Source organism: Mus musculus, chromosome 9, assembly GCF_000001635.26.
Source record: "Mus musculus strain C57BL/6J chromosome 9, GRCm38.p6 C57BL/6J".
In the NCBI taxonomy this organism is placed as follows: Eukaryota; Metazoa; Chordata; class Mammalia; order Rodentia; family Muridae; genus Mus; species Mus musculus.
In genome coordinates, this window is record NC_000075.6 from 108272641 (window position 1) to 108411338 (window position 138698).

The window sequence follows — 138698 nt, forward strand, 5'->3', positions numbered from 1 at the left end:
CTGGCTGTGCTGGATCCTTTTCTAATTAGATGGGTCCAGGGCGTTCACTGGGCAATCTCAGGAGTCGGGGAAAGAATGAGGAACTGTGTGGAGGCTGCTTTGAGATGGCCTCCAGAACATTCTTCACCCAACTGCCCCAGGGCTGCTGACAAACACAGACAGAGAAGCCCCTCCGGATGAGTGTAGGGCCACCTGGCTGCAGGAAGCCTTCCACATCTCCCTCTGCCGCCAGCGGCTCTCTGCTTACTTAAGGCTGATGGCATGCAAAGGTCTCCGCAGCAGCTGCTACTACCCCTACCCAAACTGGACCAAAGTCCTGGCTAGGTTCCTGTGAATAAATGTGATTCCCAGAGAATCAGGGAATGTGCTACATCAATTAGATAGGGTCCTTTGGGCTGGACAGGCCAAGGAACCCCAGGGAATAGGAAGGCTTTGAGAGGGAAGGATCAGGCCCAAGACAGGCCCATAAAGTAAGAAAAAGAGAGATCCCACTTGAAACCAGGACTCCAGGTTGTGGGAGATGGGGCATGGTGGTAACTCTCCACAGAAGTGGTGCCAAGTCCCCATGGGCATACAAAGATCCATTCATGGTAGACGAAGGGGTTTTCCAGAAAAGGTGAAAAGAATGGTTTCGTCATCTCCGAGCCCTAGGCATTTGAGGGTTCATGGCAGCTGGTCCAAAACATGAAGACATGGGACAATAGAGAAGCCTGCTTCCAAAGGAATATCCTGGGCCCCAGCACCAGGACCTCACAGCTGCATCTCTCACATTGGAAGGGTACCAGAGAGAAAGGCTGGCCTCAGCTGCCCCCTGAGCCACTTGGTAAGGCACTGAAGCCATAGGAACCAATCCCACTTCCAATAAAAGTCCTTACGTTCACATGAGGCAAAAATCTCAGGAAGCCTGAGGCCCACTTTTACAGCCAGTGGGTATGCACGGGGGGCCCAGGGGCCAGACACCAAAAACTAAGTGTGTGAAGACAGACTTGGCAACTTTGGGTAAGCAAACTCCTTCTCTGGCACCCCTACGGTCCAGAGCTTCTTAAGGGCTCTTAGAATCTCAAGGTCTGTTTGCTTCCCATTTGAGGAGGACCAAGGCGTCAATAAACCAGGAGAAGAGGATGGGAGAGGGGGAAATGGACCCCAGGAGGTGGTCAAGAGAGACTCTGAGGGGGGTTCTGGGAAGGCAGTGCCTCCAAAAATGTTTGTCTTTGGGAAAGCTCTTGGAATAGAGAAAAAAAATAACCTGGTTTTCTTCCTAGGCGCCCCCCCCCCCTCAGCTTTTCCTCCCTGAGGGATTCCAGCTGCATTTGAATAGGGACCCCTGTAGGTCTTTTTTCCTTTCCTTTTCTTCTTTAAGTTTTAAGACAGGGTTTCTCTGTATAGCCCTTGTCTGTCCTGGAACTCACTTTGTAGACCAGGCTGGCCTCGAACACAGAAATCAGCTTGCCTCTGCCTCCCGAGTGCTGGGAATAAAGGCGTGCGGCACCACACCTGGCTCCTTCTTTAAGTTTTTATTACCATATATTAATTGTACATAATAATGGGTTTCATCCTGACATTTTCATACATGTACATAATATATTTCGGTATTCACTTCAGATTACCTTCTTATTTCTCCCAAGTAGTTCCCATACTTCCAGTGTTTGTGTGCCAATGACTTTAGTGAGAGTTAATTTTTTTTTAGTTGCTGCTTCCTCCTCCTCCTCCTCCTCCTCCTCCTCCTCCTCTTTTTCTTCCATACTTATTGCCATCCATTGAGACAGGATCTACATTATACAGGTAGGGGCTAGCTGTCCTGAAACTCATCGTGTAGACCAGGGTGGCCTGGAATTTACAGCAATTTTCCGGCTTCTGCCTTCCCTTCAATTACATGCATGCCCACCAAACAAGGCTCCAGACCTGTGGTATGTAGAACTTTCCACACATTTTTTTCCCAAGGTCTCTCCAGTCCCCCCCCCCCATCCCCTCCTTCCCACTAGTTCTTTCCCATACTCTGCAGCAGAAGGGCAGTCACCTGTTACTGCCCACCCCCTCCCCCTTCGGTGCAGCTGTTCCTGAACAGCTGGATCTTTGTGGGGCATTGCCCCCAGCTGGACTGGGAAGGCTTCCTCTTCCACTTGGTTTCTGCTGGCCTACCAATGGCTCCTCCTTTCATATGTCCTTGGCCCCGAAATCTGGTGACCCTGGCATCTATGAGCTACTGTGGGGCAGCTGTGGGATGCCTGCACCCTTGCCAGGAGCAACAGCTGCGACTGCTCCCAGTCTCCACAAGACCCAAGGTTACCTGACTCTTATCAGCATGGGAGTAAGGTGCCAGCCTTACCCGGCACTCCCCTCTTGTCTTCCTGTGGCCAAGTCTTCCTTCTGATGATTTCTCACATAGAAGTACAATGGTCCCCCAGAGGGGAAAGGCTTCAGGTTTCTGTCCTGCACTGGTCTCTGCTTTCAGTAACCTGCTAATCCAATCCCAATGTGGTAATAAGAGTGACCTTCCAAACTCAAATCTACCCATGATCCTTCTCTGCTCAGGGTTCTCCCTGACCTCCAGGTGACAGAGGACAACACCCAAAGCACACATCAGAGGACAAGCCCTGCCCCCTCCCTTAGCCCCATCCTGCCTGCCTGGTCACTTTCCCTTTCCTCTTAACTTTCCCCTAGTGCCCCTACCTCCTCCTTTTCTATCTTCCTGAATGCCCAATCTATACTTCTCTCAACACCTAGACCAGGCTCCTTGTGCTTTCCTTTGCATACCACACAAGCCACATGGCTCCTCAGACACCCCAGTCACGAGGGACCTCTAAGTTTCTGCAAACATGCCAAGCATTTGCCAGCTTCCCTCAAGCCTTCCCACATGCTGACCCTTCTGCCCACGACATTCTTTGCCACTTGACCTATCTCACTCTCAGCTCGTTCCTTGTCTCTGCTTTTGGCCCGTCCCTGCTCCGGACACCTACTTAGCACGTTGTATGGCTCTCTGTGGTTTAAAAGGTTTATTTCTAAAACAGACTGGAGAGCTCAAGTCTGTTTGTTCTCTGCCTATCTTGTGAACTTCTAGTGCCTAGAGGTGGGTCTATCCCTTAGGAGTTCTCTTTGTGTTTGTTTGTTTGTTTGTTTAAGATGTACCTTTTGTTTTTAATTTATTTATCTTTATTTCATGGGACTTGCATGTGTGTCTGTGTGAGGGTGTCGGATTAGGGACAGTTGTGAGCTGCCATGTGGTTGCTGGGAATTGAACCCAGGTCTTCTCCAAGAGCAGCCAGTGCTCTTAATATGTGTCTCCGTCTGGGCAGGGAGTTGGATCTCCCTGAAGCTGGCTGAGGGTTGCCCAACAAGGGTGCTAGGAAGTGAATCAGGTCATTTTCAAGTATAGTAAGTACTCTTAAGGGCTGAGCCATCTTTCCATCCTGGTTTGTTTGTTTGTTTGTTTGTTTGTTTGTTTGTTTTTAAACAGCCTGTCACTGTATTGCTCTGCCTGGGCCTGGAACTCACTAGACCTAGGCTAGCTTCAAACCTGCATTTGCTCCCAAGTGTCAAGACCACAGGCATTTCTTCTTCTTCTTCCTCTTCTTCCTCTTCTTCTTCTTCTTCTTCTTCTTCTTCTTCTTCTTCTTCTTCTTCTTCTTCTTCTTCTTCTTCCTCCTCCTCCTCTCCTCCTCCTCCTCCTCCTCCTCCTCTTCTTCTTCTTCTTCTCCTCCTCCTTCTCCTCCTCCTCTTCCTCTTCTACCTCCTCCTCTTCCTCTTCTACCTCCTCCTCTTCTTCCTCCTCCTCCTGTTCTTCCTCCTCTTCTTCTTCCTCCTCCTTCCCCTTCTCCTTCTTCTATTTTGTTTGTTTATTAGTTGAGACAGAGGTTCTCTGCATATCCCTAGCTGTCCTGGAACTCCCTCTGTAGACCTAACTCACAGAAATCTACCTGGCTCTTCTACCAGAGTGCTGGGATTAAAGGTGTTGGCCACCACCACAAGGTATTCTATCACTTCTAATATACCCAATAAAGTTGGACTCAGTGGAAGAGAAAGTTCTTAGAATGCATGAAGTGCTGGGTTCAATCTTCAACACAAGTAAATCACGAACGTTTGGTTGAGTGGGGTCTCCCAAAGCCTGAAGGAAATGGTTGTAAATGTCTGGCTGACATTTTACAGCCCAAATTCTAAAAGCACATACCTGCTCTGTGACATCTACATGCCACAGAGTAAATTGAAGTCCTCACCCTGTCCTGTACTGGCCTATAAGGATTTGCCTTAAAGTGATCAATACCTATAATTTGAGAACTAAGAATAGTGGTTAGGAGCCGGGCATGGTGGCACATGCCTTTAATCCCAGCATTTGGGAGGCAGAGGCAGGCAAATTTCTGAGTTCCAGGACAGCTAGGGCTATACAGAGAAACCCTGTCTCAAAAAAAAAAAAAAAAAAAAAAAAAAAAAACAAAAAAAACAAAAAATAAAAAAAAGAAATAGTGGTGGTCGAATTGTTAAAGAGCCAGTGCTCTTAACCACTGAGCCATCTGTCCAGTCCCACCAATTGCTCTTGAGGTAGGATTTCATGCAGTCCAGGCAAGCCTTGAACTTTTTTTTTAATTATTTTGCAGTCCAGGCAAGCCTTGAACTTTTTTTTTAATTATTTATGATTATAGTTAAGTACACTGTAGCTGTCTTCAGACACACTAGAAGAGGGCGTCAGATCCCATTACGAGTGGTTGCGAGCCCACGTGGTTGCTGGGATTTGAACTCAGGACCTTCCGAAGAGCAGTCAGAGCTCTTACCCGCTGAACCATCTTGCTAGCTCAGGCCTTGAATTTTTTTTTTTTTTAAGTTTTATTTACCTAATTTTTATGAGTACACGGTCGATGTCTTTAGACACCAAAGAGGGCATTGAATCCCATTACAGATGGTTGTGATCCACCATGTGGTTGCTGGGAATTGAACTCTGGACCTCTGGAAGAGCAGCTAGTGCTCTTAACCACTGAGCCATCTCTCCAGCTCCGGCCTTGAACTTTTAAAACAATGTTATTTAATTATTTTTGTGTGTATATTTTCAATTGTGTATCTGAGCACCATATGCCTTCCTGGTGCCCAGGGAGACCAGAAGAGAGCACTGGAGCCTGTAGAACGAACTGGAGGCACAAATGGTTGTTAGCTGGGAATCAAACCCAGGTCCTCTGGAAAAGCAGAGATTGCTGAGCCATCTCTCCAGCCCCAGACCTTGAACTTTCTATGTATGGGATGATGACCTTGAACTTCTGATCTTCCTGTCTCCCCTAAGTGCTAAGATACAGACAAATGGCACCACATCTGGTTTCCAATGTTGGGGATCAAAGCCAGGGAGAGCCCCAGTGCCTCTAGGCAAGCACCTGACCTGAAATAGCAGCCACAGTCGCTCTCCCCCTGCCTCCTCTTTTTTTCAGATATGTTTTCACTATGTGACTCTGGCCAGCCTGGAACTTGCTGTATAAAACAATGAGATGGAGGGGGCTGTCTAGATGGCTCAGTGGTTAAGAGCACCGATGGCTCTGCTTCTGGAGGTTGTGAGTTCAAATTCCCCACATGGTGGCTCACAACCATCCGTAATGGGGTCTGATGCCCTCTTTCGGAGTGTCTGAAGACAGCTACAGTGTACTTACATAAAACAAATAAGTAAATCTTTTTTGTTTGTTTGTTTGTTTTTCCAGACAGGGTTTCTCTGTGTAGCCCTGGCTGTCTTGGAACTCACTTTGTAGACCAGGCTGGCCTCGAACTAAGAAATCTGCCTGCCTCTGCCTCCTGAGTGCTGGGATTAAAGGTGTGTGCCACCATGCCCTGCAAATAAGTAAATCTTTAAAAAAAAAAAAAAAAAAGAAACAAAACAAAGCTGGGCATTGTAGCACATGGGAGGCAGAGGCATGTGGATCTCTGAGTTGGAGGCCAGCCTGGTCTACAAAGTGAGTTCCAGGACAGCCAGGGCTATGCAGAGAAACCCTGTCTCAAACAAAACAAAACAAAACAAAAAAGAGTGTATCCATGGAAGCAGGACAGTAGATGAATGATAAAGGCATTTTCTAAGCCCTTTACTCCATCGTCAGTCATGCAAGAATGCCCAAAGCAGAGACGTGAAAGTCGCAGTCCTCGAAGCTAAGAAGTTTACATTTCCGCTCCTGGATGGGGAAATAGACCCCCAGGAAACCAGGAGCTGGATGAGTCCCTCTGGAGGAGAGGTCACTTCACGGTAGCTGAGCCTTTGGGTCAATCCAAATTTTCCTTCTAGCTTTGTGAATTCCCAGGAGGGGTTCAGTGGAACAGGACACGGCCAGGCCAAATGGACACAAATGGAGCAGAGGTGACTGACTGATCCTTCAAGCAGTCCTCAAACGAAGCAACCAAAACTGATGAAATTTGTGGATAACAGATCTGAAAAAATAAAATAAAATAGCTCCCTGGGTCTTACACTGTCTGGAACCACAGTCATCTTCATTCTGGATTTCTCTTGAGAGGGGATAAAACATGTGGTTAGTAAAAGCCAAAATGGAGAGATGGTTCAGTGGTTAAGAGCACTTAGTCCTCATGCAAAGGACCCAGGTTCAATTCCAGCATCCACGTGGAGGCTTACCACCCCTTGTAACTCCAGATTCAGGGGAATCTAGCACCCTCTTCTGGCCTCACAAGGCACTGCATGCAAGTGAGGCAAATATATATTATGCAGACAAAACACCCATCCACATGAAGTAAAAATAAATAATTTTTTTTTTGTTTTTTTTCGAGACAGGGTTCCTCTGTATAGCCCAGGCTGTCCTGGAATTCACTCTGTAGACCAGGCTGGCCTCGAACTCAGAAATCCACCTGCATCTGCCTCCCAAGTGCTAGGATTAAAGACGTGCACCACCACGCCCAGCTGAAATAAATCTTTAAAAACAACAACAAAAACTAATTTTGACGGAAAGCCCAGAGATCCAGGCATGGTAGCACATAACTTTAATTCCAGAACTCTGCAGACTGTAACAAGGGATCTCTGTGACTTTGAGGCCAGTCTGGACTACATAACAAGTTGCAGGACGCCAGGCAGTGCTGGCCCACGCCTTTAATCCCAGCACTTGGGAGGCAGAGGCAGGTGGATTTCTGAGTTGGAGGCCAGCCTGGTCTACAAAGTGAGTTCCAGGACAGCCAGGGCTATACAGAGAACCCCCGTCTAGAAAAACAAAAACAACAACAAAAACAAACAAACAAACAAACAAAAAGTTCCAGGACAGCCAAGGCTAAATTGGAAGTCCCTGTCCTGTAGAGGTAAAAAAGAAGAAGAAGAAGAAGAAGGAGAAGGAGAAGGAGAAGGAGAAGGAGAAGGAGAAGGAGAAGGAGAAGGAGAAGGAGAAGGAGAAGGAGAAGGAGAAGAAGAAGAAGAAGAAGAAGAAGAAGAAGAAGAAGAAGAAGAAGAAGAAGAAGCCCAGAGACTTTGATGGCAAGACATGAGTCCCAGGAAAACCAGGACATACAAGCATTCTTTGGCTTCCTGTTCCCAGCAGCTGCAGGAAGCTCGAAGCCCCTAGCTCTCCCAGCACCCCCGCCCCAAAGAACTGGAGAAAAATCTTGTTTCCTGTCCTTCTTGATTAGGCACACAGAGACCAGGGTGGGAACAGCTGAGTATTCCACAGCAAGCCCCAGGGAGATGCTAGGGCTGTCAGCCAATGTTTGGAAGGCACCGTGGTGTTTAGAAACAGGGCCTGGGAAGGGATTTCATGACCAGAGCAGGCTCCTCCTCCAGCCTTCTTTACTTTCATAATCTGAAAAGGCTATTGACAATTTTCACAGAAAAACAAAACAAAACAAAACAAAACACGTTTCTCTACATTATCTTGCCCATAAGCCTGTAATTTAAAAGTCTTTTTATGTCTCACTTATTTAACTTGTAGGGATTCCAGCCTTAAGAGCCCCTAAGGTTAGGGAAATTCCATGTTGGTTCAGCCCCAACTGGCTATGAGTCAAGGGCCTCCTCCTGGCCACGTTGACTCGCACTGCCCTCCAGAGCCTAGGAGACTAGGCTAGGAGAGCTTCAAGGAAGCGGCTTGCTCCACTTCTCCACTGTGCTACCTCCCCCCAGCCTATTGGAGACAGCTGAACAGACTGTCCGTGGGTTTGATCCCTAGCACTGTAAAATACATAAATAAACAAATAAATGAGAGGGTCTAGGTGCAGTGGCCTATGCCTGTAATCCCAGATCTTGCAGGCTGAGACAAGAGGACAGCATCAAGTTATCAAGTCTAGGCTATATGGCAAGACCTTGTCTCAGAAAAGCAAGAGTTATTTGGCTACGTAGCAAGTTTGAGGCTAGCCTAGATTACAGAAGTCTCTCTCTCTCTGTCTCTCTGTCTCTCTCTCTTTCACACACACACATGTACACACATGCATACACATATACACATTACACACACACATATATATACATACACACATGCCACACAGATATATACATATACCACACACACACACACATATATACACATACATACACACACCATACACACATACCACAGTACACACACATACATTACACACACACATACACATACCCACACCATGTATATACATCTACCACACACCACACACACACACATCACACACATACACACACACATCAACACCATATACCACACACACACATATAAACCCAAGGCTAGGGATACAGCCCAATGGTAGAGTGCCTAGTAGGCACAAAGCAGTCCTGGGTTCAATCCTTACCATTATAAAGAAAGAAAGACAGAGACACAGAAACACAGAGAGACAGAGACAGAGAGAGACACAGAGACACACAGAAACATAGAGAGAGACAGAGAGAGCAAGCGAGGCAGGTGTGGTGGCACAGGCCTAGAAATTCCAGCACTTGAGAGGCAGAAGCAGAAGACTCAGGAGTTTGAGGCCAGCATGAGCTACATAAGACCCTGCTTTTAAAAACCCAAATTCTGTGGGGCTGGAGAGAAGCCTCAGCAGTTGAGAGCTGTTTCAATTCCTGGCACCACATGGTGGTTAACAACTTTCTCTAACTTTAGTTCCAAGGGATTCAATGTCGTCTTCCGGTCCACTTGGACCCATCTTGCATATGGTACACAGACAGACATTCAGGCAAAACACCATAAACATAAAACAATAAATCAGGGGACCCTAAAACTATGAACGGTGATATGGCTACACAGGTTTGGTGACTTGTGTTTGACTCTAAACCCTTGTAAATGTGGAAGGAGAACACCCACACTACAGAGTTGTCCTGTGTGATGGCTAACCTTGGCTGTCAATTTGGCACACTTGGGAAGAATGAATCTCACTTGAAGAATGGCCTCCATCAGTGTGGCGGGTGGGCATGTCTGCAAACTAGGAAATACTCTGACCTCCGTTCACACTCTGTAGCATGCATCCCCAAACATGTATCACACACACACACACACACACACACGCACACACACACTTAATAAAATAAGATCTGGAGAGTAGGCTGGAGAGACGACTCAGAGGTTAAGAGCACTGACTGCTCTTCCAGAGGTCCTGAGCTCAATTCCCAGCAACCACATGGTGGCTCATGATCATCAATGAAGGGATCTGATGCACTCTTCTGGCATGCAGGTGTAAAGTAAATTAATTAAACTGAAAAGGTTTTTTAAAAGATAAGTGGGGGCTGGGGAGATGGCTCAGAGGTTAAGAGCACTGAGTGCTCTCCCAGAGGTCCTGAGTTCAATTCCCAGCAACCACATGGTGGCTCACAACCATCTGTAATGAGATCTGACGCTCTCTTCTGGTGCTGTCTGAAGACAGCTACAGTGTACTTACATATAATAAATAAATAAATCTATTAAGGGTGGTTGTGAGCCACCATGTGGTTGCTGGGATTTTGAACTTCGGACCACCTTCGGAAGAGCAGTCGGGTGCTCTTACCCACTGAGCCATTTCACCAGCCCCAAATAAATAAATCTTAAAAAAAAAAAAAGGATAGGTGGTAGCGGTAGTATACAACTTTAATCCCTGCACTCCAGAGGCAGAGGCAGAGGCAGAGGCCAGCAAATCTCTGAATTCAAGGCCAGCCTGTTCTCCAGAGCAAGTTCCAAGACCAACAGAGCTATATAGAGAAATCCTGTCTTGAAACAAACAAACAAACGACTGGAGAGTTGGCTCTGCAATCAGGAACATTGGCTGTTCTTCCAGAAGATCTGAGTCGTCGTCGTCGTCTTCTTCTTCTTCTTCTTCTTCTTCTTCTTCTTCTTCTTCTTCTTCTTCTTCTTCTTTTCGAGACAGGGTTTCTCTGTATAGCCCTGGCTGTCCTGGAACTCACTCTGTAGACCAGGCTGGCCTCGAACTCAGAAATCCACCTGCCTCTGCCTCCCAAGTGCTGGGACTAAAGGCGTGTGCCACCACCGCCTGGCAGGATCTAAGTTCAAGTCTCAGCACCAACATGGTGGCTCACAACTATCTGTGCTTCCCATTACAAGAGTCTTTTTTTAAATAAAAAAAGATTTATTTATTATTACATGTAAGTACACTGTAGATGTCTTCAGAAGAGAGTGTCAGATCTCATTATGGGTGGCCATGAGCCACCATGTGGTTGTTGGGATTTGAACTCAAGACCTTCGGAAGAGCAGTCAGTGCCCCAACCTCTGAGCCATCTCTCCAGCCCTCGTTACAGGAGTCTTAGTCCCTCTTCTGGCCTTCAAGGGCACTGAATTCATGTCATGAAGAGACACACATTCAGGAACAATGGCCAAAACCATAAAATTTTAAAATGAATAAAAACATATGCTATAGGGGGTGGAGAGGTGGGTCAGAAGTTATGAACACTGAGTGCTCTTTCTGGGACCCAGGTTTGGTCCCCAGCATCCACACAGCATCTACATGGCAGCTCACAACCATCTGTAATTCCAATTCCAATACTCTAAACCAATGAGCGATCTCTCCAGACTTCAAAAATAAATCTTTAGGACAGATATGGTGGCCTTTAACATTAACACTTGGGAAGCAAAGGCAGGTTAGTTTGAGGCCAGCCTAGACTACATAGTGAATTCCAGGGCAGCCAGGCCTATGTAGAGAAGATTGTCTCAATAAATAAATCTTTAAAAAGATTATATTGTATATGTATATGTATATTGCCTCTCGTTTGGGGATATGCATGTGTGAGTGTAGGTGCCCACAGACACGGGGTGGGGGGCTTTTGATCCCCTAGAGCTAGAGTTATAGATGACTGTTTGATGTTTAATGTGGATCCTGGAAGCAGAACTGGAGTCCTCTGCAAGAGCAGTATACACTTTTAACTGCTGAGCCATCTTATCTGTCTTTTTTTTTTTTAAAGATTTATTTATTTATTATATGTAAGTACACTGTAGCTATCTTCAGACACTCCAGAAGAGGGAGTCAGATCTCATTACAGGTGGTTGTGAGCCACCATGTGGCTGCTGGGATTTGAACTCAGGACCTCTAGAAGAGCAGTCAGTGCTCTTAACCTCTGAGCCATCTCTCCAGCCCCCATAAATAAATTTTAAGGAGGCTGAAGAGACAGCTTAGTGGCTAAGAGCTCCTGCTGTTCTTGTAGAGAACATGGTTCAGCTCCTAGAACCCACATGATGGGTTACAACCATTCACACTTAAGCACATACATGGTGCACATACATTCATGTAAGCAAAACAATTATACATGTAAAATAAAACAATTAAGAAAATAACACCCTCACACCCCTTTCAAGACAGTGTTTCTCTGTGGAGCTTTGACTGCCCTGCAACTTGCTCTGTAGACCAGGCTGGCCTTGAATTTACAGAGATTTGCCTGCCTCTGCCTCCCAAGCGCTGGAATTAAAGATGTGTGTTACCACTGCCTGGCAAGAAAATAAGAAATTTAAATAAACAATTTTTAAAGCCTAAACTCTGGGCTAAAGAGATAGTTCAGCAGTTTAGCACTAACTGCTCTTCCAGAAGACCACATGGTGGCTCACAACAGCCTGTATAATACCTGTTCCAAGGGACCTGGTGCCCTCTTCTGTCCTCTGAGAGTACTGCATACGTGGTACCGAGCTATAATCCTACAAATAGATAATGAATTTTGAACTCAGCGAACCAATAGACCTACACTTGTCAGTGCTGTGCTGTGTTGTGCTACTCACACCCACATTCCCGACAAGATCTTCTACTCACCTGTTTTCTGCCTGACCACACACGGCAAGCAGAGCTGGGGCTATAGCCCAGGGGAACCATGCTTACCCAGCATGCAAAAGGTCTTGACTTTGAGTTTCCATCACTTAAAAAAAAAAATCATCTTTCTCCCAAAACTGATTGGTATTGTAGTGTTTCCTAGGAGCTGCTAACCAGACTGTGAGGATGTCTTCCCATCCCATAGCACATTTTGTGGGCATTTTGTCTGGCTAGCATACACAGGCCGTTCTCTTAATTCCTTAGCATTTTTCAGGGTGGGGAGATTGACTGAACAGGACAGGACAGACAGACATGTCTATAATCTATAATTCCTAGTTCTTAGAATACCCAAGATACAAGATACAATCTGCAAAATACATGAAACTCAAGAAGAAGGAAGACCAAAGGGTTGACACTTTGCTCCTTCTTAGAATTGGGAACAAAACACCCATGAAAGGAGTTACAGAGACAAAGTTTGGAGCTGAGATGAAAGGATGGACCATCTAGAGACTGCCACACCCGGGGATCCATCCCATAATCAGCCTCCAAATGCTGACACCATTGCATACACCAGCAAAATTTGGCTGAAAGAACCCTGATATAGCTGTCTCTTGTGAGGCTATGCCGGTGCCTGGCAAACACAGAAGTGGATGCTCACAGTCAGCTATTGGATGGAACACGGGGCCCCCAATGAAGAAGCTAGAGAAAGCACCCAATGAGCTAAAGGGATCTGCAACCCTATAGGTGGAACAACAATATGAACTAACCAGTACCCCCAGAGCTCGTGTCTCTAGCTGCATCTGCATCATTGGGAAGAGAGGCCCCTTGGTCTTGCAAACTTTATATGCCTCAGTACAGGGGAACGCCAGGGCCAAAAAGTGGGAGTGGGTGGGTAGGGGAGTGGGGGGAGGGTATGGGGGACTTTTGGGATAGCATTTGAAATGTAAATGAAGAAAATACCTAATTAAAAAAAAACAATAAAAAAAGGGAAAAAAGAGAGAAGTTAACATTATTTAAAAAAAAAAGAAATGATAGTAAAAAATGTAAGCCACCCACCCACCCACCCATCCATCCACCTACCCACCCCTCCACCCACCCACCCATCCATCTACCCACCCACCCATCCACTTAACAAATGCTGATTGAGCCCTTATGATCTAGGATTTATGTATTTATGTATTTTTATCTTTTATTGCCTGGGTTTTTTGAAACAGAGGTTCTCTGTGTAACAGCCCTGTCTGTCTAGAATGGGCTCTGTAGACCAGGCTGGCTTGGAACTCACAGCCTCTTGCCTCTGCCTCCCAAGTACTGGGATTAAAGGCATGGGCCACCACCACCTAAGTCTAAGCTTCATTTTAATTGTTGGAAATATCCCCATAAACATGAGAGGCCAAGTTCAGCTATGTAGTTGATTGTTTGTTTGTTTGTGTATTAGTAGTACTGGAGACTAAACCCGCTTGGGGTCTACCTAATGCCAGCAAGTGTTCTACCTTTGAGCACTGCCCACCCCCCCCCCCTTTTTTTTTTTTTTTTTTTTTTGAGACAGGGTTTCTCTGTGTAGCCTTGGCTGTCCTGGAACTCACTTTGTAGACCAGGCTGGCCTCAAACTCAGAAATCTGCCTGCCTCTGTCTCCCAAGTGCTGGGATTAAAGGCGTTCGCCACCACCACCCGGCTCCCACCCCCTGTCTTACTTATTTTTAAGGGCCTGAATGTATGTCTGTGCACCATGCCTATCATCAGATCTTCCAAGATTGGAGTTACAGAAGGGTCATGAGCCACCATATAGATGCTGGAAATTGAACCCAGGTTCTCTGTAAGAACAGCCAATTCTCTTAACCACTGAGCCATCTCTCCACCCCTTATTTTTGTGTTTTTTTTTTAAATTGACTCACACATAGCCCAGCTGCCTTTTTTTTTTTTAAGATTTATTTATTTATTATATGTAAGTACACTGTAGCTGTCTTCAGACACTCCAGAAGAGGGCGCCAGATCTCATTACGGATGGTTGTGAGCCACCATGTGGTTGCTGGGATTTGAACTCAGGACCTTTGGAAGAACAGCCAGTGCTCTTAACTGCTGAGCCATCTCTCCAGCTCTGTCTTTTTTTTTTTTATTAATTTATTTATTATATGTAAGTACACTGTAGCTGACTTCAGAACTCCAGAAGAGGGAGTCTCTTATTATGGGTGGTTGTGAGCCACCATGTGGTTGCTGGGATCTGAACTCATGACCTTTGGAAGAGCAGTCAGTGCTCTTAACTGCTGAGCCATCTTTGTCTTAGGAATTGACCTTGCTATGCATCTGAGGCTGGTCTTGAACTCAGGACCCTCCTGTATCACGTCCCACGTGCTGGGATTACAGACCCACAACACTACTCCTGGCAATATATATATATATATATATATATAATTTATTTGTTTATTTATTTTGAGAAAGGTTTCACTTCTTTATACAGCCATGGCTTGGAATGCTTGCTCTATAAACTAGGCTGACCTCAAACTCAGATCTGACTCTGTCTGACTCCTCCTCCTGAGTCACCTGAGCCAGGTGGTGGTGGACTACACCTCCAGTCCCAACACTCCAGAGGCAGAGGCTTGATCTCTTGAGTTCAAGGCCAGCCTGATCTTCAGAGTGAGTTCCAGGACTACCCAGAGAAACCCTGTCTTGAAAACAAACAAACAAACAAACAAACAAAAACAAAAACAAAAGAAAAAAAAAAGAAACCCGAAACAGCTACATTATTGCATGATATTTGTGTGTGATGGCACAGATCTTTCCCAGGATCATGAACTTAAAGAGCGATATAAGAAGATTCAAAAAGAAAACAAAATAAAACATAACAAAACCCAAAACCTAGCATAAGAGGTTGGCTTCTGTCTTAGTTAGGGTTGTGCTGCTGTGAACAGACACCATGACCAAAGCAACTGTAATAAGAACAACATTTAATTGAGGCTAGCCGACAGGTTCAGAGGTTCAGTCCATTATCATCAAAGTGGGAACATGGCAGGCATGGTGCAGGCAGAGCTGAGAGTTTTTTTTTTTTTTTTTTTTGATTTATTTATTTATTATATGTAAGTACACTGCAGCTGTCCTCAGACACTCCAGAAGAGGGAGTCAGATCTCGTTACGGATGGTTGTGAGCCACCATGTGGTTGCTGGGATTTGAACTCCTGACCTTCGGAAGAGCAGTCGGGTGCTCTTACCCACTGAGCCATCTCACCAGCCCAGAGCTGAGAGTTCTACATCTTCACCTGAAGGCTGCTAGCAGAATACTGTCTTCCAGACAGGATGAGGGTATTAAAGCCCACACCCATAGGACACACCTACTCTAACAGGGCCACACCTTCTTATTGTGCCACTCCTTGGGCTGAGCATATACAACCCATTACAGCTTCATAGAAAAGGACTAAAGAGAGTAGAAACAGAAACAAAAGCAGTATAAAGTGGATACAGAGAAACAAAACAGTTCACATTATGTTACCATTTTTGTGTTTGGGTTGAGGCAGATGGAATACTATTGTGCCAATGCAAACTGGTCTGTTTGGGAAAGCTGGCTGCTATTTTTCTAATCCTAACTTCTTGGAAATTCAGGTAAACAGTTTAATTTCATCATGGTGACGTGGATCTTTAGTATGAGTGATTCCATTTTTATTTTTAGCCTAGACTATCAGGAAATAGTGTAGGAGCTTAGCCCAGTAACTATGGCTCTTTATAATTTCTTCTTCAACAAGAGTACAATTTGGCTTATATCTATCATGATGCTACTTCTCAGTAACTCGTTTAATTAAAAAATATTGCTTAAATCTTAGCTAAACATTTCTTTGTGCATTATGGATATATGTTGTGTTTGGTACAATGTGTGTGTATGTGTGGGTACGCATGCCTGTGCTCCAACATTTGGAGGTCAGGGAAGGATCTGGGTGTCCTCCTCTATGCCTGTCTGCCTTATTCCTTTCACAGTCTCTCATTGAACCAGAATCTCCCTATTTGGCTAGGCTGGCTGGCCATTGAGCTCCCAGAATCCTCTTCTCCATCCTGCCAAATGCTAGGGTTACAGACATGCACAGTAGTGCCCAGCTTTCTTTTATTTTTAACAGAGGTTTGGGGGACTCGAACTCAGGTCCTCAAGCTTGCATAGCAAGTGCTCTTACTCACTGGATCATTTCCCAGGAATCCCTCTTCCCACCACACATACACAAAGAGAGGGTGCCTCTGTGTAGTCTTGGCTGTCCTGAAACTTGCTCTGTAGACCAGGCTGACCTCAAAACTCAGAGAGATCTACCTACCTCGGCCTCCTGAGTGCTGGGATTAAAGTGTGTACCACCACTGCTAGGTTTAATTTTAAGCTATGTGTACGCAATGCACAAGGGGCTGTGTAGGGGTATGTACACATAAGTTCAAATTTCCCTAGAGGCCAGAAGAGAGCATTTAAGTTACAGGCATTCATTGGAGCCTGATGGGAGTTTTGGGAACTAAACTTCATTCTCTGGAAAAGTAGCAGGGGCTTTTAACTGCTAAGCCATCTCTCCTGCTGCATGGACTGAAATTCCTGACCATACACCTCAGATTCTTTAATGTTCCCAAATGCCTCAATATAAAATGTAAAAGGAAAACTTGGTAGGTTGGCATGATAACACATACCTTTAATCCCAGAATTATGGAGGCAGATGGATCTCTCTGAATTTGAGGTTTGCTTCATCTACATCTGTAGTGAGATCTTGTCTCAAAAAATAAACAAATCCCAAACCAAGTATTTGCCTCTTCTCCGGTCAATCAATTTATTGACTGTTTTGCTTTTTTTTTTTTTTTTTTTTTTTTTTTTTTTTAGCTAGGGCCTCACATAGCCCAAGCTAACCTGAAACCTACTACATTCATGAGATTAGCCTTGAACCTCTGATCTTACCGATTCTGCTTCTACCTTCCAAGTGCTGGGTTAACTAAAGTGTCACCAATGCCTGGCATTTTATTTCTTAACTAAATTTTACAATTTTGGTGGGATTACAGGAGTGAATCAATACCTTGTGACCCCACTTTGTTTGTTTGTTTGTTTGTTTTTGAGACAGGACTGGCTTGGAACTCTCTTTGTAAATCAGATTGGTTTTAAACTCTCAGTGATTCACCTGCTTCTGACTCTGCCTCCTCAATGTTGGGATTAAAGGCTTGCACCAATATACCTGATCTGGTTTGTAGTTTTAAAAATACCATAGTTCCGAGGTCAGGAAAAGGTGCCATATCCCTTAAGTTGCCATATACCTCGGGTTGTACCCAGATGGATCTTGTGGATGCTATGGAGAAATAATTCCTTTGTGTAACATCCTTGGCTGTCCTGGAACTCTCTGTAGACCAGACTGGCTTCGAACTCGGAGACCTGCCTGCCTTTGCCTCCCAAGTGCCGGGATTGAAAGCGAGTGACACTAAACGCCTGATTGTTTTATACATCTTAACCTAATAAAGTAGCAGAATTTAAGTGAGGGATAAGACAGCCCAAAGCATTCTGGATCCTTTGGATAAAGAACGGCTCGACGGTTGCCCGGAGCAGCCCGGGAGGGACTTACAGACGCGAGGATGATTGGTTGAAGAAGAACTTCCGTTGACATTTCCGACTCTTGACCCGCCCTGATCATCGGTGATTGGCTGAACTGTTACAAACGTTATGTGGCCTGGGAGTTGTAGTTCTTTTGGTTGATAAGGGACGCCAATAAGAGCTAGTGGTTGGATGGAGACTGTGAGCGGTGATTTTGCTTGGTTGTAATCTCCCAAATCATGTCCCGTGTGTTGGTGCCCTGTCATGTGAAAAGCACTGTAGCCCTGCAAGTGGGCGACATGAGGACCTCTCAAGGTCGGCCTGGCGTGCTGGTCGTCGATGTCACTTTTCCCAACATCGCGCCTTTCGAGGTGAGCAACCCCCCATATAAGCGATCAAGGCTTCTGGGCGGGGAATACCTAGTAACTTGGGCGTTTCCTAGGCATTTACACAGCTTCTACAGTGTCTCTTGCTTTTGCGAATTGGGCCTATTCAGAAGCATTTACAGTCTTTATTAATAAGCTTTATTAAATAGACTAGAGTTTCCCGTCCTATCCTCTTCAGCATCTCTTCCCAGTGCCCAGGATATCACTGGAACTACAATTTGAATCTCAGTACAAGTGAGAGGATATTTGATTTCGGCCGTAGCTGCAATCGTCAAACAATGATGCAAACGTACCATTCCAGTGGCCCCTGCCACAGGTCAGGTGCAACCTAGCCTTCATCTAGGTCCTCCTGGTGACTTGTTTCCAATCCCTAGTTGTTCTTCCATTTCAACTGACAGTGACAGGGCGTTGCATGACCTCAACACAGGACAAAGGCTACCTCTAATGGCATAGCATCCTTCCCTTACCCACCCTCTTGGCTCTATGTGCTTTGTATTACAATATGTCATTCTCTCGCAAGATGTTGCTTCCCAACAATCTGGGGAAACCTAGTTAATTGATCCGACCCTGGAAAATCTGAGTCAGTGTGTTTGAGGTGGATCTTTGACATCTATATTTTTATTTACTTATTTAATATTTTTATTTTAAAAAAGCTTTATTTTAAATCTATGAGTGTTGTTTTTGCATGTCTGCATATATACCTTGTGCATGGCTGGTACTAGTAGAGGCCAGAAAAAGGTTCTGAATCCTCTGGAACTGGAGTTATGAACAGCTGTGAGGTGCCGTGTAGGTGCTGGGAACCAAACCTGGTCCTCTGCAAGAGCACCAAGTACTCTTCATTGCTGAGCCATCTCTCTAGTCCTGATATCTGTGCTTTTGTGTGTTTTGTTTTGTTTTGTTTAAGTTCCATAGGTGATGCTGGTGTGCATCGAGATGGAAACTACTGCTATGGCAGTTGGTACTCTAGGCTCCCCAAACCCCTCCAGTGCAGGATCCTACTATTCTTCTTTTTTGCTGTTGCTTTTTGTTTTTCGAGACAGGGTTTCTCTGTGTAGCCCTGGCTGTCCTGGAACTCACTCTGTAGACCAGGCTGGCCTCAAACTCAGAAATCTGCCTGCCTTTGCCTCCCAAGTGCTGGGATTAAAGGCGTGGGCCACCACTGCCCGGCCCTACTATTATTCTTTTTTTTTTTTTTAAAGATTTATTTATTGTTATATGTAAGTACATGGTAGCTGTCTTCAGACACACCAGAAGAGGGCGTCAGATCTCATTACAGATGGTTGTGAGCCACCATGTGGTTGCTGGGATTTGAACTCAGGACCTTCAGAAGAGCAGTTAGTGCTCTTAACAGCTGAGCCATCTCTCCAGCCCTCTTTTGTTGTTGTTGTTGTTGTTTGTTTGTTTGTTTTACGAGACAGGGTTTCTCTGTGTAGCCCTGGCTGTCCTGGAACTCACTCTGTAGACCAGACTGACCTCGAACTCAGAGATCTGCCTGCCTCTGCCTCCTGAGTACTGGGATTAAAGGTGTGCGCCACCACGCCCAGTTCCTACAATTATTCTTATTCTGGTCTAAATCTGCTAATTCTGAGAGAGAGATGGAGAGAACTTCTGCTAGTACCAGGCTAAAGGACATACTCAGGTTCTCTCACTCTGGTACTTTTTAAAATTTGCTACTTTTGGGAGGGGTGGGGATCTCAAAAATCCCAGAGTGGCCAAGAATAGGGGAAGCTTATCATGAACTTCTGATCCTCCTGCCTCTACCCCTCAAGCACTGGATTACAGGTATACATCACAGGTGTACATCACAGGTGTACATCACAGGTGTACATCACAGGTGTACATCACAGGTGTACATCACAGGTGTACATCACAGGTGTACATCACAGGTGTACATCACAGGTGTACATCACAGGTGTACATCACAGGTGTACATCACAGGTGTACATCACAGGTGTACATCACAGGTGTACATCACAGGTGTACATCACAGGTGTACATCACAGGTGTACATCACAGGTGTACATCACAGGTGTACATCACAGGTGTACATCACAGGTGTACATCACAGGTATACATCACAGGTATACATCACAGGTATACATCACAGGCCTGGTTTATGTATTACTGGGCATCTAGCGTAGAACTGCAAACATGCTAACCAAGGCAAGCACTGCACCAGCTGAGCCACATCCTCAGCCCAATACATTACCTTACCTATCTTCGTTGGTCCACTTAGCAAGCTCATCCAGGTTTCACATGTCCATTTTCTGCTTTCTTCGGGGTTAAGGTTCTGACCTCCGATGCCATCTCAGATATGTTGGGATGGTTTGTTTGAATGACTTACAGATCTGTGAGCACTTTTAGGAAAGCAAAATTGCATTTGGGCCACAGTAATTGTTGAATTGTCTAGCAAAAGTGTGCATTCTAGCCGGGCGGTGGTGGCGCACGCCTTTAATCCCAGCACAGGGATCCCACTTCCACGGAGGCAGAGGCAGGCGGATTTCTGAGTTCGAAGCCAGCCTGGTCTACAAAGTGAGTTCCAGGACAGCCAGGGCTATACAGAGAAACCCGGTCTCAAAAAACCAAAAAAAAAAAAAAAAAAAAAAAGTGTGCATTCTAAAAAGAAGAGACAATGTCACTGTGTCGTTTGTATTCTAGTTGCAGGAGATCATGTTTAAGAATTACTACACAGCTTTCTTGAGCATCCGTGTTCGTCAACAAAGCTCCATGCACACAGCAGCCAAGTGGGTAACTTGTCTTCGGGATTACTGTTTGATGCCTGACCCACACAGTGAAGAGGGAGCCCAGGACTATGTATCACTGTTCAAGCACCAGGTCAGCTGGGCCTCAGCATGGCCAGGGAATACTGGATGGGGACTTCCTGCCTATGGATTGAGCAGAAAAGCAGGAGGAAAGAGTCGGGCAAAACTGGGCTGGACTATGGCTTTCAGGCTGGTACTTTGGAGGGGCCACTGTTCTGTCCTTCATTTAGACTTGGAGAAGCATTTGGTTTTACTGTAGATTGGGAGGTTTTTGGTAAACGAGCTAGGTCTTCAGTGGGTCTTTTATGTATTTGTTTTGTGAGAAAGGGTTTCTCTGTGTAGCCCTGGCTATCCTGGAACTTGCTTTGTAGACCAGGCTGGCCTTGAACTCAGAGAAAGGAGCTTCCTGCCTCTGCCTCTGCCTCCCCAGTGCTAGGATTAAGTGTGCACCACTACGCCCTGCTCAGTGGGTCCTTTGGTATGTGTGTCAGATGCTGTGTGACATGAACAGAGTGCTGGAGCTGCGTCTGATTCTGCGGCAGCCATCACCACTGTGGCTGTCTTTCACAGTGGAGGAACTGCAGATCTACCAACAGGGACCAAAGGCAAGTGACTTTGCAAAACCTACTGACTAACCCTTTACTGTAAAAGCTTCTGGCTCTGACGAGGAGAGATGGGGCACTGGGGTGGGTCACAAGCAAGGATAGTGAGACTCTGAAGGAAGCCCTCATGGAAGCTGGAGTATGAATGCAGGAGTCCATGATCAGATGTGACTGACGTTCTGTGTCAGAATCCCCTGGCCTTTGAGACCGCTCACTACTTTTGTTGCTTATGTTCCTGGGTTCCCCTTCTGCATAAAAGGAGAGTTTTATGAGGGTCCCTTTGATGTTATGGTTCTGAACATGGATTTCCCAGTGTCTTAGGCTCAAGGGTCCTTTTCTTTGCTCCCAGGTGCCAGAGCTCTTAGATTCTGCCTCATTGAGGTCATTATGCCTTTGCTTTGCAGAGCCCCTCCTTGGCGTTCCCCAAGTGGCTTTCCCACCCAGTGTCCAATGAGCAGCCTGCTCCCCGCCTTGAGGTAAGCTCTCTAACACTGGGTATTAACCACATATACATGGTTCTAATGTCTAGAGCACAAAAAAAGTGGGCCTCTGGCTATCCTGGGGCTACCTGGAAATGTAGCTCAGTGGTAGAATACTTACTACCCAACACCACAGACATTTGGGTCTGGACCTAGGGCCTATGGTTCAATGTCTTCTTGGGAGCTCTGTGGGCTTTGAGTCATCCCTGGTTTAAGCATGGGTCTTGCTTAATGACCATCAGGCTATAACTGTTCTTCAAGTTATCTGGGAATGTTACTGGTTTCATCTGCAGTGCTCCATAGCTTATATATATCTAAGGGCATTTCTGGGGAAAGATTCATGACCATGTTCCTTCCTTCTGGAGCAGGGTCTCCCAGATCCCAGCAGAGTGTCCTCTGAGGTGCAGCAGATGTGGGCACTGACAGAGATGATTCGGGCTAGTCACACTTCCACGAGGATCGGCCGCTTCGACGTGAGTAACAGTGTCCCTCCCCCTTGCTTCCATCACTTTGAGCGGCTCAACACTGATCGTTTCTTGTGTTGCAGGTGGATGGCTGTTATGATCTGAATTTACTCTCCTACACATGAACAGCAGCTTCTACGTGAGATGTTGGCTTTCTGTGCCCATCTAGATGGGGTTTGGCCACCAGAGGCCGTTCCCTGTGCATCCAAGTTCTATCTGGGCAAAAATCTGCAGATTGGGAATTCTTGATACCCATCCAGTTGTTTTAGCATGAATTCCTAGTGGGGGCACTTCTGTCTCTGACTGTCTGACATGTAAATTCAGTCTCTTCCTCTCAGAATTCACCGGTTCTAATTAGAATCCTTGAGCTCCTCTTGCTTGTCCTGCCAACACGAACACCCCAGTCTGCTACCATTTCCCCCCATTGCTGAGATAAACCTGTCACTTGTAGCAAGGAAGCCACTGTTGTTTTGACACTCATGACCTGGGAAGCTTGAGGAAGACATACCCTCTATTCATTCCTCTGCTTCTGCTAGTAGCCCTTGTCCTTTTGTATTGTATCCATGAAAAGAAAATGTCCTAGAGCCAGGCATGGCACACACCTTTCATCTTAGCATTCTGTGAGTTCAAGATCAGCCAGGTCTACACACTGAATCCCAAGGCCAATCAGGGCTACATAGTGAAACTCCATACTAAGAAAGGAAGGAAGAAAGAAAAGAAAGAAAAAAGGAAGAAAGAGGAGGAAGGAAGGAGAGAAAGAAAATAGCTCTCTTTGAAATTGTCTGCTTCCAGCCTGGGAGGCGAAGATGAGACTTCTGGGAGCTTGAGTGCTTAAGTCCCTACAATTGCTCCTGAAAAGTGTTCTGTGTCAGTTCTGGGTAGGTGCTGTTGGCACAGCTGGGGCCAGAGCACGAGTCCTCCCTTCGGACTATTTGTCATCAGATTCAGCATGAAGTACATCCAACGATCCCTGTCCCTTCTCTCAGTTGCTTCTGCCCGTCATGCTCAGGGTGCTGAGAGAGCCCTGGGGGAGTGCGTCCAAGCCAACGTCTCACTGACACTCATTGAGGCTGAGGCCCTCCATTACCCCAGAGCAACCACTAAATGAGGAAGACTACTGCTCTTTCCTGTGATCAGATTGTTTCCCTCTAGTCCTTCCTGGCTTCGTCCCCGGGCAGTATTATTAAGCCGTGCTGCAAGGTGTCTCAGATCTGGAAAATTGGACACGAGTATATGCAACAGTTTTCTGGGAAAGTCTGGCCACCTTTGGTAGCTACCTTGCATCTCTGCAGTCAGCCCTCTTGAAGGTCCTGTCTTCACCTACAGGATCATAGTTAAGCCCCACTGACAGGGTAATTACCATAGTCCAGTGTTCAGGGAACAATGGTCCTCAGTACACTTGGGCAAAGAGGATCCTGAAGTGGCAGGGGCTATGCATAATTCACAGCTGTGTTCCTAAGTTCCTAGAGCTGGAGCTAGTGTACGGCAAGATCAATAAATACTTGTGGAATATGTGACTGTGTCAGCTGCTTGTGCCTAGAGGGAGAGCTAAGATAAAAGGCTGGGCCAGCCAGGGTACAGTGCTGGCCTGGAGGGCTTCACTCTCCAGTGATTGCTCCGCCTCCCACTGCTATTTGACCTGAATCTGTAATTCAGGCTTTTCAAACATTTGGAGAACTTTGACCTTCTGGAGGCTGGGAGTTCTAACCCCCAATTCTGGTTCTAGGCAGCCTATTCTGCTCTGAACTTGTTTTGATTAGCTTGAGGAAGAGCCTGAGGCCTTCGGGAGTCAGCCTCAATTTAAATCCCAGCCTGCCCTATGGGCTTCCCGCCCCCTGTGGACTAGAAAGACCTGTCCAGGCTGGGTTTGGACTACATCTCCCAGCGTGCCTGGCAGAGTAGTGGCTTCAGTGTGACTTCAGTGTGCCGGCCGCACCAGTTGCGGGTGACAATGCATCGGATAGTCAGTGTGGTAGCCCCTCTGGGTTTTCGCCTGCAGGCACAACCCTTGGTCCAGAGTCGCCCACTCAGTTCTGTACAGGTGGGATAAAGGATGCTGGAATTTGTTATTGGTCTTGGAGGGTGGGGGAAGGAAACTGATGGTGACTGGGGCCCTGGTGGCACTAAGTCTGGCTGTCTACAGGATGTGCTCCGCAGGACTCCACTCTATGACTTCCACCTAGCTCATGGAGGAAAAATGGTGGCGTTTGCAGGGTGGAGTCTGCCTGTACAATACCGTGACAGTCATGTTGATTCACACCTGCACACACGCCGGCATTGCTCTCTCTTTGATGTGTCCCACATGCTACAGGTGAGTCAGGGAGGATCGGGCCTTCTTCCACGTCTACAGAACTGAGCTCTGCAGCTTTGAGGCTATCTTAGAAGACTAAAGTGTTAGGGACTCTAGAGGGCTAACTCAGGAGATCTGATGATGATGTATCTTTGATCTCTCCTGCCTGCTCCTGTGGTGTGTTTTAATGCCCCGGGGCTTGCTAGATAGAAATTGGTTTGGTATCTCAGTAAGGTGTTAGATCGCCTTGAATTTTTAGATGTTGCTTGGTTGCACGGAGGCTGGGAGGGATCCTGGAATTGAGAAGGTAGGACCTCTGCCCTCTCCAGAACCAAAAGACCAGTAGTCACTTCTGGGCTGGACTGGAGGATGCTTGCCTTGCAGCCTTTTAGATTACAGATATTGCAGTGGCCTGGGGCTTTCCCTATTTTCCCTAGACCAAGATATTTGGCTGTGACCGAGTGAAGCTGCTGGAGAGTGTAGTGGTTGGAGACATTGCGGAACTAAGGCCTAACCAGGTGAGCCTACTTTACTTCTTCTCAAAGTGTGTTTTCAGTCACGAGCCAGTAAACAGCTTACACCCTTGCCTCAAGTGTAATCAGCAGCCAACGGCGCACGCCTTTAATCCCAGCACTTGGGAGGCAGAGGCAGGCGGATTTCTGAGTTTGAGGCCAGCCTGGTCTACAGAGTGAGCCAGGGCTACACAAAGAAACCCTGTCTTGAAAAACAAAAACAAAAACAAACAAACAGTGTAAGAAGCACAAAGACAGGTCAGATACAGCTTTTCAGGGCTTGCTATCTTGATGGAGTCTTTTGAGTCATTTCCAGATATTCAGCTTTGGAGCAATATCCCAGCCTTACTCCATTGGGTTGGGAGGCCAGAGACCACCATTTATATACCCTGACCTCTCATGCTTCCCATATCTTTGCTAATTAAAGTGTGGTCCTTAAACCAGGAGCCTCTCCATCTTCTAGGAATATGCTAAGGCACTGCTCTGGACCTGCTAAGCCATAACCTTGGTTTTACTAAGATCCCTAAGTGTGATCTATCAGTCTCAGGTTTTGTCCCTCCAGTGGCAAAGGCTAACAATGTTTGTTTGTTTGTTTGTTTTAACACATTGCTGAAGAACATAGTGGGAGCCTGCGAGATCATGAAGATGGTTTTTGAAGCTTTTAAGCCTGGAGGTTTGCATATGGGTGGAGTTACCTGGGTGGAGTGAAGCAGTAGTTCCTAGGTCTCAGAGTATGAAATGAGTTTCTAAGAACTGAGTAGTGAGGGAGCTGAGTCTGGGGAGACCCCCTGAGATGGGAGGAGTGAGGATGTACTTGACAGATGGAGAGCAAAGGCCTGGAGCCTTGAGCCTTACCTTGTACGTTTTACCCAGTACTGTGTTCATGAGTTTGCGGTAGCTGAATGGACTTAAGTATGTTTCTGGCTCATACTGCTTGGCTTCCTGGATCTGGAGACAAACGATGCTCTTCTTTATTCATAGGGAACACTCTCTTTGTTTACCAACGAAGCTGGAGGCATCTTAGACGACTTGATTGTAAGCAATACTTCTGAGGGGCACCTGTATGTAGTATCCAATGCTGGCTGCCGGGACAAGGACTTGGCTCTCATGCAGGTACTGCTGCTGCACTTTATTCTAGGTACTTTGTGTTTATAAAGAAGTTCTCAATGCAGATAGGGGCTCAGAGAATGACTCTGGATAACAGAACAGTCAATAGACTCAAGAGCAGGCCTTCCCTGGTACAAACCAGTGTTTGAGGATAGGCACTAGAGGAGTTGGATAAAGCTCACCCTGAAATGAGCATCCTCAGGTGAGGGGAAGGATCTGCAATGTCCAGTCTATTGTAGGAGCTCAATAATGATCATAGACACTGATGTGTTTTTTTTTTAAAGATTTATTTATTATTTATTTTATATGTAAGTACACTGTAGCTGTCTTCAGACACACCAGGAGAGGGAGTCAGATGTCATTAAGGATGGTTGTAAGCCATCATGTGGTTGCTGGGATTTGAACTCAGAACCTTCGGAAGAGCAGTCAGTGCTCTTAACCACTGAGCCATCTCTCCAGCCCTGATGTGTTTGTCTTATATTTCAGGACAAGGTCAAGGAGTTCCAGAACAGGGGCCTGGATGTAGGCCTGGAGGTGGTAGAGAATGCCCTGTTAGCTCTGCAAGGTGAGATGCCAGATTGGAGTTAGAGCCAGCCCTTGCCTTCCTGGCTTTATTTGCATGGAGGCTATATGGGGAAGATGTGGATATGATATCTGCACACCACAGTTCCAAAGTTAACCATTGTTTCTCTCCTCTCACCTACTGCAAGGCTATCCATAGGCTAGGGACAAGGGCATTCTCTCTCCACTTGCAGAGTTGGGCTTGCTTGGGACTTCTTCTGCTTTCTAAATAAGGGCTGTAGTCCAGGGGGTGTTGGGTTCAACTCCCTTGGTTATTCTCTTTGATCTAGGACCCACGGCAACACAGGTGTTACAGGCTGGGGTGACAGATGATATGAAGAAACTACCCTTCATGACAAGTGCTGTGATGGAGGTGTTCGGTGTGTCTGGCTGTCGTGTGACCCGCTGTGGCTACACAGGAGAAGATGGTGTTGAGGTAAGTCAAGAAGTAATTACTCTACATGTTATCACATTTCTAGCAGGAAGATCTTAATTCAAGGTGGCTAGGTTTCCATAGTGAATTCCAGGCTAACCAAGACTATATAGTGAGAGCCTATCTCAATGAAAACAAAGCCAAAACCAAATCAAAATCCTAAAAGAAGCCAGGCGTGGTGGCACACACCTTTAATCCCAGCACTTGGGAGGCAGAGGCAGGTGAATTTCTGAGTTCGAGGCCAGCCTGGTCTACAAAGTGAGCTCCAGGACAGCCAGGGCTATACAGAGAAACCCTGTCTTGAAAAACCAAACCCACCCCCCCCCCCAAAAAAAAAAAACCTGTCTCAAAAAAACAAAAAATAAAATAAAATAAATAAAAAATAAATCCTAAGACAAAAAAGATCTACTTGTAAAGCTTAGATCGGATAGCGCATGCCTATAATCCCAAAACCTGGGAAATAGAAACAGTCCAATCATAAATTACAGACCAACCTTGGCTAACTGTCTCAGACAGAGGAATAGGATTGGGAAAAGTGGGCAATACACTGTAGTGGTAGAGAGTTTTACTCCTGCATGACCAAAAGTAGTAAAAGTAGCTACAGCATTCAAGACACTGCCTATCTGCTCTCTGTTCCTTTGTGCAGATATCAGTCCCAGCAACAGGGGCAGTCCACTTGGCAACTACTCTGTTGAAAAATCCAGAGGTAAAGCTGGCAGGACTAGCAGCCCGAGATAGCCTGCGCCTGGAGGCAGGCCTCTGTCTGTATGGGAATGACATCGATGAACATACTACACCTGTGGAGGGCAGCCTCAGCTGGACACTGGGTGAGCCGGGCTAGCAGTCAAGGGGGTCCTGAGAGCTAGAATACTCTTTAATGAAGCCAGCTAGCCCAGGACTACTCCTAAGGTTGTGTAGTCTGGAACAAGTGACTCAGCCTTGCTGTGCCTTCATTCCCTGAAGGTGCTACTGTGGCTTTGTCTATTATAAACTGAGGGTCCTACATATGGCTTCCAGAGGGTAGGTGATGGTTGGTTGACTGACTGTAATTCAGGGGAAGAATAGTAGAGCTCAAGAGGCCAAGTGATGTTTAATTGGTTGTCACTTGGAGTCTTAGTAGTAAAGACTTCCTGTGCTTAGGGCTTTTGTGAACTATGGCTTACAGTCTGGTGTGTTATGTTCCAGGGAAGCGCCGCCGCATTGCTATGGACTTCCCAGGAGCCAAAATCATTGTTCCCCAACTGAAGGGTGAGGTACAGCGGAGACGTGTGGGGCTGATATGTGAAGGGGCTCCAGTGAGAGCACACAGTCCTATTTTGAACACAGAAGGCACTGTGATAGGTAAGTGGATGGGGATACTGGCTGGCAGGTGTTCAGGATAGGGATACTGAGCTGGCAGGGTGGTGCTAACTTATGGCCTATGCCTGGACAGGTACTGTGACCAGTGGCTGCCCTTCACCCAGCCTGAAGAAAAATGTGGCGATGGGTTATGTGCCATTTAAGTACAGTCGACCAGGGACACAGCTGCTGGTGGAAGTCCGGCGGAAGCAGCAAATGACAGTGGTTAGCAAAATGCCCTTTGTGCCCACCAACTATTATACTCTCAAGTGAAGATGGCCCATGGGGAAGCCCTTCCCTCCAGGAGTGTTTCTCTAGAGGGCATGGCATAGTGCTTAGTCAGAACAGTGGAGTACAACTCCCACGGGTGGAAGCTGAATGAGGTTTGCTGGGTCTGCTTAGGGTTGGGGAGAGAATCCTATCTAGAATCTTTCCCTTACAAGCCATTCCAATTTTAGGGCCCAATTTTTTTTTTTTTTTTTTTTTTTTTTTTTTGGTTTTTCGAGACAGGGTTTCTCTGTATATCCCTGGCTGTCCTGAAACTCACTTTGTAGACCAGGCTGGCCTCCAACTCAGAAATCTGCCTGCCTCTGCCTCTGAGTGCTGGGATTAAAGGCGTAGGGCCCAATTTTTAAATGACAAATCACCTTACTTAATGTCCTGTTTTAGCCCACAGTCCCACTAACCTTAATCTGCCTGGTGCTGACTTTGGAACAAAGGTCATCCTGCCTTTGTGTGGAGGGTAACACCTCCGCCCACCTCACTATGGCTTCTCTAATTTCAAAGAACTATTACTGTGGGCAGTATGGACTTAGGTACCTTCTCCACTTTGCATACTGCTGCCTTTCCTTAGATAGAAATGACTCCTGACGTGGTGTTGGCTGAGTTGTTCCTGTGTGCAAACATAGAGATGGCTAAGCAAACATGGGACTCACCCTTCCACATTCTCTAGTCAACCCAGCCTGCTGTGCAGCAAGACATGGCTGGTTTAATACTTGGGCTGACCTCGGTCAGTTGTTGTGAATAATTATACTTTACTAACTCTTGAAAAATAAAATTAATTTCTTTCTTACTTGCTATGGTCTCTAGCTTCCTTGTTCTTTCGTCACTGGATTTCTGGGGTGTCTTTTTTTTTTTTAAAGATTTATTTATTTTATGTCTATGAGTACACCATTGCTCTCTTATGACACACCAGAAGAGGCCATCAGACCCCTTTACAGATGGTTGTGAGCCACCATGTGGTTGCTGGGTATTGAACTCAAGTCCTCTGGAAGAGCAGTCAGTGCTCTTAACTGCTGAGCCATCTCTCCAGCCCCTCTGGGGTGTCTTCTTAGCCTCTAAGACAGGCTCTAAGTAGGATTTCCTTGGAAAGGGCCAGCTATATGAGAACTAAGGAATATAGAAGTGGTGTGCTGGTCTATCCCTGTAATCCTAGTACTTCTGAGTTAGAGACAAGAGTATTGGGAGTTCAGGGTCATCTCCAGCTATATATTGAATTGAAAGTCAACTTAGAAAACATGAGACACTAGCTCAGCTCCCCCAATCTCCTCCCAAGTCCCCAAAAAAGCTAACGGGGATATTGTCCACCACCATTGCAGTGAGTTGGCACCACGTCGTCACCTCTGCAAAGTGCTGTATGTTGGATCCTAAGGGCAATATACCCAACCAAGATCCCTTACCAGTTGCCCATGTGTACACAACACTTGTCTTGATTGAATAACCACACCACTGATACACTTCTGTGTTTAATATGCCACATCTTCAGTTGCTCCTGGGGTGGAATGTGAGACCTTGACTCTTGTAGTGATGTCAGTGGGTGGGCATGAGGCTGTGAAGAACATCTTGCCACACAGATGACATCTCTGGAGTAGGTGCACGTGCACGAGGCGCTCAGTACAGTTCACCTATAGTACACCTGCTAAAAGTCTCAGTAGGCAATGGCTGCCAGATGGCTATATGACATCTAACAAAGAGACAGTGGACACCTGAGGTAGCTAGTAGCCCAGCAGAGACAGGAGTACAACTGTTAGAGGAGATAGATCCAGGACCACAATGCTTTTAGGAACCACAGTGCTCTGAGGAAGTGGTGTTTTCATGGGGACACTGGCTACCCACCACCTTGGAACCTCTTCTGACCCATGGTGAAGGGCCCAGAGCTATCTGGCTTGTGGCTTGCTCTTACTGCTATTCCTAGAGGCTGAAATGAGGCTGGTGGACTCTCAGGACTAGGCCCTTGTCAAGATGGGAAGTGACAAGGTAACAGGGCACAGTGAAGTCATTGCACTAACTACTTAGTACCTCCCTAGGAGGGAGCAAGTACAGACTAGAAAAGCCTGTGGGTACTTCAGCAGTGGAGAGCTAGCCAATACCAAGGCTCTTAGTGAGATGTCTCTTAGGAATTCAACTTGTCCTCAAAAAGAACAGAGAAACAAGTCAGTGGGAAATGATAACTTCCTCTGCCTGCCTCAGACCTAAAAGATTGTAGCTTGGCCAGGGAGGGACAGGTTTGGTGCCCTAATCCAGGCCAGGATTAGCTGGCTTTTTGCCTACGAAGCAAAGCCAAGAAAGTCAGAGTCTATGGGAGAACTGGCTTTCTTTCTAAATCTCAGAACTGGCCAACCTCGAGATTCCTCTTAGAAGGACCAATTTCTCTAAGATTACATCCCCAAGGGGATGACTAAGTCAGGAAAAAGCCAAGGTGAGAAAGGGACCACTGACCTCCTCAACCAAAATGTTTCTAAGCAATGACCCTTGACAAGAAGTCTTTCCTTTTGTTAAGAGACAAACTTCACCTGCCCAGTACCTGAAGCTGTTGGAGGCAAGGCTGAGGGCAGTGGAGGCTCACCCTGGAAGCATCATGGTACTCCAGTCCCCCAACCCCAAGCCCTCTGCAGTTGTCCAAGGGGTCTGGACAGCAGCAACAAATAGCATAGGAGCCAGCGGACCCAGCGATATCTCTGGAGACCCTTCTGCTGCTGCCTTCCCTTATTCTCTGTGCGTTTTGAGAGCTTCATTTGCTGCTATCTCCCTGAAAGTAATGGAGAGAAGCAAGGTTATTTCATCGATCGCGGAACAGTCCCTGACATTGGTTCTTCCTTTGCTCCTTCTTGGCTAAGCTGGGCTCAGTACAGCTTATAGTAGAATCTAGACTTCTTTACTAATCTCTTGTAGTCCCTGCTGGGTCTACTATTCTCCTACCTTATGGTGCTTAGCTAAGACAGTGGTCACCTTCCTAATCCATGTATTGCTTTCACTCTTGAAGCCCTTTGTCGACTTGCCATAAGAAGAAGCTTATAAAGGCAAATTAGATCAGGCAACTGTCCTGCTGAATCAGCCCCTCAACTGTTCCTTCTGCCCTTGTGCTCCAAGTTCACCATCACAGCCTGATCTAGTCTCCTAAAGTTACATTTCCCCTTGCTACTGGGTCTTGTTTTATCTATTTCTTTTTCTTTTCTTTTCTTTTTTTTTTTTTTTTTTGGTGTTTTGAGACAGGGTTTCTCTGTGAAGCCCTGGCTGTCCTGGAACACACTCTGTAGACCAGGCTAGCCTCGAACTCAGAAATCCACCTGCCTCTGCCTCCCAAGTGCTCAGATTAAAGGTGTGCGCCACCACTGCCTGGCAGAGTCTGAGTTGTCCTTGTTTTCTGGTGTACTGTGACCTCTGCCGTGTGGTAGAAGCTCAGAGATTAGCTGAATGAAATGTCCTGATAAGTAAGCTGTTGTTTTTAGAGATTAGGAGGTTGACTTGATGAGGTCGTATGCTAAGAATAGAGACTGTTAGGCTGGGGGTTATAGCTCCAGTGGTACAGTACTTGCCTAGAATAGATGTTCTTGCCTTCCTAAAGAAAGACTTCCCAACCAAGGGATTTGTTTTCAATAGACCTGGCACATCACCTTTCTGAAATTAAGGTAACACCACCATCCATCCCCACTGAACATGCTGATGAGAGGCTCTAAAGCCACTGGGAACCCCCAACTGGAATCCTGAGCTCTACCATTAGCCTTGAAGGATTCTTGCACAGCCACTAAGCTGGTGCACTCACATGCTGAGAGTTCTCTGCCTGTCAAGCATGGGGTTGGGATAGACAGAGATTTACTCACCATGAAGAGAAATGTGTGGAGCCATCAGGTGTGGATCCATTCTGGCCACCCAGACCTGGAGGCAGGAACACACCCATAGCTGCAGGAGGCTGAGGGTGGGGATCTGAGCAGGCAATAGCCCAGGTCAGGTCAGGGGCCACTGGTATAGTTTAATAGAGATTGAGGCTGGGATACTAGGGACTAGTGGTATTGTCCAGGAAGGGTTTTGAGAAACAGTTAACAACGTGATGATGGGCATGAGGGGCTTGTGGTGTAAAATGGTACGGGGTTGTAAGTCTGGGTACAGTGAGGCTCCTGGAGGACCAGTGGTAGTCTATGTGGACACAGGAGAACCCAATGGTACAGTATGGTGGTGGTAGGGACAGCCGGGCCAAGGAGGTTCGTAGGGAGCCTCACCTGGACGGTGATACAACCCGGTCACTGTGTTCCCGTAGAACCCCCAGGCCAGCTGGATGCCCAGGAGACTTAACACCAACCACAGCAGGAGCAGCTTGAAGAGAGTCACTCGCATGTCTTGTGTCTCCCACTCCCGCAGAAAGTCGCTGCCCAGGGTGCCCAGCGCTCCGAGCACCGTGGCGGGCAAAGCTTGCAGAAACTGCCCGGCCCAAGGCTCCGCCATGACTGGCCAGCGCCCCACCGGGAGTACTGTCACCGTAGTTCTTACTGCGCAAGCGTATGGTCTTCCGGGGTTAGGCCTGTCAGTGCGCACGCGTAATACAAGGCAAGGAAGATCTACTTCGCTTGCGCGAAGTGTTGGCAGTTTGGGGAGGGGTTTTTAAAACCGCGCAGGCGCACCCAGCCCCACCCTGCTTGCTTAAAGGATGAGTGATTCGGTGAGGATAAAATAGCAACTCGCTCTTTTATAGCCCCGGTGTTCCCGTCATGCTCCACGCGTCTGCCATGATTGGTTAAGCGTCTAGCTCTCAGGGCGTGGATGCGTTCTTGAGCAATCGTGGCTGAACTGAGAGTGTGCGCGCGTGCGCGGGGCCGCGACTGGCGCCAGCTCGAGCCCGCAGGGCGCTCGGGGCCGCGCACGTCGCTCCCCGCCCTCCCGCCACCGCCCGCCCTCGTTCGCTCGCGCTCCCCGCCCGCCGCCCGCGGTCCTCCGTCGGTTCTCTCCATAGCCCGCCGTCTCCCACGGAGCTGCCCGTCCTTGGCTCGGAGCTCGCGGACTCGCGGACAAGCGTCCTCAGCGCGAAGAGGCCGGACTCGGAGTCCTCGCCTTGAGGTGAGCAGGAGCATTTCCCTCCAGCCGCCTCGGCTCCGGGCCCGGCTGGTCGGCTGATCGGCAAGCACTTTTCCGGCCTCCGGCCCGTCGCCTGCCCGCGGTCGCGCCCCACCTGCTGCTCTCGGCCCGCAGCCCCTCGCCCCGGCCCCTGACCTGGGGCCCCGCGCCCGAGGCGGCGGCCCCGCCCGCGCAGTCCCCGGAAGCGCGCCCCGCCGCCTCCAGTCCCCCTTCCCCCGCCCGGCCGGGCCTGGTGGAGCCCTAGCCGCCCGCCCTCCTCGTCGCTTCCTCTCAGGGTTGCGCCGGGCTGGGCGGGGGCTCCCGGCCGGTCCGCGACCGCGCTGGGGTAGCCTGCCACTGCGAAGCGCGTGTGGCTGTCGGGAGTTGGACTAGGCAAGAAACTCTTTTACAACTCCATTTTGCCTTTTGCATTGAACGTGGATTATTAATCCCGTTCTATACCGGGTGAAGACAGTGAGGGTTTGGGTGGATTTTCTGTTTTGAGTGCCGTATTATTGGAGATTGTGTAAGTAAAAGATTGTTTTGAAATCTTAGCGGTTATGACTCTATGGGGGAAGGTATTTTCCAGTCGAAAAAACACATAATAATTTGGCGAGGTTGCATCAAAATAGATGCATTTCTGCTTAAAGTTATTACTTCAATTAAGAATCACTGATGGGTTCCCCTTTTCAGGTCGGTTTCGTAAAATTGCATTTTTTGCAGGCAAGTTGATTTAAAAAAAAAAAAGTTCATGTTTAGTAGCTGATAGTGGAAAATTTGACACCATTTTTTTTCTTTTTTGCCCCAGAATTGGTTCTACTTGTATTTTCTAATAGTCATCACTAAATTTTGACCTATTAGTTATTTATTTGGTTTTGTCTTCTGGTATATTTTGAAATAAGTGCTTTTTGCATGTTATATATAACATTATATATGTATAATATGTAGTACACGTATAATGTACATCCCCCATGCCAGTCTGAAAGGGGAAAACTTATATTTTAGGATGCGGTATGTGGTGAGAATTTTTAGCCACTTAGTGTCACGTGCCCAAATGTGTATGTACCATGTGGAATGTTTTTTTCACCTTTCATTGGCTAGTTTGAGCATTTGACTCACGTATTATTAAACTAAGAAAACAAGATCAGGTCTTAATATTGAAGACTCTGAGATGTTGTTTGGAGTATTTCTCCGGAGCAGTGACGTTTCTTAGGGACATAAAATATATGGAGCTTGTTTTTTTCCTATTTTATTTTCCTCTTTGGTGTTGGCTTGGGACACAGTGAACAGGTGCTGTATCTCTGAGCTGCATTTCAGCCTTACAACTTGGGATCAAACTCTAGTGCTCAACTTACATAGCTTCTACTCAAAAATCTACTGAACAGGAGAATAGGAACATCCACTCTACTGATTGTACCCCCAATAGATGTAGTATTTTAGACTGGGGAGGAAAAAAAAAACTTTAGGATTTACAAACCAATTCCGTTTGTAGGTGTGGGAACTGAGCTTAGGGAATTTTTTTCTCTTTCCTTCTGTGTGTGTGTGTGTGTGTGTGTGTGTGTCTGTCTGTCTGTCTCTCTCTCTCTTTCTTGAGAAAGGCTTATTACTCCGCAGAGAGAACAGTGGGTGTGATAATACCAGAAGAACCACTGACCTAAGACTTAATTTAAAAAAAAAAAAAAAGACACTGGGTCTGACCTGAGACCTGGAACTTAATTTGTAGATAAAGCTGGTCTCTAATTTCCACATGCTCCTAGTGCTGCCTCCGGAACAGTGCTGGGATCACTGGGTGTGTGCCACCATTCCTGCTGAGACTTAAAATGTTTGAAGGTCATACATCTAGTTAGACTACAACTATTTTTTTTTCTGTTATTCTCCATGTGCTGTCAGTTAAAATCAGAATTTCCAGGTTACTTCAGGTTCTTTACCATGCAGATTATGCATATTTGGGAAACAAATTTCATGTTTTTGTAAGTAGTTCCTTTCTGGCTAGGCCTTGCCTTTGAGTGTGTTGGTTTTCTTAAGGACCGGGTTTTGAGAGTTTACTGTTAGCAAAGATAAGGTAATGAGGTCCAGCTAGAATGTTTTCAAGACTCCTTTGAGTCAGTTTTAAATGGAATTGGTGAGAATTTGCATGTATCAAGTAGACCATGGTCTGTACATGTGTGAGAGTGGTTTTGTTGGAGTGATTTCATAGTCCTTTAAAAAGTCCATCTTGCTCTATTAGGGGTGTAAGTAAGTTACTAGAAGAGTGAAAACAGATCTTCAGAGCTGGGTGTGGTGGCACACGCCTTTAATCCCAGCAGGCGGATTTCTGAGTTCGAGGCCAGCCTGGTCTACAAAGTGAGTTCCAGGACAACGAGGGCTGCACAGAGAAACCCTGTCTCGGGAATAAAAAACAAAAACAGATCTTCAGGCGCTTCTTAGTCCATGGGTGGGGTTGAAGTAGTAAGAAGAGGTCAAGTAAGAAAAGCCAAACTAGTCTTTTGACTTGTCCTTAAAGAGCCAAAAGATCAGTTAACTTCATTGAAAGACTAATTTAAGATCAGAGGGTTTTTATAGACAGCATACTTAGTTCTATTGTATCATAGCTACTAGCAATGATGACAAATTGTGCATAAATGTTGAATATAAAAATAGGAAGTAGGTGAGGTGACAAACCTGTAATGAAACACTCCAGGCATTAGGAGGATTTCAGATTTGAGACCAGCTTAGGCTATATAACAAAATCCTGCTTCAAAAAAAAAAAATGTTCCTCTTAATTCTATCCAGTGGAACTCAATTGTTGCACCAAAGCATTAAGAATGTACGTTACCTATCTGTCTTTTGTTACTGGGAATGAAACCTAACTTTGATTGGTAGCTATACGATTAGCCTCTCTCTATCTTAACTGATTGGTTACTTTTCAGCCTGAAGCTTTAACCCGGGGCATTACATATCCTAGGCAAGGGCTCTGCTGCTGAAGTACGTCCTGAACCCTGATTTTACTTTTGAGGTAGTCTTATTACATTGTCAGGGCGTAATTATGAACTCACCTGCAGCTTTCAACCTTCCTCAGTCTCCCCAGTAACTGGGTTTACAGCTATGAGGCCTGACTGTAACCAAGTTCGTTTTATTTATTTATTTATTTTGGAGGCAGTTACACTCTAGGTGAGGTTAGCTTGGAAACTTACACTGTGGCCCAGATTGGTCTTGAGTTTGTAGCCGTTCTCCCTTAGTTTAGTTTAGCCCTCCTGAGTGCTGGGATTGCAGGGGTTGCAGGTATGAGCCACCATACCAAACTTACAATATTTAAGTATGCATCTTACTTACTGTTAGTGTTTTGGTGACATTAGATATTGGTGACAATAAGTTTTGAAAGTAATTTGAAATTAATTATTGTAAAATCCCTAATTCTGGTGACTTTTTGTTTGATTGGAGACAAGCTCTGTCTGGCTTGGAGCTTTGTAGTCCAGGCTGACCTCACAAGTGAGGCAATCCTGTCTGCTTCAGTCTCTCTCTCTCTCTTTCAAGATTTATTTATTTTATTTATGTGAGTACACTGTAGCTGTCTTCAGACACACCAGAAGAGGGTGGTGGATCCCATTACAGATGGTTGTGAGCCACCATGTGGTTGCTGGGAATTGAACTCAGGTCCTCTGGAAGAGCAGTGTGCTCTTAACCGCTGAGCCATCTTTCCAGCTCCCTGCTTCAGTCTCTAGTGCAGGAAATATAGGTGTGAGCCACCATCCCAGACTTATTTTTAACCTATGGTGCTCTAGTATTCTAAGTGAAGGGTTGTATATTCATAATTATGTAGACTGTGTTATTGAAAACAAGCTAGGCAATAAAGCTGCTTATTATTATTGGTGTTTGCGCTGTCAAATGAATCTGAATGTACTTAAAATTTTTCTTCTGACTGTGCCTTTTTAATTCTAAGTGATAGACGTGTGAAATAAAGGACCATTAAGTTGTAACTAAGCTTTGGTTAATACCAAACTGAACTTGATTTGGGAATAGGGGTTGGGATGTCTTGAGAAAGGTTTTTGCTAATAGAGCTAGGTTGAGCTTAAACTCATCCCAGTTGTTTGCTCCCACTTCCCAAGCGGGATACTACTAGCATCTGACATCACCCACCCCTAACCCCCACCCCTGGCTGGGGGGGGGGTAGATAGAGGAAATATATTCAGATTTGTTTATAATAGAATCTTAAATTTCAAATGCAGATAAGAGGAGAACAAGCAGCTAATGAAAGAGTGGGAGGTAAAATGGGTTTAGAGAGATGGGCAGAGGCCAGATCATGTAGTATGAGAAATTCCTTGGGCTTGTTCTTTTTGTGTGTTTTTTGTTTTGTTTGTTTGTTTTATTCTTTTGGGGTTTTCATTTTATTTTTGAGACAGCATTTCTCTTGTCTGTCTGGAAACTTGTCCTGTAGACCAGACTGGCTTCTAACTCACAGAGATCCATTTGCCTCTGCCTCCCAAGTCCCGGAAATCCTTGTTTTAGCTTCTTAGGGTTATAGACATGAGCCACCAAGCCTTGCCTGGCTTTGGTTGTTCTGAGGTGGAATACCTATCAGGTGTTAGATTTGTTGTCTTGTTTTGAAGTTGGGTAATAATATGATCTGCAAAAAATTTTTTGAGAGACAGGGTCTCATGGACCTTGGGCTGACCTAAAACTAGCTATAGAGCCAAGAATGACCTTGTTCCTCTCACCTCTACTTCCCTGGTTCAGGCATTACAGGTGTGAGTGTAACAATTCCTGGCTTTTTGTGGTGCCTCCCCATCATCTGTAGCTGCAGTTCTAGGATATCTGACACCTTTTGGCTTCCTTGGGCACCAAGCATGCAAGTGGTCCACAGTTCTATATGTAGGCAAAATATCTGTACATATGAAAACATCAAAACTCTTACTAACTTGACTGGTTTTACTGCATGCCTGTTATTCCAGATTTCAGAATGGCAGAGGCAGGAGGATTGTTCCAAGGTTGAGGCCATCTTCAGCTAGATATAGAAAAAAAAAACAAAACCAGCAGAAAAAACCCAACAAGTGATCCAGACTTGTTGCACACCTATAATCCTAGCTCTTGGGAAGTGATGGCAGAGAAGGGTCAGGATTTTAAGTTGGAGGCCACTGAGCCATTTCTCTTGTCTCCAAGTCTTTGTGTGTATGTGTATAAGTTTATGTCGTACATATTTGTGGGCATTCTTGTGGAGTCTAGATTGACGTTGGGTGTCTTTCTTCATTGCTTTCCACCTTTTTTTTTTAAAACACTAAACATGCAGCTCATGACTGAGCTAGACATACTGGCCAGGAAGTTTCAGGGATCTTCCTGTGGTGCTGAGGTTACAGATGTACTGGTGCCACCATGCCCAAGTTTACAAGTGTGGTACAGATCCGAACTCAGGTTCTTTCTCAAGCTCACGAGGCTGTACTGTGAGCTCTCACCAGTCTGAGTTTACTTTGTTTCCTTTTATTTCTAAGCCATCAATTTACAAACAGCTGCCTTTCTGATTTTAATTTCTTTGTTAAGCCTGTATTAAAAAGGGAATAAATAATAGGGCCTGTCTGGCCTGTCTTAGGGTTTCTATTGCTGTGATGAAACAAGGGAACCAAAAGCAACTTGGAGAGAAGGGTCTGTGTGGCTTTAACATCATAGTCCATTGTGGGAAACCAAGGCAGGAACTCAAACGAGATAGGAACCTAGAGGCAGGAGCTGATGCAGAGGCCATGGAGGAGTGCTGATTACTGGCTTGCTGGGCCTCCTTTCTTAGAGAACCCAGGATCACCAGCCCAGAGCTGTACTGTACCTTTCCTCATCGATAAATGTCTAAGCTTGCCTGTAGCTGACTCTTTTGGGAGCATCTTCCTGCTCTTTGATGACTCTAGATTGTGTCAAGTTGACATAAAACTAACCAGCACACTTGCTTATTATGTATGAGGCCCTGAATTGGACTTCAGCACCTCAATATTAACAAATAAAACTTTAAAAAAGGGAAATGCTATTTGATAATATGTTAAATAGTCTAGGAAGTAAGATACAACGATCACTGTAAGTCTTCTAGCTTAGGTGATTGGAGATTTATATAATGGGACTGGAGAGCTGATCGGTGGGTAAGGCACATACTGCTCAGTGCCCGGCACCCACATGGCGGCTCACAAACATCCATAGCTACAACTCACGGAGATAACCTCCAAGGGCACCAGACATATATGCAGTGCCCATATGTAATCTCAGGAAAACACTAATTTAGTACATAAAAAAAGAAATAAAGATTTGTATAACAGAGCCAACAAGATGGCTCAGTAAGGTAAAGATGTCTATACCACCAAGCCTGACCCCTGAAGTTCCATCCCTAGGAGCCACATGTTGGAATTTCATAGAATCAATTCTTATTTCCATACTCTGACCTCTACATGCACTGTAGCATTTGCTTCTGCACATTTGCATGTGTATATGTGTGCACATACACAAATGAATGAATGGGGAGATATATATATATATACACACACATATATATATATATATATATACATACACACTGCACATACACAAATGAATGAATGGGGATATATATATATGTATATATATATACACACACACACTGTGCACATACACAAATGAATGAATGGGGATATACACACACGTGTGTGTGTGTGTGTGTGTGTGTGTGTATATATAAATAAAATTTTGGAGTCAAATGTGGAGGTTCACTCCTTTAATTCCAAAACTTGGAAGGCAAAGAAATTGGAGTTCAAGACTTTCCTTGTATATGTAGTGAGTTTCTAGGCCAACCAGGGCTATGAGAGACTCTGTTTCCAAAAAGAAAGGAAAAGCATAGCTTTCAGGCTGGTTGAGATATCTCAGCAAGTAAAGGTACTTGTTACATGAGCCTGACAATCTGTGTTTGATTCCTGAGACCCATATGATGCAAATTCCCCAAGTTGTCCTCTGACTCCTCTCACCACACAAAATAAATAAATGTAAAGTTTTTCTTTTTTTCTTTCTTTTTTTTTTTTTTTTTTTTTTTTTTCTTTTTTTTGGTTTTTCGAAACAGGGTTTCTCTGTATAGCCCTGGCTGTCCTGGAACTCACTTTGTAGACTAGGCTGGCCTCGAACTCAGAAGTGTGCCTGCCTCTGCCTCCCAAGTGCTGGGATTAAAGGCGTCACCACCACTGCCCAGCATCTGTCTTACTTTTAGAAGACAGCATTTATTGTATTTGAAAAGTAAGATTGATTATGTACATTTTTATTATGTGAAGAAGTCCATGACAACATCAGTGGACATGCTAATGTGGAAGGGGGAAGTTTGTATGGAGGGTCACAAAACTACAGGCAAATCAATAATGGCTGCTCAGAAAAATAGTCTTTCTATTATTGGTTTTTCCATTGCAGAGTGGTTGTATCTAAGTATTTGTGCAGTGGAGGGGAGGAGTGATGTGTATCTGTTTTGTTGCTGCTGTTGTTGTTTTGAGACAGGTTCTCTGTAGATCTGGCTGACCTGGAATCCACAATGTGGACCAAGCTAGCCTGGAACTCAAGAGATCTACCTCCCTTTGCATCGTCCTGAGTCTGAGATTTTAGATGTATGCCACTGTGCCAGGCATGTGTGTGTATTTATATACATGTATATTACTATAGTCATACATATGCAGACACATATAAATACATATTTTTTTTGTGTGTGGGAAGGTTTCAAGACAAGGTTTCTCTTGGTAATCCTGGCGGTCCAGGAATTCACTCTGTAGACCAGGCTGGCCTCAAATTCAGAGATCCTCCCACCTCTTCTGGGATTAAAGATGTGTGCCACCATGCCTAGCTAAAAGTTACTTTCTTTTTACAGAAGAAGGTCATGGTGGTATAAATGATAAATTTTTCTAATGTTAATAGTTTTTACCTTGATAACACTAAGTTGAGCAGAAGCTCCAGTGTATTCAATATTTGACTTCATCTCACCACCACAGCCAAGGAAAGTGTTGCTTCTAAAGGTGTAACGACCTTTATACTGTTTTGCAAGAGGCACTAAATATCCTCATTGGGAATTCATGAAGCTACCAAGGCAATCTGTACTTGCAACTACTTGTGATGAGTCTCTGTGATGAGTGTGTGTGGTGGAAGTGGTTTGGTGTTGAGCACCAAATCAACTTTAAGTTGATAACAACAGTGACAAAAATCCAGATCTGGGAATAGGTAGATTCTGCAAAATTGTGTGTGTGTTGGGGGGGTAGTGAACACAACCCATAAAACAGCAGTTCTCAACCTGTGGGTCATGGCCTCTTTGGCAAACCTGTCTCAAAATATTTACATTATGCCTGGGCGTGGTGGCGCACGCCTTTAATCCCAGCACTCGGGAGGCAGAGGCAGGCGGATTTCTGAGTTCAAGGCCAGCCTGGTCTACAGAGTGAGTTCCAGGACAGCCAGGGCTATACAGAGAAACCCTGTCTCGAAAAAACAAAAACAACAACAAAAATTACATTATGATTCATGACCATAGTAAGAGTACAGTTATGAAGTAGCAAGGAAGGTAATTTGGTGCGCGGGGTCATCGCGGCGCGAGGCACTGGGCTGCATTACAGCTGAAGCTTTAGGGCCACAAGGTGCTGAAAGGTTGTAGCTGTGTCGTGGTTAAGGATTGTGCCAAAGAATCTCAGGTTGAGGATGTAATTGAATAGTATTTCAAATGCAGTTAAATAGTGCTGTACATTTTCCTGTCTGGATGGACATTTACATTCTGTCTTTATCCTAATAAAATGAACTTATATCTCTTATTTTTCATAGCCTTGCATCTGAGAAGTTCCAGGTACTTTGTACAACTGCATCCCAGAACCTGTGTGTTTTCAGCACCTTTATAAGGTATGTAAACAAATATTTCTTCTTGCATTTCCTTTTCCTCATATTGAGAGATTAATACGAAATCTGTGGAAATAATTAAGTGATTCTCTTGTTCTCTGATTTTGAAAGCCTTTGAATTTTTCCTGTTGTTTTGTGTATGCATGCATGTGCACATGCTTGTGGAGATGGGGTGGGGGGCAGCTGTGCAAGTCAGCGCTCTGTCTGTCACATGGTACCAGGGATTGAATTAAGGCCATCAGCTGTGGCAGCAAGGATCTTTATCTGATGAGCCATCTTGCCGGCCTCGTTTTCTTTTACATTTGTTTGTTGTTGTTTTTAAGATTTATTTATTTATTTTATGCATATGAGTACACCACCATTGCTCTCTTCAGATACATCAGAAGAGGGCATCAAACTCCATTACAGATGTGAGCCACCATGTGGTTGCTGGGAATTGAACTCAGGATCTCTGGAAGAGCAGTCAGTGCTCTTTAACCACTGAGCCATCGCTCCACCCTTTTTTACATTTATTGATATGTGTTTTGGGGAGCAATGTGGTAGTCAGAGGACACATGGAAGAGTTAATCCTTTCCTTCCATCGTGTGTTTCTAGGATTTAAATAGGGTAGTCAGCTTTGATAGCAGACATCTTAACCCAGACTCCTCACTAGGCCTGGCACTTTCTTGACTTCCTTCCCTCCCTCCCTTCCTTCCTTCCTTCCCTCCCTCCCTCCCTCCCTCCCTCCCTCCCTCCCTCCCTCCTTCCTTCCTTCCTTCCTTCCTTCCTTTTTCTTTTAAAATTTATTTATTATGTATGTGAGTACACTGTAGTTGTGCATATGGTTGTAAGCCTTTATGTGATTGTTGGGAATTGAATTGTTTTAGGACCTCTGCTCGCTCTGGTTTACTCTGGTCAACTCTGGTCAACCCCGCTTGCTTAGTCCTGCTCGCTCCCGCCCAAAGATTTATTTATTATTATACATAAAGTATACTGTAGCTGTTTTCAGACACATCAGAAGCGGGCATCAGATCCCATTACAGGTGGTTGTGAGCCACCATGTGGTTGCTGGGATTTGAACTCAGGACCTTCGGAAGAGCAGTCAGTGCTCGCTCTTGTCATCTTGCCAGCCTTTTTTTTTTTTTTTTTTTTTTTTTTTTTGCTTCGAGACAAGGTTTCTCTGTGTAGCCCTGGCTGTCCTGGAACTCACTCTGTAGACCAGGCTGGCCTCGAACTCAGAAATTTACCTGCCTCTGTCTCCCGAGTGCTGGGATTAAAGGCCTTTGCCACCACGCGCAGCTTGTTTCTGTTTTTCAAGACAAAGTTTCTTTGTGTAGCCTTGGCTGTGTAGAACTAGCTCTGTAAGACCACACTGGCCAGGAACTCACAAAGATCTGCCTCTGCCTCTGCCTCTGCCTCTCTGCCTCTGCCTCCTGTTGCTGCAATTAAAGCACATGCCACCACCAACTGGCAACAGATAATGCTAGTTATGTTAGTGGATTCTGGAAAGAGGTGCATCATGAGTGTGCGTCTGAGAGAAGTGCCAGGTGCTGCAGGAAAGCACTAAATGGCCTGATCGCTGGGGAATGGTGGCGCACGCCTTTAATCCCAGCACTCGGGAGGCAGAGGCAGGCAGATTTATGAGTTCCCGAACAGCCTGGTCTACAGAGTGAGTTCCAGGACAGCCAGGGCTACACAGAGAAACCCTGTTTCGAAAAACCAAAATAAATAAATTAATAGATAAATAAATGGCCTGATCTCAGTTGGGAGCTGAGGGATGCCCTTGAAATACAGGTGTAACCCTAAGCCACATCTTTGCACATCTTTGCTTTAAAAAAAAAAAGTGGATGCTTTATTGTTTTGGCAAAAAGTAGTTACCAGTTTTGGGTTTTAGAATTCCAGAAATTAATGTCTCCAGAACTTTCGGTTATTTTCTTATCTGTTAGTACAGTACTCTACCCAGAATTCAACCAAGGTGGTTTTTGCACTGCTTACATTGAGACACACAGGCAGATCACTGCTACACAGAAACCAAAGATTCTTTAGGATTTAACATTGGAGGTTAGAGAGACGGCTTGGCTGCTAAGAGCATTTGGTGGTTTTCTAGAGCACTGGTTCTCAACCGTCCTGATGACCCTTTAATACAGTTCCTATGTTGTTGTAACCTCCAAACATAATTGCTACTTCATAACTATAATTTTGCTATTGTTAATGATTGTAATATAAATATCTGATATGCAAGATATTTGATATGTGATCCCAGTGTGTATATAATGTTATGTCCTCTATATCCAGCGAAACTCCTCCCACCCCCGCAGCTGGTCATGACCTACAGGTTGAGAACTGCTATCCTAGAGGAACCAAATCCAGTTTTTAGGGCCCAACCTTCTTCTATTAACTCCAGTTTCAGGGTTCCAGTGCCCTCTTCTGGCCTGTGTGGGCACCAGACATGCAAAGTGTTATACAGACATGTGTAGGCAAAACACCCAAACACTTAAAATTAATAAATCTTTAAGAGAAATTAACACGTAATAAGACACAGGTTTGAAAATTTGAAAGAAGTATTTATATATACCAGGCTACCAGGCTCTTTTTTCCTTCTGAGACCCAGGTCTTTCTGTATAGCCCTGGCTGTCCTGGGACTCTGTAGACCAGGTTGACCTCAAACTCACAGAGATCTGTCTGCCTATGCCTCCTGAGTGCCAAGATTAAAGGTATACACCACCATACCTGGCAAAGTCACATGATTTTTATTTGTTAAATTTTCTATTAAAATTTTTAGGTTTAATCCTAGAAGGCTTAGGTAGCTTTTGCTTTTCTGATACTCATCAGCATCATACATATTTTCAATTTAGAGAGAAACCCAAGATGTGTAAATTTCAGCATAATTGTTTGAGATAAAGTCTTAGAATTATGTACTTAAAGTAATGTCATGGGATAAATGTTATACCCTCAGTGTTTAAATGTTATATCCTCTATAGTAAAGGATTCATTTCATTTTTTCCCCCGCTCCTCATTTCATATTTTTGAAATTCTAAGGTTTAAACCCAAGGCTTTGCACATATGCCAGAGGAGAGCTCTGCTGCTGAACTGTACCCCAACCCACCCATCACCAAGCCCTTGACAAACGGGATTGTTTTGCAGTTAGTGTCCCAGTGTCTAGAAGCGGTAGAAAGCTTGCTGTAACCATCCCTGTTTCTTCTGCATAATTAGCCTTTTGAAGATGCATGAGGTAAAATGATAATTATCTTAAGTATGCTGAATTAGTCATTTTTAAAGCTGTGGTTATTTTATCTGCATGGAAATTTATTCATTATCTTTCTAAAATATTACAAACATCTTGATCCTGCAGAGGCATAGTAACTCAGATTGTTTCCACTTCTGCTTCTTGGTGGAGGACTGTTTTGAGCCTCCTGATAATTAATGTTTGGCTAATAAGTGTCTTTAGTGCACTTACTGCTAACTAGCAGCATCACCTCAGATGTCTTTGTTAGCTTCTGGTATGTCAAAAGGAAGCTAAGAATTATTGAAGAAATAGATACATACACACTGTAATGCTGGAGGCAGAGGCAGAGCCTGGCCTGCATAAGCAAGTTCCAGGACAGCTGGGGCTATTACTCAAAGAAACCTTGAAAAACCAAAAAGAGAGGAGAGAGGGAGAAAGAATATGATCTATGTAGTCTCTAAAAAGTCATCAAAACTATCCAGTTTAGTAATGTAGGTTGTAGAAGAGTCAGGTGCGATATATGCCAGTATGGGGTGGGGGGAGAGTTAGTAGGTCAAGGCCAGCCTTTACTCCCGTGAACCATCTCACTGATGTCTATGATCTGACAAAGGAAACTGGTACTGAAAGCACTGAAGAAAGTGAGAAAGTAGGGATTTACCTCCTCCTCTAGTGGAGCTGACGAGCCAGTGCTGCAAATGACTGACATTCTGGTCTCCTGCCACCTTTGTTTTTATAACTGAAATCAGTTTCTAGTAATTGTGCCTGATCTATGTACACCTTACCTGTTTATGCCATTGATGTTTAACTTTATTGAACAGTCATGTGGTAGGTGTATGTGTTCTTGTGGGAATCATCTCAGAATTTGAAATCTGAATGAAATGTTTGGTCAGTAGAGTAATGTATTGCTTTGGATAGTGACAATGGATCAGAGTCCACCTGGACCTCTTTCTAGAACTAAAATGTGTTAGCTGATCTAGTCCAGATGTGACTAGGATTTGTATTAGAGTGAATATGAAGTTTCATCTTCACCCAGATAGAGTAAATTATTATGATTATGACAAGATCAGCTGTAGGAACAGTAACATGATTTCCAGCCCTTTTCTCTTTTGCGTAGAAATGCTTCCTACAATGCAAGAAAGAAACGTTATAGGGAAAACGATTTGTGTGTCTAAATTTCCTTTTAAGAAAAATGCCCTATTTGAGTAACTATGATTCTCTTCTAATTTATGAAAAAGTATTTGCAACCTTTAGTGCTTAGCTGTTAATAACAAGTGTGTTTAGTCTTTTATAGTGAACTTCATTATGGTAAAAACCTGTTTTTTAGAATTTTCTAAGGGTATAGTATCTCCCCCACCCCCATTTTTTAATTTAATTTTATTTATTTTTTATTTTTTGACATAGGGTTTCTCTGTGTAGCCCTGTCTGTCCTGAAACTGATTCTGTAGACCAGGCTGGCCTCGATCTCAGAAATCCGAGTGCCTCTGCCTCCCAAGTGCTGGGATTAAAGGCATTTAAAGGCATGCACCACCACATGCCCGGCGCATGTGTGAGCTACATCGCTCTCGAGCGCTCTCTCTCTCTCCTCCCCCTCCCTTCCTCCCCCCCTCTCTTCCCCTTTTAATCCCAGCACTTGGGAGGCAGAGGCAGGTGGGTTTCTGAGTTCAAGGACAGCCTGATGTACAGAGTGAGTTCCAGGACAGCCAGGGCTACACAGAGAAACCCTGTCTGGAAAAAAAAAAATCAATCAATCAATACAAACAAAACAAAACAAAAACTAATCAGCATACCTAGGGAGGCTACATAGAGTTAAAACAGCAGTATACTCCTAAAGTCTGTGGTATAGCTACAGGTCTTTACTTCATAAGCTCCCACCTGCATCCATCCATTGGACATTCTTCTGCTGGCAAGAAATTCCCCAATAGATTCCAGTCTGAAATCCTGAGTTTGTCTGCCTCTTTCCAGGGTCTCATGTCACTTGAGGTCTGTGCGTACACCTTGGGGCTGGGTTTCCTGGCACTTCAGAATGCTGTGATAATGAACAGTGCACACTCTACTCTTTATAAAGACATTGTGTGCTTTTCCCACATGAAGACTGTGCACCAGTAATTTCATGCTAATGGCCACAGCAGGGGGATCAGAAATTAGACCTATTTAAGGCTATTAGTTTTGGGACAGAGCAGTTGATCAAAGAATTGAGGAAATTGGTAATGACATCAATAGCTGTTTTTTTGTTCTTTAAAGATTTATTTCATTTATATGAGTACACTTGTAGCTGTCTTCAGACACACCAGAAGAGGGCATCGGATCCCAATATAGATGGTTGTGAGCCACCATGTAGTTGCTGGGAATTGAACTCAGGACCTCTGGAAGAGCAAGCAGCCAGTGCTCTTAACTGCTGAGCCATCTCTCCAGCCCCCAGTAGTTGGTTTTTAAAAACAATGCAAAGTAAGCTATTCCCCATCCCCACCCCACCCCCTTCTCTCTCTCTCTCTCTCTCTCTCTCTCTCTCTCTCTCTCTCTCTCACTTTGAGACAGTATCTCATGTGTGCTACCACACTAGGTTTCTTTGGTGAGGATTGAACCAGGGGCATTGTGTGTTAGGTAGAGTCTCTGCTTGGTGAGCTACATCTCTCAGCCTGCTCTTCTCTTATCTAGCTTTTCCATCTATCTCTCTCTATATATACTTTTTCATTTGTATTTATCAGCTATGGTTAAAGACAATGCTTCACTTATTCTGTACCTGCAGCTTCATGACATAAAAAGAATATTAACTGGTCTCATTTTGGCCTAATAACCCTTGACTTCAAGGGTGACCCTTTTTCCTGCTTAGCAGTTCTAAGATTGCTTAGTGTTTTTAGAACAGTGAAGCATCTCTTTCTAGTGCAAACCTGTTTCCTTTCCCAGCATCACTGCCAACTGTTACTTGCTTTTTTGAGAAAATGAGGACCAGGGCTGTACTCAGTTGATGGTGGTCTTTATTACCAGCAGCTATGTAGTCTAGGCAGACCTTGAATTTTGCTTCTATTTCCTCAGTGTGGAGATTATAGATGGGAACCACTACGCTGCTATTTATTTATTTACCTGTCTACTTATTTAGTGTTTGTGGGTATGTTGCCTGGTACTCACAGAAGTCAAAGGAGGGCTTTATTTCACCTGGAACTGGAGTTATAGACAACTCTGAGTAGCCATGTGGGTGCTTCCAACCAAATCTTGGTCCTGTGCAAGAGCAGTATGTGCCCTTAATGGCTAAGTCATTATTCTGACATACACACACTCTGGCCCCCCACACCTTCTTTTTAAGAAATAGTGCTTCATAGAGCGATTGATTGCTGTGTTGCCAGGGATGAACTTCTGCTGCTCCTAGCTTCACCTCCCAAGCCACTGTCATGGCTAAGGTTACTGTTGCTGGCCAGGCAGTGGTGGCGCACGCCTTTAATCCCAGCACTTGGGAGGTAGTGGCAGGTGGATTTCTGAGGCCAGCCTGGTCTACAAAGTGAGTTCCAGGACAGTCAGAGCTATACAGTTAAAACAGAATCAAAACAAAACAAAAAAGATGTATTATTATGGGGCTGGAGAGATGGCTCAGGGGTTAAGAGCACTGATTGCTCTTCCGAAGGTCCTGAGTTCAATTTCCGGCAACCACATGGTGGCTCACAACCATCCGTAATGAGATCTGGCGCCCTCTTCTGGAGTGCCTGAAGACAGCTACAGTGTACTTACATATAATAAATAAATAAATCTTTAAAAAAAAAGATGTATTATTATATGTAAGTTCACTGTAGCTGTCTTCAGACACACCGGAAGAGGGCGTCAGATCTCATTACGGATGGTTGTGAGCCACCATGTGGTTGTAACTTTTATTCTAAAGTGTTAACCATTGCAGTGATTGACAGAACAGAGAGAGCTCCTCCTGATGCATCAGTAAAGAGCACTTTGACCCTTTACTTCAGCAAAGGAAGAAGTCTGTTAATTAAGGACATGTGGCTAGAACCAAGTCCTGCCAGTCAAACTCTATTAGAAAAATCCTTCTGGGATGGGCTAGTCTATCTGAGGCCAGGCTATGTAAACTATACTAAATCTCTGAGCTCCCTGGGTTTCACCTGGAAAGTCTAAAATAACTTCAGCCTTGGCAATGAATATGCTTTCTATATATTTTCCAATAGGGGAGATAATATGTAAAGTCAGAATAAAGAATGTGGTCCTCACTGAGCGTGGTGGCCCACACTTTTTTCCGAGACAAGGTTTCTAGCTGTCCTGGAACTTTGTAGACCAGGCGGCCTCCAACTCAGAAATCTACCTGCCTCTGCCTCCCGAGTGCTGGGACTAAAGGCGTGCGCCACCATGCCCGACTGTGGCCCACACTTTTAATCTCATCACTCAGGAGGCAGAAGCAGGCAGGCCTTTGTGAGTTTAATGAGAACCAAGGTTCTTACACAGAAAAACAAACCCCTTACTGTCTCAAAGAGAGGGGGAAAAAAGACAAGAATGTGGTCTTTTTAGCTGACTGTTTTTCTTCATAATATTTTCAAGATTCATCCACATTGTATCATGTATTACTATTTCATTACTGTTAATGATGAATAATATTATTATATGGCTATATCACATGGATAGCTTTTAATTGTGTATTAAAGATTAATTTTGAGCTGGCAGTGATGGCATGCACCTGTAAATCCAGCACTTGAAAGATAGGAGAGCCAGGCTAGGTGGTGCATGCTTCTAATTCCACTCTAGAGGGAGGCAGAGGCGGGAAGATCTCTGATGCCAGCCTGGGCTACAAGCAGCCAAGGCTACATAGATGAAACCTGTCTTGAAAAACAAAACAAAAAGGGCAGAAGGATCAGGAGTTCAAAGTTATCCTTAGCTTTTTAGAAATTTTCAGGCTATCTTCAGTTCCATAAGACTCTTTCTCAGACACACACACAAAAAACGGAGATTGTTTTGTTAATTAAAAGCTAAGGGAAAAAAAGATAAAAAGTTTGGCATATTAGAAAGTATGGCATACTAAAGTAATCATTAGTGTCTTGGGGGTATCTGCTGTTCATTAAGTTAGTATTTTCCCTTTTTTATAACCTTAAAAAAAAAAAGATGGGCTGGGAACCTTTAATGGAGGCAGAGCCTGCAGATCTCTGAATTCCAGGACAGCCAGGACTACACAGAGAAACCCTGTCCTGAAAACCCAAGATGAGGAGGAGGAAGAGGAAGAGGAGTTGTTGTTAAAAAAGATAGGTTTCACTATGTCTTTAGGTGGCCCAGAACTCACTGTGTAGACCAGGTTTGTCCCAAGTACTAGAAAAAAAGCACCTGCCCCTAACTCCTGGCTTTATTACATTTTCTAAAGGTTAATAGATACAAGTTAATAATTTCTTTTAGTCTTTTATTATTTTATATGTGGGTGTTTTCCTTTACCACTTGCATGCTTGATACCTGTAGAGGCCCAAGAAAGGGTATTGGGTCCCCCAGAGCTGGAGTTGTTATAGATGGTTACTAGGAGTCATGTGGGTGCTGGCAATTGAACCCAGGTCATCTGGAATAGCAGCTAAGTGTTTTTTTAGCTGCTGAGCCATCTCTCCTGTGCTGCTTTCCGCCCCCCCCCCCCAACTCTCCTCTCCTTCTGCCTCATCTCATGCAACACCACAGATAAACCTTTATGTTTTCATACAAATGTACTTTCATATGTCTCATTACTGAGCGCTTACTTTGAATTCCCAATCTAGAAGACTCTAGAAGGTGTGTACAAAACTAGGCTAACTAGCTGGGTGTGGTGGTACATACCTTTAATCCCAGCACTCAGGAGGCAGAAGCCAGCCTAGTCTAACCCAGCCCAGGTTTTCTGATTCTTTATTGTTTCACAGGTGTGTGTGTGTTTGATTTCCGTTTTGCTAAATTTAATGTTTTCAGGGTCCTTCGAGAAACAGTCATTACAAAGCCAGCAGTAATGGTACATACTAGCACTTGAGAATAAAGGCAGGGAGACCTATGTCAGCCTCTACTCCATAGTGAATTCTAGGCCAGTCTTGGTGATGAGAGAACACTGATGATACATTATAAAGGAGTTAGATATTTTATCAGTGTTACTTCAAAACATGTCCTTCCTGTGATTTTGCTCCTCCTGTGTAGCTATGTATTATGTTCATTCCATGCTGACTGCAGCTAGAAAATAGACTTGGAGGAGGAATAGGTATATGTGCTACCTACAGTGAAAGAACGTGAAACTTCAGGAATGATTCAAGCCCAAGGAAAGATGATTCTTGCCTTCCTTGTGTAGGGTAGGTCACATGGGGTATTTTGGGGTTTTGGATGGTTTGTTTGTTTTGAGACAGGGTCTACTGTGTAGCTCTGGATGTAGACCAGCTGGCCTTAAACTCAAAGAGCTCCATCTGCCTCTACCTTCCTGGAGTTGGGCTTAAAAGCATCTGCTACTTTGCTCAGCTCCAAGAGGATCCCAGTGCTACATTTGGAGGCAACACCCATTTAGGAGAATGGTGATTTAGGGCCAGAAACAGATTTTGGAACAAAAGGGAATACTTGAGATGAACAAGTAGGGTGCTTCTTTCTGGGAAAAGAAAAGGTTTTTGGTAAAGATATTTCTCTGCACTGAGGGAGTTAGGAATGTTCAAGGCTAGTTAGTAGATAAGATATGTGGTTCAAAATGTGGGAGACTTAGAAGATCCTAAATGCTAGACATTTAGCATTGAGAATACCCAGCCATAGGAACAGGGTAACTTTTGTACTTGTGGGGAAAATAGGGAGCAGATGAGTGTAGGTGTTGGTGTGCTGTGACTTTCTTAAAACAACTTTCAGGAGTCTTTCCTTCCATCACTGGTACTAGGGGTGGAGCTCTGGTCAGTCATTAGGCTTGCATCTCAGCTCTTCTACTCAATGAGCAATGCCGTTGGCCTTTATATCTGCTCAGAAGAACTTAAGGCAATAGAAATAGATAATTTATTAACAAAAAAGGCATTCCCAAGAACAGAAGTGAGCTAATAAACTGAAAAAGGACACATAATCCAAAGCCTTGTTTTTTATACAAAGCAGACGGCCACCCTTGTTTCCATTCCCTGTATGTACTTGAAAGTTTCTTTATGTCTGATGTCTTAACCACCTGCAGCAAGACAAGACTATACTGTTGGTCAAAATCAGTGGCCTTATCTGGCCACTTGTGTGTTGTGTATTTTAAAGGCATGTACACATCTTTATATTTTTTTGTTTGTTTTGAGACAGTCTCACTATATGTATCCTTGGCCAACCAGGAAGTTGCTGCTTAGACCAAGACTGGCTATATAGAGATCCCCCCCATTTCTACCTCTTTTGTGTGGGGGTGGGAGGGATTGGGAGGCAGTGTTTAGGAATTGACCAGTTTGTCCTTCTACCAAGTGGGTCCTGGGCATTGAACTTGTGTCATCATGCTTGGCAGCAGTACCACTTTCCAGAAAATGGTATCAGATTCCTGGAACTGATATGAGTGCTCAGAATTAAACCCAAGGTTTTTGAAAGAATAGTCAATGCTTGGACCACTGTGCCTTCTCTCCAGCCCAGCAGCAAATAGATTTTTGCATTAAGTCATCGTGCTGCCTGATTTTTTTTTTTTTGCGATGTCTCTGTAGCCCTGGCTCTCCTGGATATTCATTCTATAGACCAGGCTGGCCTTGAATTTAGAGAGCTACCTGTTACCTCAGGAGGGCTGGGGATTAAAGGTTTACATCACCACTGCCCAGACTTTTTTTTCAAATTTTATTTATTTATTTATTTATTTATTTTGGTTTTGTATGGTTTTGAGGTCTAGAGATTAAACTCATATGTTTGAAAAACGTCAAATGTTCTACCACTGAGCTATCTATCACATCTCCAGTCCTTGAACATAGACTGCAGTCCAGGTTTAAAATCATACCCAGCTACGCTTTGCAAAATTTATTTTTGCTTCTATTTTTTAGAAACATACGCCGGGCAGTGGTGGCGCACGCCTTTAATCCCAGCACTTGGGAGGCAGAGGCAGGTGGATTTCTGAGTTCGAGGCCAGCCTGGTCTACAAAGTGAGTTCCAGGACAGCCAGGGCTATACAGAGAAACCCTGTCTCAAAAAACAAAAAACAAAAAAAAAAAAAAAAAAAAAAAGAAACATACACACTATAGCTTCTGCTGGCCAGGAATGGACGAGGTAGCTCCTGCTGGAAGTTTATCCCTTCTGCCTGGGCCTTCCAAGTACTGAGATAACAGGCATGAACCACCATGTCAGGCTGTAAACTTACTCATTTTCCAGGTTGTTCATTGTCAGTTTATAAAAATACAATTGCTGTCTTTTGACAGACTTTCTATGCTGGAAATTTGAACTCAGATCCTTTAGCCTAAGCAGCAAGCCCTTTACTAAGCCAGCCTCTTGACCGATTTATTGGTTTATTTTGGTTTGGTTTTGGTTTTGGTTTTTGGTTTTTCGAGACAGGGTTTCTCTGTATAACCCTGGCTGTCCTGGAACTTACTCTATAGACCAGGCTGGCCTCGAACTCAGAAAGTGCTGGGATTAGAGGCGTGTGCCACCACGCCCGACTTGTTTTGTTTTTGAGTCTCACTGTGTAGCTCTGGCTAGTCTAGAACTTACTGTGCACATCAGACTGGCCTCAAACTCCCGTAGATCTGCCTGTTACCATGCTCAAACGGTATCCCACATTATTACATTATTATTCACTCTGATCATTGTGTGTGCTTTGTTTTTGTTTTTAAAGATTTACTTATGTAATGTTATTAGTACACTGTAGCTGTCTTCAGACACACCAGCAGAGGGCATCAGATCTCATTATAGATGGTTGTGAGCCACCATGTGGGTGCTGGGAATTGAACTCAGGACCTCTGGAAGAGCAGTCAGTGCTCTTAACCGCTGAGCCATCTCTCCAGCCCCAATGTGTACCTCCTTTCTACCCATATGGCTACTAGTATGTGTCATAATCTGAGGCTACTTATGTATTCTTATGCATTTTAAATAATATCTTTTGTTTTATGTTTAAGTGATGGCTGCCATCAGGAAGAAACTGGTGATTGTTGGTGATGGAGCTTGTGGTAAGACATGCTTGCTCATAGTCTTCAGCAAGGACCAGTTCCCAGAGGTCTATGTGCCCACGGTGTTTGAAAACTATGTGGCGGATATCGAGGTGGATGGGAAGCAGGTGAGTACAAGTCCCGCGAGGGAGAGTCGGTGCCATTGTGTGTTGGGTACTGTGTACACAGCGTGACCAAAATGTTAGAAACAGAAATCCATTTTCTTTCTACCACCTTTTTTGGGGGGGATTTGGACGAATTGATTGGTTGGTACTTGGATGTTGAGACAACTCAAGCTGGTTTTTGTTTTGTTTTTGTTTGTTTGTTTTTTGTTTTTGTTTTTTGAGAGTCAGGGTTTCTCTGTACGGTAGTCCTGGCTGTCCTGGAACTCACTCGGTAGACCAGGCTGGCCTTGAACTCAGAAATGCGCCTGCCTCTGCCTCCCAAGTGCTGGGACTAAAGGCGTGCACCACCACACCCGGCTGATTTTTATATCATTGTTGAACCAAGGCTGGCTTTGAACCCATGATTTTTCTGGGCTCCATCTTGTTTATTTTTGAATCAGGGTCTTATATATTCAGGATTTTCCTTCCACCACTTACTACATAGATAATTACAGGTATATGTAATAGTGCCCAGCTAGTGTAGTGGGTTAGACTAGCTGCTCTGCTCTCCAGAGTTTCTCATTATAGAGCACTTTTTTGGGCTAAGAATACAAATAATGTAGGGAATACAAGCTGGGCATGGTGATTCATGTCTGAAATCCTACAGTATAAATTCCAGGTCAGCTTGAGTTAGAGAGTAAGGTTGTCCGTTAAACTCAACAAACAAGTATGTATGTATATAGGTGAGTAAACGGCTCTCAGGATATAGCTCAGGATAGTAGTGACCGCCGCTATTCAGTCTCCAGCACCACATGAACCAGATGTGGTGTCACGGGTTTCTAATCCTAGTAATGGCAGCAAGAGACAGGAAAACCAGACATTTAAGGTCCTTTTCAGCTTCTCAGCTACATAACAAGTTTGAGGCCAGCCCGGAGAACATGAGGTCTTATTACAGTAAAGTATAAAGGTATTCCAGACTAGCATAAGACATAGTAGCATACACACATAATCCCAGCACTTGGCAGGCAGAGTAAACCCTGCCTCGGGGAAAGAAAGAATATTGGTGTAGTGATCCAGACCTGTAGTTAGAGCAACTTAGAAACTTGGAGCAGAGAGATCACAAGTTAAAATGAGCTTGACAACTTGGAGAAATCTCTCAGCCTTAGTGCGCACGCGTGCGCGCGCGCGCACACACACACACACACACACACACACACACACACACACACACTCACACACAGAGGACTGGTTATGTACCTGAACACCCTTGGGCTGGGGACATTGGAAACCTGCATATTCTTTGAAGGTGACCTACCTTTGCAGTGTCTTGCCACTTCAGTCTCAGTATTTGCATAGATGCTTAGATCCAAGTGTTTCTGTGGACCTGATGGGGACTGGTTTTTACGGATGTCACATATAAAACCATAGGTGGAAGTTTGCTGAGGTCTTTTTGACCTTTGACTGTTGCCATGATAGCCTTCTTGATTGAGATTTGCATATCTATAACTATAATTTCCTAAGTTTGGGAGTCAGCAGTATTTCCTCTTTGACATATTTTCTGAGCCTGGATATCTTGGATAAACCAGGATCTTGTCTATAGGAAATTTATTGATGAAACTGAGAATGTAGCTTAGTTGGTAGAGTTTTTGCCAGAGCCTGCATGAGGCCCTATATTCTCTTCTAGAATTTCATAAAAACTAGACACGGGAAGCACATACCTACAGAGTTGCCATTAGCTACTCCTGAATTTGGGGACAACCTAATTTTCCTGCAACCATGTCTAGAAAAGAAAAATAGCATGCTTACTTAAATCTTTGAGCAGGGCAGTAGTGGCGCACGCCTTTAATCCCAGCACTTGGGAGGCAGAGGCAGGTGGGTTTCTGAGTTCGAGGTCAGCCTGATCTACAGAGTGAGTTCCAGGACAGCCAGGGCTACACAGGGAAACCCTGTCTCGAAAAACCAAAATCAATCAATCAATCAATCAATCAGTCAGTCAATCTTAGAGTAATAATCCATAGTTATCTTTCCTGTGCTGTTATTCTTGAACACAGCTTACCAGGAAAGATAGGAGAGTCCTTCATTTAAGAAGACATCTCTGAAATAAGGGAGTTTGATCTGAAAAAGGGTATCCATAGGTATTGTCTACCTCAGAGCAATTCAGGAGCCACCGAAGGAGAAAAGTTACTTAGTCTATTAGTCAAAGTTTGATTTTCTTCCTTGGGTGGCCTTTTGTTCTCATAACATGTTAATCTAATAAATACTTTCATTATTTTTTTGAAATTATTATATAGTTAACCTTATTTGCCCTTCCAACTCTATCTAAAATAGTGGTTCTCAACCTTCCGAATGCTGCAACCCATTTTCATTGCTTCTCCATACCTGCGATTTTGCTTCTGTTCAAGAATTGCAACATAAATATTTGCTGTGCAGGATATTTGATATTTGATATCTGAGAAAGGAACTAACTCGTTTGACTGCTCAAAGCCTTGTACAGGTTGAAAACTACTGCTCTAAACCTCCCAACACCCCTCTCTGCTTTTCAAATTCATGGCCTCTTTTTTTCAGTGTGTGTGTGTATGTGTATGTTTCCAAATATATAAGTTCACCGGGCGCGGTGGCGCACGCCTTTAATCCCAGCACTCGGGAGGCAGAGGCAGGTGAATTTCTGAGTTCGAGGCCAGCCTGGTCTACAGAGTGAGTTCCAGGACAGCCAGGGCTACACAGAGAAACCCTGTCTCGAAGCAAAAAAACAAATATATAAGTTCAGCCTGCTCAGTCTGTGGGGCTTCTACGTATATTATATCCACCTGCCTCTCTGTTCTGCCTCCCAAGTAATTGTTGGGAATTGGCACTAGTTGGTATACTCTTTTATTGGGAAAGACTGTTTCCCCAGCTCTCAGCTGTTTGCCCTTTAGTTCTTTGTATATGCTTTTATAATAAACTATACTGTCTTATAAACTATAGTGTCTTATAAACTATAAACATTTTTAATTGTAGCATTTTGTGCTGTTTATAAATTTGCTGTTTGATAAAAATTTTAAACACCTTGTATTTGGATTTGATTCTCATAAAAATGAATAGCTATTTTTACTATTTGGGAAAGTCTGCACATGTATAGTAATATTAACATTGTGGTTGTTTTTCCTGTCACAGGTAGAGTTGGCTTTATGGGACACAGCTGGACAGGAAGATTATGACCGCCTGCGGCCTCTCTCTTATCCAGACACCGATGTTATATTGATGTGTTTTTCCATTGACAGCCCTGATAGTTTAGGTGAGTAGCCCTACAGGCTGGTTGTTTGTCATTATTCAGATGGATGACATCTAGTATCCTGGATCCTTTCTGGGTATCAAGTGGTTCAGATACATATATTCTGACACTCAGAAAATGAGTCATGCCTGGCTGTGCTGGTGCACACCTATAATCCCAGCCCTGGGAGGTGAGTTCGGGGCCAGCCTGGACTACAGAGCAAGTTCCAGGGCAGTCAGGCTACACAAAGAAACCCTGTTTTGAAAAATAAAAATAGTCTTTACACCATCTTTTTGCACTGTCACCATGGTGACATCAAGGGCATCAGCAATGCTGAGAAGAGAAGAGAGGCAAACTCTAGGTCCTGATCAGGCCATACTTCAGAGTTATTGTTTGGTTCCTAACTGTGATAACAAAACATGGTTACATTGGTGAATTAGAGGTCATTGATGATTACAGAGTTGGGGAAATCGATGTGAACCTCAAAGGCAGGTTGAATAAGTAAGTGCAGAGCCCTAGATTTGATATGTAACTCAGAGACCTAGAAAAATGGCAGAATGGTTACATTGTACTGACAACCTGGCGTCATGGACCATGGAGAAGCAAGATGAAAACATAAGTGAGGAGAAATCCTGGGTTTTTGGGTTTGGTTTTTTTGTTTGTTTGTTTGGTTTTTTGAGACAGGGTTTCCCTGTGTAGCCCTGGCTGTCCTAGAACTTACTCTGTAGACCAGGCTGGCCTCGAACTCAGAATCCCTGTGCTGGGATTAAAGGCATGCGCCACCACACCCCACTGGGTTCTTTTTTCCTAAAGATCTAAAACTTAAAAAGCCCCCTTAGGGGGCTGGAGAGATGGCTCAGCAGAAAAGAGCACTGACTGCTCTTCCAAGGGTCCTGAGTTCAAATCCCAGCAACCATATGGTGGGTCGCAACCATCTGTAATGAGACCTAACACTCTCTTTTGGAGTGTCTGAAGCTATTGTGTACTTAGATGTACTAAATAATAATTAAAAAAAAAAAGCCTCCCGGGCTTTGAAAATAAAGAAAAACAAAAACTGAAAGGGACAGGAGTCAGTGGTGCCCAGAGTTTCAGAGCCTGAGTTTAGAACATGGGCTGTGGCTTCCATTTCATTCTAGGTCTCTCTTGACTTGTATGTGTTGGGAGTGGTTGGTTTGTTTGTTTATTGTATATGAGTGCACTGTAGCTGTCTACAGACACACCAGAAGAGGGCATCAGATTCTATTACAGATGGTTGTGAGCCACCATGTGGTTGCTGGGAATTGAAAAGCTCTCCAACCCAGGAGTGTTAATTTTTTAAAATGTTCCCATGGTGAGGGCCAGTGAGGTGGCTCAATAGGTAAAGGCGCTCTCAACGAGCCTGATGCGTAAATTTGGTCCCTCTTGAAGGAAGAAACTGTTTTAGTGGAGCCTACAGTTAAAGAGACTTTTAATTGTAAAAAGACTTTGAATTTTAAGAGATTGAAATTTTAAGAATATGTAAAGACTGTGGGACTTTTAAAGTTATTTAGATCTTGGGGATGAATAAGAATTTGATCTTATGAGTTGTTCTCTGCCCTCCACAGGTGAGCTGTAGCACCTGTGTGCCAGTCCGTGTGCACAGCAATGAACAAGTAAAGAGTGCCTCACACTTACAGAATTAAATCTTAGGGCTTAAAACGTGCTCTGCCGTCTGGGCAGTGATTTTAGCACTTGGGAGGCAGAGGCAGGAGGATCTTTGAGTTAGAAGCCAGCCTGTTCTAAGGACTAGTTCCAGGACAGCCAAGGCTACATTACATAGAGAGACCCTGTCTTGAAAAACAGAAATTAAGTAAAGGTTAGCTGTATGGGGTTGGGCCTATCTGTAATCCCAGCATTTGGGAGGCAGAGGCAGAAGAATTGTTTGAGGCCAGTCTCAACTATACATTAATTTTTGGGCTAGCCAGAACTACATGATAAAATCCTTTCTCAAAAGCCGATGGTGGCGCATGCCTTTAATCCCAGCACTCGGGAGGCAGAGGCAGGCGGATTTCTAAGTTCCATTACAGATGGAAGAAAAAACGTTTCCTTGCACATTCTGTTTGTCTTATTTTGGCAGCCAAGATTAAATATTAGAAAACAGAGGAAAAGATATGAAAGACTTATTCACTTCACTAATAACTTTGAGAGTAACCAAAAGCCTGTTAAAGTCTAAAATTTCACTTTAAATAAGAAATTGGCTTGGGAGTGGGGGCTTGTGCCTTTAATCCCAGCACTTGGGAGGCAGAGGTAGGAGGATTTCTGAGTTCGAGGACAGCCAGGGCTACACAGAGAAACCCTGTCTCAAAAAAAAAAAAAAACGAAAAAAAGAAGAAAAAAAGAAAAGAAAAGAAATTGTTGAGAAATAGCCCCTGTTACATCCAGATAATTACACCATAATAGTTTAAATTTTAAAGCTAATTTAAAAATCAAGCCATGGACCTAAGGTGGCAGAGGACTTAACTTGCCTAGCTTACATTGAGATCCCGAGTCAGAAGTGAAAGCAGGAAGACCAGGTAGCTCAGGATTGCCCTTGCCCGTGTCGTGGTCTGAGGCAGTCTGGGATCCATGAGACTGCTTCAAGAAAGAATCATCATTGAACCCAGATCCCTACTCTAGGCACAGCTCTACCACAGAGCTACAGTTCCGCCTTGAAACATTGGAATCCTTGTACACATCTCAATCCCATTGCTGGCTGACCTATGACAATCAATATTGCTTCGTGGAACCTCTGCTGTCTCATTAATAGTTGGTCTGGAATATACATTGTTGAGAGTGCCTAGGGTTAGAAAACTTGTTATTTTATGATGCTAAAAATTGAACTTGGGACCTTGTAAGCGCCAAACAAGTGTTTTTCCAAGCATATCAACTCCTCTCAAGCATCCATAGAAAGACTTAAGAGGGCTGAATAGATGGCTCAGCGGTTAAGAGCGCTGACTGCTCTTCAGAAGGTCGTGAGTTCAAATCCCAGCAACCACATGATGGCTCACAACCATCCATAATGAGATCCGATGCCCTCTTCTGGGATGTCTGAAGACAGCTACAGTGTACTTACATGTAATAAATAAATTTAAAAAAAGAAAGAGAGACAGACAGACAGACAGACAGACTGACTTAAGAGAGCCAGGTGTTAGTAACACAGGACTGGAGCTAGGTGTAGACACTTTTGAGTTCAGGCTATCCTGAAGTGAGGATTAAGACCTCACCCCCAAAAGCACACCAGGGAACTGTAGTGGGCATGCTCCTGATCTTAGCCAGCTCTTGGGAAGTCAGGAGGAGCTGCAGTTTGAGACAAGCCTAGACCTTGAGACTGTTTCTCTTTTACACAAAGCAAGAGGTTTTGTAAGCTTTGGGCAAGAGATTATCCTGTGGAACCAAGAACAAGATAAAGAATGTAACCTTGGGGCGACTATAACCTTTCTACCACCAATGACAGGCATGGCCGGTGGTGAGCATTCTCTCAGTGGAACAGAATCTAGAGCTCTTCCCACCCTTGAGAAGTTCAACAATACTTGATGGGACAGAGAGAGGCTGGTGACCTTCAGTGCTTGTAGAGTGGAAGTTAGATTTTGCCTTCTCTTCTCTTCTCTCTTTAAAAACAAACAAACAAAAACCCTGGCTGTCCTAGAACTTTCTCTGTTAACCAGACTGGCCTTAAACTTAGAGATCTGCCTGCTTCTGCCTCCCAAGTGCTGAGACTAGAAGTGTACTCTACCACTGGCATTGTGCATTTTTTTTGTGATTTTGAAATCAATGCACTTGTTTTCATTTTATAGGGCCCCAAATGTTTCTTTGTTTTAAACAGGGTGGGTGTGGGTGTGCGCACGCGTGCGCACATGCCACGGTGCACATGAATGTCAGAAGACACCAAGCAGGAGACCACTCTTCCTCTACCACATGGGTCCCAGGGCTCAGTCCTCAGGCTCAGATTCAAGCACCTTTTATCTGCTGAGCTGTTCTGCTTGTCTCCAATGTGCTTTTTGAAATAAGAGTGGAAAAGGAAATGCCTTTAGTTCTTCAAAGTGGGATTAAAATGTATCCTCAAATTTTGTGCATTTTGTCTTTCAGAAAACATCCCAGAAAAATGGACTCCAGAAGTCAAGCATTTCTGTCCAAATGTGCCCATCATCCTGGTTGGGAACAAGAAGGACCTTCGGAATGACGAGCACACGAGACGGGAGTTGGCCAAAATGAAGCAGGTGTGTTGTGGGGGCAGGAAGAGCGAGAGTTTACATACATACACATAAGGTTAGACAGCCTTGGCTCTCCTGAAATATCAGGTGCTCTGATGTTGGGGCTTCTCCTGTAAAGGAGAAGTTAAAGTCTTTAACATAAATTCAAAAAGAAATAAAAATTAAAAAAAGAAAGAAAGAAATTCAGGTTTCCCGTACTCAGTGTCCAGGACAGACACTGTTGGCATTCACAGATTTAGTCCCCTGTAAAGCTAGGTACAGGCAGGCAGTCCTCTACCTGACCTGTTGCTCCCTTGTCTCTTGCACTGCACTCAGTAAGCTATGGACTGGGAGTCCAGTTCAGTTGCTTGCCTAGCACCAGGGAGGGAGGGAGGGAGGATGAATGGATGGGTGGATAATATATATCAGCACCATCATAGCAAAAAAGGCTGCCTCTGGATTCCTTGCTTAATCTTCCAGAGTTTGTCTGACCTCTTCTCTCTGCGTGCAAAAGGGGCACAAGTTTAATAGACACAGTAGTTCTAGGGTATTCATTATAAGTTTGAGATGCACTATTCTCAATTGTGGGCCAAGTATGGGTTGCTATAAGTCTTTTTTTTTTTTTTTTCTGGTTTTTTAAGACAGGGTTTTTCTGTGTAGTCCTAGCTGTCCTGGAACTCACTTTGTAGACCAGGCTGGCCTCGAACTCAGAAATGTGCCTGCCTCTGCCTCCCGAGTGCTGAGATTAAAGGCGTGTGCCACCACCGCCTGGTTGGTATAAAGTCTCTTAAACCAGGAGTAGTGGCACTATCTGTAGTCTCAGCTGATGCTCTGCATAAGAGTCATGTTGGGACTGGTGAAATGGCTCAGTGGTTAAGAGCACTGACTGCTCTTCCGAAGGTCCTGAGTTCAAATCCCAGCAACCACATGGTGGCTCACAACCATCTGTAATGAGATCTGACACCCTCTTCTGGTGTGTCTGAAGACAGCTACAGTGTACTTACATATAATAATAAATACATTAAAAACAAAAAAAGAACCGGAAAAAAAAAGCAATGTATTTAAAAAAAAAAAAAGTCATGCTGACTGTGGTAGCATGTGCCTTTAATCCCAGCACTCTTGAGTTCCAGGCCAGCCTGGTTTATAGAGGAAGTTCCAGGATAGTGAGGGCTACACAGAGAAACTCTGTTTAGCAAAACAAAACAGGGCTGGAGAAATGGCTCAGTGGTTAAGAGCACGGTCTGCTCTTCCAGAGGTCCTGAGTTCAAATCCGGGCAATCACATGGTGGCTTAGAGCATTGGTAATGGGATCTGATGCCTTCTTATGATTTGTCTGAAGATGGCTACAGTGTATATGTATAAATAAAATAAATCTTTTTTAAAAAAGAAAGAAAAAGAAAACAGAAAAGGACAAGAATTAGCTGAAAACACTTTTTTCTCTTTTCTTGTTTTCTTTTCTCTTCTTTTTTTTTTTTTCTTTTCTTTTCAACTAGGAGCCGGTAAAACCTGAAGAAGGCAGAGATATGGCAAACAGGATTGGCGCTTTTGGGTACATGGAGTGTTCAGCAAAGACCAAAGATGGAGTGAGAGAGGTTTTTGAGATGGCCACGAGAGCTGCTCTGCAAGCTAGACGTGGGAAGAAAAAGTCTGGGTGCCTCATCTTGTGAAGCCTTGTGAACGCAGCCTCATGCGGTTAATTTGAAGTGCTGTTTATTAATCTTAGTGTATGATTACTGGCCTTTTCATTTATCTATAATTTACCTAAGATTACAAATCAGAAGTCATCTTGCTACCAGTATTTAGAAGCCAACCACGATTATTAATAATGTCCAACCTGTCTGACCAGCCAGGGTCCTTCTGACACTGCTCTAACAGCCCTCTCTGCACTCCACCTGACACCAGGCGCTAATTCAAAGAATTTCTTAACTTCTTGCTTCTTTCTAGAAAGAGAAACAGTTGGTAACTTTTGTGAATTAGGCTGTAACTACTTTATAACTAACATGTCCTGCCTACTTTCTGTCAACTGCAAGAACTCTGGTGAGTCACTACTTCAGAGCTTTCCTTGTTAACAGACTCCATTGCCAGAGCTCTGGGGTGGGTATTCAGTTTTTTGAAATCTTGCTCAGCCAGAAAGGCCCAAGTCCACGCAGCTGTTGCAGAGTTACAGTTCTGTGGTCTCATGTTAGTTACCTTATAGTTACTGTGTAATTAGTGCCACTTAATGTATGTTACCAAAAAATAAATATATCTACCCCAGACTAGATGTAGTATTTTTTGTATAATTGGATTTCCTAATACTGATATTTGTCATTCCCACAGAAAGTGTATTGCTTCTTTTCTTTTTCTTTCTTTCTTTCTTTTTTTCTTTTTTTTTTTTTTTTTTAAGAAAGTGTATTTGGAAATAAAGTCAGATGGAAGAATTCATTTTTAAAATTCCCATTTTGTCACTTTCTCTGATAAAATATGGCCATATCCCTTATTCAGCCCTATATATCATTCTAGTACCCCTTTCCAGACTGGACTAAGTAGGAATTTGGTTTCCCGCCTGAGGCAGTTATACTTTGGAGGTGGCATAGCCTTTCTCACCTGGACTGCAGGGTCTGGCTCTAAGTCACAGTGCTCCTTTCTCCACACTGTATCCAAGTTGCCTCCCAGAGGAGCCACCAGTTCTTATGGGTGGCAGTGGGTGGGGGTGGGGGGGTCTCTTCTCTCCAGCTGACTAAACATTTTTCTGTACCAGTTAATTTTTCCAACTAATAGAATAAAGGCAGTTTTCTAAATTTCCTGTATTCTCTTGTGTGTTGCTTTCGCCGGAAAGACTCCCCTGGAGAGGCTTCTTGAATGGCACCAGCTCCTCCTACTCCCTCCCTCTTCTAGACTAACCTTTTGTCTCCTCCCAAGAACATGGAAGTGGTTTCCCTGTGACACGTTCAAATCTAAAAAGTGGAGTGGAAGCCGGGTGTGGTGGCGCAGGCCTTTCATCCCAGCACTCGGGAGGCAGAGGCAGGTGGATTTCTGAGTTCGAGGCCAGCCTGGTCTACAATGTGAGTTCCAGGACAGCCAGGGATATACAGAGAAACCCTGTCTAAAAAAGACAAAAAAAAAAAAAAAAAAAAAAAGTGGAGTGGAATGTCATAGAGGGGACATGAGGGGCTGGGTTTTCTGGACTAAGACCAAACTGCACTGGGGGCAGGAATCTAGGACCACTAGAAGCACGTGTTCTGAGAGGAGCTAGGTTAGAGTCTGGAGCAGGGAGTCCTGCACTGCTGTCCACCCTTACAAAAACAACCAAAAGAAATTGCCTTTGATAGCGCTGTTAGTGCTACTAAAAAAAAGTCAGGCATGGGTGGTACAAGCCTTTAGTACCAGCACTCGGGATGAAAGCAAAGAGACAGGTAAATCTCTTGAGTTCTAGGCCTGCCTGGGCTACTGAACAAGCCTTAGTACAGCCAAGACTGCATACAGAAACACTGATGAGATGGAGACACCCCCCAAGACAAAACAAAACGAAAACATGCACTTGGAGTTCCAGGCGAGCCAGGGCTCTGTAGAGACCTTGTCTCAGAAACAAAACACTGGCCACCTGATGCGACGCAGCTCCTCTTGAGTTCAATTCCCAAATTATCACCGAGTGGAAGGAGAGAACCAACTCTGACCTCAACATGCATGCTCCTTCGATTTAATTAAACAATAAGTGTAATTAAACTTATGTTTTTAAAACCCTATAACCTTATGACTAGAAACGTGTGGGTAAAGTTACACAATATAAGGGAGCTGTGCGTGAGCTGCTTTAGCCGTTGTTATTGCCAGAGGCCATCTTCCTAGGCGGGACTCTAGACTAATTAAGAAACGGTTGAGTAAGACAGAGCTGGAAGATCCCCGCCTAAGCAAGCAGCTTCCTTCCAGACTAGTGCTACAGGAGCTAGACCAGACCCGCCCTAGGCACCTCCAGGCGCTTTAGCCCGGCCGCACCCTCTTCCCTGTTCCTCGATGGGGGGAGGGTAGAGGCCGGATAAGGCGGGACCCTGAGACTTAGAGCTGGCTGCCAGCCGGAAAGAAAGCGATGCCACGTGATCTCAGCACCATCCAGTTAAAAGGAGGTGCAGGGCCCTGTGAGCGCTAGTACGGATTCCACGTTTGAGTCCCAACATCTCCAGTATGTGTGCTGCTCGGCTCTCCGCGGCGGCACAGTCCACCGTGTATGCCTTCTCCGCGCGCCCGCTGACGGGCGGGGAGCCTGTGAGCCTGGGCTCCCTGCGGGGCAAGGTGCTGCTCATTGAGAATGTCGCGTCTCTCTGAGGCACCACGATCCGGGACTACACCGAGATGAACGATCTGCAGAAGCGTCTGGGACCTCGTGGACTGGTGGTGCTCGGTTTCCCGTGCAATCAGTTCGGACACCAGGTATATGGGGCGAGATGGGTGGCCTTGGGCTCTAGGCTCCCACGGGCGGGACACCGCTTACTTTCTCCTCTGGTACTACAGCTGGAATGCAGGCCTATCCTCGGTTATACAAGGAGGGCAACTTCCTGGTGACTCATCGGGAAACCTCTGTTTTGCAGTTAAAAAGCACATTCTTTCCGAAATCCTAGCACATAAATAAATGCCTTTGTCTTCCCTAGGAGAATGGCAAGAATGAAGAGATTCTGAATTCCCTCAAGTACGTCCGACCTGGTGGCGGGTTCGAGCCCAATTTTACATTGTTTGAGAAGTGCGAAGTGAATGGTGAGAAGGCTCACCCGCTCTTTACCTTCCTGCGGAATGCCTTGCCAACACCCAGTGACGACCCCACTGCGCTCATGACCGACCCCAAGTACATCATTTGGTCTCCGGTGTGCCGCAACGACATTGCCTGGAACTTTGAGAAGTTCCTGGTGGGCCCCGACGGTGTTCCCGTGCGCAGGTACAGCCGCCGCTTTCGTACCATCGACATCGAACCTGACATAGAAACCCTGCTGTCCCAGCAGTCTGGCAACTCCTAAGGCGGCCCTGGCATTGGCTTGGTGATTACTGGCTGCACTCTGGGGGGCGGTTCTTCCATGATGGTGTTTCCTCTAAATTTGCACGGAGAAACACCTGATTTCCAGGAAAATCCCCTCAGATGGGCGCTGGTCCCATCCATTCCCGATGCCTTTCCACCTAATGAAAGGTGGTTTCACTACTAAGAATAAAGTGCTGAATATCAGAATTGTTTGTGTGTCCTGTGTCATTGTCACCTTTTGGATAGCCTCATAGTCAGGGATAAGGAACTCAATCCCAGAGCCTAAACGTCCCTTTCCCCGCCCCTTATGCTTTTCTTTCTCCCTGTCCCAGGACATGGTTAAGGTCAGTCTTGAGTCGCCGTTACAGCAGAGGCCATACTCCAGAAGGAGGAAGCCAGTAGACAAGGGCAGACTGCCTAACGGTTAAGGCCACCCTAACCCCAAACGTGAACTTCTCCTTTCTGAGTTTTTGGTGGATGAGGAAGTGACTGTGTGCCCCTGTTCACACAAGACTCTAGAAATCTAGATCTTTGCCCACAGAAGTCTGTTTTGCACAGCTGCAACAGCCTTGCACAGTGTTACCAGCTTCTCTTTGCTGCATGAACCCACACTGCTACTCAGTGCCTTAATTTATGCTGGGTGTTGTGAGATTCCGACGGAAAAGGTGGAAGGCAGGTGTAGAGTGTGTGGCAGGAGGGGTGGGGGGTGTGTGTCCTGAGACCAGCCTGGGCCTACTTGAGGCAGAAAAAATGATTGTCAAACCTTGCAAGTTTACACATTTGGGCCTAGAATAGGACATATCTTAAAACATACATATCTTAAAGGCCAACAGCTACTGCTTGGGCCCCACCCTTTAAATATCTCAAGACACACCTGGAGCTGTTTCTTATCATAACCTCCCAGACACTCTGCAGTAACTAGGTTCAGTTGTTTTCTTAGGAACATGAATCCAGAGACTTGTGGGTAGTATGAAGCAATCTAGAGTGGTCTACAGGCTATTGCCATCCTGGTATGTGTGCCTAATTGGTGACTTTAAGGGCCTCTTACTCCTGAACCAACTCAGAAACATATCCCGTGGTTCTAAACAAGCGGTTATGTGTGCATGCAGTTAGGTGGGGAGGAAATATACCGCGTTACAGATGCCATGTAATGCTTTTACCGCTGAACCATGTCCATAGCCCTTGGTTGTTTTAAGACTGTAGCTCAAGGTGACCCCCAGCTCCCAGCAATTCTGGCTCTGTCTCTTGATTGCTATGATGACTGTCATCATGCTGGCCAGCCTGTAATAACATCCTCCTATCTCCACCAATTGCTGGGATTACAGGTGAGAGCCACTATGTCCCCTGTTAGTTTACTTTTGCTTCTTTCGGAGATCAGGTCTGTCCTCAGACTCCTGATCCACCTGCCTGCCCACTGCCTAAGTGCTGGAAATATGGATATGGACAACCAAGTATACACAAAAATATACACATTTGTTTTTCCTTTTTTTGACAGAGTTTTCTTATGTAGCCCTGGCTGGCCAAGAATTCATTGTATAGATCATTGTATAGTCTGGCCTTGAACTCACAGATCTGCCTTCCTCCACCTCTGCCTCCTGAGTGCAGAGATTAAGGGAAACTTTTTCAAAGCAATGTTTTAACATGTTCTAATGTCTTTAATATGTTTAATATGTTTTTAACTGCTGTTCTAGAAACCCTTTAAAGCTACTTACCTGAGAAGTCTGCACTTAGTGGCCTCTCAGTGTGCTGAACCAGTATGGTTAGGGGTGGGAGGGAACCCAGGACCTTGCAGACTTCAGCCTCTTTCCCTCTGGCTGTGTGGTGACTCACCCTCCCTCACCCACCATTTTTCCCTATTAGTTAAGGCCTTGGGCTGCAGGGAATGGGAAGTTCTAAGCCTGAACACAGCTGAAGGGGTGGGGAGCATTCCTCCTCAGACTGCAGGCAGGAGCCTCACTCACAGGAAACTTTTCCAATCCTGTCTTCAGACACAGAATTATGCCCATTTCCAGTTCAGTACTTTCCCAAGATTTCAAACCAACCAACAGAGAGAGACAGAAAGAGAGAGAGAGAGAGAGAGAGAGAGAGAGAGAGAGAGAGAGAGGAAATAAATAAAATTCACAGAAACAGTCACCTTTGTAACTGCTTCTGGCTTTGCCCTGTGCCCACCTCCTGACTCAGCAGTCCAAACAAATGAAACTGGAATCCCATTATCCCATTGAGCTCTTGGAGGGCCTGGCCTCTGGTCGACATGACTGTAGGGTACTGTTTGTTTGCTTTGGGAACTTGCATTAGGTCATAGACCTTCTGAGAAGCCAATGTGCCCTGTGGTTACTTAACTAGGTTCAAAAACCTCCATTTTAGCAATTCTAGCAAAAGTGCTGTTTCTGTTTATTTGTCAAAATGACTGTCAAATGAGGTCAGATGCTCTGGTACGATTAACCTTTGATCAAATTGCTTCATCCCTCCTAATGGAGTTCCCCAAACAACAATTTATCACTTTGGTAAAAATTAGCTTCCTCGTTTTTTTGTTAGTTCTGAGGACATGCCCTACTTCCTTAAAACTACCATAAATGGTGTAGATGAAACAACTAAAAAAAGAAAAGGAAGCTGCCGCCCTCTGATGTAGGCTCTGAGTTAATGCTGGCAACGGCTTTCTTCTTCCATAAAAACAAGATTAATGGTAATGGTTTGTAATTCATAATGTTTTTAAAGGCTTTCATTCTGTAGTACCAAAGATGGAGCCCAGTACTTTAGGCATATGGGGCAAGTACTCTGCCACAGACCTAAATCACAGGCTTGTTTTATGTTTTTACTCTTTTTGTTTTTGTTCTTTTAAAAAAAGGTCTCATTCTGTAGCAATGGCTAGCCTTAATGTAGCTCAGGATGGATTTGAACTGTCAGTTCCTCTGCCTAGCTTTCCAGGTAACTGGCATTGCGGGCACTGACTAGCACATTACCACACTCAGATTCATCTTACTCCTCTGTGTGTGTGTGTGTGTGTGTGTGTGTGTGTGTGTGTGTGTGAGAGAGAGAGAGAGAGAGAGAGAGAGAGAGAGAGAGAGAGGTATGTGTGTGTGTGAGGGAGGGAGAGAGGTGTGTGAGAGATGTATGTGTGTGTGTGTGTGTGTGTGTGTGTGTGTGTGTGTGTGTGAGAAAGAGAGATGTGTGTGTGTGAGGGAGAGAGGTGTGTGAGAGGTGTGTGTGTGTGTGTGTGTGTGTGTGTGAGAGAGAGAGAGAGGTGTATGCAGCAGGAAGGGATAGAAACTGGCTGGGGACTGAATCCAGGGCGTGCAGCATGGTTGGTGTTGTACCAGTGAATTGTGTCTTCTGATTATTTTTGAGATAGGATCTTATTAATTGCTTAGGCGGGGCTTGAATGGACTCTGTAGCTCAGTCTGGCCTTGAGCTTTGGGTCCTTTTAGCTTTCTGAGTATCCGTCATCTCAGCCCAGTTCTAGCCTTCTCACAGCACTGTGGTTTTATTACTAAGGAGGACCCACTGTCACTTGTGGTTGTACACACTTTAAATCCCAGGATTCAGGAGGCAGGGGCAGGTAACTCTGATTTCCATGCCAGCCTGGTCTACAGAACAAGTACCAGGACAGCCAGGGCTACACAGAAAAACATTGTCTTGGAAAAAAATTTAATTTTTATGTGTATGAGATTTTTTTTTTCTTTTCTTTTCTTTTCTTTAATGGGTAGGAGTGTTTTGCCTGAATGGATGAGCAGGCCTGGTGTCTAAGGAGGTCAGATCTGGATCCCTTGGAAGTGTGGTTATGCACAGTTGTGAGCCTTCATATGAGTGGTGGTGGGAATCAAACCCAGGTCATACTAAAAAACAAGTGCTCTTATCTGCTGAGCCACCTAGCCAGCTCCTCTCCCTCAGAGAGCTTTTATACAAGAAACTATCAAGGTTGGCCTCCCAGATAGAGTGCAGAATTGTCTCTTGGTGGGTTGGTGTATGTCTATTTATTTGTATACTTTTCTTTTGTTAAGAATGGACCTACCTCCTAGCTGGGCAGTGGTGTCGCATGCCTTTAATTTCAGCACTTGGGAGGCAGAGGCAGGTGGATTTCTGAGTTCAAGGCCAGCCTGGTCTACACAGTGAGTTCCAGGATAGCCAGGGATACACAGAGAAACCCTGTCTCAGAAAAAAAAAGGCTCTCCTATGACTCAGACAAGCCTCCTTCTTACTGTGTACCTTTTAACTCCTGACCCGCCTGCCTCCAGTTCATCAACAGAGACATTACAGGCTACACTGTCTATCTTTTCTTTCATTCTGTTGTTACATTTTGTTCATCTGTTACAGTGTGTGAAGGTGAGAGGGCAAGAAGTAGATGTTTCTCTCCAGCTTGTGGGCTTCGGGGGTCAAGCTCAGGTCCTTGGATTTGTAGCAGGTGCCTTTACTTGCTGAACCATCTCACTGCTTCTCCCCTTAAACTGCATTTAAATGTATTCCTTGTGTGTGTGTGTGTGTGTGTAGGTCAGAGGGCAACTCTCTTCGGAGTCAGAGTCCTTAGGAATCCCCAGGATGGATCAATGGACCAGGTCACCAAGCTTGGCAGCAGATGAGGCACCATCTTTTTTTTTTTTTTTCTTTTTCTTTTTCAAGGTCTTACAATGCAGCCACTGGTCTGGAATTTGAGATCCCCCAGCCTCAACTTCCCTAGGGTGGGTGGGCTCATGGACTGACGTGGGGTAGCACGCTTAGCTTCAAGGCTATTTTAAGTACTCCTTTAACTCCTCCCAGTGTCTCTGCTGTCACTTTAACACAGATGTCCCACAGAGACCAAATTATGTCAATTATGGGCTGGTGAGATGGCTCAGTGGGTAAGAGCACCCGACTGCTCTTCCGAAGGTCCAGAGTTCGAATCCCAGCAACCACATGGTGGCTCACAACCATCCCTAACAAGATCTGACTCCCTCTTCTGGTGTGTCTGAGGACAGCTACAGTGTACTTACATATAATAAATAAATAAATATTAAAAAAAAAAAACTATTTAAAAAAAAATTATGTCAATTAGCTAAAAAACCAAAACCAAACAAACAAAAAAGCCAACATACAGTCTTCTCAAGTGACCTATGTCACCTGCACTGGATGGATCCCCTCTGCCACGACAGCCGAGATCTGTGTCTTCCCCTGAAGCTACAGTCATTTGGTTCCTAACTGACCTAGGTCCCCGGTGCCTCTTTGTGCTGTAAGACACCCTCAGGCATCTCACCTCTGTCCCAATCTCTAATGACTGCCTTCATTAAACTAGTGGTCCCACTTGCTTCCTCTCTAGCTGTAGACTCCTTAACCTTCCCAACAGTCAAAGCTCAGCTCTTTGGCCTAATCCCCACTCTGACAATGAATTGCATTCCTTCTGATTTATGCTTCTTCCTCCCAACTGTTTCTTCAGGACCATACTCAAACATTACTTAAATCAAAGTCTTCCATTTTTTTTTTTTTCCTTTTTAAGCTTTTCTTTTCTTTTTTTCTTTTTTGGTTTTTCGAGACAGGGTTTCTCTGTATAGCCCTAGCTGTCCCGTTACTCACTCTGTAGACCAGGCTGGCCTCCAACTCAGAAATCCACCTGCCAGCCCAGCATGGTGGCTCATGCCTTTAATCCCAGCACTCGGGAGGCAGAGGCAGGCAGATTTCTGAGTTGGAGGCCAGCCTGGTCTACAAAGTGAGTTCCAGGAGAGCCAGGGCTACACAGAGAAACTCTGTCTCGAAAAACCAAAAAAAAAAAAAAAAAAAAAAAAAAAAGAAATATACCTGCCTCTGCCTCCCAAGTGCTGGGATCAAAGGCCTGTGCCACCACTGCCCGGCAAAATTACACCTGTGAAGTAGCAACAAAATAATTTGGTAGGGGGGTCACTACAACATGAGGAACTGTATTAAAGACTCCCAGCATAAGGAAGGTTGAGAACCATTGCTCTCGGGGTTACAATGCTCTCTGGCCTGAGGGTGCCTGCATACAGGTGGTGCACATACATTTATGCAGGGCGCACACACATACACATAAAATAAAATGTATCTTTTTTTTTTAATCTACTGGGAAGGTGAGGGAATTGGGGGTTCGTTTGTTTTGTATTAGTTTTTTGAAGGACATGCTTTCCTATCCGCCAAGAAACTGTTTTACTTGCCTTACTGTTAAGAACAGGATTTGTGCCAGGTGTGGTGGTGCACACCTTTAACCACAGCAGGAGGCAGAGGCAGGCGGATTTCTGAGTTCAAGGTCAGTCTGGTCTACAGAGTGAGTTCCAGGACAGCCAGGGCTACACAGAGAAACCCTGTCTCGAAAAAAAAAAAACCGAAACAAAACAGGATTTGCCTGAAAAGCAAAAGCTCACCAGTTGCCCGGGCATCTCCACAGATGGCTTTCTACCATGCTTTTAAACCTGTTCCAGAGCAAGATTTTCAAGACTTGCAATCTTTTCTTTTTCTTCTTCTTCTTCTTCTTCTTCTTCTTCTTCTTCTTCTTCTTCTTCTTCTCCTTCTCCTTCTCCTTCTCCTTCTCCTTCTCCTTCTCCTTCTCCTCCTCCTCCTCCTCCTCCTCCTCCTCCTCCTCCTCCTCCTCCTCCTTCTCCTTTTCTCCTTCTCCTTCTCCTTTTCCTTCTTCTCCTCCTCCTCCTTCTTCTCCTCCTTCTCCTCCTCCTTCTCCTCCTTCTCCTTCTTCTTCTTCTTCTTCTTCTTCTCCTCAAGACAGGGTTTCTTGTAGCCTTGGTTGTCCTAAAATTCTCTCTGTAGACCAGGCTGGCTTCGAATTCAGAGATCTGCCTACCTCTGCCTCCTGAGTGCTGGGTTAAAAGCCTGTGCCATCACCGCCCGGAAGAAAACGGAATCATTGTTTCAGGAAAAAATTAAGATGCCTGGACCTCTGTCGGCTTCGGTGGTTGCTACTCTCTCCTTGACCTGGATGGCTGACAGGATACAAAGTTGTTTAAGACAACTTTGTTTTTTGCGTCTATTTATGACTTTATTTTTGTTTTTTGCAGGTGTGGTGATGTATGCTTTTAATCCCAGCACTCTGGAGAAAAGGGCAAATGGGCCTAAATTCGAGACTAGCCTAGATTACATAAACAGCTCCAGGACAGCAGCTAGAAGAAACCTGTCCCAAACAAACAACAAATTTCACTATTGTGTGCCTGTTTGGCGAACGCGTGCCACAGTGTCTGTGTCGAGAACAAAGGACAACTTTAAAGAGTCAGTTTTCTTTTTCCACTTTTACACGGGTTCTGGGGATCAAACCCAGTTGTCACCCACGTAGCCATCGCGCCGGCCCTTGTTTGAAACAACTATTAATGGCTGGACCACACCGGACAGTCCAGATCTCAATGCGTCCGTGTGCACTTGGCTACAGGGGCTGCCGAGGCAGTAAATTCAATCTCGCATTTAGGCAGTCTTGCTGAAAGCCGCATGGAACCGAGTGGAAACAAGAAAAGCAAGCGGCAGGCTCCTCCTGCACGGATTTAGCATCAGGCTAACCTCACAGGCCAGGATGGAGCGAGTGACTGATGGGTCGAGGGCGGGCCAGCAGTCAGATCGCAGGAGCCGCTCAGACACGGGTGGATGTGGCCGCCGCCTCTGGGCGTCCAGCCTGCTTCTGTCCGCTTCGGCTCCGGAGGGGGCGGGGGGGGGTTAACAGCGCGTGGGGGCGGGGAGAAGAGGCGAAAGTCGACGGCGGTGCCGGGCGCGCGCACGTGCGTGGTTACGTGCGTGCGTGGGCGCGGCCCATAGCACGCCGTGCGCTAGGCGGATGTCCGGGCCGGCTGGGCCGGGGCGGCGGACGAGATGGCGGAAGGCCGGGGCAGCCGTGAGCGACCGGATGTGGAGACCCAGAAGACGGAGCTCGGAGCCTTGATGGGGACCACGCTCCAACGTGGGGCGCAGTGGTGAGCGTCCGCCCTGCCCTCCTGCGGCGCAGAGCGTCTAGCCGGCTCGCTGGCCCTCAGGCCGGACCTCTGTCCTCAGTTTTAGGTGGAGGCGGGCCGGGGGCGGTGCCTGGAGTCTGAAAGAGTGGCTTGACAGCGGCCGCTGATGAAAGAAACCCCGGGATCAGCTGGGGGACAGCGCTGACAGGCGTGGGGTTTGTCCCGGTCCATTCGGATTCACAGTAGTCTTGGACCGGCGGGGACAGGGGGTGTAGAATATAGAAAAGGGGGCGCGCTGGGGTCGGCGGGAGCGGGAAGGTGGGGGAAAGCACTTAACCACCGAAGACTTGGGCGCTTGATGGTGACCTTGGTGGGGGAAGTTTCCACCCCTTACACACCTCCGATCCTTAACAATTAAAACCTCGGTAGCAATTTGTGGCTTAGGACGCTCCTGGCGTGGAGAGAGGATCCGAAGTGGATACTTTGTAACTTGTAAACTGTGATACTTTGTAACTTGTAAACCGTGGGACAGGATTCAAAGCCAAAAACTAGAAGCCAGTTGTCAGATGGTCCGGGACAATTGTAGCAGTAGTTAGATGTAAGAGTGGGAGGGGAGGGGAAGGGAGGGGAGCTTGACTCCTGGAGCAAAATAGAAGATCGAAAGTTACAAGACTTTGCCAGGCACGCTGGCATATGCTTTATTGGTTTGCAGGAGCAGAGGCTGTAGGATTGCTGTAGGTTCAGGGCTGGTCTCATACAGTGAGCAGCACCCCCCCCCCAAAAAAAAAGTTCCAGGTTTACTAGAGCAGATTCAAATATGAGGCCTCTTAAGAGATTGTTAACTAGAAGGGATTGTACTCCCCAGTCGGGGAGAAATGCCTGGGTGGTGCTGCTGTGTAGGAGTCAAATAATAGGGTAGGTTTCTCATTGATTATGACCAATATGAGGACTGAAAAAGAGAACAGAACTTATGTGTTTGGGGTGTGGTCTAGGTGTAGTTTATGGTGTTTAAATTGAGCCAGTGAAAGGCCAGACAAATAGAGAGAGGTACTTTAGAAATTCTGCAAAGGGATGACACAGAAAGAATATTCAGGTTGGTCTGGATGCTCATGCCTGTAGTCTTAGTCCTGGAGGAGTATTGCTGCCAAATTTCAGGGCCAACCTCAGTGACATAGTAAAAGCCTTGTCTCAAAAAAAAAAAAAAAATGGTGGTGGGTAATGTGATTAATAACTTAGTAACATAGTTTTACTTGTAGAAAGAGTCCATTTGAAATGATTGCTCATGGGCTGGTGAGACTGCTCAGCATCTGAGAACTTAGATTATTCTTGCAGTGCCTGAGTCTGAGGCCCAGCACTCGGGTTTGGTGCCTCCCTGCCATCTGTAACTCAAGCTCCAGCTCCAGGGATAGCAACTCCCCTGACCTCCGTGGGCACTGGGAGTCATGCTCAAACTCAGGCACATAACCAAAGCATAATTAAAAAGAAAAACTCAGCCCAGGAGCGGTGGCACACATCTTTAGTCCCAGCGCTTGGGAGGCAGAGGCAGGTGGATCTCAGAGTTTGAGGCCAGCTCAGTCTACAGACAGGACAGACAGAGAAACCATGTTTCGAAAAACTGAAATAAATTAAATCCTAACTAGGCATAGTGTCACACAACTTTAATCCCAGCCTCTGGGAGGCATACACAGGTGGATCTCTCTAGTTCAAGGCTATCCTGGGCTACATACTGAGGGTGCACCTCCCCCCCCCCCCCCGCCATCTCCAAAGTTAATTAGTTTTAAAATTCTTTCAATAATCGTTTATGGTTTTGGTTGTTTGTTTCTGAGACAAGGTCTCCCTGTGGCCCCTACTGGTTTGGAACTTGAGATGTAGCCAGGCTGGCCACAGACTTGCAGACTCTTCTGCATCTGCCTCCTGTGTGCTGGGATTACAGATAAGTGATCGCAGTGTCTTGTGTGTGAGAGAGAAAGAGACAGGCAGAGAGAGAGGGGGGGGAGGGAGAGGAATATGAGAATGTATGGCACACGCTATGCATGCAGATGCCTATGCAGAATAGAAGAGGCTGTTGGATTTCCTGGAGCTAGAGTTGTGCATACCATACATGGGTGCTAGGAACCAAACTTGAGTCCTTTGGCAGAGCACAAGACTCTCTTAACCTCTGAATTATCTTTCCAGTCCCTTGTTCATTTTTTTTCAGACGTGGTCATATTAGGTAACCTTGACTGGTCTGGAATTCCCTATGTAGACCAAGCTGGACTGGAACTCATAGACATCCAAGTGTCTATGCCTCCTGAGTGCTGGGATGTAAAGGCCAGCATGTGCTAGCATGTGTAGCTTTGTTTTGTCTTTTACAGATAGGGTCTCTTGTAGCCCAAGGGAGGGAACCTCAAGCTTACTGTGCAGGGTAGATTGACCTTTTTGCCTGGACCTCACAGATGCTGGAATCATAGATGTGGGTCACCACAAACTTCCTCTACTTATTCTCTTAGCAGTCATTTTTCTTAGTGAATACCTGGCATAGATTAGGCCCTCTCTGCCATGTGGGGCTAACTTCTGTTCTTGATATTAGGAGTGTGATTTTAGTCGACAGTGGCGGTAATGCACACTTCTAGTACCAGCACTCAGGAGGCAGTGGCAGGCAGATCTCTGCATTTGAGGTTAGCCTGGTCTACAGAGCAAGTTCTAGGACAGCCAGGGCTACACAGAGAAACCCTATCTTGAAAAGCTCCCCTCCCCCCAAACGTGATTTTGTGAGAATTGTATATTACCTTGGTGAGAAGACCATAAGGAGCTTAAGGTAGGTGTCTAAAGATGAAAATTAAAGGAGAGCTGCAAAACATAATGCTTTGGGTTTTTAAAACTGTGTTTCTTTATTCAGCTGTATTTTATATGTAGCTGCTATTTCTCCCTAGGTATCTTATTGACAGCCGGTGGTTCAAGCAGTGGAAGAAGTATGTGGGCTTTGACAGCTGGGACATGTACAATGTCGGGGAGCATAACCTGTTTCCTGGACCTATTGACAACTCCGGACTCTTCTCAGGTGGAGTATGCTCAGTTTTCTACTGTAGTTCTCATGGGCCAGTCAGGGGCTGCGTGTATCTCTACCATGGTCCTCATGAGTGTGAAACTTTCATAATGTGAAGACATAGACGTGTTCCTTTACATCTGTAGTAGACGTCTTTGCAGATTATTAGGGAAAAGTCAAGTAGTTATTTTGCCCTAAACAACTACTTCTAGCAGAAGCATGCCTTTTTTGTTACCGTTCTGTTGCTGTGAAGAGACACTATGAACATGGCAACTTATAAAGAGTCACTTAATTGGGGGCTGGCTTACAGTTTCAGCAAGTTAGTTCAGGATTATCGTGGTGGAAAGAGTTTGGTACCAGCAGGTGAGTGTGGCACTAAGAAGTAGCTGAGGGAGGCTGGTGAGCTGGCTCAGTGGTTAAGAGCACCGACTGCTCTTCCAAAGGTCCTGAATTCAAATTCCAGCAACCACATGGTGGCTCACAACCATCCATAACGGAATCTGATGCTCTCTTCTGGAGTGTCTGAAGACACACTAGAGACAGACAGAGCTAGGTGAGGGTTTATGAAACCTCAAGACCACCCTTCAGTGACACACCTCTTTCAGCAAGGCCACACCCCTCCTTATCCTTCCCAAACAGTACTACCATTGGGAACCAAAGATTCAAACACGCGAGCTTAAATGGCCCATCCTCATTCGAACGGCCACATTTTATAGCATACTAATGTTTTTTTCATATTTTTATTTTTACTGTATATGTGCACAATGTAGGATGTGTATGATGTGTGTGCCAGTGAGTCACTGTGTATGTTAAGGCCAAAGTATAGCTTTCTGCAGTTGGTTCTCAGAAGACATCTTACCTGTCTACCTCGTAACGTTTTGTCTCTACTTTCTGTTTTTTAATTGTGTGTATGGATGTGGATCTGAATGAGCTGTGCATGTGAAGTGCAGTTCCTGGGGATCCAGAAGGGAATTTAGGCTCCCCTGGAGCAGTAGGTTGTGAGCTGCTCCGCAGAGGTGCCTAGACCCGCACTTGGTCCTCTGCAGGAGCAACGGTGCTCGTCCTTGCTGAACTGCCTTGCTGGCCCCTTAGTTTTCTTTTTCTTTTTTAGGTTTTTGGATTTGTATGTAAACAAGAAAGAAGAATAGTCATTTTAGATTGCGCCTATAGTCTGAAAACTGGGAATCATGCCCTCCCCTTTTCTTTCATTGCTGTGATCAAATTCAGTATATCCAGTAATTGGTCTGGGCATTGATGCTGTTTTTCTGTTTTGTTTTGGTTTTTGATTTTGTTTTCAAGAAGAGGGTCTCTCTGCATAGCCCTGAATGCCCTAGCACTAAGTATATAGACCAGGCTGCCCTTGAACACACAGAGATCTGCCTGCCTCTGCCTCCCCAGTGCTGGGATTAAAGGTGTGTGCCACTACACTTAGCTGTACCCACAAAATGTTGATACCTGTGAAGTAGGACAAATTGCATGCATATTAAACGTCATCAGGCCTCTCTGTACCGACTGTTTATAGTAGGAATAGCGTAAGGAGAGGTAGAAGGTCAGTAGAGTTGTGGCTTCTGACCTCGGCGCTGTCCTGTTAAGTGTGTCAGCAGAAGTGATGGATGATGGATCCTGTGACTGTGAGGTCAGCTTCCCCAAATGCTCACTCCTGTACCTGTGTCCAGAATCTGCCAGAGGCAGGCAGGCAGGCAGGCAGGCAGGCAGGCAGGCGTGTATTCATACACTTAATATATTCCTGTGTGTGTGCGAGTGTGCTCATGAGTGTTCTCTGGTGTTTATGTGGTGTGCATGTGGAGGTCAGAGTGCTGCTGATGGAAGGTGTTTCTTTCCTCTTACCCTGTGGGATCCATCATCTAGGGACCAACTCATGTCCTCAGGCTTGGCAGTAAATGCCGCTACCTGTGGAGCCGTTTCTCCAGCTCCCTCCATTTCTGTTGGATTTTGCTCAGGCAGTGTCTTCCCCGTGTTGCCCTGGCTGGCCTTGCAGTTGAGTTAATCCTCCTGCAGTTGCCTCCTTTGTGTTGGAGTTTCAGGAGTGTGCCACTACAACTATACTCTTGCTTTATTTTACAGATAGAGTTTTGCTGTGTTCCTTCAAACTTGCTATGTAGCGTAAGCTGACATTGAAATCACTGCCTTCCTGTCTTAGCCTCCCAAGTTATGAAATTAAAGTCTTGTGCCATTGAGTCTGGCTTTCAGGTTTTTATTAATCTTACATTTTTCTAGGTTAAAAATGTATCTGTTTGTGTGTGAGACAGGGTGAGTGCTTGTGTGCATGGCGTGGTCCAGGGTGTGGATTTAAGGACAACGTCTCTGTCTCTTCTGCAGTGTGGGTTCTGGGGATCACACTCATGTGGTTCTGCTTGGTAGCAGGTGTCATTACCTGCTGAGCTGCCTCACCAGCCCTTGTTTTTTTCAACACAGGATCTGAGTTAAGGATCTGGGGTTGGCCTCAATTTGTGTTGCTCTTTGTTTCAAGTGCTAGGCTCACAGGGACCTGCTGCCAGGCATGGCTATTCCATGATGGGTTTAATTTTATTTTAGATATGGTCTCACTATGTAGACCGGGTTGGCCTTTAACTCACAGAGGTCCTCCTACTTCTGCCTCCTCAGTGCTGAGATTAAAGCCATGCCCTATGCTCTACCTACTGGCCTGTTTATTTTTATTTTTACTTGTTTGGAGTTTTTATTTGCTTCTTTTGTTTTGAGGTGTGATCTTGTATCATTCAGGCTGGCCTTAAACTACAATGTAGCTGAGGTTGACCTTGAACTCATGTACTTCTTGAATTTACTTCCCAGATGCTCAGGAAGATAATTCTATTTGTTAACGTACTTATTTTGAGGCAGGGTCTTGGTATACAACTTGGATACATAGCAAGTTTGTAGCTCAACCTGGTCCAGAACTACATGTATACCCCAGTTAAGTCTTGAATTTATAGTCTTTCTAACTATAGTGCTGGGATTGCAAATGTCCCCCATAATGTCTGGTTAAGAGGAACATTTTTTGTTTTCTTATTTGTTGTTTCATGGTGACAGTGGCAGTGTGTTGGTGGAGGGGAAGGGGTGGTGCTGGTGCTGGTGCTGGTGGTGTTGGTTGAGAGTTTCTCTCTACTGCCTGTGCTGGCCTGAGAATTGACCAGTCTATTTCAGCCTTCCAGAGCCTGTGGGGTTCTAGGTCTGAGCATCATGGTGTGGGAATGACTGCTTGACAGATGTATTCAGCAGGAAACAGGCCTGTCACCTGCAGAGCAGCCCTTCTTATTTCCACCTGTCTACTGAATTGGACAGTTTTTTAGGTTTTGCTTTGAAGCCTGACGTAGGCTAGGCCGGGTACACGTGAAGTAGGTCAGACTGTAGGTCTACATCAAGCATCTCTGTACTGACTTCAGACCAGAGACAGTCAGAGACAGCGCTTCAGGAGAGTCACCTCCAACCTCCTTGTTCCCAGTCCTCAAACTCCTTCTGTAGCTGACACCCTAGCAGCACCTGGTCCTCCTGTCCCGTCTGCTAGGCACAGGGTTAACAGATGTATACTACCACCATGCCTGTCATCTTCTCCTTTTTTTTTCTTTTTTTTTTTTGGTTTTTCGAGACGGGGTTTCTCTGTGTAGCTCTGGCTGTCCTGGAACTCACTCTGTAGACCAGGCTGGCCGCCAACTCAGAAATCCGCCTGCCTCTGCCTCCCGAGTTCTGGGATTAAAGGCGTGCGCCACCATGCCCGGCTTTTTCTTCTTGAGACAAGATGTTACAATATAGACCTGGCTGGTCTGGAACTCGACAGGGATGCACCAGCCTCTACCTTCTGAGTGCAGGAATCAAGTGTGTGTGCTATCACACCTGGTTTCTATTTAAAAAAAAAAAAAAATCATCTGCCTTGGGTTACAGCTGAGTTGCACCTTCACGGGTACTTTCTTGTCTACACTGGTCTGAGATCAGTGACTTCTGTCATCCTCAGTGTGGGTGTTGATAAACAGGCTTAGCAGGGAGTACACTTTGTGGCTGACAGGTGATGAATCTTGTTGGATTTTCCGCTGAGTGTTTCATATACCTTTGTGATGGGTGTAAAATGCATGTTCAACATGTTACATATTTACTTTCCATTCCACACAGTGTCCATGAGAACTCTTTTTTTTTTTTAAAGGTTATTTGTTTTATGTATATGAGTACACTGAAGCTGTCTTCAGACACACCAGAAGAGGGAATCAAATCCCATTACAGATGGTTGTGAGCCACCATGAGGTTGCTGGGAATTGAACTGAGGGCTGTGGGCATGGTTGCTTGGGAAGAAAATACCCTACCCACCCCCACCCCTCACCCCCCTCCCAGCCCTCAGCACCTCATTCATTTGCCTTCTTAGTAAATGTTTCATGTGTAGATGGGGTCTGAGTTCAAGCACTATCAATAGGATTGCTATTATAAGTATTTATAATTATTAGCCATTGTACTCTCTTCTTCAGGACAGCCAGGGCTACACAGAGAAACCCTGTCTTGAAAAACAAAGCCAAACAAAAACCTATTCTTATTGAACTCAAGTTCATGGATTTGGCAGCAAGTACCTTTACCTGCTGAGCCATCTCCCCGGCTCATTTTCCCTCCAGTCTCCTTCCTGTCATCTCTGCAGTGGAGGCAGGAAGATCAGAAATTAAAGGTCATCTTTGGCTGTGTAGAATTCAAGGTCACGCTGTACTGCATGTGACCCTCAAAACAGACGACAAAAATGAGAAGGGGGCAAGTAGGGCAGGGGATTTGGGAGGGCTTGGGGAAAGGCAAAAAATATGGCTAAAATATAGCTCAATAAATTTTATTTTAGAATTACTTTTTACCCCTATATATCCTTGGCTGTCCTGGAGCTCCTACATAGACCAGGCTGACTCTAAATTCACAAAAATCCACCTACCACTGCCTCCCAAGTCCTCAGATTAAAGGGTGCACCACCATGTTCACCTTCAATACATTTGACTTCAGAAGAAGAAAATGAACAGAGAGGCTCCTTTCCTCTCCATCCTTCCTCCTTGTTCTTTTTGACATGGAGTCTAGCTGTGTTGCCCAAGCTGACCTTGAACTTCGGGGCTTAACCTATTCCTCCTCAGCTTCCTGCGTAGTGGAGACTATGAGGATGAACCACGGACTCCAGCTCACTTTTCTCTCATTATAGAAGAGATACAAGTTCCTCATAGAACAAGACTCAGGATAAAGAGTGGGCAGGTCTGCTTTGTTTTGTAGCCAGTGACAGTGTTTTGGAATATTGTGCTTGTTCCTGTTGAATCTTTTCTTATGAAAAATACATAAGAATCTTGTTTCAAAAAACAAGCAACCAAACAAAAAGAAACTTCTGGGGAAAAGAAAAATGAGATCTGCCCTGATTTCCTTTTTCAGATCCTGAGAGTCAGACCTTGAAGGAGCACTTAATCGATGAGCTGGACTATGTGCTGGTCCCAGCCGAAGCCTGGAATAAATTGCTGAATTGGTATGGCTGTGTGGAGGGCCAGCAGCCTATTGTCAGAAAAGTGAGTTGACAAGTTGTTAGACCTGCTAGGTGTGTATGTGAGTTCTCCTTGGGTACACTGACTTCTCTTTATTTCCCGGGAGGATGAAAACGGTTACATGGTTGAAAATGAAGCAGGTGAGACTTTGTAATGTTTTTGGATTTTGGTTTGTTTTTGTTTTTGAAACAGGGTTTTTCTGAGTATCCCTTACTAGTAAGTAGTTCTGGAACTTTCTATGTAGCCCAAACCAGCCTCAAACTCAGAGATCCCTAAGTACTGAGATTAAAGATGTACCAGGCTTTAGACCTTGTTTATGTTTCCTGAGACAGGATCTCTGTGTATCCCGGGCTGGTCTTGTTCTGGTCATCTCCTGCCTCTTGTATGCTGGAATTTTGGCCTGAATGACTATTCTACTTCTCTCTGGGATATGAAGTATTTGTGAGTAACTCAGGATGTTCCTAAGTGGCCTCCAAATACAAGAGCTGCCTGCTGGTTTGGAATGCCCATAGTACTTGGAACCCAGCTCTTCAGTTGGGCTGTGTGGACATAATCGAATGCATTGCACCTTGCACCGCTTCCTTTTCCCCAGGACTGGGAGTGAACCTAGGGCCGAATAGAATACATGACTCACTGAGTGTCCTAGCACTGAGCTATATCCAGCCCTCTTTTTTTTTTCTTTGAGATGGTGTTGTACTGAGTTAACCAGGCCAAATTTGAACTCACTTATAGCTCAAGTAGGCCTAGAACTTTGACCATTTTGAGCCTTTTCATTGAGGCTCCTGGATGTTGAGATAACTAGTGTGAGCCACCATGCTTACCTAACAACTTCTCTTTTTCTTTTTCTTTTTCTTTTCTTTTCTTTTCTTTTCTTTTCTTTTCTTTTCTTTTCTTTTCTTTTCTTTCTTTCTTTCTTTCTTTCTTTCTTTCTTTCTTTCTTTCTTTTTAGATTTATTTATTTATTAAAGTACACTGTTGTTGTCTTCAGGCACTCCAGAAGAGGGCGGCAGATCTCATTATGGATGGTTGTGAGCCACCATGTGGTTGCTGGGATTTGAATTCAGGACCTCTGGAAGAAGTCAGTGCTCTTAACCACTGAGCCATCTCTCCAGCCCTCTAACAACTTTTCTAAAGCCATTTCCCCTGTGCTCATGAGTCTGATTGTACTGCTGAGTAGTAAAAACGTAGGTGTTTATATGCATAGGAGAACTTCTCAAGTTCTCACACTGAGACACACAGCTTTGTGCCTTTGGTGGACAGAACACATGAGATCACTGCCTTGTCTCTCAGCTACTAGCTTTTCTTACTAGAAAGGAATCATAAAAGCCCATTCAGGACTGCTGATACATAGACAATACATACATTTCCATGTTGCTTGGGGGGTATGCTCTCCTCAGTATGACAGAGCTTCATCCTTGTCTGTCTGTCTGTCTGTCTGTCTGTCTCTCTCTCTCTCTCTCTCTCTGCTTTGCTTATTTTTCAAGACAGAGTTTCTCTGTATAATCCTGGCTGTCCTGAAATTCAGTGTATAAACCAGGCTAACCTCAAATTCAGGATCCACCTGCCTCTGCCTCCTGAGGACTGGGATTAAAGTTGTGGGGCACCACTGTCTGGTAAGAGCTGCATTTTTTTTTTTTTTAAGCAGACTTAATTCTTTTATTTTTCTTGTATAAAAACCCTTATGTGGTAGCCACAGCTGGAGCCTGGGTCCTCTGAACAGAGACTCTGGTGTGGGTTTTCACAAGATGATCAGTGAATTCCTGATAAGGAGACTTGGTGAAGACAGTCTCTTTCCAGAGGTCGGGGGTCAGGTAGCTGTAAGTCTTGGAGATGGCATCAAAGGTGGCCTTAGCAAAGTTGCCCAGGGTGGCAGCGCAGCCTCTGGCTGAAGTGTAGCAGTCATCTATACCGGCCATCATCAGGAGCTTCTTGGGCACAGGAGCAGAGACAATGCCAGTGCCTGTGGGGGCAGGGATGAGATGCACCAGCACAGAGCCACAGCAGCCTGTCACATTGCATGGAACAGTGTGGGGCTTGCCAATCTTGTTCCCCCAGTAGCCTCTCCTCATAGGGACAATGGAAAGCTTGGCCAAGATGATGGCCCCTCGGATGGCAGTGGCAACCTCCTTGGAGCACTTAACACCAAGACCAACGTGACCGTTGTGTCCCCAATAGTGACGAAAGCCTTGAACCTGGTCCGCTGGCCAGCCTGAGTCTGCTTCTGCACTGGCATGATTTTCAGAACCTCATCCTTTAGGGACGCACCCAGGAAGAAGTCAATGATCTCAGACTCCTTAATAGGCAGGAAGAACAGGTAGATCTCCTCCAAGGACTTGATCTTCATGTCCTTAACCAGGCGGCCCAGCTTGGTGACGGGGATCCACTCCTTGTCTTCAGCTTTACCTCCACGAGCCCCGGGGCCTTGACCACGGCCTCGGCCATGACCACGGCCCCTAAGACCGCTGCCGAATCCTCCGCGGAAGCCACCGCGGCCTCCTAATCCTGGGCCCCGGGTCCTCCGGGCCCTCTCGCTGCACCGGCGTCATCCACCATTTGGTGTTTTCCCGAAGAAGAAGAAACAAGAGCTGTGTTCTTAAGGAGTCATTATTTCAAATCAGAACCACCATGACTACCAACCCACCTGCTCCCTTTTAAAAAAACTGTTTCATGTAGTCTAGGATGGCTTTAAAGTTACTGTATAGTTCAGGCCGACCTTGAACTCTTTATCCTTCTGCCTCAATATACCTTGAGTTGAAATTAGTCTTGTGTCACCATGCAAGGCTTTAGAACTCTTTGTTTTTGTTTTTGTTTTTTTGACAGTTTGAAACCCTTAAGAGTGCTAAGGAATCAGCATTGTGGGCGTACAGCCTTCTTCAGAGGTCTGCAAATGCTGTCAGTGTAGAGTGTAAACATTCTGCTGTGGTTTGACAGACTCTGTAAGGGCCAAAGCAAGAGTTTTCTGTTCAAAGCTGACCTTCTGAGACATGTCTTATAGGGCTGGTTTATCCACACAGATCTCTCTGTGGTTCCCTGAAGATATACTTGGTTCTTCATTATAGTAGGAAAAATTGTAACTTCTGGGATATATGCTGATAAAATCAGTCTATACTTTTTTTTTTTTTTGGTTTTTTCGAGACAGGGTTTCTCTGTGTAGCCCTGGCTGTCCTGGAACTCACTCTGTAGACCAGGCTGTCCTCGAACTCAGAAATCCACCTGCCTCTGCCTCCCAAGTGCTAGGATCAAAGGTGTGTGCCATCACTGCCTGGCTATTCAGTCTATACTTTGTAAAATTGAATAAAAATTAGTTTTTCTTAGATCAAATGTAGGGGATACATTTCCTTTAATTCTTGCACTCAGAAGAGGTAGAGTTCTTTGATTTCAAGACCAGTTTAGTCTACATAGTGAGTTCCAAGCCAGTCTACATAGTGAGACCTTATCTCAGAAACAAACAATTCCTGACAGAAGGTTCTTTCTCCTGGGTTCTTTCTCTTTAGCCTTCTGGTGCTGAGCCATGTTGCTTCCAGGACTGTCCAGATGTCCACCACCGCTCCTTCACCTTTGCCTCTCTTGCTTACAGGTTGTGGAGCATGGCCTGTTTGTCAAGCACTGCAAAGTGGAAGTGTATTTGCTGGAGCTGAAGCTCTGTGAGAACAGTGACCCCACCAATGTGCTAAGTTGCCATTTTAGCAAAGCAGACACCATTGGTAAGCAGCTGGCAGGGTTCTGCATGTCTGGTGAAAGTATACAGGGTATTGTAGTTGATGAGAGGGAACCTGTGTTGTTTTCTTTCACTATTGTTACTCATCTGTGGTCTTCAGTCCTGACTTGGAAGTCTTCGTGAGGGAATGTTTATGAGGAACCAGACCTGGGAACTGTGTTCTATAGAACAGTACTTGGGCAAGCAAAATGGCCAGCAAAGTAGCTCAAGCAGGCCTGAACTCTGTATAAAGTCATGCATAACCTTGTATTCCTGATCTCCCTGTCTCCACCTCCTAAGTGCCTGGTTTATATGATCCTAGGGATCGCACTCATGGTCTCAGAACAAAAACCAAACAAAACCAATAAAAGCCTTTACTACTTGAATTGGGCATGGTGTCTAACACCTGTAATCCCAGCACTTGGAGTGCAGAGGCATGAGGATCTGCCAAGAGTTTAAGGCCAGTGTGAGAGCCTATTTCAAAGAGGAAAAAAAGGAAAGGCTAGGAAGATGGTTTAACAGGTAAGGGCCCGCTGTTCGGGCATGAGGAATTGAGTTCAGATCCCTACCATATAGGAAATCCAGGTGTGGTATGTATCTTAAACCTTAGTACTGGGGAACGTGAGACAAGCAGGTAGATTCCTGAAGCTCATTGGTCACCACTCCCAGGTAAATCAATGAACTTTTAGATTCACAGAGAGATCCTGTCTCAGAAAATAAAAGATGGGAAGGGATGGAAAGATACCTAAATATGGCCTCTGGTCCCCACAATGACACCCACCCACACACATGCTTATGCATATACCAGCACTAACAAATCACATACCATACACAGAAGACATAACAGTGGCTGGAGAGATGGTTCAGTGATTAAGAGCACTGGTTATTCTTCCAGAGGAGTTAGACTGAATTTGTAGTATCTACGTGGCAGTTTACAATTGCCTTAGTTACTGTTTAATTCCTGTGAAGAGACACCAAGACCAAGGCAACACTTATAAAAGAAAACATTTCATTGGGGGCTTGCTTACAGTTTTAGAGGATTAGTCCCTGAGCGAGCGTCATGGCAGGAAACACACTGGCGTGGTGCTGCAACAGTATTTTCATACTGATCTGCAGGCTTTCCATACTGACCTCGGAGAGGAGGAGAGAGCATGAGCAGCACAAGGCCTAGTGAGGGCTTTCGAAGCCTCCCAGGGATCCCCTTCTCCAACAGGCCACACTTCCTAATCCTTCCAAACGGTTCCTCTACCTGGGAGCCACACATTCAAAGACATGAACCTATGGGGGCCATTGTCATTCAAACCACCACACTCTCTTTAACTCCAGTCCCATGGACCCACAGCCTCTGGCCTCTTGAGGGTATCAAACACATTTAGTGTACAAACATACATACAGTCAAAAACGCATTTATACATATAAAAATTAATTAAAAAAAAGAAACCCTAACAATCTCAGGGGAGAATGGCTGATTCTGTTTGGGTTGGTTGTTGTTTTGGGGAGCTGGGGGTCAATCTCAGGACCTTTCACTCATGCTGAGCAAGGGCTCTACACTAAACCACATCCTCTGTCCACTCTGCCTAGCACCCACTTTCTTTGAGATGAAGCCTTGCTGTGTAGCTCAGATGACCTCAAACTCATGATCCTGTGCATCATCAAATCCATTGCTAAACCATGGGCTGGGCTGTATGTATCCTGGCTCCGAGGTCACTTTTTCTTCCTTAAAACTTTATTACATCACTCCCCTTCTCTCTCCTTACTCCACCCCTCCCCTGCTCTCTCAGATCTCTCCTGTGGCCTCGCCCACTCCATCTAAAATTGGTGAAATAAACTCAGAAGGTTGTGTGTGTGTGTGTGTGTTTGTCTAACAGTAATGATCATAGAACAAGCTTCTCTTCTTGTTTGTTTTCTGAGACAGAAAGTTGTGTGCCACCACGACCTAGCTTCCAGTTTTCTAACTTTTATGTTACTTTTCTTTCTTTATCTTTTCATCTTTCTTCTTCCCTTCCTCTTTTTTTTTTTGTTTGTTTTTTTGAGTCAGGGTTTCTCTGTGTAGCCCTGGCTGTCCTGGAACTCACTCTGTAGACCAGGTTGGCCTAGAACTCAGAAATCTGCCTGCCTCTGCCTCCCAAGTGCTGGGATTAAAGGTGAGCACCACCACTACCCAGCTTGCCTTAACATGAGTTTTTCCTGACCTGATGACAAACAGAGCCAGCTGTAGTGGCGCATGCCTGTGTGGCAGTAGAAGGAGGGGGAGTTCAAGGCCACCCTCTGGTATTAGTGAATTCTAGGGTTTCTTTAACTTTATTTCTGGAGACAATCCTGAGTGATGTTTTTGCCTGTTCTTAGCAACTATTGAGAAGGAGATGAGGAAGCTCTTCAACATCCCTGCAGAACGTGAAACACGGCTTTGGAACAAATACATGAGCAACACCTATGAGCAGTTGAGCAAGCTAGACAACACTATCCAGGATGCTGGGCTGTACCAGGGTCAGGTAAGCGGGCCCAACCCATGCCCAGACAGGCAACTCTGACTGGGGTGTGTGTCATGAAGGCTTCTGGCAGTAAGCATGTCAGCAGTAGGGTTTGTTGCATTGTGCTCATCTGGTTTCCCCTTTCACTCAGGTGCTAGTAATTGAGCCCCAAAATGAAGATGGCACATGGCCCCGGCAGAGCCTGCAGTCAAAGTAAGTGAGTCTTCTCCCCCATGTACCTGGCTCATAGGTGCAGAGGAAGGGAAGAGGGAAGGCTTGTTCTGAAGTAGGTGGAAAGCCGGTTTCTCATTCCAAAGCCCCAGTTTTTAAGCAGCCTGCTTGACATTCATGCACGAAATAGCTGTCGGGATTCCGTCAGGACAAGAGATGGGGAGGGATCTGATATTGTGGCTCTGTGTGTGTGTGTGTGTGTGTGTGTGTGTGTGTGTGTGTTAAGCTCCTTTATTTTTCTACTTGTAGTTTAGAGGCTTTGAGAAAGGAAGGAGGATTAGGGTGAGGTCTTGGACGACGTAAGGGTGATAGCTTGCTCCTACTCGACTTTTCTGTGGCCTCTTACAGATTACAGCTCAGCTACTAAATTTGGATTCCAAGCACAGTTATGCCAGGAGATATTCATGTGGCTTGTGGAATTGTGCACCTTGCAGTAGAAAGTGATGGCTTTTCTCTAGGATGTAGTGCAGGGAAATAACATGAGTGTTTCCTGACCTGATGACAAACAGAGCCAGCTGTAGTGGCGCATACCTGTGTGGCAGGTAGAAGGAGGGGAGTTCAAGGCCACCCTCTGGTACTTAGTGAATTCTAGGCTAGCCTGATATATAGGAGACCATATCTACAAAACAAACAAACAAAAGCAAACCTGTGGCTGGGATGATGCCTCAGCAGGTCAGTTGCTTGCTATGCAAGCATGAAGACCAGAGTTCACATTCCCAGAACTCACTGTGTTGGGTGAGTGTGATAGCCTGCCTATAATCCTAGTGCACAGGAGCTGGAGGCAGGGATCTCTAGAGCAAGCTGTCCAGCCATTTAGCAGAAATGGTCTCACCCTGTATTCAGAGAGATCTGCCTCAGAAGGTGAAGAGCAGTGAAGGAAGACAACTAACATGAACCTCAGCTTCCACATGTATGTGTACACACATGCACGTTTCCCACATCTATGCATATGCAAAACAAAACAAAACAAAACAAAAGTTTAGTAGAAAACACTGTATTGCCACAAAATGTTTGTCCTTATTACAGAACTTAGACTGCTTTGCAGGTGTGATTAAATTAATTATGTTGAAATCAAGAGACTCTCCAGGTGGACCCATTGTAATCATGAGACTCCCTGGAGGTGAGAGGGAAGCTGGAGAGTCATAGTAGGTATGCAATCAGAAGCAGAGGCGAAGCAGTCAAGTGTGAGAAAAGCTTTACTGACTCAGCCAGGACATGGGAACGAACGCCTCTACAAGGATCTAGGGACTGCTGAGAACTGTAACTGGGACATCTTGACTTGAACTCAGACCTCCTTTGGGTTTTTTTTTTTTTTTGTATATGTGAATGGGCATTTTGCTTGTATGTATATCTGTGTATTATGTGTGTGCCTGGTGCTAGAAGAGGGTATTGGATTCCCTGGCCTGGAGTTGCAGGTGGTTGTAATCGTATGGATGCTGAGTCCTCTGCAGAAGCAGCAAGTGCTCTTGGTCATGGGAGCCTCTCTGCAGCCCTCCTTAGACTTTCACATCTATGCTTTTATGAGAACTCAGCTGGGTTGTCTGAAGCCCCTGACTGAGTGACACCTGTAACAGAACAGTAGGAAACAGTGGGCAAGTGCAAGCTGGACTGCCCCCCTCTTCACCAGAGTGCACAAAGCAGACAGCAGCCTCCAGCCTGTGGATCCTCCAGGGCTTGCACAGGGGTCGCCTGTGACCATGGGAAAACACAAGCAAAATTACAGTTACGAAGTACAATGAAAATAATTTTATGGTTGGGGGTCACCCCAGACTGAGGAACTGTGATAAGGGTGTGAACACTGCCAGGCAGTGGTGGTGCACACTGTTAATCCCAGCACTTGGAAGGCAGAGGCAGAGGGATTTCTGAGTTCGAAACCAGCCTGGTCTGCAGAGTGAGTTCCAAAACAGCCAGGGCTACACAGAGAAACCCTGTCAGAGTGTGACCATTAGGAATGGTGAGAACCACTGCTCTAGAGAAAACCCTCTAGGTGCTCAGCTTGTAGCCTGGGAGGTACAGGTGGTAACCCAGGCAGAGGCAGGCTGGCTGGCCTGGCCTTTGGACCTCTGTCTTCTTGGTTTTCCTTCTCCCTATCCACCCCACACTCTGAAGCCTAAGAATTTTCACTAAGGGAGACAGCTTTTGAAAACGTAGCAGTGCCTCCTTGAGACTCCATGAAGGGTAGAGTCTCTTGGAGTGGTGTGGTTGATCAAGAGTGAGCATAGAGTGGAGTGAGGTGCATTCTCTGATCTCTGGTGCAGTACCAGATATTGTTGTGCATGAGGATACAGCCATAAAGTGAACAGTTTGTTGGGTCAGGAAAGGAGATCAATAGGAAAAGTACTTGTGCCCACCGATTCATAAGCAATATAGAAAAAATTGAAGGAGAGAATTATCAAGCTCTAGGAGTTAGAATGGGGAGGACTTAACCTGCTGAGCCATCACACGAGATGGACACACACACACATAGAATATATGTGAATGGATGAATGAATGGATGACTGTGTGTTCGTGTGTGTAAGTGCAGACACAGGCTTGTGGAGTCGAGGTTGACGTCAGAGGTCAGCCCACCTAGGTTCAGATGGGAATCTCTCTCAAGTTTGCTGCTGCCCACGCCACCCTAGATGACCGACCAGAGCTGGGCCCACAGACGTGACAAGTTCTCTCCGCTCTACTTCATAGCTCCTGCGTAGTGTGAAGACAGCGCTTTTGCAGCTTAACCGAGAGTGGGGAATGTTTTTCCTTCCCTTTTTCCTCTTTCCATATAGGCCAGATTGTCCTCAAGCTTTTTGATTCTGGGGATTCAAGTGTGAGCCATGAAGCACATTTAGGAATGTTTGAGACAAGACCTAAAGCAGTGAATTGGGCCTGTACTTTTAAAACAGTCAGTGTATTGTTTTTTGCTTCCCCTTCCAGATCAAGCACTGCACCTAGCAGAAATTTCACTACCTCTTCAAAACCATCCGCAAGTCCCTATTGCTCAGTGTCTGCCTCTCTCATTGCAAATGGTGATAGCACTAACAGCTCTGGGATGCACAGCTCCGGTGTCAGCAGGGGGTAAGAACAGGCCTTTAACTGTGCTTTCCTTCCACTGCGTCCTTTCTCAGGGGGTACCTGGGCTGCTCATCTGTGCCTAAAATAAAGCTGTGGGATTAGAACTGCCTGCAAGAGCATGCTGCATGTGGCCTCCGCTCCAGCCCATTCCTGCCTCATCCTTCTGACTCTGCTCACTTGTCCTTTTGCTGTCTGGTGTTTTTTCCTGTCTAAGCCATTGATAATCTTGAAGGCATGGTAGCTGGTGTAGGGAGATTACAACATTTGTAAAGGGATGGGCTGTTCAGATGGCAGCTGCAAGGGGGCAGTTCTCAGTTCTGTAGAACCCTGTTTCTCCTTTTAGTAGCTGTGTTCCTTTCTCTATGAATGTTAGGAGCACCTGCCATGAGATATAAACAGGATGGAAGAGAGTAAGCAAGGAAAGAGTAGATGAACACTCAGGCCCAGTCAAGGGTAGTATGGCCTTGTGGATGGTGGCACATGTAATGTAAGCTCTTGATCTTGGTACCTAAAATATGTTTTCCTGTTATCATGTGATAGCCTTCTAGAATGATATAAAATTAGTCGCCAAAGTCTAAAAGAAGAAAATCCAAATAGCATTTCTCCACTATACTTACACCTGCTGACAAGTCAAGTAAAGATGGAGGGGTGGCTCTGGAGGACCAGAGAAGGTAGGGTACATTATGAGACAACCAGGCACAAAATCTCAATGCCCAAGCAGAGCTCTGAAAGTCGTCCTGAGGGGATATGTGCAGCACTTGGTTTTATTGCTGATGTGGGTTGTGTTTTTCAGTGGATCTGGCTTCTCTGCTTCGTATAATTGCCAGGAGCCCCCATCACCTCATATACAGCCTGGCCTCTGTGGACTTGGAAACCTGGGGAACACTTGCTTCATGAACTCTGCTCTGCAGGTAGAGGGGAGCATCACCAACTGAATAAAACTGTTGTTGGGGTTTGTTAATTGAAAAATTAGTATTAGCCCCCTCTCCCCCCACTTCCTTTTAGTGCTTCAGAAGTCTCTGCTAGGATATCTCCTACTGGCTGCTTCAGAGTAGCATCATCAGTGTTTATGGTCCTAAAACATCTATTGCTTTGTTAGTTGGTTGATATTTTTTTGAGACACAGACTCTTACTTTCTCTTAAAATAAAAAGGCAAGAAGGGCTCGGGGTGGTTGAGGTCTTTCTTGGCACTGTCAAGCATATTAGGCATCTTCAATGCTGGATTCAGTCCCTAGCACTACTGCTACAGAGCCCAACAGAAACCAGTGTTAGCATGGTAGTTTATGACTGTGATCTCAGGGCGTGGGAGTCAGGAAGATCTCAAGTTCAAAGATCTTAGGCTGCAGAGGCAGATCTATCTCAGAAATCTCTCTTTATTCATTCATCACATATTTATTGGGTAAGCACTATGTAATAACATCTGATAGACATGGGCTGCAAGGCATTAAGAGTCCAACTCCAAAATTAGGAGGTCATAGTCTCTAAAAATGTCAACTGCAAGTTCAGGGTTTCCTAAGAAAGCTCTCAATTTTAATACTTTGCTAGAAGGATTTAGGATTTACTTAAAACTATGATAGTTAATTTATGATAATTGTTTTTAATGAGGAAAGGATACAGATTAATGGTAGTCAAGAGAAAATGCAAATAGAGTGTCCAGGATTCCAAATGCAGAACTCTGGTATGCTTCTATATATCTCCAATCCCAGGACTTGGAAGGCTGTGGTGGGAGGGTGGCCAAGAGTTTGAAACCAGCTTGGTCTGTAAGTGTATCAGACAGAAAGGACTTGGTCTGTATTAACTGTTTTCATGCTGTCTGGAAGGGTTGCAAGCTCTGGCTTTGTTCTGTTTCAGTGCCTGAGCAACACTGCCCCACTGACTGAGTACTTTCTCAAAGATGAGTATGAGGCCGAGATCAACCGAGACAACCCTCTGGGGATGAAAGGGGAGATTGCAGAGGCCTATGCAGAGCTCATCAAGCAGATGTGGTCTGGAAGGGACACTCACGTGGCACCACGGATGTTCAAGGTAGGTTGTGTGCACACTGGAATGCAGTTGTGCACACATGCATGTAGCATAGCACAAGTGTAGATGTCAGAGGACAACTTGCAGGAATGGGTCTCTCTAGCGTGTGGATCCTGAGGATCAAACTCAGCCGGTCAGGCCTGGTGGTGGTAAAGCATCTTTATCTGCTGAGCCTGCGTGTTGGAAGGGAGCGGCTTCATATTGTACTAAGGCATCCCTTTGCTTGCATTTTGACCTAGGTGAGGGTAGACTCTGAGGGGCCAGCAAGATGGCTCAGTGGGTAAAGGCAAGCCCAATGACCGGAGCACAGCCCCCAGAACCCATGTTACGGTAGAATGAAATAATCGGCTCTATGAAGTTTTTCTCTGACCTCTGTCATGTTCTGTACTGTGGCACTCAGTGACACTCAGCACTCATATTGTTTAAAAAAAAAAAAAGGTGTAATCTAAGACTTAAAATAAGTTCATGTTATCAGAACGTCCTTTTCTTTCTTTTAGTGCTGCGGAGTTTTGGGTGGGGGGCTTTTTATTTTATTTATTTATTTATTTTTATTTTGGTTGTTTGTTTTGTTTTGTTTTTGGTGGTGTGGGGGTTTTGTTTGAGTCAGGGTCTCATTATGTAGTACTGGCTATCATGGAACCCAGTATATAGACCAGGCTGTTCTCAGACTCGGAGAGATGCAGCTGCCTTTGCCTCTCGAGTACTGGGATTAAAGGCATGTGCTACCAGGCCTGACTCAGTACTACAGTTTTGTGTGTTTATTTTATTTTTCGAGACAGGGTTTCTCTGTATATCCCTGGCTATCCTGGTCTCATTTTGTAGACCAGGCTGGCCTCGAATTCAAGAGATCTATGTGCTTCTGCCTCCCAAATACTGGGATCAAAGTGTGTGCACTACCACCTGGGCCCTATGATCTAGACTAGACTATAAGCATTTGGTGGTGGTGGTTGTTTTGTTTTGTTTTTTGTTTTTTTTTTTGTTTTTTCGAGACGGTTTCTCTGTGTAGCCCTGGCTATCCGGGAACTCACTCTGTTCTAGGCTGGCCTCGAACTCAGAAATCCACCTCCTGCCTCTGCCTCCCAAGTGCTGGGATTAAAGGCCTGTGCCACCACGCCCAGCTTTTTTTTTTTTTTAAGGATTTATTTATTATTATACATAAGTATACTGTAGCTGTCTTCAGACAACACCAGAAGAGAGTGACAGATCTCATTACAGGTGGTTTTGAGCCACCATGTGGTTGCTGGGATTTGATCTCAGAACCTTTTGAAGAACAGTCAGTGCTCTTACCCACCGAACCATCTTGACAGCCCCTAAACGTTTGGTTTTGACTGCTAAAGTGATGTAATCCGGAATCCTGTGTCCCATGTCTCTGTGCTCTAGTCAGGACCTCAGAAGGCAGGGATAGACTTGCATTCTCAGAGGGTGATATGGAAGGCAATTCTTTTCATAACAGGGTTTCCTCTGTATAGCCTTGGCTGTCCTTGCCTCTAGTTCAGAGATCCATTTGCCTCTGTCTTCTTAGTACTGGGATTAAAGGCACGTGCACCACTACCTAGTTAAAGGCAATTCTTTTTTTTTTTTTTTTAAGATTTACTTATTTTATGTAAATGAGTACACCATTGGCTCTCTTCAGACACACCAGAAGAGGGCATCGGATCCTATTACAGGTGGTTGTGAGCCACTGTGTGGTTGCTGGGGATTGAACTGAGGACCTCTGGAAGAACAGTCAGTGCTCTTAACCGCTGAGCCATCTCTCCAACCCCGTGAAAGGCAATTCTTACTTAGATTTTTTCCCTCAGCGGAAAAAAAAATCTTAAGTGGTCGGTTAATAGTGAGGACTCTTTCACCTTCTTGGTCACTTGAATCTGTGAGAATTACAAGTCAATTACCATTTATACACTAAATCCTAAAGGATACTAAGATCGGACGGCAGCACCCTGGACTTGCTCAAGTGGAAACGACTTACAAATGGCATTTTGGGGCGGCATACTGATGGACACAGTTGATAGCTGCACTGTCTGGTGGTAGCCGCTAGCCAGGTGGTTACTGTGACCAAGAATCTGAACAGGGGAAAAGGGATTGGAGAGATGGCTCTGTAGTTACAAGAACTGGCTGTTCTTCTAGAGGATCTAGATTGGATTCCCAGCATCTACATGGTGGTCACAATCATCTGTAAGGCCAGTCCCAGGAAATTCAAATTTATCTTCTGGCTTCCATGGGTACCATAGAGGCAGAAGGAAAAAAAAAAAAAAAAAAAAAAACAACTCCTAGGCGTTAGGGTCTTAAAGGAAGGTTTTGAGCATGCTCAGAAAGGGGAGGTGAGCTCCATCCCAGCTGCTCTTTTATTTTCAACTAATTTAAATATAAAAAACTTCATAGTTAGTAGCTAAAATATTACACACCACAGATGTAGAACACTGCTTGACTTATCACAAGAGACTATGGGCTCATTCCTGGGGTTTGTGGTTGAGCACTGCTGCTGTGCTGCTGACGGAAACTACACTCCAAGGGCGGCTGGATACAGCAGCACTGGACACTCAGACCTAGGGATGTTAGGGCTGTTTCACATATGACTCCTGGATTGATCACTTCTAAGGCTCTATAATTCAACTCTGCGAACTACAAAAAGACACTGGAGTGGGGTTCACATCACTGCTTGGATCTATCGCTGAGAGTGCGCCCCTCCCCGTTAGGATAGTGGCCTGACTTCAGGCCTGTAGTTTACTTGGACCTCTAACCTGAGCCATTCCTCTGGTGTCCCATTGGCCTCAGTGTCGCTTGTAAGGCGTTAGCGGGACTGTCGCCCAGGTGACTGTAAGGCTGCTGCTGTGGGCCCTGCCCTGACTTTGTTTGCTTCTTTTCCCCCTTCACTACTTTATTGTGTCTCCTAATGGAGTTGCTTTTGTTGTAGACGCAAGTGGGACGTTTTGCCCCTCAGTTTTCTGGCTACCAACAGCAAGACTCCCAGGAGCTGCTAGCCTTTATTCTAGACGGACTGCACGAGGACCTGAACCGCGTAAAGAAGAAGCCTTACCTGGAGCCCAAGGACGCCAATGGGCGACCAGATGCGGTATGATACTAAAGGGGTCAGCACCCTGTCCCAAAGAGAGTCCCTTGTATTGACAGCATGGGCACAGACCTCTGGGGTTGGAGTCAGTGCAAGGGCCCCGGTTGCCTAGTCAGAAAGCACGCTAACTATAGTTGCCTTTCCCGCCAGCACTCCAGATCAAACTCACAGGGCCGTTTGAGTGCTAGACAGGCCTGCAACTTCTGAGCTACATCCCAGGCCAGCTGTAGAAACTCCTAGCACTTCCTCGGGTTTCTTCAAGTGAGTTAGTTTGTTTAGTATTGCATTGGCAAGCCAGGACTGAGCGAGCACTGAGAACTTACCAGCTGACCGTGTGCTCTACCACTATCACTGCTCTTTACAGCTCAGCCAGGGTTGGTTTAGTTGTGGTACTGGCGATAAAACCTCCAACTTCTTCCTATTGGCCAAGTGCATACCACTGGGCTGAAGTTATGGCCTACTTGCATTGTTTAGTTTGAAATGCAGTCTTACTACATTGCTCAGAATGGTCTTGACCTCAGACTCTAGCCTAGGAAGACCTTGAAATTGGCATCTTTCTGCCTCAACTTCCCAAGTAGCCAGGGTTACAGGCCTGTGCCACTAGCCCAGTTTTTAGTGGGACAGGATCTCATTAGTACTTTGGGCTGGTGTCTGACTGTATATCTGAGAGTGCCTAGAAATTTTGAGTCTTTTGCCTCCAGAGTATTAAAGTATCCTCTTCTTTCCTTGATTATTAAAATATCTGGTTAAAACTAAATTTAAGACATATATACTTGATGCCTTGATTTCTCTGGTACTTGAAAGGGGAATTTATTTTAGCGATCCTGTTGCATTAAAACAATTGACATGAATGCTTTAAAGTAGCTTTTAAATCTTAAAAAACAGCTTAACTATATCATGGATTAAAAACTCTCCACTAGTGGCCTAGAGAGATGGTTTAGAGGTTAAGAGCACTGCCTGCTCTTCCAGAGGATCTGAGTTCAATTCCCAGCAACCACATGGTGGCTCACAACCGTCTATAATGAAGATCTGGTGCCCTCCTCTATCATGCAGGCAGAATGCTGTATACACAATAAATAAATAAATCTTTAAAAGAAAAGGAAAGAAAATCTCCCTTAAGGCTAGGCAGTGGTGGCCCATGCCCTTAATCCCAGTATTTTGGAGGCAGAACCAGGTGGATTTCTGAGTTCCAATCCAACCTAGTCTATAGAGTAGCTTCCAGGACAGCCCGGGCTACACCGAGAAACCCTGTCTCAAAAACCCAAAACAAAAATCTTCCCTAAGGACCTTTAGATCATTAAAAGCACAAAAGGATTGGTCAATCCCCAGTTGGACTTGTGTGCCTTTGGTGCTCTCAGAATCCCTTTTTTGCCATAGATTCTTGATGGTTGTGGGTGTAGAGCTAACCCGTGGTGAGACTACGGTACACTAAAAGCTCTCGGCTGTTCACTGGGAGAGGACAGATGTTGCGAATCTCCCTACTTAATCCTTTTCCTTTCGTGTAGGTGGTAGCAAAGGAAGCCTGGGAAAACCACAGGCTGAGGAATGATTCTGTGATTGTGGATACTTTCCATGGCCTTTTCAAATCGACTTTGGTTTGCCCAGAATGTGCTAAAGTTTCTGTGACCTTTGACCCATTTTGCTATCTAACTCTCCCACTGCCTTTGAAGAAGGATCGGATTATGGAGGTCTTCCTGGTTCCTGCTGACCCTCAGTGCAGACCTATCCAGGTACCCGAATCCTCACCTTCATAGCACCCCTCACTGAGTAGACTCTGGTCCCAGATGGGACTACGTTCTATCTGCTGCATGGGAAACACCATTGACTGTCCCTAGGTCCCCTTGGGCTTAAGTCTCTATGTGCACCTTGGCCTCTCTGAGACCTCTGTGTAAGCTCATTACTTGTGATGGTCCTTAGGCTAGCTCTGTCACTTCCCCACCGTGTAAATTCATGTAGCTGTAGTAACCTGCCTTTCCTGCTAAAGGGCCTGGAATGTTGGGAGGATGCAGTAGAGTTTCCTTAAGTTTGTCTTCCAGACAGGTGGGAGAACAAGTCAGGTATGGTCAGTGGGTCTTCATATGCAATTCTGCTGGTAGCAGAGGGCAAGGTGATACCTGCTGGGTGTGGCTGTGCCCACTTTTTCTCCTGGTCCTCAAGGGAAGCAAAGGCAGGTAGAACAGATCTGAAGTTGAAGCCAGCTTGGTCTTTGTAATGAGGTTCGGGCCATCCAGAGCTACACAGTGAAGCTGTCTCAAGGGGAAAAAAGGAAAGAGGGGTGATACATAGTATTAAATGGCAATTTATATGCTTTTAACATTTCTCTAGAGGAAGTGCTGACCCAATCCAGAAGGTAAAGGATACAGCAATATTTGGGAGGGAAGGAGGTGGCTGCCTGAGTGTTGCAGCTGTGCTGACAGCAGAGCCTTGGCTCTGTCAGCTGGCCATATCTGGGCCATGCACTGCCTCTGGAGGAATCCTACGTCTCCAGGATGTGTCTTCCTCTAGGGTCATTTCTTGTCTCCTGTCACCTTGACTGTTTCTCCTTTGCAGTACCGTGTGACTGTGCCATTGATGGGGGCCATTTCTGACCTGTGTGAAGCACTCTCCAAGCTGTCTGGCATTGCTGCAGAAAATGTAAGAAGGAGTCATTAGTGGTCCCTCCCACCATCAAATCACTTTATGGTCCTTTGGGTTTACTCTGAAAGTTTTGGGAGATTTTTGTTATTGGACAGTGCAAATGTCTTGGATACCTCATAGCTCCTGGTCTTACTCACGGTCCTTTCCAGTGCAGGGAAACAGTCTTTCTCTCACTGTGGTGGTGCCGCCCATTGTCAGAGGGACAAGAGTAGGGCTTGCTTTCATCATGGTGCAGGTATAGAGACTGGCTCTGGAAAGCCACTGGGATTTCTAGGCCATGACCAGTGTCTGCTCAGCACTCCCTTCTCATCGTTCCTCCCATTTGAAGGCAATGTCATCAAACAGCCGTGCTGGCAATAGCCTGCTGCTCCCTTTCCGTCTTGGCCATACGTCGCCTTGGGACCACTCGAATGGTGGTTCTTGGTAGGCAACACTTGAGCAAGGAGTTTCTGCCGCTGTTTCTCAGTTTTAGTCAGTGAACAGGAGCTCTGTGAGCCATCCTGTCATCTGCTTGTGCTCTTGATTCTTAGATGGTGGTCACTGATGTATATAATCACCGCTTCCACAAAATTTTCCAAATGGATGAAGGTTTAAGCCACATCACGCCTCGAGATGACATTTTTGTGTAAGTACTTAGCAGTTTCTGATACATGAGCAGAAGAGCACTGTAGAGACTTTGCTCTGACATAGATGTTTGTGTGTATATGTTCTAGTACCTGACCTAGGTGCTTGTGTATATATGTCCTAGTACCTGACCTAGGTGCTTGTGTATATATATCCTAGTAGCTGACCCAGGTGCTTGTGTATATATGTCCTAGTAGCTGACCCAGTGCTTGTGTATATATGTCCTAGTATCTGGCTTAGGTGTTTCTGTATATACGTCCTAGTACCTGGCCAGAGAAGCGTGTTCAGGAATCTGGGTATGTGTTAGTACCAAGGACCCTTTGGCCCCACAGAGCCCTGCACTAACACAGCTTTGGCAACAGATTCTGTTTGCTAAGAGGACTAATTCAGTGGTTCTGCTGTCAGAGGTTTCTTGCTCAATAAGAATCAGCTGGCCAGTTGGTGGTTGCGCACACCTTTGATCCTAGCACTCAGGAGGGAGAAGCAGGAAGATCTCTGAGTTCTAGGCAAGCCTGGTCTACAGAATGAGTTCCAGGACAAACAGGGCTACACAGAGAAACCCTGTCTTAGAAAAAAAGAAAAACAAAGAGTCACAGCTGTGTGAAAGGCCAGGGCAATCAAAGGGCAGTGGTATACCGGGATTTCGGGTTTCTCTGCCCCATTTTCTGCTTCTCAAGCAGGTACCATGGTGGCACTCTCTCATCTCAGAATGAATGGCTGTTGGCATCTCAGGCATTCTATAAAGCTATGAGATTCAGCTTTTCAGTTTTCTTATCACCATGGAAACAATACAAAGTGTTGTTTTGTGGCAACTCTTTGGGAAATAGGGTGTGTGTCCTCCTCCTAGGTACAGAGGTGCAGCTTCCAGCCAGCCATGTCTTACGTATACTCTTTTTTTACTTCCCATTCAGAACGGCATCCAGTTGGCTTGCTCAGTTTTGTACTCTCAGCAGAGCCAGGCAGATCGGATCTCTCTGAATTTGAGGCCAGTTGAGGCTAGAAGTGCTTTTAACTGCCTCTTAACCTCCCCACACTTGGGAGGCAAAGGCAGGGAGATCTCCGTATTCAAGGCCAGCCTGGTCTACAAAGCAAGTTCCAGGAGTTTGGTCCCTCCAATCCACATAGTAAAAGGAGAGAACTGACTCTACAGAGTTGTCCTCTGACCTCCACACATATTATAACACACACACGCACGCGCACACGCACACACACGAGGGCTTGAGTTCAGATTCCCAGCACCTGTGTAAAAAGGTAGACCTAGTGGTGCATGTCTGTAATCCCATGCTGTGGAGGCGGAGATGGGCTTGCTGGCCAGCGAGCTTATCTGAAATGGTGAGCTCCAACTTCAGTGAGAGACACTGACTCAGAAAACAGAGTTGAGGGGCTGGTGAGATGGCTCAGTGGGTAAGAGCACCCGACTGCTCTTCCGAAGGTCCAGAGTTCGAATCCCAGCAACCACATGGTGGCTCACAACCATCCGTAACAAGATCTGACTCCCTCTTCTGGTGTGTCTGAAGACAGCTACAGTGTACTTACATATAATAATAAAATAAAAAAAAATAAAAAAAAAAAAAAAAAAGAAAACAGAGTTGACTGAGAAAGATGCCAGTGTTGACCTGACCTCTACACGAACATGCACCACACACAGAATGAATTGTCTTATGAGAATAGTGGCATAGTGTTTGGTCTTGGTTGGTTGATACATTGTTTTGAGACAGGGTTGTCTTGTAGTTTACCATGTAGACCAGGCTGGCCTCAAACTCAGAGTGAACCATGTCCCTCTGCCTCCTGAGTGCTGGGTATAGGTGTGAAACTTCACTTCTTGGTACAGATAGTATTTTTAGCCATGTTACATGCTATCCTTGTAATTTAATGCTCACCACAACCCTGGTAGGTGAGTAATCCTACCAAGTACACAGACCTAGAAGTTAGAGGGTGCCACTGGGTCACTCCAACCTGAAAAGGACACAGTGAACCTGGAACTTGGAGCAGCCTCACTCGAGGCCCAGCTGCTAACCATTGCTAACTTGAGTCTTTCTTTACAACGTGTCTTATGAGTTGTTTTTAAAATCCCTCCTGCACTAGCCAGCAAGGTGGCTCAATAGGTATGGCTACTTGCTGACAGTCTAACTGCTAGAGTTTAATCTCTCCAACCCACATAGAGGGAGAGAACCCGCTCCACTCAAATTGTCCTGTGATGGCCACCGCTGTGCTGTGTGACATGTGCCTGTCAGTTCTCATTTGCGCGCTCGCACACGCGCATACACACACACACAAGCAGTTTTCACAAAAGCTGCTCCTGGAGGTTGGGATTTAGGGCAGTAGTTACTGTGCGTACTTATCCTCCAGAGGACCAGCTTCGGGCTCTAGCACCTGTATCAGGAAGCTCACCGTCACCTTTATCACCAGCGTCAGGGGATCTCGTGTCTTCAGGCTTTTGAGGGCTCCATGCTCATGTTTATGGTGCATAGAACTCATGAAGGCATATACACAAATGCCAATAAAAATAAATCTTTAAAGGATTTTTGTTTTTCCTTTGTGATTCCTAATGAAAACTGCTGACCAGGCATTGAGGAGGAGTGCTGCTTGTGCACTCAACAAACTGGAATCAGTAAGTGTGTGTGTCTCTATAGGTAGAGAGAAAGACTGCAGTCAGTTGCCAGTAATTTTAGTAACATCTCCAGAATAGCAAATGCTACCTCTAAACCTCCCTCCTCGTTAGATCAGGTTGGTACTGTTTATTCACTGTTTAAGACACAGATTTCAAAATAATTTATTTGTACCTAGTAGTTTATTTGGTTTTCTCTGGATTTTTATAAAGTTGGATATGGCTGGATGTGGTGGTATGTACCTGTGTCTGGCATTTGGGAGGCAGAGACAGGTGGCTCTGTGGTGAGTTTGAGACCACCCTGGCCAACATAACAAGTTCCTGACCAGCCCAGACTTCATAGTAAACTTTTCAAAAAATGAGAAGGTGTGGGGTATAATTATTTTATTTTGCTTGAGTGATTCTTGAATAACAATGGTAAGTAACTGGTTTTATAAGTTTCCCCACTTAATAAGGCTCTGGCTAGTAGTCTCAGTGTATATTCCTGTGTTATATTTGGCTTTATTATACAGAAGAGCACTAAGAACTCAGTTGGGTTTTTGTTGTTGTTGTTGTTTGTTTTTGTTTTTTTTTGGAGACAGGGTTTCTCTGTGTAGCTCTGGCTGTCCTGGAACTCACTCTGTAGACCAGGCTGGCCTCAAACTCAGAAATCTGCCTGCCTCTGCCTCCCAAGTGCTGGGATTAAAGGAGGTGCCATCACTGTCTGGCTAACTCAGTTTCAAAAATTGAGCTCCTAGCTGGGTGATAGTGTTGAACACTTTTAATGTGAATGTAGCTTAGTTGGTAGCATGCTTGCCTAGTGTATACAAAGTAGTGAATTTGGTCCCTCTCACCAGATAAACCAGGTCTGTAATCCCAGCACTTGGAAGGCAGAGGAGGAAGGATTCGAGTTTAAGATCCTCCTCAGTTATGTTGTAAGTTTGAGACTTGCCTGGGATATGGAAGGAAGGAGGAAGAGAGACAGAGACTTAAAAAATAACTTTTAAAAGTTGAGCTTTTTGGTGAGAAAAAGTGAAGTTGGTAGACGAATTCTCCGTGATGGTGCCGATGATGGTCCTCATTTCCTTTGATGATCAGAGATGGCCCATGGTTTATGTCTTTGGGAGTAAGCAGTATGGTCCGGTGTCTGAGTTCTGTAGGTTCACATGGATTGACAGCGATCCTTGGTGAGATTTTTTTTGTTTTGTTTTTGTTTTTTCGAGACAGGGTTTCTCTGTGTAGCCCTGGCTGTCCTAGAACTCACTCTGTAGACCAGGCTGGCCTCGAACTCAGAAATCCACCTGCCTCTGCCTCCCAAGTGCTGGGATCAAAGGCGTGTGCCACCATTGCCCGGCCTTGGTGAGATTATTGACTCAACCTGTAATCACCTTGGAAATGGCTTATCTCCTTTTGCTTTCTAAAAGGTACTCTGTCTTTTGTCGTCAAGATAAAAAGCTCAGCACCTTGCAGCAGCTTATCTGTTTTGCTGACGGACCTGCTGCTAAAGGTTCCCTCTCTGTGACTCATGCAGGTATGAGGTCTGCAACACGTCCATGGATGGCTCAGAGTGTATCACTCTTCCAGTCTACTTCAGAGAGAAGAAGTCCAGGCCGTCGAGTGCTTCCTCGGGGGCTGTGCTCTATGGACAGCCCCTTCTTGTCTCTGTCCCTAAGCATAAGCTAACCCTAGAGTCTTTGTACCAGGCTGTTTGTGATCGTATCAGGTTGGTACTGGAAATGTAATCGCATGGTTATCTGAGATGAATGGGTTTTGCACTTGTTTTTCTGTTGATACCATGTACTCAGCTTTGAGAAAAGGAACTGTGCCAGACCCTGAGAGGGGCAGAGGGGGGCAGAGGCTAACAGGACGGAGTAGCTGGCACATGTAATCTTATCAACTACCTTAGGATGGAGGGTGCTGAATGGCATTCAGCTGGAGGAGAAGAGGGCTTGCCTAGCATGCACAAACCCCTGTGTTGACTCTCCACAGCCCCGTAAACCAGGCATGGTCACAGTGCACTCCTGTAACCTTAGCACGTGAGATGTGGAGGCAGGCGAATTGGGAGCTGAAAGTTTCCCTTAAGTATATAGCAAATTAGAGGCCAGCCTGGGGACCATAAAACACTGTTGCAATCAAATCAAATAATGCACATGACATTCCCAGAAGACCTGGAACCAGCCTTTCTCGGTATCTTTATTGACTTAGTAAGTTAACCTGTGATCTCTTAGGTGGTTCTTAATTTCTTGAGCCATTACATTATGCTTATGGATATCTGAATATGTGAATTACGTACTGCTTCATAGCTGTATTGTAGAAAAAGAGTTAAATGTTAATACTAACAATCTTTTTTTTTTTTTAAGCCGCTACATAAAACAGCCTTTGCCTGATGAGTTTCTCAGCTCACCCTTAGAGCCTGGGGCCTGCAATGGCTCTAGGAGTAGCTATGAAGGTAAGCACTCCTGCTGTGGGGCTGTGGGGCTGTGATGACCTCATTGCTCCTGATTTCCCTCCTCTTGGAAGGTGTTAAACACATGGATTTATTTGAGTCTGGACTGGTAGAGTGTAGGATCTCTTAGTCACCATTAACCTTTGGATCTTGTAGAATGGTTTTGGATTCCTGCTGACACACATTGTGTTCTGTCTCAGACACACTGAGCCTGGAAGTACTGGGTAACGAGGCTAAGGTTATGAAGCAGGGCCAAGATCTGTTTGATTGTACAGTGCTGGTCATCAAGGCCTTGCATGGTCACTGCCTGCTGTGCTCCCTTCCCGAGCTCCCGGAGTCCGAGTTTCCTCCTTATCTGTTAGCATTTACTTCCCTAGCATGGACTCGTACACACCGTTCAGCATGGCTGGGGACCCTTTACTGCCCTAAAAGGACAGGTTTCCCGGCCAGCTAATCAGGAGGTTGAAGCTGGCTATCTTGGGCATTTATTTCTGACTTCCTAGGAAACAACTGAGTTTAGGTCATAGGAGAGAAGAAAGTCACAGTTGAAAAACAGTGCAGTGGGTTCATTGCAAACCCCAAGGCCTCCGTCCCTTCCTGTGGCCAGTGTGCCTGGTCTGCAGTGTGTAGGTGATCATGTGCCTTTATTCCTATAAATCCATAAGTCATCTCTGAATTCTTTGGGTTTTTAAGTTTTTTGTGTATTACTCTTGTATCCGTGTGTGCATTGTCTATGCATGGGTGTGTGTGGAGGCCGAGGGTGACGTTTTGGAAGTTAGTTCTCTCCATTTGTTTTTATGCAGGTTCTGGGGAGCAAACTCAGATCCCCACACTCATGCAGCACATGCCTTTCTCTGTTGACTTTAATGCTCCCTTTGTCTCTCTAACCCGGGCTGGGCTAGAACCCACTGTGCAGGTTACGCTCGCTTGCTTGCTCTAACCCGGGCTGGGCTAGAGCCCACTGTGCAGATTACACTCGCTTGACTTTCCTTCCCAGTCCTTCCAAGCACTGAGATTGCAAGATTTTAAATCTGACTTTAAGATTTTCTTCCTTGCAAAACTGTTCTTGGGTACTGAGTGTTCCATTTTAGTGCATCTCTCTGGGAAGCTAATGATGAAGTCAAGGGGAGAACCATGTGATGTGAGGGGCTGCTGCCAAAAGACTCACTTAAATTCTCAACCGTGGCGGCAGCGGTAGTGGTGGTAGTGGTGGTGGTGGTAGTGGTGGTAGTGGTGCACACCTTTAATCCCAGCACTGGGAGGCAGAGGCAGGTGGATCTCTTGAGTTCCAGGCCAGCCTGGTCTATGGAGTAAATTCCAAGACAGCCAGGGCTATTAAAAACAAACAAACAAACAAACAAACAAACACCTCTCTCTTGAGAAACAAAGTAAATGCATTCATTCTCTGGGTATCTGGTACCTCATCATGGAATAACATGCTTTGTCTGCCTCTTGGGGGCAGTCACTTGTTAAATCAAGTATCTAATAACTATGGAGATGTATAGGGGTGGATGCACTTCAATATATACAGCAAAGGGGCTGGAGACATGGCTCAACAGTTAAGAGCACTGACTGTTCTTCCACAGGTCCTGAGTTCAAATCCCAGCAACCACATGGTGGCTCACAACCATCCATAATGAGATCTGATGCCCTCTTCTGGGGTGTCTGAAGACAGCTACAGTGTACTTATGTATAATAAATAAATAAATAAATCTTTAAAAATATATATACAACAAAATATACTAGGAAATAATAATGCACTTTAGAGTAAATAAATATTTTATGGTTTCTTTGTGGGTTATGTTGTTTTGAGGTAGGGTCTCCTGTAATCCAGACCAGCTGCAAACTTGTCATGTGGTTGTGGCTGGCCTTGAACTCACTGTCCTTTCTCAGCCTCCTGAGTGCTTGGGTTATAGATAGATATCACCATACCTGGCTAAGTATGGGACTTCACAGATTGTTTTTCATGTGTATCAGGAGATGAAGAGGAAGAAATGGATCATCAAGAGGAAGGAAAAGAGCAGCTTTCCGAAGTGGAAGGCAGTGGTGAGGACGATCAGGGAGATGACCATAGCGAGAGCGCCCAAAAGGTGAAAGGCCAGCCGAGGCACAAGAGGCTCTTTACCTTCAGCCTCGTGAACTCCTGTGGAACTGCTGATATCAATTCACTGGCAACTGACGGGAAACTCCTCAAACTCAACTGTAAGTGCTTGCTTGCCCCTTCAGGTAGACTTGGGGCACATAAGAGCTCTTTAGGAATCGTGTTACTTCATATCCCCTACATCAGGTGGTAACTCTTTATGTAGCTCTAGGGTCAGACATTTGAGTGCCTTGGAGAACGGTTGAGGACACACATCTCTCAAAGGAGTTTTACCCTGTTCCCTTCGGTAGTAGAGTGGCAAGTTTAAGACAAGCCCCCCCCCCATTTTTGTTTTTGTTTTTGTTTTTCGAGACAGGGTTTCTCTGTGTAGCCCTGGCTGTCCTGGCACTCACTTTGTAGACCAGGCTGGCCTCGAACTCAGAAATTCGCCTGCCTCTGCCTCCCGAGTGCTGGGATTAAAGGCGTGCGCCACCACGCTCGCCCCCCCCCCCCATTTTTATGTGTTGACATTTTACCTACTTGTATGTCTGTGCACCATGTTTGTGCCTGGTATCAGTGGACACCAGAAGACAGCATTAAATCTCCTACAATGGAAATTACTGCTGTGAACCACCAAGTGGATGCTGGGACCTGAACTCTACAAGAGCAAGAAGTATTCCTCACCATCTCTAACCCCAGGAGGTTCTAACCCAGACTTCCTATGTAGCTGATGCTGGCCTTGAACTTCTGACCTTCCTGTCTCTATCTCTTGAGTCTTTAGATTTCAGGCATATGCCACTATGCCCAGCTGTCACCTTAATCCTTGATGTTCATGACCTCAGAAGCAAACAGGCTTCCATTGCTCTGCGAGAGCTTTCCTCTGGCTCAGTGATTCTTAGGGTCATGCTAGGAGCATTTCTGTAGACTTGCTTCACTCATAAGAATAGGTGCATTTGTCTCTTTGTTCCGTAAAAATACTTAATTGTATATGATGAAGCTAGAGGTAGTTGTGGATTGTAATCAGGACAGCGCTTGGGCGCTTGGGGAAAAAGCATCTCTAGGGGTGTGGACATGCATCATGTGCGATGCCTCCATGGGCAGGGCGGACGCTGCACCCTTTGTCTTCTACCTTAACTACTTATGTTAGTTTCCCCCCCTTCCCCTTCCCCTCCTCCCCCCCTTGCCCTTCCTTCCCTTCATTTTTTTTTTTTTTAATTTTTTACCTTCCCTTCATTTTAATTAAAAAAAATTTTTTTTTGTTTTGTTTTTTCGAGACAGTGTTTCTCTGTATCCCTGGCCTCAAATTCACAGAGATCCATGCCTCTGCCCTCCAAGTGCTGGGTATTAAAGGTGCCTGCCACCATTACCCAGCTTTAATTTTAAAAATTAGATTCTGGGGCTGGAGAGATGGCTCAGCGGTTAAGAGCACTGACTGCTCTTCCGAAGGTCTTGAGTTCAATTACCAGCAACCACATGGTGGCTCACAACCATCTGTAATGGGATCCAATGCCCTCTTCTGGTGTGTCTGAAGGGAACAACAGTGTACTCACATAAAGTAAATACATAAATAAATCTTTAAAAAAAAAATTAGATTCTATGTGTTTGAGTGTTTTCCTGCATATATGTATGTGTACTATGTGTGCCTGGGACCTGCAGAGGAACTAAAGCTGTAATAAATTATGAGCTCCCGCCTTGGGTGTTAGGGACTGAACCCTAGTGTTCTACAAGAGTAATAAATGATCTCTTACTACTGAGCCATCTTTCCAGCCCAACCCATACCTTTCAAAAAAATTTTATGTGAATGGGTATTTTACATGTATATATATGTGTGCACCATATGAGTGCCTGCAGAGGCCAGAAGAGGGCATCCGATCCCCCGGGACTGGAATTTCAGACAATCAAGAGCCTTTGGGTGCTGGTAATTGAACCTGGGTCTTCAGGAAGAGCAGACAGGGCACTTAGCTGTCAAGCCATCTTTCCAGCCTCCTCCAGCTTTTTAAATGTTTCATGTATTTATCAAGACTAAGGACTGACCTCAGGAACTTGCACATACAAGGCAGAGGCTCTAGCACTCACTGTAGTTCCTGGTTCCCTTTACACAGTCTTTTATCTGAGTTTTTATTGCTGCCTGTCTGTAAGCTTACTACATGCATGCCTCGTGCTCACAGAGCCCAGGAGAGGTTGTCAGATCCCCAGAAACTAGAACTACAGACTACTGTGAGCCACTGTGTGGGTGTAGGGAGCTGAGCTTGGGTACTCTATAAGAGCAGAAAATGCTCTTAATCTCTGAGCCATATCTACACTCCCATTTACATTTTTATTTTGTTGTTTTGTTTTGTTTTTCGAGACATGGTTTCTCTGTGTAGCTCTGGCTGTCCTGGAACTCACTCTGTAGACCAGGCTGGCCTCAAACTCAGAAATCCGCCTGTCAGATTCTGGGTTTTGGGGGTTATCTGTAATATTAGGGGAGACTTTGAAGCTGTGGGAGGTTGAGATTCAAAAAGGCTGCCCCAGGTTCTAGCATTGCTCTCCTCAGTGGCTGGTGGTGGGTGAGCAGGTGTGGTGCTGCTGCCTGAGTGTGGCCCTTCTCACTTGGAGAGCCTCTCCTGGTGTTGGTCATTCCATAATGAGTGACACTATGGTCCCCTCCACAGCTCGATCCACACTGGCCATTGACTGGGACAGTGAGACCCGAAGCCTTTACTTTGATGAGCAAGAATCTGAGGTATGTCATTTGGGGTTTGTGGTCAGTGCTGTGTTCTGGCTTCTGCTCTGAAAATACATTGATGTTCATCTCATTGATTGGACAACAGTTAAATTTTCCTTATGACTTGAAATGAAAAGCACCCAAGACTGCCATTCTGTGTGCAGAGACTGCAGAAAGCACGGTATATTCCAGGCAGAGCTTGAGCATCCCGTGAGCCGCCAGGAGGCTTCACAGCAGAACTCAGTGCTTCTCTCCGCAGGCCTGTGAGAAGCACCTGAGCATGTCACAGCCGCAGAAGAAGAAGAAGGCGGCAGTAGCCCTGCGAGAGTGCATCGAGCTCTTCACCACCATGGAGACCCTTGGGGAGCATGACCCCTGGTATGCAAGTCCCCGAGCTCTGAGCAGGGGACCTATGTACCCTAGGCTCTGAGGTTTGCTGGGACCACCTGTGTGCACAGAAACCTCCTCCTGTGCCTGGACAGGTCATCTTTTCTTAAGCAGTTCTGTAAATATTTGTGTGTGAGAGACGACTGTTTGCTGGACTGAGAAAAGCCACTGCTCTGATGAGAAGGCAGGGGTTTGTTCATAAGTCCTGGGGTTGAGTCCTGCCTGGAAGGTCTCCTTGTGACCTCCTGCTGCCCTGGCTAAGTAAGTCTCTTCTGTCTTTAGGTACTGTCCCACCTGTAAGAAGCACCAGCAGGCAACAAAGAAGTTTGACTTGTGGTCTTTGCCCAAGATCCTGGTGGTTCACCTCAAGCGTTTCTCCTATAACAGATACTGGCGGGATAAACTTGACACCGTGGTGGAGTTCCCAGTCAGGTGGGTGTGTGCACAGGTGCTGAGGAGGGAGGTGAGAAGATAGATGCTGGAGTTAGATTGTAGTACTTGGCTCTGGGAGGTTGACTTGTGACTTGTGGAGCAATCCTTCCTTCCCCTACTCGTGGGAAAAGTCACTACTAGAAGAGTCCTGCTGATTGTGTCACTGCTGATCTGCTTGTATCCTCACACTGGTCTGTGGCCTGTCCTGGCCGTCATTGCTGTCAGGGAACTTGGCTTCAGCCAGGACAGCACAGGCTCAGTTCTGTTTCTTATTAACAGGGCGAGGCAACCAGGTTAGCCTACCCGCGGGAGCTGATGTTCAGCTGGGTGTGGTGTCGCATGCTTGTAATTCCTTGCTCGGGCAGGAGGATCATTGATTGAGTTTAAGGCCACCTTTGTAGTTAAAATTTTGTTTACTTTTTTTGTTTGTTTGTTTTGGTTTTTTGAGACAGAGTTTCTCTGTGCAGCCTGGGCAATCCTGGAACTCACTCTGTCATTCAGTGCCAGTCTTAGCCCCCTGAGTGCTGGGATTGAAGCCTGTGCCTCAGCCTGACTGTTATTTTTTACCTTTTCTTTATTTTTGAAAATTGTATAATGGGCTGGTGAGACTAGGCAGCTCATTGAGAATCCTTGACCCCCAAGCCTGCTGACCTGGATTTGTTCCCAGACTCAGGGTAGAAGCAGAGAACCAACTCCTAAAATTTGTCCCCAGCTCTTTCTGCAGTGTGGATTTCAGTGCAGAATACAGAGGTAATGCTAACATATCCAGTTTTTTGGCCCCCAACAACAATTCCCTAATGTCAGCAGAAAGTAATTATGCACGATTGAGTCACTCCCCTTATTCCTTTGAAGAGGCAGGCAGATTTCTGAGTTCGAGGCCAGCCTGGTCCACAGAGTGAGTTCCAGGACAGCCAGGGCTACACAGAGAAACCCTGTCTCGAAACACCAAAAAAAAAAAAAAAAAAACCAAAAACCAAAAAACAAAATGATGGAATGATAGCCTAGTCAGGTTAGAGCAGGTTCTTGCTCTCCAGTCTCTGTAGGATCATCTGGGGCTAGGGACATGCAGTTAGCAGTTGGAGCAATTTGCAGCCTTTAATTGACTAGAAATCTGCTCAAGCAGATACATATTAAGGGTAGAAGCTAAAGCTAAGGAGTTTGGGGAAATTTTTTTCTTAGGTGTGCATTAGAAACTTTTAGGCCCGTGGTCCTAGTAGTTGGGAACGGGAAGTCCCAAGACCAGGGAAAGGGGGAGAGGAGAGATCCCAGGCTCAGGACCAGGCAGGTGAGGAAACAGGCTGTTGACTGAGTCCATCTGGAGTCCATTTGACCTGTGAGAGGTCGATTCAAGGCGATTCCCTGAAGCTTCCAAGAATTGTTATTATTATTATTATTATTATTATTATTATTATTATTGGTTTTTTCAAGACAGGGTTTCTCTGTGTAGCCCTGGCTGTCCTGAAGCTCACTTTGTAGACCAGGCTGGCCTCGAACTCAGAAATCTGCCTGCCTCTGCCTCCCGAGTGCTGGGATTAAAGGCGTGCGCCACCACGCCTGGCTAGAATTATTTTTTTAAGTTTATAAAAAGTGATGTTTTAGGTATGTTAGTGTTAACCACTGTTTGTAATCTGTACTGAGAGCCACATGGTAGAGAGAGCAGCAGACTCATACCTTGCAGTCATAATAAAAGCTTAAGCACCCAGAAATAATTTGTTCTTACCCAGTTACTTTCTATGAGACACAGGTGGTTGAGTCCTGACAGTAGTCACTGTAAAGCGGGCTCTTTACATGAAAGGGCGGAAGAGCTTACTTGAGACCTATTCTGTGAGTTTACCCCGTTTTAGAGTCTGGCAGCAAGGTAAACTGTCTTTCTCAGCTAGAAGCTTAGGAGATGAGGCCTGAATTTTGTACACATGAAGAGAACTGAGAACAGCTGAAGCCTTGGCTGCTGCTGTTAAACTGACAAATCTGCCCTGAGCCTTGTGGTCAGCACCAGAGACCTGAGAAAGATAAATTTCACCTGAGTAAGCAGGAAGTATAGACCAAGCAGCTTCCAAATCTATTTAAAAAGTGACAGAGATCCAGGTCACCCTAGGCTCCTCCGTGGTCAGTGGAGGGCGGCATGGCTCTGTAGCCACCAGGCATAGACGGTCTGACAGACTTTCCTATACAGTAGGAGCTTGGGGGAACTGGCCTACTTGTCTAGGCAAAGAGGGAGTCGACTCCTCAGTGACCTGCTTGTCCACAGTTTGGACACTGCTGTGAACAGTCAAGGTGAAGGGCAGTGTTTGGCCCAGTGGCCTGCTTTGCTGCATTTAGAGTAAGCCTGGGGGGATGGTCTTCTGTGCCCATTATCTTCTTGGGAGGATGCTAGGAGCCGACTTGTCTCTCTGTCATGAAAAACTTTTCTTATTAAACATTTTAAATACCATATTCTGCAGATCTCTGAAGTGTTTGAGGACCACCTGTTAACTGTACCTAAACAAACACACTCTGTCTCTGGTCACTTGTTTTCTGCTTAACTTTGAAAACATGCAGGAACCTTATTCCTATAATTACTGTAGTACTTAGCATGATTACAAGTATACTTCTGAACACATTAAAGAATTTGATCATTTATAAGGTGACTGACCATGAACTTGCATGTCTTAATTATTCTTAACTGTTAGTTTATGTAAGGTCACTATTTTGCAGCTTTATCCATTTAGGTTAAGCCTTAAAATTTACAATTTTTAAATTAAAGCCCTATAAAACTTTTAATCCTAGTTAAGGTCCACAGGGAGGCTGGGAGCTTCCCTGACCCTGCCGTGGGCACAGGGAAGAAGCCGCAACAGCCACTCCCTGGGTGAACAGGCAAAACATTTATTCTAGACTGCCGTGCAATTTTCAGGGTTAAATGGGCCCTTGAGAAAGGACTAAAGGGACCTAGAGGCTTGCATTGACCATGAAAAATCAATAGATACCAGTCATGTCAGTGGCTTGCCTCAGGTTTGAAACTTAACAAAAGAAAATTTCAAAATACAGTAAAGGTTTCCAGGGCCTGTCTGACATTTAAATTCCTATGGCCTTGTTCGCACTGTGGTTAGTCTCAGCCTTCGCGTGCAGATGCTGAATTCCTCTTTGGCATCTTTTACCCCGCTTCAACCTCATGGTATGATAGCACCATGACAGCCTTCTCCCAGTTTCTGCTCCCACAAACCATCACTGTGCCTTGGCCTAGTCTTCTCGCATAGTTTAGTGTTCTGTGGGGTGAGGGGGGTGCTGGGTTACACTGACCTTTTGAATTTACCATATTTATGGGCTATTATGTTTTCACTCAGAGCTCTGAACATGTCCGAGTTTGTCTGTGACCGGTCAGCAAGGCCTTATGTTTATGACCTAATTGCTGTGTCCAATCACTATGGAGCCATGGGGGTTGGTCACTGTAAGTATTGGCATCTGCTTCCTTCTGAGGTATGGAAACGCCCTACCTACTGTGCCTCAGCCTCTTCCTGGATGCCAGCCCTGACGTAGCACCTGGCTTGTTTTCAGTCTCCGACTTTGGGCTTTCCCAGCCCCTCTCTCCTCCCTACCTTCCTCAGTGGTGGTAACGATCAAGACAGTCCTGCTGATCGCTTATGCTGGCCTGGGGCTCACCATGTAGCTCAGCCAGGGTGGCCTTACTTTCCTGGCACAGTGTGAGCCGCCACTCTGGGTTACTCTGGAAACTCTACTAGAGCCAGGACATGACAAAACATTGTTCTCTTTGTTTATTTTGGTTTTTCAAGTCAGGGTTTCTCTGTGTAACCCCAGCTGTCGTGGGACTCACTCTGTAGACCAGTGTTTCCGAGCGGGGCACTGTGGTTCAGGTACTCGGGAAAAGAATTCTTAACCGTTTCCAAAGAAAGTTAATGTTAAAGAGACGTCCCTAATAATTCACCCAACTACACAAAATTAGTGACTGTAATCACAGAAGTATCGCAGCGCTGCAAAACCAAAACGTGGAGAAAATGCAAGGGAAGGAGAGATGCCAAAATGAGTTTACTTTTGGTTTGGTTTTGAGACAGAGCCTCACATCCAGACCAGGCAGGCTTGTGACTTGCTAGGTAGGCCTCGATGGTCCTGAACCCACGTTCTTTCCACCCTAGGCACCTAAGTGCTAAGATACAGGTACACATCTCCATATCTGGGAAAATAGTACGTTTTTTTCTTTTCTCTATTACCCAGAATTTCTATAACATTTAGGTTCACTAAAACTGTGTTTTAGTTACACCTGAACCTGCTTTAGGGGCATTGTTTCACTCCCCAGTGCTGGGATGGGACTTAGAGCCTTGTGCATCCTAGGTAAGTAGTGTGGCCGCCAAGCTTCACCTGCAGCCCCATCCACTCCAGAGGTTCAGTCACAGCTGTGGAGAGAAGAAAATGTGCACACCCAGCTCTGCAGACCAGGGAGCACTGCCTTCCTGACCAAAGCGCCCCTGCTGGCTCCACAGGCACCGGGTGTTCTGTGGAGATGGGGGTGGAGCCTTCTGCTTTGGTTTTGTTTTTTTTAATTTTAGCAGCGTCAGCTCTCTGAGTCCTTCTGTGGCTCTGGATTATACTCGTGGCCATCTATGTTAGAGATTCAGATGAAAATCTCAGGCGCATGCCCTTTCCTTGTGTTATGTCTCCAGCACTGATCACAGTCATTAAATAGACACCAGGGCAGCTGGGGAGAAAGCTCAGTAGTGGATCACTGTTCTTTACAGGACCTGAGCTAATTCCCAGGACCTAGGTCAGGTGGCTCACAACTGCCTGGAACTCTGTGACACCTGTCAGTACCCTCCATGTAATCAAATAATAAATCTTTATTTAAAAATAGACAAGTCTGAGTGTGGTGGCATCTGCGGTTAATTCCAGCACTCGGGAGGCAGAAGCAGGTGGATCTGAGTTCAGGGCCAGTGTGGTCCACAGAGTTTCAGAAATACACACTAGCGTGACAAGGTGGCTCAGCAGGTAAAGATCCTGGCCACACAAGCCTGGTGACCTGAGTTCAATTCCAAGAACTCTAAAAAAGTAGAGGGAGAGAACTCACCCCACAGCGTTAACCTCCACACACAAATACCATGGCACGTGTACACACACACACACACACAGCTTTTAAAATTAAATTTAAGGGCTGGTGAGATGGCTCAGCGGGTAAGAGCACTGACTGCTCTTCCGAAGGTCTCGAGTTCAAATCCCAGCAACCATATGGTGGCTCACAACCATCTGTAACAAGATCTGACTCCCTTTTCTGGAATGTCTGAAGACAGCTATATTGTACTTATATATAATAAATAAATCTTTTTTAAAAATTAAATTTAAAATTATTTTAAATATTAACATTAAGTAGGCTGGTTTTATTGATTAGCATCCCAAAATTATAGGACACCCTGTGCTCACCCTTTCAAGTTTGTCTGAAAGACCCAGGTTGGAAAAAATGGTGAATTATTTCCACTGGGCTGCAGTGCCACACGCCTTTAATCTCTGTGGGAGGCAGAGGCAGAGGATCTCTGAGTTCCAGGACCACCGGGGGACACAGAGAAACTGTGTTTTGAAAAGCCAAAAACAAACAAAATGTACAAAACCATGAGCCATAGGGGCCGGGGATTTATTTAGCAGCAGAGTGTGTGCCTAGCAAGTACAAGGCCCTGGGTTTGGATCCCCTAACCTCTGGGGAAGAAATAAAAAGAACTATAAATTATCGACTATAAATGATCATTACTTATATGTATGTGCATATTTTAAAAATTATTTCTATAATCTGGTGGTGGTGGTTTTCTGTTTTGAGATGTGGTTTCACTGTGCAACCTACCTAGACTTGGCCAGGATGGCCTTGAACTTGGGAGTAGTACTTCTGTCTCTGGTTCCTGAGTGGATCCACACTGGGTATACATTATTCTTAGTTTTAGTGTTAACATTTTGGGTATGAGTATGTGCGAGTATTTAGTGCTAACCTAATAAGGTTACAAGATTATTTTTTTTTTGGTGGCCATTAGAGCATTTTGTTTGTAACTTGGCAGACACTGCATATGCGAAGAACAGACTGAACGGGAAATGGTATTACTTTGATGATAGCAGTGTGTCCCTGGCCTCTGAGGACCAGATAGTGGTGAGTACTTTCCCAGGTGCCTGCTCCTCCCTGGGCTCTCAACAAATCAACCGAAAAGGTTCCCTCAAGCCAGACGGTTACCTCCTTATCTGCTAGGGCTCTGAGTGGAGCAGAGGGGACTGCCATTCATCCTAGATCTTTCCTAACGGAGAAGCTCAGTTTTCCTAGAGGTATCACAGTGCATCTATCTGCATTTGCTAGAGCCATGGCAGGGGCATCAGGAAGCAGCTAATAAATAAAGGTGGCAGGTTCCCGAGAGTACAGCTGTCCACTCAGTCACTCAGTGAGTGTGCTTGTTTATTGAGATAGTATCTCTATATCTCTGCCTGCTCTGAAACTCATTTTGTAAGTTTGTAGCCTCAAACTTAGGGTAATTCTCCTACCTCTGCTTCTTGAGTGCCGGTATTACAGATATCCATCCCCACATTCAGTTTAAGATTGCTTTTTTTTTTTTTTAAGATAGGGTTTCACTCTGAAGCCCAGGCTGGCCTTGACCTTGGAAAAAGAATCCTCCTGTCAGGCCCCCCTCGCCTTGCTGGGATCACAGGTGCTAGGAAAGGGGTGGGGTGAGTTTATTATCAGTGAATGGACCCCATTCCTTGTGTTTTAGACGAAAGCCGCCTACGTGTTGTTCTATCAGCGTCGGGATGACGAATGCTCCAGCACATCTTCGCTCGGCAGTTTCCCCGGTTCTGATGGAGGGGTGAAGCTGAGCAGCTCACACCAGGGCATGGGGGATGAGGAGGCTTACAACATGGACACCAACTGATGTGGCCTCTGTGACCCTGCCACCCTCCCAACACCAGCATCCTCCCCCAGGAGAATATCTGTGGCACTCTTGAAGACTGCTCATATCAATCTCAAACCAGATGAGGACATTACCTCCTTTTATGAGAAGAGGAAGGAAAGAGAAACCCTGCTTTCTGAGAAGGGCTCTATGTTAAGAGGCTGGATTATTTTTTCTTTTAAACGGGTGGTGAGAGAAAAACCTGTGGAGCTCAATTGTGGGCTGGGGTTTGGTGCACAGTGGCATGTGTCTCATGGATTCCAAAGAGTGGAGAGGAAGACCCTGCAATGAGCATGGTGCAGCCATGAAGACCCACCTGCAGGGCTGCTCCGAACTGGGTTTTGGATTCTGGTGCCCACACTGCTCACCCCAGTAGTCTGGCCACAGTAAACCAAGCCTCCAGCAAATTTGATGTTGTCCTCTAGTTCTTTGCTGTTCATTGAGATGGGCTTATAGTTTTCTAAACTGTCTCTGAAACCCGTTTCTATTCTCTTGTTCTCTCAGAATTTTCCAGCCGCCTTCCCGGTTATGAAATGAAGTTAGTATTGGGCTATTGTTTTCAGTTTCTCACAGACTCCTAGAAGTTCTGTTTTGTCCCCCACTGCCCTTGATAAAGTGATTCTATGTGGAACTTTCATTAGCTCTCCCTTAAAAGAAGTCTATTCATAAAACTGGGTGCAGTGTGTGGCATTGTTTCTCCACGTTAGCTTCAGAAGAACACAATGGGTATTTTTCAGATCTCCAAACATTCTAGTTAATAAGGTTTAAGAAAATACTTTTTCGGTAATAGACCCTCTCCAGACCGGATTCTCTTCCTTAACCCTTCCCTTACTCCCCTAGTGGCAAAGCCGGCAACCTAACAGGCCAGCTCTAGGGCCTTTGTTCCCATTGGGGTCATGTGAGTCTTCACCTCGACCTTTAACCTAGTAGGTGGGGGTTGGGAATCGCTGGTCTTGGAACGTGGACTCAGTGACCGTTGGGCACTCTTGTGCGGCAACGGCTGGGTGAGGACTCAACGGGGCCCCGTCCTGTCTAGGCTGGCCATAGTTTGGGGGCCCAGACAGCAACTGGGCGCAGTAGTGGGTGGAGGGAAAAGGCTTAGCGGCCTACAGGCTAAGGAAGCTCTGGGCGGTGAGGCGGGGCGTCTCGGGCCCTCCCCCGTGACCCTGGGTCCTCTGAGAATCCCGTGACCCTGGGTCCTCTGAGAATGGCGGGTGATCCGCCCCTCCGAGGAAAAGAACGAAGGATGATGTTGTATAACCGTAGGTCATACTCGAAATCGAGGTTGAATCCCAGCCTCCTGTATAGAAGCATCATTTTCCCGTTGCTCCGTGCATTTACAATTATCACTTAATAAAAGAAAGCATGGTCGCTTTTAGGGAAATGTCTGAAAAACTACGAAGATGCAGAAAGGAGCTGACTGCTGCTATAGACCGAGCCTTTGAAGGAGTCAGGCATTCTCAGGAGTGCACAGCCCAGCAGAGGCTGGACGCCCCGTCGCTCACCTCCCAGCCGGTACACAGGCTCCTCTGCAGAAACCCACTGGCTGCCTGCCCCTCTGCTGCCCCATACTCTGGTGCCTCGTGTGCTCCTGAGAGTGAGAACCCGGCCTTCGGGACACACCATATTCCGGTTAATTCAAAACTTCAGCAGCCTCTATACCCCAAAAGGAAACCTCTGACCAGCAAGGAAAATGTCTTGATGCAGTCTTCCATTTTGGCACGTGACAGACAGTTTTGGAGAGCTGCAGGTGATGGGGAAGACTGGAGAAAAGATAGTTTAAGGTGATTTTAATTCGATAGCTTTCTAGAAACCGTTGTTTGTTTAAAAAAACAAACAAACAAACAGCACTCGGGAGGCAGAGGCAGGCAGATTTCTTGAGTTCGAGGACAGCCAGGGCTATACAGAGAAACCCTGTCTACAAACAAACAAAAAAGTTGAAGATCTCAGATCTAATGACTAAGCTAGCCTCCTCTTTGGAGCGTTGACTGTACACAAGAAATTCATGGTTTTTAGAATGTGGGCCGGCAAACAGTTTTTATGTGTTTAGGTTGAAAGCCTGGTTATTTTCCAAACAGTCATCGAAACTACTGTACCAAAGGGTAATAGGTGTTGAGCTAGTTTTAAATTGTGGGTAGTGCGAAGGACTGAATCCAAGGCCTCACACATGCTGGGGCAGGCACTCCCGCTGATCTACAAGCCTTTGCAATGTTTTGTCTGGTTTGATACTTTAAGGATTTTCCCTAAGTTTTTTTAATGTTTGTCTTTTGTACATGTAGATGTTTTGCCTGCAGAGGCCAGAAGGCTGTGGCATCACATCCCCTGGAACTAGAGTTACTGACAGTTGTTAGGTACCAGGTGGGATCCTCAGATCTGGAAGAGCAGCCAGTGCTGCCCTCTCAACCACTGAGCCAGCCATACTCCAGCTGCCAATTTTTTCTCATTTTAAAAATTCTATGTGTGTGTGTATAGCCACAGCATGCTTACAAAAGTCAAAGGGAACCTTTCAGGAGTGGACTCTGCCCTGTGGGTTCAGGGAGCCAACTCGGGTTGTCATACTCGCAAAGACCCAAGTGTAAGAAATGTAGGCGTGAACTGTCAGCCCTGCAGAAACCTGGTTTAAACACAAAAAATAATGTGCAGCGTTGTAATAACATGTTCAGAGACCGGGCATTGGCTTTTACCGTCCTTTCCCACACCTAAGTCTATGGCTAGGCCCTGCTTCCTGGATTTACCTTGTTTTTGTTTCACCCATCTTAAAAACCTTTTGGCAGCTGGGTGGTGATGGCACACACCTTTAATCCCGGCCCTTGGGAGGCAGAAGAGGTAGACCTGAGATTGACTGAGGCCAGCCTGGTTTATAGTTCAGGACAGCCAGGGCTACACAGAGAAAACTTGTCCCTGGGGGCTGGGGGGTGCTTTTGGACTGTCTCCTTTAGGCCTATTAAGTAAACAAACTGCCTGATCCCAGGCATCCTGACCTAGATCAGGGATGATTGCATGAGATGGGACATAAATGTCTGGTCATCTTGCCTATCCCAAAATCAAGAAATTGAGAAGCCATTTAACTGCAAATATATGTATTGGTTTCATAAAGATGAATGCAGCCTGTAATGGGAATGGGTCATTACGGCTCTTAGTTTCTTCACGGATTTAGTTTCCAGTTTCTGATATTGTCATAGCATAAATGGTGGTCACCAGTACATTTTCGTCTTGGCTGGGCAAGATGGCTAATGTCTTGAATCCCAAGCCCTCAGGATACAGAAGCAGGTTTACACAGTAAGTTCAAGGCCAGCCAGGACTGTATAGTGAGGACCTTGTCTCAAAAACAATAAATCGGTTGTGTTTTGGATTTTCTGAAGTTTTTTAATATTTTCTTGAAAGAATATCTAATTCCCCATCTTCTCCCCTCAACCCCGCCCCCAATCTGGACCGCAGGAAGGATATGGAGAGAGATTTAAAAGCTGACCCAAATGTACTGCTCAGCAGTTCTAGCCAAGAGGTCACAAAGGATCTGCTAGACATGATTGGTAAGTAGAGAGCCCAGACCACATGTTCTGACCTTCAACACGCCAGGAGTCCACACATCTGCTGTTTGCTCACAGCAGACAATGAAAAAAATCAAATACCATTCCTTTCTTCAAAGAACTGATAACCTAATGAGGTCACACAGCAGTAATATCATTACAGTTTCTAATAATGATCTGGGGGTCCCTGGGGAGCAGATAGCAGCTTCTAGGCCTTAGTCCTTGAGTGTAGAGCTGCAAAAAAAAAAAAAAAAAAAAAAAAAAAAAAAAGGGATATAGGCCTAAGGGGGAAGAGACAGCAGATAGTCTACTGTTCTACTGTAGTGGAAGAAGTCTTCCTTGTAGCTGGGGAGAATGGCACCCGCCTATCCTTCCAGTACTCAGAAGGCAGAAGCAGACAGATCTATAGGAATTTTAAGGCCAGCCTAGTCTACAAATTGAGTTTCAGGCCAGCCAAGGCCACAGACTGTTGCAAAAACCAAAATTTCACATCTCCCTTAGAAGTAGCTAGTTAGCATAGTACTATATGTCCTATTTTTTCATATTTTAATTTTATTTTTAATTATGTCTATGTGTGTCTTAAGTGTGGGTATATGCATGTGAGTGTGGGCACTCTTAGAGGCCAGAGCTATTGCATCCTTCTGGGGCTAGAATCCCAGGTGGTCGTGAGCCACCAGACATGGGTGCTAGGGACCAAACGTAGGTCCTTTGCAGATCAGTAAGGGCTGCTAGCTGATGAGGCTTCTCTCAAGCCCCAGTTTTCTTTTTATTAATCTTATGTGTATGAGTATTTTGCCTGCATGTATGTATGTATAGCATGTGCATTCCTGTGCCCATAGAGGCCAAAAGAGGGTGATGGGAGTCCCTGGAAGTGGAATTTCAGAGTTGTAAGCCATGTGGGTGCTGGGAACTGAACCCATGTCTTCTGCAAGAACAGCAAGTCCTCTTTACAGCTGAGTCATCTATCTCTCCATGGCCACCCCCCACTTTTTTGGTTATTGTTTAGTTTTGAGACTCCCTAGGGCCATGCCAAGCTTTCCTTTTTCAAACAGGATCTGGCTGGGTAGGCCAGGCTAGTCTCAAACTGAAATTTTTCCTACTGATTCCTCTGTATATTGGGATTATCACTGTGCACTACCACACCCAGCAGCTGGACACTCATCCTACAAACGTCCTGTGTCTGTATGTTCTGTGTCTGTGTGCTGTTTCTAAATGACTTGTGTTGCACAGTGGACCAGCAGCTCCTGATGGAGGGATACATACCCTCAGGCATTGCCAGAAACTACTGACCTGGAAAAATCTACAGGTTAGAAAGGGCCCAGTGGGAGGCCCCAGAACCTTTATAACTTTGGAGGACTGACTGTCTCTGGCCGTTGCTTCTACCTGTCATTTCCTTAGACCTCGCCAGCACCAGTCCACATTTGGATTACCTGAAGGACCCTGTTTTTCATACCATATTGTCACTCTCCATAGGTCATGGAGTTTCATTAAATCAAGCCTATGTTGTGTGTTTAATTCATACCGATGATTGGGGTCAGATGAATTCTGGGGTAAAGGGAAGGTATCAGGCCCACCTTATATTGGTGCTCGCTTGTCTGTGCTGGGACAGGAATTCTGCAGTTGGCAGTGCTCTTCTATTTATGTGTGTCTATGGGCTTGCTAGCTTGTGGTAGCTATCAGGTATCAGGCTAGACAGGTTCTTTCATGAGTACATCAGTTTTGTGGTTTTTATCTTATGCCTGGACTGTCCTCAGGAACTTCTAAGTAGAGCTGTAAAGCCGTATGTCCTTTTTGTCCTTGTTGTTTTAAGACCATACAAGTATCCGAACTATTGAAGAATTGGCTGGAAAACTAGAATTTGAAAATGAATTGAACCGTGTGTGTGGACACTGCCAAGATTCACCCTTCAAGGAGGAAGCCTGGGCCCTGCTTGTGGATGAGAGTCCTCAGAAGGCTCTGGATGCTGACCCTGGTAGCCTCAAGCAGGCTTTGGATGATCAGAATATAGTTGAGACTGTTCTGGACTTGGAAGAAGACTACAACTTGATGACTTCTTTTAAATACCAAATAGAGTGAGGAGAGTGGATGTCAGCAGCCACAGTGGTTACCAGAACAAGTCTTCACGAGGGGTTGGCAGAGCCCAAATTGCCACACCTTGTTTAATTTCTGCTGAATCCCATTTTGAGCTGAGAGCCCAGGTTTTAGTTCTGTTATTTTGAAATGTTTGAAAAGTTTTTTTTGGACTTGACATTTTTTTTAAAGTGTATTCTTGGTTAGTGTTGAATATATACAGTCCCCAGGATAGGTTATAGGTTGTGCCTCTGCTCTTTGTCCTTGTATTCTTTTATATGAATCCCTGGAAAAATAAAAATCCAGGAACCATAAAAAGGGTGGGTTTATTACCTGGGGCTAGCCCATCACAGGTAAGCTCCTCTCAGAAGAGCCAGGCTCAGGCAGAAGTTTGACTTGGGCCCTCTCCTGCCTGTGTACTCTATTCTCCTCACACAGTGCACACACTGCACACAGGGACCCAGTCCCATGTTTTCCTCAAGTCCCTAGCCCTACCCTACACAGAGCAATGCCTCTGTCCAGGTCTGCTGCAATCAGTTTCTGGTAGGATCCCAGGCTGCCTTCTTTAGGATATCCCATGAGGCCCCTTACCTAATCAATCCTCCACAGCTATGTGGACCCTGCTGAGGGCAGGCAGGGGAAGGTAAGCAAAGGTTTACCTGTCCACCTTCACACCTGACCACTTCAGCCCACCATGAGTAGTTTTATAGCACTTAGCTGAGCCAAGACGGTGTGGAGAACCAGGCCATTGCCCCAAGGTTAGCATAGAAAAAAAAAATGGTGATGGGTGAGCTGACTCAGAGTATATCACTCAGTTATTGTTCACAGCTAGTTTGGTCTCAGGATTTGGCTCAGTTGGTACTTGACTGGTGTGTGATGGAGCATTCATGCCATCACCTGGCAATCTCTCAGCACATTTATCCACTTGGTCAAATGGACCTCCCTGATGATTGCTAACTGGTTTCCAACCAGGGATGTTCATTGGCATTGCCTGCCTGAGGCAAGAGAAAAGGCCAAGTCTAACCAGTGGCTCTTGTGGGCTAGCTGCCATTTAGTCCCTGCAGGGGGTAGCATATTCAGAAAATACTCCCAGCCTGTGTAGTGAGAGGTGGTACTGTGACTGCTCACTGCATCCTAGGCCATCTCTGCTCAGGCTGCTCTAGATGGAGAGGTGCCGGCCTATGTGAGATTCGTGTTCACACGCCAGTGCCTTGCTCAAGTGGATGTGGACTTTGTTTTGCTTTTGTTTTTTGAGAGGCTGTATATATCCCTAGGTGTCCTAGAACTCCCTATGTAGACCTGGCAGGCTTTGAACTCACAAAGATCTGCCTCTGCCTGCCAAAGGTGTGTACCAGCAGATGTGGAGATAGAGCTTAGTTCCTGCCCTTCTTACCCCATCATTACCCTTAAGAATGAATTAGGTTTGATTACCCTTACTCCAAAGACTAAAGGAAGAGCATAAACTTAAGAGTGGAAAAACATGCAGTCCCAACAAATCCTGCGACTTCTCCCGTGATGTCACATTGATGTCACATAGATGTCACCAACAAGAAGACCGGTGTGGTGGTGCACACTGGTAATCATAGAACTTGGAAGGCTTAGGCAGGAGAATAGCATGTCAGAAAAGTTTATGTAGTGAGACTCTTCCAAAAATACAGAGGGCCGGCCTGAGAGGTAGGTTTGCTGTCAGAGCAGTTGTGAGTACTTGCCGCTTTTCTAGAGGGACCCAGTCTGTATCTCAACACCCAGGATGGAAGGCTCATGACTGTTACACCTCCAAGTTCAGGGGCTCCAGAGGCCTCTTTAGGTCTCCTCTAGCACTCGTATTCATGTAACACACTAGCACAGATACACATAAAAATGGAAATCTTTCACTGGGTGGTGGTGGTATACGCCTTTAATCCCAGCAGTCAGAGGCAGGCAGATCTCTTGAGTTCAATACCAGCCTGGTCTACAGAGTGAGTTCAGGACAGGAACAGCCAGGGCTGTTACACAAAGGGACCCAACCCAGTCTTATCGGGTCTGGAGAGAACAGATGACAAAAACCAAATTTCAAAAAAACAAAAAAAAGATTAAATCTTAAAAGATGTAGGTGTGGTGGCTAAATGCCTGTAATTCCAGCACTTAGGAAATTAAGCAGGAGGCTAAGGAGGCCAAGATCATCCTGACTACTGATAGTACCGTGCTTCTCAGCCTGTGGCTCTCCATTCCCGTGGAGCTGAGCGACCCTTTTACAAGTTCACATATTGGATATTTCAGATATTTACATTTCAATTTATAACAAAATTGCAGTTATGAAGTAGTAATAGAAATAGTTTTATGGTTGGAGTCAGCACAACACGAGGAACTGTATTAAAGGGTCACAGAAGGTTGGGAACCACAGTTAGTGTACAAGGCAAAGCTGAGAAAGAACACCTCAGATCTGCGATATGCTTACAAACCCACAGTCCTCAGTCTATAACCATGAGGCAAGGTTAGACAGACCCACACAAGAGGACATTCTAGAGGTCAGAACTCCAGGATTTTCCAAGGTCATGAAAAAATGTTTCAAAACCCCTGACCTCCCGGCACTAAGAAGACACAATGGCTAAGCACTGGAGCTAAAATGGTAAAGGATGTCTATCAGTAGCAACGAGTGGAAGCTACCTGAAGGTTGAGGCTAATGTCTGGAGAGCTTCCCGGTTTTGACAGATACACCAGTTATATGCCAACACTGGAAAAGCCAGGGAGAATACACTCATGCTCACTATATTTGAGGTTTTCTATAAATCTAAAGTTATTCCTAAACTTAACATTTAAAAAATGCAATTAAGGAGCTGGAGGGATGGCTCAGAGGTTAAGAGCACTGACTACTCTTCCAGAGGACCTGAGTTCAATTCCCAGCAACCACATGGTGGCTCATGACCATCTGTAATAGGATCCAATGCCCTCTTCTGGTGAGTCTGAAGACATGACAGTGTATTCAATACATAAAAAATAAATCTTTTTAAAAATGCAATCAACTCCCACCTATTACAAAAAATATTTTCTATTTTTATCTACAGTAGATATGTATCATTTCAGTATAAAGAAATCATGTGTGTCTGCTGATCAATCCCAGAATCCAGACCAGGATAGCACTTCTCATTGAGTTTCACCCTGTCCTAATCCCCATCTCCATCCATCAGCCCTGGATAATGTCACCAATTGTCACAGTTTGTGAGAACTGAAGGGATGGTTTCCAGCCACACAGGACTCCTATAGGACCCCTGACCTGAGGGCTCTGGATCCTCAGGCTGGATGTCACAGGTCTCACAAAGCCAAGTCCTAGTTGGGGTCACAGGTCAAGGTCTAGTCTCCATCAGGGCTTTGAAGGATGAGGACGGAACCCTAACCATGCAACACTCTGAAGTGATTTTGCTTATGGTGGAGTTACTGGCCCTTGGGAATGTGGGCCCAACGCAAGAAGACAGACGAGGAAGGTGAATCCAGGCTCCCCCTGGCCAGAAAGGTAGGTTTCCCTTTAGAAAAGGCGTTATATGAAGATTAGATTGAGGAAATAAGGAATTCATGTTAAATATCATCCAAATGGTTATTTTTCATCCCTGTGGAAACATGGCAGACCCAGGTTACTCAAGTGGGCTTAGGACGACCTCCTCCTCACCCATTTACATCCCCTGGCTCACTAATGTGCCCCTAAGGCCCTTCTTGTCTTTGTCATCTGCTCAGTGGCCAGGAAGAGGAATGGTTTCCAGGAATTTGCTGAAGAGGATAGAGAAGCCTAGAACACAGCATTTAGTAGAACTAAAGAGTCCAAAGCAGTCACGCTGTGTGGCAGGTGACCCTGGTCATGCCTGACAAACGTGGAAATGTTTGGACGTCATTCAGCTTCCCTCCCCCACAGTTCATCTTGGCACACCAAACAATCACTGAATTGTTTCCGTGGAAACACCAGAGTGCAATTTGGATTACAAGAATCAAAATAGAAACAAGGCAAATTCAAGAATAAATAGGCGCAGTGGAACCTGCTAGCTGCAAACTGCAAATTCAAATCACAGCATAAGGCAGATGAGAGGTTGGGCCCATCCATCCTTGTGATTTTCAGGTTCCATGGCTGCAGTCCACCAATATGCTAAATCCAAAGCTTCAGACGTAGACTGAGATAATAAGGCAAGAGATAGTCTACAGATGTTTCTAGAACAAAAGATTGGATGGCTGGAGGAGGCTTAGGAAGGGCCTGTTGCCAAGAGAGAGTTAAATAGCAGTGGGAAGGAAGGTAGTCCAGGCAAGGGCAGAACAGCTGCAGTCAAGAGCTTGAAATTGGCACTGCCCTCAGGCCAACTACATGGCAGTGTTTCCCCACACTCCCGAGCATGGCTGCCACCCAGGCTACCTAGATACATTTCAAGGCCCTATAATTGAATGCCAGGGCACTTGGGTATTAGCAAGTCTCTGCTCCATCAGGCACTGAAACCTGCCTTCTCATCTCTAGCTCTCAGGATTCTAACCAGGGTGCCTCCTGCTCTCCACTACAGTAACCTCTTGTTCTACTTCCCCTAACTCCTTGGTCTTCTCTTGAACCTCAGAGAAGATTCCAGAAGAATCAAGGGAATAGGAGGAAACAGGCAGTGCAGTTGGAGAGCCTGTGTCCCTCACCTTTGCATCCAGGCTCAAGATAGCAGGATAAGGCCATCCTGACACCCATGGAATTGTAAGACGATCAAGAAGACAGTAGACAGGGTGCATCTGGGAGCCACGTGGTGCTTCTCTGACTGTGGAGGCACACGACCTTAATATGGCAGGAAAAAGGCAAGTCATGTCACTAAGCTACCCAAGTGTTGAGGATTGCTAAAAAGACGCTCACCCAGATACTGGTACTTTGTTTTCTTCTTGGTATGAGAGAACATTAATATTTTAGGTTGAAACTAAATATTTACAAAAGGAACGAGGTCTTACTCAGGAACTGTATTTGAGATGGTTTCAAGCCCTAATATGGAAGGGCTTTCTGGCATAGACTATCTGGAAAATGTATGATAAAGTTTTGTTTTAGGGCTGGCTTAAAAAAACCTTTTTTAAAAAAAATTACGAACATATCCAGAAAGGGTAGGGAGGCGACTGTTTTTCTGGGCACACTGGGTGAGGAAGTCACGAGAAATTTCCTGTGAAAGAGAAATGGGGATAAGCAGGAGTCTTTCGGAGCTTCTGAAGCCAAGTTCAGAGGCGGGCAGCAAAGGGGGTGCCACAGAAAGGCCACATTTCAAGATACGGTTTCCTTTAGTTTTTGAGGGTTTGTTAGTTTGTTTTTTGAGATGGGGGGCCGGTGTCTCTGTCCTGGTACTCACTCTGTAGACCAGACTAGCCTCAGATTTGGAGCTTCACCTGCCTCTGTGTCCTAAGTGCTCGGATGAAAAGTGTGTCACCACCACCCAGCTTGAAGACAGGGTTTTTAAGGAGCTATCTGCCTAGAAATGCAGCCTCTGCCCTCAGTAACTATCAAATCAGATACTCTCCAGTGCGCTGGGAACACAGCAAAGACAAGACCGATGTCATCCTTACTTATCGAGTTCACATATCCCTGGTTAAGTAAAACAAGAACACTGACTCGGCTAGATCAGTGTGAGATAAAACAGGGCAAGAGGATGAATGGTTCTCAGAACCAACAGGGTGGAAGGAGAGAAAACACACACACACACTCACACACTCAAAACATAAAAAGGCCATTTTGCTGGTAAGATGTAAATGGATACAGTACTGTCAGGCAATTAAGTGCTGTAGTCAACTTCATTTCCATCCTGGAGTAACAGAGGGCGGAGCACTCAACAGACTCTCCATCCTCCCACTCTAGCCCTCCCACCACATCCGCCCCTGTGTAGCTACATACAGCTCTAGGAGCATCTGAAGAGCCAAAAATGTTATGTGTTCCAGGGACGTGTTTGGGACTGTGTCACGCTCACCAAGTCTGGCAGGAACAAAAAAAAAAAAAATAAAAAAAAAAAAAAAATAAAAAGGAAAGCAAAAAACCATAGGAATAAAATAAGAAACAATAACCTTTCCCAATGATTGTCAGAGATATAGTATAATTTTTAATTATCTCAACAGCAGAAACTGATAACACAGGGCCATCTTTGGCACTTTACAGTCAGATGGTTCTAGAAGGGCTCATTCACAAATACTGAAAATTTATTTTTATTTTTTTTTTTTTTCTTTTTTCCGGAGCTGAGGACCGAACCCAGGGCCTTGGGCTTGCTAGGCAAGCACTTTACCACTGAGCTAAATCCCCAACCCCCTGAAAATTTATTTAAATTCACAGGATTTCAACTTTGAATTAAAATAGTAAAACAATAAACATCAACAAGAGAGAAAAATAAAATATAACCAATACTACAATTGTTCAACAGGAATAAGGTCCTTTGGTCTCAAAGCTTCCTTCTGATGGCCCTGTAGTCTGGGGAAGGGCTGGAAGGAAGCGTTCCTGCTGAATCTCAGGGGTGAGTCACCACACCCCACTTTCATAAGCAGCTTTAATACTCTGTTCTTTGTTTGTTTTGAGTTGTTGTTGTTATTGTTGTTGTTTTTGGCTTTTCAGGACAAGATTTCTCTGTGTAGCTCTGGCTGTCCTGGAATTCGCTCTGTAGACCAGGCTGGCCTCAAACTCAGAGATCTGCCTGCCTCTGCCTCCCCAGTGCTGGGATTAAAGGTGTGCATCACCAGCACCAGGATTAACACTCTGTTCTTAAGTAGTCTCATTTACAGTTGAGAATCGAGACATGCTTATAGTACCAACATTCTGAAGGCTGAGATAGAAGAATTATAAATTCAAAGCCAGCCAAGGCTGCATAATAAACCTCTGTCTAATAGTGTACCCTGTAACATGACCTCTCAGGGAAAAGACAAAACTCTTTGACAGCACTAGGTAAAGATAAAGCTGAGGCTCAGGAAGGTACCAGTCAGGTGCAGGGAACGTCTTGAGAGCTACTCACACAGTCACAAAGTTTCTGAGAGTTCTTCTAAATTGTATCCCGTAAGGAAGCCAATGCCAATGTTTTCACCAAGGACATACAGCCACTTTCTGATGCCTCACCACAGGCTACTCCCTGAGTTCTCTTCACTGTCTCCACACATTTCTTCCCCGTAACTTCCCGCTGTGAGCAGCAACTGATACTGAAAGTACTGGATTCTCCCCTTCCTCCTACTGGCCACAGTCAGTCAAGGCCTCTGATTCTGAGGCTGGATAAGCCAGCTTCAGATGCTGTGTGCTGTTGCTCAATCCAATGTCCTACAGTTTGTCGTTCTGAGATAACAAACCATCAGCTAAAGTCACTGCTGGCAGGTTAGAAATTATCATCGCTGCTATCAAAATCCGGGTCACAGAGCAAATTCGTCCCTCCCTTCTTACACTGTGGCGGCTCTAGGTTTTCAAGGCTGAGGTCACTGAACCAATTTATCTGCTGGTCTCCCTGGGAGCTGCTGTCTGTGGAAGAGCGCTGGGAATGCTGCACGAGGTTCCCTTGTGCTGCCCTTGCTGTCTGACTGGTCTCTCCCGTTCCTCCCAAAATGTGACAGGTTGACTTTGTGGAACTTCTCGGAGTCAGCCAACAGATGAGGGGCCCCTGTGGATCACACACTGGAGACTGGGGGCAGTGATGCCTAGCTATGAAAGCACAGGCCGCCTTTGAGGTCTGTCCTTGCTTCCTATCTAGAAGCCCACCTCTCTTTGATCTCTGGGGTTGTTGCTTCTTGCCTCTCCTCCTTTTTCTGCAGGGCCTGCCTTTCTGTTCGGTTGCTGACTGTTCAAGTGAGTCAAAAGAACACATGCTTTGGGGCCCATATTCGGGGCAGGCATTCTTCACTCTGGCTTCAAACTTACTTACGTCCCGCTGTGAAGCTCCTTGGGCCATCAGACCTTGGCCATTGCCAGCCCTCTGGCTTGGGAGGTTAGAGAAGTGGTTACTGACGCTTCTGGTGGTCATGACCCAGTTCTTGCAGTAAGTCGGCACGGTCTTGTTCTTTACATGCCCATCGCCTCTATGGAGCCCATCTGTTGGCAATGCAGCCTTTTGAAAAACACCACTCTCTGCTCCTTCATCCCAGACACCACACTCCCCAGGCCTCTGGGAACTCGTACTGGGATTTCCTGCAGGAGCCTCCTGGGCCTGCCAAGTAGCTGGCTCCTCAGAGGGATGCTTTTCCTGCCTGGTAAAATGGAGGCTCTGGGTCAGAGATGGTGAGGTCTGAGAGGTGCTGTCTTTCAGATGCCCAGCCACCTGAGGCACAGAGGTGAATTTTTTCAGCTCTTCTAGGATACCAGGCACAATGAGCTGGCTCAGGTTGTCACAAAACTGCTGCAAGTTCTTAGTCTGCTCCACAACTAAAACTTCAAGGTTCTTCAGGGTGGATTTCATCTCCATAAATTCTGCTTGTCTCTGGGAAAGAAAGTGAAAGAGGAGATTGATGGACAGGAGGAAGTGAGAACAGATGTGGGACGGGGCAGGTGTGAGGCGGAGCTCACATCCTAGTCACAGTGCTGAGATGGCTGCATCAAGATCACTAACTTCCATGAGGGAATGGAGGGACAGACACCTTGCTGCTCTTGCACAGGTCCCAGGTTCAGTTCCAGGAACCCACACGATGGCTTACAACCATTTGTACCTCCAGTTCCAGGGGATCTGATGCCTTCCTCTGACCTCTATGAGAACCAGGCATATACATGGTAGAGAGACACACACGCGCAAACAAAACACTGAAGCTAGCTTGAGCTTCAGAGTCAGTTCTAAACAGCCTGTGCTACAGGAGAGAGACCCTGCGTCAAAACATAAAAAGAATGCGAGAAGCAACCAGTGGACAAAGGCTTGTCCCTCACAAGAGCAAGCATAGGAACACTGTGAGCAAAGACTGGGTACGCATCCTGCCAGAGAACCCTGAGGGTAGACTATAACAAAAAGGTAGACTTAACGAAAAGACCACTATCCTGGGCTCTCATCTTCGATGGAAATCTCTCACACATTAAGTGTCTCTCTTGACCCTATTAGAGATGAAGCCTGAATCACACATGGGCAGTGGCAGGTATCTGTATCTGAGCTCCTCAGGAGGCTAGGGCAAGCACACTTGAGACCATTATTACCTCAGGGCAATTCTGGACAACAAAACCAAGCAAACAAGAGTTTGGCAGTCATACTCACAGCTGCACATGTCCGCTGGATCTCAAGGATGGCCTGCTCCATGCTGCCTTTGTCTCTCACTGACTCAACCATCAGGTCGTGCTGGACCCGTGCAGTCTCTTGAACTAAACAGGAAACAAAGACAGAGTCTTCCTAAGGACTGCTGCTGTGCATCACCTGCTCAGAGCAGGGCAGAGGAAAGGAAGGGGCTGCATCCCAGTGTGCAGGATGACACAGCACATCCTCTCTCCTAATGTCCAGGACTCGGTCCTCTTGACCCAGATAGTCTCTCCTCAAGCACAGGCCTGCAATCTTTGCACTTGGAAGGTTGAGCAATAAGGATGCTATGAATCCTAGGTAAGACTATGTCTCAATAAAATAAGATAAAATAACACAACCTTCCCCCAAACTCACCAATATTTATCGACTCTATATATACCAAACACTGAACATGCATTCATATACACACATACATACATACATACATACATACATATTATATACATATTTTTAGCAATCAGGCATTTCCACCAGTCTGCCATCAGAGACCCACAGCTTTACAGTTGACACCCACCAATGCCCACCTCTGCTGACAGGTATAAGAGGTGAGGTACTGCCTTTAGTCCCAGCACTTGGGAGGCAGAGGCAGGCGGATTTCTGAGTTCGAGGCCAGCCTGGTCTACAAAGTGAGTTCCAGGACAGCCAGGGCTACACAGAGAAACCCTGTCTCGAAAAACAAAAAAACAAAACAAAACAAAACAAAACAAAACAAAACAAAACAAAGAGGTGAGGTACATAAAAGCCTCAGCCACCCAGATCTCTCACTCATTCCCCACTTCTCTCTTTCCTGTTCCTTCTCTGTCTCTGTCTCTCCCTTATTCTGTCTTGTTCTTTTCTGTCTGTTTGCTTGTCTGCCTCCATCTCTCCCTCATGTCCCCACTCCTAAACAGCTCTCCTTCTCCCAATAAACCTCTTACATTAGATCTGTTGTTGGCATAATTTCTTAGCATCATGCCTTGGCACAGGCCACTGAAGGTACTCCCACATTCCCCATTTTATCCTTTTGTTTTTTATTTTATTTTATTTATTTTTTTGGTTTTGGTTTTCTGTTTTTAAGACAGGCTTCTCTTTTGTAGCCCTGGCTGGTCTGGAACTCACTCTGTGGACCAGGCTGGCCTTAGGCTCAGAGATCTGCCTCTACCTCCTGAGTGCTAGAATTAAGGGTGTGAGTCAACCTCTACCAGGCCTTGACTAAAGGTGTCCACCACCATACCCAGCTACACTGTTTAAAAGAAAAGAAAGAAATGTTGTCAGGAAAAACAGGTAACTAATGACAAATGCACGAATAACTGTTGTATAATATAATTGCTATAAGGAAAAGGATACCAAGTTTTAAAGTGCATCATTTTTTAATTTTTGTTTTTCTTTTTAAACAGGGTCTCTCATGGCCCAGCAATGGCCTCTAACTCCATATCAGCTGAGGATGACTTTACTTACTGAGTCATCTCACTGGATAACTTTTTCTTTCTTTCCTTTTATTCATTCATTCATTCATTTTATTTAGATTTTTTGAGACAGGGTTTCTCTGTGTAGCCCTGGCTGCCCTAGAACTCACTCTGTAGACCAGGCTGGCCTCAAACTCAAAGCCTGCCTCTTCCTTCTGAGTGGTCAAATTAAGGATCTGAGCCATCCACCATTGGGCATTTATTTATTTAAGATCTATTTATGCATATAGTGGTCTGTCTACATGTATGCCTGCATACCAGAAGAGGGCCCCAGATCTCTTTATAGATGGTTGTAAGCTACCATATGGTTGGTGGGAATTGAACTCAGGACCTCTGGAAGAGTAGCCAGTATTGTTTGTTTGTTTGTTTGCTTGTTTGTTTTGTTTGTTTGTTTGAGACAGGGTTTCTCTGTGTAGCCCTGGCTGTCCTGGAACTCACTCTGTAGACCAGGCTGGCCTCAAACTCAGAAATCTGCCTGCCTCTGCCTCCCAAGTGCTGGGATTAAAGGCGTGCGCCACCACTGCCCAGCCTAGTAGCCAGTACTCTTAACCCCAGAGCCACCTCTTTAGCCCCCATTACTTAACTTTTTGAGACAGAGATTCACTATATAGTTCTGGCTGGCATAGAATTCACAAATATCTGCCTCCTTCTGCCTGCAGAATGCTGGGATTAAAGGCCCACCATGCCTGGCTTTTTGTTGTTGTTGCTGTTGACTGGGGTGGTTTTATTTTGTTTTTGAGACAAGTTCTTATATAGCCCATGAAGAGACCAGCATCTGATACAAGACAACCCATGCTCAAGTTCTCAGCACAAAGGAGATTTATTTGTACGACAAGGACAAAGAGCCAGGAAGAAGAAATAAAGCCAAGACAGGAGAGAGGGGGAAGGGATAGAGAGGAGACAGGCAAATAGTGGTTTATAAAGGTAAAAGGGGGAAACTTCCTGTTAGGATGAGTTGTTTAATTTTGATTGGATAAGTTAATTAGGGCAGCCAAAAGAGGATTTTTGATTACTAGATCTCAAACTTAGATCTTTGGTAGTCAGTCTCAGGCGGAGCAAGTGGCCAAATAAGGGAACAGACCTGACCTTGGCACCTAGCTTTAGGAATGTAATCTAGGGCTGGCAAGATGGCTCTTCCAAAGGTCCTGAGTTCAAATCCCAGCAACCACATGGTGGCTCGAAACCACCCAAAATGAGATCTGACGCCCTCTTCTAGCGAGGCTGAAGACAGATACAGTGTACTTATGTATAATAATAAATAAATCTTTGGGCCAGAGTGAGCAGGGCCGACCAGAGCAAGCAGAGGTCCTAAAAATTCAATTCCCAATAAGCACATGAAGGCTCACTGCATGTGGTTATTGTATCTGTTCAGCTACAGTGTACCCATATACATAAAAGAAATCTTTAAAAAATTAAAAAAAAAAAAAGGAATGTATTCTAATGGTTGTTAGCAAGGAAACAAAAAGAGGGGAAGGGCAAGGGCTGCCCGAGCCATGTTTGCCATGCCCAGGCTGGCTAGAGTCCCTTCAGCCCCGGCTGGTTTCAAACTCCCAAGGTTGTCCTGAATCATCCTGCTTCTACCTCCCAAGTGCTGGAATTACAGGTGTTGCTTCACCACACTCAGCAAAAGAATAGCATTTAAATCCAGAAAAGAGCCAGTCACAGAGGCGTATACCTTTAGAGGGTACTCACAAACATAGCACACTCCAGTGTTTCTATATTTAAAACTACACAGGCCGAGTGGTGGCTCACACCTACAACACCAGCTCTTAGGAAGATGCAGGAAGAGAACTATCATGCTTCTGAAACCAGCCTTGAGGCCATGGTAAACTCCAGTCTAGCCTGTCTTTTTTTTTTTTTTAAAGAATTTAAAAAACATTACTATTGCTACTACCACCAGCTCCCAGCTCTGCCAGCACCTGGCAATTCTTTGTTTTTTTCAATACTTTTTATTAGGTATTTTCCTCATTTACATTTCCAATGCTATTCCAAAAGTCCCCCATAGCCCCCCCCCCCACTCCCCTACCCACCCATTCCCACTTTTTGGCCCTGGCGTTCCCCTGTACTGGGGCATATAAAGTTTGCAAGTCCAATGGGCCTCTCTTTCCAGTGATGGCCTACTATCTTTTGATACATATGCAGCTAGAGTCAAATGCTCCGGGATACTGGTTAGTTCACATTGTTGTTCCACCTATAGGGTTGCAGATCCCTTTAGCTCCTTGGGTACTTTCTCTAGCTCCTCCATTGGGGGCCCTGTGATCCATCCAATAGCTGACTGTGAGCATCCACTTCTGTGTTTGCTAGGCCCCGTCTTTGTTTTTTTCAAGACAGGGTTTCTCTGTGTGGCCTTGGCTGTCCTGGAACTCACTCTGTAGACCAGGCTGGCTTTCAACTCAGAGATCTCCCTGCCTCTGACTCTTGAGCCCTGGGATTAAAAGCATGCACCACCACCACCACCTGGCAATAAATATATTTTTAAAATTTTTCATTCGGTTTTGTTTTGTTGAGACAGGGTCTCACTCTGTAACCCAGGCTGGTTTTCGGTTCCCCATGCAGCCAAGGCTCCTTAAGCTCCTGACCCTCCTGAGTTGGCTGTCTGCCTGAAGCAGTAGTGGGTAGAGGCAGTACTTACAGGAGGTAGAACCGAGTGAAAACAAGTCAGAGCACTGGGGATGTTTCCTTACACTCACGGAATACCGAGACCCTAATCCTTTAATTTCTCTCTCCTTTCCAGAACAATGAGCTGGACAGACCTCCTTCACCACATGCTCTCATCAGGAAGCATTGTTCCCACAGACATCCGTAAGCTCAAATACTTGAAGCCAAAACAAACTTTCACTTCTTTTTGTTGTTGGTTTGTTTGTTTGTTTGTTTTCTAAGATAGGATCTCTCTGTATAGCCCTGGCTGTCCTGGAACTCACCTGTAGACCAGGCTGGCCTCAAACCCAGAGATCTATCTGCCTCTGGAGGGCTGGAATTGAAGGCATAAGCCAACACCACTGCCACCCTACACACCATCACTTCTTATAAAGCAATGGAAAGCTAAAAGAGTCCGTGACTGGGGCACCCACAGACGAGTTACTCCATCACATCACACAAGGAAGCACCCTCACTTGCCTGTTCTCAGCACTGCTACTTGTGAGGGTAACAGTTCTCGCTCTAAGCTATCTAAACATTCACAGTTGCCCCATGTGCTGATGCCCAGGTTGGAAGTCAGTGGATAAACAGAACAATGCTTCTTCTT

The 138698-nt window shown here is 45.5% G+C and overlaps 8 protein-coding genes and 1 pseudogene across 26 annotated transcripts in view; 6 read left to right on the plus strand and 3 right to left on the minus strand.

Annotated features, from left to right (window-relative positions):
- Positions 1–17802: 17802 nt before the first annotated feature.
- Positions 17803–23858, plus strand: Nicn1 (nicolin 1). 2 transcript variants are annotated; one of them, NM_001364505.1, is made up of 6 exons: positions 17803–18022; positions 20696–20872; positions 21291–21404; positions 21806–21877; positions 22246–22353; positions 22428–23858. In NM_001364505.1, exons 1-6 carry the CDS (start codon positions 17891–17893, stop codon positions 22467–22469), a joined length of 645 nt encoding a protein of 214 aa, NP_001351434.1. In that variant the 5' UTR covers positions 17803–17890; the 3' UTR covers positions 22470–23858. The 2 variants fall into 2 exon arrangements, with proteins under 2 accessions (NP_001351434.1, NP_079725.1); NM_025449.4 differs by having other exon boundaries at positions 22249–22353.
- A 406-nt stretch (positions 23859–24264) lies between these two features.
- Positions 24265–29662, plus strand: Amt (aminomethyltransferase). Of its 2 annotated transcripts, NM_001013814.2 has the most exons (9): positions 24265–24385; positions 24488–24655; positions 25072–25152; positions 26128–26259; positions 26740–26818; positions 27105–27250; positions 27894–28074; positions 28433–28588; positions 28680–29662. In NM_001013814.2, the coding sequence occupies exons 1-9, from the start codon at positions 24296–24298 to the stop codon at positions 28856–28858; spliced, it is 1212 nt and encodes a 403-aa protein (NP_001013836.1). In that variant the 5' UTR covers positions 24265–24295; the 3' UTR covers positions 28859–29662. The 2 variants fall into 2 exon arrangements, with proteins under 2 accessions (NP_001013836.1, XP_011241196.1); XM_011242894.2 differs by lacking the exons at positions 24265–24385; positions 24488–24655; positions 25072–25152; positions 26740–26818 and having other exon boundaries at positions 26171–26259.
- Positions 29663–30314: 652 nt separating this feature from the next.
- Positions 30315–33519, minus strand: Tcta (T cell leukemia translocation altered gene). Of its 2 annotated transcripts, none has more exons than NM_001311156.1 (3): positions 33082–33519; positions 32686–32740; positions 30315–31613 (listed from the first exon to the last, which is right to left on the minus strand). In NM_001311156.1, exons 1-3 carry the CDS (start codon positions 33302–33304, stop codon positions 31571–31573), a joined length of 321 nt encoding a protein of 106 aa, NP_001298085.1. In that variant the 5' UTR covers positions 33305–33519; the 3' UTR covers positions 30315–31570. The 2 variants fall into 2 exon arrangements, with proteins under 2 accessions (NP_001298085.1, NP_598747.1); NM_133986.2 differs by having other exon boundaries at positions 32686–32788.
- Positions 33520–65303, plus strand: Rhoa (ras homolog family member A). 3 transcript variants are annotated; one of them, NM_016802.5, is made up of 6 exons: positions 33520–33913; positions 42668–42742; positions 54944–55101; positions 58231–58351; positions 62411–62541; positions 64008–65303. In NM_016802.5, exons 3-6 carry the CDS (start codon positions 54946–54948, stop codon positions 64179–64181), a joined length of 582 nt encoding a protein of 193 aa, NP_058082.2. In that variant the 5' UTR covers positions 33520–33913; positions 42668–42742; positions 54944–54945; the 3' UTR covers positions 64182–65303. The 3 variants fall into 3 exon arrangements, with proteins under 3 accessions (NP_058082.2, NP_001300890.1, NP_001300891.1); NM_001313961.1 differs by lacking the exon at positions 33520–33913 and adding an exon at positions 34157–34436; NM_001313962.1 differs by lacking the exon at positions 33520–33913 and adding an exon at positions 34157–34303.
- Positions 65304–66439: 1136 nt separating this feature from the next.
- On the plus strand, positions 66440–67702 carry Gpx1 (glutathione peroxidase 1). Of its 3 annotated transcripts, NM_001329528.1 has the most exons (3): positions 66440–66676; positions 66781–66918; positions 67137–67702. In NM_001329528.1, exons 2-3 carry the CDS (start codon positions 66841–66843, stop codon positions 67494–67496), a joined length of 438 nt encoding a protein of 145 aa, NP_001316457.1. In that variant the 5' UTR covers positions 66440–66676; positions 66781–66840; the 3' UTR covers positions 67497–67702. The 3 variants fall into 3 exon arrangements, with proteins under 3 accessions (NP_001316457.1, NP_032186.2, NP_001316456.1); NM_008160.6 differs by having other exon boundaries at positions 66440–66918; NM_001329527.1 differs by having other exon boundaries at positions 66440–66918; positions 67140–67702.
- Positions 67703–73923: 6221 nt separating this feature from the next.
- On the plus strand, positions 73924–119905 carry Usp4 (ubiquitin specific peptidase 4 (proto-oncogene)). 6 transcript variants are annotated; one of them, XM_006511696.2, is made up of 22 exons: positions 73924–75378; positions 78270–78397; positions 83771–83901; positions 87455–87581; positions 89921–90066; positions 90197–90258; positions 93190–93330; positions 94121–94238; positions 95179–95352; positions 98261–98419; positions 99922–100146; positions 100967–101050; positions 101584–101678; positions 105796–105987; positions 106625–106713; positions 108688–108912; positions 111445–111515; positions 111742–111875; positions 112167–112316; positions 115637–115740; positions 118340–118428; positions 119039–119886. In XM_006511696.2, the coding sequence occupies exons 1-22, from the start codon at positions 75278–75280 to the stop codon at positions 119195–119197; spliced, it is 2904 nt and encodes a 967-aa protein (XP_006511759.1). In that variant the 5' UTR covers positions 73924–75277; the 3' UTR covers positions 119198–119886. The 6 variants fall into 6 exon arrangements, with proteins under 6 accessions (XP_006511759.1, XP_006511762.1, XP_006511763.1 ...); NM_011678.2 differs by having other exon boundaries at positions 75191–75378; positions 111757–111875; positions 119039–119889; XM_006511699.4 differs by lacking the exon at positions 115637–115740.
- On the minus strand, positions 85518–86455 carry Rps2-ps11 (ribosomal protein S2, pseudogene 11; annotated as a pseudogene).
- A 278-nt stretch (positions 119906–120183) lies between the features above and the next one.
- The window catches only part of 1700102P08Rik (RIKEN cDNA 1700102P08 gene), an 18617-nt gene continuing 102 nt past the window's right edge, over positions 120184–138698 (plus strand). The window contains exons 1-4 of one of the 3 annotated variants that reach the window (NM_053216.2): positions 120194–120219; positions 120595–120999; positions 122654–122745; positions 124553–125130. In NM_053216.2, coding sequence (NP_444446.2) covers positions 120599–120999; positions 122654–122745; positions 124553–124818 — 759 coding nt within the window. In that variant the 5' untranslated portion in view covers positions 120194–120219; positions 120595–120598 and the 3' untranslated portion in view covers positions 124819–125130. Of the gene's footprint in view, positions 121000–122653; positions 122746–124552; positions 125578–138188 lie in introns of those variants that run through there. The other 2 variants (XM_006511628.2, XM_011242852.3) reach the window with 2 other exon arrangements.
- Positions 130852–138698, minus strand: part of Iho1 (interactor of HORMAD1 1) — a 28350-nt gene continuing 20503 nt past the window's right edge. For 3 of the 5 annotated variants that reach the window (XM_011242895.2, XM_011242896.2, XM_006511766.3), the window contains 2 exons: positions 133971–134074; positions 130892–133214 (listed from right to left, as the gene is read on the minus strand). In XM_011242895.2, the coding sequence (XP_011241197.1) occupies positions 132123–133214; positions 133971–134074 (1196 nt within the window). In that variant the 3' untranslated portion in view covers positions 130892–132122. Of the gene's footprint in view, positions 133215–133970; positions 134075–138698 lie in introns of all 5 variants that reach the window. The other 2 variants (NM_001135198.2, NM_001379658.1) reach the window with 1 other exon arrangement.

Coding starts and splice junctions, on each gene's coding strand:
- Tcta (NM_133986.2), bottom strand. CDS start 33,304: ATGGCGGAGCCTTGGGCCGGGCAGTTTCTGCAAGCTTTGCCCGCCACG. Junction 32,789..33,081: donor CGGGTTGTATCACCGTCCAG/GTGAGGCTCCCT, acceptor TTGCCTGCTCAG/ATCCCCACCCTCAGCCTCCT. Junction 31,614..32,685: donor TCCACACATTTCTCTTCATG/GTGAGTAAATCT, acceptor CATTACTTTCAG/GGAGATAGCAGCAAATGAAG.
- Gpx1 (NM_001329528.1), top strand. CDS start 66,841: ATGAACGATCTGCAGAAGCGTCTGGGACCTCGTGGACTGGTGGTGCTC. Junction 66,919..67,136: donor GCAATCAGTTCGGACACCAG/GTATATGGGGCG, acceptor TGTCTTCCCTAG/GAGAATGGCAAGAATGAAGA.
- Nicn1 (NM_001364505.1), top strand. CDS start 17,891: ATGTCCCGTGTGTTGGTGCCCTGTCATGTGAAAAGCACTGTAGCCCTG. Junction 18,023..20,695: donor CCAACATCGCGCCTTTCGAG/GTGAGCAACCCC, acceptor TTTGTATTCTAG/TTGCAGGAGATCATGTTTAA. Junction 21,878..22,245: donor AGCCTGCTCCCCGCCTTGAG/GTAAGCTCTCTA, acceptor TTCCTTCTGGAG/CAGGGTCTCCCAGATCCCAG.
- Amt (NM_001013814.2), top strand. CDS start 24,296: ATGCATCGGATAGTCAGTGTGGTAGCCCCTCTGGGTTTTCGCCTGCAG. Junction 26,819..27,104: donor TGCCCTGTTAGCTCTGCAAG/GTGAGATGCCAG, acceptor TCTTTGATCTAG/GACCCACGGCAACACAGGTG. Junction 28,589..28,679: donor CACAGAAGGCACTGTGATAG/GTAAGTGGATGG, acceptor ATGCCTGGACAG/GTACTGTGACCAGTGGCTGC.
- Rhoa (NM_016802.5), top strand. CDS start 54,946: ATGGCTGCCATCAGGAAGAAACTGGTGATTGTTGGTGATGGAGCTTGT. Junction 55,102..58,230: donor TCGAGGTGGATGGGAAGCAG/GTGAGTACAAGT, acceptor TTCCTGTCACAG/GTAGAGTTGGCTTTATGGGA. Junction 58,352..62,410: donor TGACAGCCCTGATAGTTTAG/GTGAGTAGCCCT, acceptor TTTGTCTTTCAG/AAAACATCCCAGAAAAATGG.
- Usp4 (XM_006511696.2), top strand. CDS start 75,278: ATGGCGGAAGGCCGGGGCAGCCGTGAGCGACCGGATGTGGAGACCCAG. Junction 111,516..111,741: donor TTGATGAGCAAGAATCTGAG/GTATGTCATTTG, acceptor AGCAGAACTCAG/TGCTTCTCTCCGCAGGCCTG. Junction 118,429..119,038: donor CCTCTGAGGACCAGATAGTG/GTGAGTACTTTC, acceptor CTTGTGTTTTAG/ACGAAAGCCGCCTACGTGTT.